Below are 102,908 nucleotides of genomic sequence, written 5' to 3'. Positions count from 1 at the left end.
GATGGATGCTAACATCACCAAGCTAACAAACAGTGTCAGGAATTTTGATACTGTAATTAACAACAACATTTAACTACTTTGTGCAATCATGCCATTCGTCATTACACCACACCAGCGCAGCAACGGCATTAAATCAGACGCCAAGCATTCACTCAAATTAATCTCCTTTTGTCACCGCACAAGCGTCACCATAATCTCATTTACGTCTTCATCAACAGCAGCGCGTGAAATTTAGCCGCAAATGTTGCTGCACGTTAATGAGCTGTAGCTTCCTGCTGCTCATCGCCAACGCTCCCTTTTTCCGTAGCGATAGCTTTAACTGCAGTCGTTCCTGTCAATATCAAGTGCCTAGCTCAACCCCCTGCTCAGTAAACAGAACTGCCGTGTGATACAGTATCACTGGAAACTAAAACCATTCAAAGGTAAGCCATGAATTACATCATTCGCTTCCAGGTAGTCGGCCGCATTGCTATCTTTAAATCCCTTTTCATTACCCAATACATCAGACAAGTTTAAACTATGCTGGGAAGTCACTGCCGGTCCCTCCCTTCTTCCTTTCTCGCGCGTGCCGCTCAGATGCCGTCCGTGGATAAAGACAACACCTCGCATGCGGAAGCAAAAGGCTGCTCACCCGTACCGGAAATGAGCCAAAAATTACCACCAATAGTGAGACCACACCTTCCCATCGTGCCGAAAACTTTGGTCGCTTCCCCTTCCCTGGGATTACTTTGCGTCTTACGGTGAACGGGCCTGCCAGGTGATGACGGTGCCACACCATCCCCGGGGTGACACAGGGGGGGTTTTCTTGCGTCTTTCCCACGTCTTTGTTGGGGCCTCGTGCAACACGGGACGGAGCAGTGCAGAAGTGTAGCATCATTAAATATAAACCTAAAAGACGGAGGAATAATTACGATATGATTACAATTTACATAAATTATGAGCGAACGTTTGCGAGCGAACTGTTGTTGGTGGTGGTGTGGTGGTGGAGATGGTTGTTCGCGGTGGCAGCTTCATTGCGCCCTGGCTGGTAGCAGTACTTCCCGCTGGCACAAGTGTTTCAGCGGTGGGTGGTAAAGCGTTGCTAGTGTTGCTTTACGGCAAGCAAATAGTGATGCTCGCCTTTCCTGAGGTGTGGTTTGAGTTAAGGTTATGGGAAAAGGCTGTGGTGTGGTTTTGCTACGATGAAGTGTGGTCGTGCTTGTCATTATTTCGTTTGCGTTAAAGTAAGCTTGTGGCTAGACGAAACAAATTATTGAGTCGAATGTTTCAAATTATACATTGGCAATACATTTTATTCGATTTCATGGTATTTTTTTTTCTAAATAATATAATAATTATGGAATTTTATCAACAAAAAATATAACAAAATCACTTTTGTTATCACAATTGCATACATTTAGGCGTATAAATGCTTCCGCTGTCTGCGCAGCGAAACCGAAGTTATAAAAAATCTTTAAAATTCCCAAATTTGCCTACAGACCTGTAGATAAAACAGACGCTTCACGCGTATGTATCTGCTTTACTAAATTCTAAGTAACTCTCTAAATTGCCTAAATTGTGCTACCATGCTTTATTTGGCTACATTCTTGTTTGCGTAAGCTACCAAGCGTTTTTGCACGTTTTTCTAGGCCTATACACACCTTAAACATCTTTACCAGTTCAAAAGCAAACGATTTCATAAGCATGGGATTCGTTTAGCCCTCTTCTTTCTGCAGTGTACCAGCACCACAAACATTACATTTTACGCTGGCAAGCAATTTACACCAGAAAAAGAGACACAAGCTAAGGAAACATGCGTACGGCCCCGGTGATGATTTCGGGCGCACCGAACCGCAATTTATTTACCGTACGTTTGCCTCCACATAACGCAAACATCTAAACACACTTGAGCTCAGGAAACAGGAAATCTACCGAATCAAAGCCTCGTACGCTCTCCATCATGGGCTGAGCGGTTGCACTTGAACTGCTCTTCAAAAAGTCCAAATGTTAATATAACTGTGTGTGTACTTCGTTCCTTTCCCTTCTAGGTCCCGCAAAACACCACATTCGCTGGAACATGTGAAATCACAAAACTTTCCCACCCCTCGAAACGAGCATTATGCGGAAGTGAGTGTGGGCATGTGTGTATGTTAAAAATGTCATGCTCCATATCGTGGCCTCTTTCCCGTTTTCACAAACACAGTCGGAAAAGTCACCGAAAGTGTGAGTTGTCAAACATTGTCGTGAGACGAGGAAAGTTTTTGGCCTCGAAAATAGGATGACAATTTCGGCTGATCGTAAAGGTGGTACTTGGAATGGAATTGAGCCATTTGGAAATTTCGGAGGATAGAAAAGATACCGAGAAGAATGAGTGAGAGAGAGATAGTGCAACATCAATTTCAAAGGATCATTTCCAGTGCCGAATTTGCTCTGCTTTCCAATCCCTAGGAAGAAGTAGGTGACAGGAAATAAGCAAATCAGGCAGCAGCAAGTGAGCACAAAAGTTTGTCCACCCTGTGTACAGGGTTCGTGGGGGGAAGAGTGTCTCCCTTGTAGACCGCGCTTAAAGGGCCCGAGGGTTTGTCCCGAGCTTTACCTGGAAATGGAATCCCAACGTTCATCGCCCAAACCACGCGAACGAAGCGCATGGACAGCAAATGGAACAATGAGTAGCACACGTAAAAGGGCACCGGAAACAACCGACCGGAAGAAGGGGAGACGAATCGGGCCGAATGTTTGCTTTCTATCACACCTTTCGCTTTGGGATAGGGGTCGGGAATGAAAACAACCACACACACAAAATGGTACCCGGCCCGGTGATTAGGGACGAGATGTTGGACGTAGACCCGATAAACGAGCGTGTGAAAGGAACAGCTTCTTTGCAAACGCTTTCCCTCCCTACAAACGCCACGAATGCCATTTTGCGTGGTGCTGTTATGAGTTGCAACAGCAGCAGCAGCAGCAGCAGCAGAAGAATCTTTCTATTTTTATCCCTCCGTGCCGGTACCGTTTGCTTTGGGCTTTTGACTTTAGCATCAGTTTGTCTTTCTTTGTTCTTCCTCGTTTGCTCGTATGCAAGGACGCCCGGTTCGCTCTTTCTCTCTTTGCTTTATTAAGTTCATTTCCGGATGCTCGTTATTTTTCTGCTTATTTTTCGGTTTCTCGTACTCGCCCGTTCGTGGAACATCTTCGCTTGTAGCTATCATTGGCATCATCTGCAGCAGCAGCATCATCATTGAGAATCATCATCATCTGGCAATGAGTTGGTAGTGGGCACACTCATCAGACATGGTGTTTTATTTGGCACTTTATATGTAGATGCTCCATAGCAGCAACAGCTGACAAACGTAGAGAGAGAGAGAGAGCCCGAGAAAAAGAGAACGTTTTCTTTGGTTTGCAATCCCTCGTTCGTATTCGTAGGAGAGAGAAAATTCCCTCAGCAACGGCTGCTGGCTAAACATTTCTAAACTGCTCCTCTCGTGCGAAGGAGAAACTCGATGAAACTGTTTTAGAAAAAGCTCTACCATTCGTTGGTCCAACTGGCACTCACTAGCACTCAGTCTTTTTCATTCAGGAGTGGTGGCTTACTCCGTTATTTCAATTGAAATTAATCAACCTTTTCAAGTATTTTTCGATAAATTTCGATTGTTACCGATATAAACCTTTGAGGCTAGATTTGTGAAGATTTTGTGCTGTGGATTGCATACTTTTAGGCTGTGTGATACCATGAGTGTTTGGTTTATTATAGACGAGCTTTCATAAAACGAAACATGAAACATAACTTCAACCATATGAAATGAAATACATTATTCTATGTATACATTAATGTTCAAAAATAGTTTTTTCGCTTAATTTGCACCTTACTCGTACCTTTTTGCTCATAACTATGTAGTAGGTTCGGAAGATAGTTACGGTCGCCATGTAATGTGATGAGCATACAACTGTACCTCAAGTACCGTCGCGGTAGGTCAGTTTTTACTGACAAGAGCCGAGGTAGAATAACACTTTGTTCGAAGCGGACACTTTTCGACACTTGATCGTCCAGGCGATCATAGAAACCTTTAGGAGGTTTCCCTTACTGGAAACGTTGGAGTTTAGAGGCCTTACCTTGGGTAGGGGGACATAACTAAACTCTTTAAATGAGAAGTCGATAGATATTGGATGGGCATACTCCTATCCTGACAGTCCGAACGAATCTGACTTGCCACGGTCGGAATTGGTTTTATTTATACTCAATAAGTTTCGTACATTTGGTTTTGGAATGTGTTTTTGTCCTAATATATTGATAACATTAAGATTATTGATATGAGGTGCAATTTATACATTATTTTGGAGTGAGGTGTCTGTCAATTTTGTGCTTATGCTGCGTTTTTAGTGTTTTTACAAAGGTTCTGGAAAGTTTCAACTGTTCTAGCCAAATAACGAATGCGTTCGTTGATCATTGCCTACACTGCGCTTTTAGCAATAAGTTGCTATGCGTTGTCTGTTTGTCCACTTTGCTGCAGAAACGCTTGAATTGCTTATGTTGCGCGTTTCGGTTGTTTTCGATAAATGTGTCTCAGTGGTTTGTTCTATGGACGGTATGGTCTGGGTATGTTGCTATGGTGTGGATTGATTTGCTGATGTATTTTAATGAATATGTTGCAATAGAGTGATTTGGCTTTCCGAAGTGTGTTACAATGAGTCTATAGTTGATAGTGTGGTTTACAATAAGTTTTGTATAGCAGATATGCTACAACTATACGCCTAACAGTATGCAATCTATTTTTAGTTTTACAAACATATTTTAGAATCAATGAAGCCAATGAGCTGGTCAAAAAAGCATGTTGCATACTTTCTGGCGCAATATAGTTTCTAAACCGATGATACAGGGTTTCACGATTTATTGGTTAGTACACATAATTTTTGGGCTCGTCTCACGATTTATTAATCATTTCCCATTGATTTTTGGTTCCTTTACACGATTTATTGGTATCGTTCCATATCGAACCAAAAAATTGTAGGAATACACCAAAAAAGATAGGCAACCAAAAATTTCCAGGACACAACCAAAAACCCTTGGCAAACCCAACAAAAGTAGGTTGCATACTGTCAGGCGCAAGTGTGCCCTCTCGTAAATTAAAGCATTTAAAGGGAATTTGAACAAAATAACATTATTTTTGTCGTAAAACTGAACTGTACTCATAATAATACGAATTCGATCAACATTTGCAACGTTATTCTTTTTTAATTTTCTAAAAAAAATCAAACATCATAAATGTCGTCTACTGCTCATTAAAACAAACTAACATTTTCCCATCATTTTCCATCCCACGGTTGCTTATTACAGGTAAATTGCAAACCAGTGTTCACCTGCGTGTGTGTAATGAACTCCGTTAAAACGAACATTGACTTCAATTGCTAGACTTTCTCCGGGAGCACACCCTTTCCAAATGGCGGGAGGAAAAAACCCCTACCAACCCCACCTCGCTCCAAGAAACAATGAACCCAATGTGATGGATCGCATGTCGGTACGAAGAAGCCATCGCGAACCGTGCCTACACCGTGCCTAATTTATGCACATTTTCCAAACGCCAAAAGCGTGATTATAATAGAGCGTGCTGCCCGAAACTTTCCATCGTGCGTGATGGAAGTTTCGCGTTTCATCGCAGTAAAGGTGTTTTATTTTTTTGTTTTCTATTAATTCCCCTTCTGTGCCTCAGTGCTAAATCAACTTTTGCACAGCTGAGATGGTGTAAGATATGAACGGAGAGTCTCGCCAGTACGATAGCTTTCTAGCAGGAACCGGTAAGGGTTGGTCAAACATTGTGCCCTGTGCTCGAAGTGATTTACGAGACGCATTAAAATGTGCGATTGTATCTTGCCATTTCGACAGGCCCAGGTGTTGCACAACTAACCAGCCTTAACAATCGATAACAACTTTTGCTTTTAAAGCTTACCCGGCCACATCTCGTTCACAAACGCAACCACTGTTTGGTATCGGTAAAAAGTTTTCCAAAAAACAATACCATTTCCAGTGGGCGCTTTCTATCCCTTTTCCCGCTTTGTTTGCCTTCGGATGAGCCACGTGCTGTGTGGATGGTTTCCACCGCTGCACCACACCCACAATCGCTCCAGATAGTGGCAAATCGATGGTTTGGGGTGAAATTAATTAAAACTTATGATAACGCTTTTTCACCTCCGCAAACGTTTCCGAAAAATGCTCGCTTGGGACGGTGGTGCGGTCACAGGGAATCGTACCACCGTGAGCGATAATTTCCCTCCTCGTCTCGGAACAACAAACCGCCTAACCGAACGCATTAGCGATCCCATGCGCTCATACATCTTTGATGGAAGTAATCAAACCATTCAAACAATAAGCCTTCACATTTCTTTCCCATGGCTTTCGTTTCTACACGAAGGCATGATTGGCAGCAGGGGCGTGAAGGTAAGGCGACGACCGCTGTTAGTCTTACCAATAGAGTGCCCTTTAAGCCCATTCGAAGAACGCAAATAACAACACTCGTTTCCCACTCTCCGTTCCAAGAGCAGGGCCCCTTTATTAACACGACACGAGCCTGGCTTTTGTGTTTGATCGTTCTAGTGCGTTTCCATGCTACCTTTTTGCTACATAGCGTACTGATTTATTCACGCAAATAAACATGGTAACTAGCTATGGTGGGTAGTCGTATCATGCGAACAGTACTGGATGGTGGAAGCAAACGGAAGCGTGGTACAATTAGAACGCATTAAAGCGCTTTTATCAGGGAAATTAAATGCAATATTTCTCTACAAATGGATTGCACTTAATCAAATTGTTCTGGTGAGCTAATTAATAAATGATTCAAAAGGCTTTGAAAAGAAGGAGAAACCGATTTGAGAAGGCAAAATGCAACGTAATTTTAAAAAATAGAACAAACGTGATATGAAACATTCAATACCGGTGGTTGCCGAAAACGCCTAAAAGTATGCAAATAAAATGAAAGACTCTAGATTCGTTGCTACGAAGCGTTTTTCATACAATTTAACGGACTCATTCTTTTCGTTTCTTTATTTGTAGTCCTTTACGACCTCGATTTTAAATTTATTTTATTTTTTAACCTTCCTAGACCTTCCAAAACCCTTCTTAAAGCATTCGATTCGCTATCAATTATTCGTGTAATCGATCAATTTGCTTTGCCTCTAGCAGAATCGCTTATTTGTTTGTTTAATTTTAAAGCGCACCCAAAAATCTCCTATCTTATTCAATTATACCTTCCGGTTCCTTCTCAGGTAAAACACTTGAACACTTGGTGGAGCAAAAAAAACTGGGACACACGTACCTTCTTTCTTTGCAATTTTCCACTTTTACCTTCTCCAGTCCCTGAGCGAGCAAATGAAATTAGCTATCTTTTCTTCAGCAGGCCCGCAGCCTTCTGCCGATTCAACCTTACATGGTGATCCCCCCTTTTATTTTTTCTTGAACCCATCCCCTATATCTCCCTTGAGAACCGTTGTTTGTCGGTTCGTTTGTAGCAGTAACATCGTTAAAATCCCTCCCAAACGTAATTTATTAGCGAACCCAAAAGGCGCGGGGCCTAACGCAGGCAAAGACCGAACCCCACCGATGCTGTGGTTTGCAGCACCGGTCTGCATCTGACTGTGCGTCCTTCCCCGTGGCTTTAAATCCCGCAGCGTACCAACAAATTCCGCGCGTCCACATCCCGAGGGCTGGCATCGCTTTTTTGCGCTTGATTTTCTCATCATTATCATTGGAATGCAAGAAAATGCGGCATAGTTGAGAAGCGCCGACCAACAGGCCACTGGCATCCATCTCAAGGGGAGGGGGAGGGGAAACGAGCATTCATTTGCGAAGGATTTTAAAACGCTTGATCCGTTTGTACTCTCGCGGCGGAGGGTGGACTTTGATGTGGGGAGAACGGTTTGCTTTTGAATGTTGGGAAACACCAAAAATCCTCACCGAGGGCAACGGTTCGACGATAATTGTGCTTCCTCGCATTGGAAACGAACACAAACGCTCCTGCTTGGTCCACGGTATAGAATTTTGTTTTCCTCTTGCGGGAGATTTCCATAGCGATGAGCAATTTCTTTGCGAAAATCAAGGAATGTCTGGAGAGATGGGAAATGCATTTGAGGAAGAAAAAATGGGGTCATTCTTCTTTGTTGGATTACCATCTGATAGATGTTTTCAAGGAAGCATGCAAGCGAATTTAAATAGCGAAATGGGGGAAAAAGGTCAAAGGGCACCATTTAATAGCGCCTACAAGTATGCAATGGTGAGGATAATCGTTCCTAATAGCGGTTATTTAAATATATTATTTTATTACATCGAATTAAACAGTAGAAAAGCGTAGCTATAGTAGACTCAAACAGTAGACATTTTATTTAAAAAAAACTATAAAGAACACGACGAAAGCAACCATTCCAACATACATGTGACATATACAATGCAACTCACTCACAACATTCGCTCCATTTCACGTATCATATACTGCTCAAAAGCTAATAAAATTACAACTTCACCTCCTTCCTCTCCGTCCTCTCCTACAAAGCGAATGCACAACGAAAGAACAAATTACTTCCATCACGCGTATCGAAAAAGGGGTTTAATTCACAAAACGATACCCCACGCTACCAACCGTTCGCCTCTGCTCCTACGCCAATCCATTTGTTACGGCTTTTCGATTTCATTTCCGATTCGTACCGTGCACCTTTCTTCATTTATTTCCTCGGGCTTTTTTTCCTGTGTATGTGCCCCTCAATTTGGGGGCGAGGATCGATAACGTCGAAATAAATGATTGGAGCTGGAAAAAGAAAATCCCCTCTTTCCACACCAAAAACCTAATTGGGTGTTGTTCCGGCCAATTGGCTCGGGCGCGGAATCTCGAGATGTGTTGGTAAGTCGCTTTCGCCGCGCCACGGTAAAGCTTTCCATTATCTGTGGCGTGTGGGCGAGTTGTGTGGGATGGAAAATCCTGATCGAAGCGGTGGCACACTTTTTGTAAGTTGTGATGTTGGGCCATGTTCTCGTTGTGATTGGCTTTTTTCTTTTCACTTTCTCTCTATTTGCGCTCGTGTTACAATTGGTTCGGTTTGACCAGAATGGCAAACCGTTGCTTGATTGCCATTCGGTGCATGTACGGGAAGATTTGCCACTGTGCAAGTGCATCGATCCTGCAGGGATTTCGTTTCCCATAACGGATCCCACGTGCAAGTGCAATCTATTTACGAACCGTTGGCAAAACTAATTCACTCAGACTTTAGCCGTCCCGCAGAGATTCAAGTTTCTTTCCTCTTTCCTCGAATCGCTTTTTTCGACAGCAACAACAGGTTGAAGACATTTTCCTTTTCGGATAAAAATCTCTTTCCCATTGCAGCGAAACCCCTTCCACAGTTATCGCGTCATTTCTTTCCATCGTGCCGTGTTTTATCGTGCGCCTTTCTTCTGCCCCGGAGTTTTAATGTGATTAAACAAGAGGGCACCCTTCCGGTGGGTGCGCATTTCTTTCTGGGAGACACCACCACACAGAAGCAGGTCGACGAGCGGAACATTGGTTGAAGATTAAGATGGAGCGCCCTAAAGTAGGTGGGAAGAAAGTGTGGAAAACGAAATGTTTCTCAATTTTCTGTCCTCTCGTTCGCATGCGATAAGTTGAATGAACTTAATTTGTCTCATCCGCAATTATGGTTTTAGCTCACCGCCTGCTTGCACTTCGATCAGTGAAGAGTGCCGAAACGAAACGTTATCGTGCATTGGTTCGATGCTTACGTACGACGAAACATCGCAGAGCAATAAGCACCAGGAGCACGGTGAGGATTTAATTAGCACCTTCGTCCGTTAGTATCCTTCTTGGTGCTCTGTTGGGCGATGCGAACGGCAGATAGTGACAGAAAGTAGAGCGTAATTGCTGCCGATCGTATTGTAGTAAATATTTGCAGCATTTGTGTTCGAACTGGCATTTAAAAGGAATGTGTATTACCAACTCGTAGTTCAAATTATGGCGTCATTATAAATTTCGCTTCCTTGCGCGCCTAAATGTATGCAATTAAACTTAAACAATTTTCAAATACTTGCTGGTACATTTTAGAAACCCGTTTTTCATATGGTTTATTTTTATTTCATGCATAAAATGTAAATATAAAATTCAGTAGTGAATCAATATGACTTGGCTGCATCATCTGATCAAAAAACGTAAAACAAAAGTTCACATTGCATACTTCTAGGCGTTCTGGTTAGCGATGAGTTGAAATGAAGTATATTTATTTATATAGCATACTTTTAGGCGGTAAATAAAACGGATAGCACATTCAAAGAAATACATAAGTAATCTAAAGAATAAGACATAAACTTAACCTTTTTGAAGCAAAAAAAATCGTTACTAACCGTTCTACTTACCATCAGTGTATCTTTGCTGCCCCTCATAGAGCGAACAAATCACAGCATTACACCCCCCGAAAGCGTTGGCTCCATTTCATCGCACACAACCTTGGCCAGTATCGACGGGAACGTTGCTTTTATGAAGCCCTTTGGAAAGTTTTACGATCCAACCCTACTGTTACCACAGTCAGGGTGGGGTTCATTTTCCTGCAAATCAAACCATAACGATACCCCGACGAGCTTTGGCGTGCCAATCCCCTGCACTAAAGCTAATCGGAGCACAACCACCAACCAAGTACTACCCTTTTATTCCTGTTTTTTTACAACACTAAGCTAAAGTCTAAAAATGAAGTTAAACATGGAAGCGGTTCCTTTCCATGATGTAAAACTATAAACTTACCCTTCGCATAAAACCGTCCTGCCAGTGCCCTTGGTCGGTAGATGGATGGATGGTTTTGGCCCCCGCCAAAAAAAGGCTTCCAACTGTGACTTTCGACGTGTGCGTGCGTGTGTGTCGTGATAATGGTGAAAGTTTTATTTCATGCTGCATGCAAGCGCACCAACACACACCCTCTTACCCAAAGCTCTGCTGGCCATGATCAGCCGCAGCATGCTCGATCCCGTCTGCACACTGGACAAGTGAACTCCAACTGGCAAAGTGGTGAGAAGTTTAAAGCACCATAAATGATCCCGGTTTTACGATCCCGAGGAAATGTCAATTACGAGCACCCGGACGAGGGGGTCCGAGCTTTAACAGGAACGCATGCAGAACCCATTCGCTGCAGAAGACTGTTCGGCATGGTGAGACTGTTCGGTGGCACAGACTTTACGACCACAGAGCAAATTATTAACACGCTCTAATTGCTTGCCCGACGGCAAATAGAGTTGGTTCTAGTTCTGGGTACAATAACGCTTGCCTGTTGCTTTCATAAAGTTGATTTTATTCTTTTATTTTCTATTTTCATCGTGCAAAAAACGTGTTTGCAAAGCACTGCTTGAGATTTGGAAAGAACACAGAAGTAATACAGTAAACAGCAATAAAACGAAAATAATAATAAAACAAAAGTTCAACTATACATAACAATAAATTGCACCGTTACTGTTAACATGTTTGTGGCTTGGCTTCCCACACAAACACTACTCAGCAATCCTTCGAGTTCATTGCCACCGGACGTAAGCCACCATTCGCATCGCAATACTAAGGTAGATATGGTTTTGTCAACATTGCAGTCCTCCCAGCCACCTAATTTGTTATCAATTTGCTTCCAAAAAATCCCCACCATCTTGCCAGCGGTGCATCGCGTTTACTTCGGTGCATCATCCTCGATCAGCTTGGAGTGTACGTCCATCAGACCCTGTGTGTGTATGTATTTGGTGGGGGGAAGAAATGACATCAAAGAGAATTAGCACCGAACCACAGCAGCACATGCACCATATCGCGTCGGACCTCGTACACTTTCATCTTCTTTCGGGACCCGGTTGGGTTTGCTTCATTGGCACAAGGCAAAGTGCGCCGAAAGGTGCCATTGGAGCAACAAAGCATGAACTAGTGAGGGAACAAAACTATCTTTCAGCATCATTGGATAGAACACGACCTCTCTACGGGGCGGAGATTTAGCCAACGGGAGAGCTAGAGGGAGAACAGTCGAGAGATTCAATTGCGCAGCGTTGCCTGCTCAAGCCCGTCGGCAGATAGTTTGTAGCAATCCTAGACGCACCGAGGAACACACGTGATGGGGACATTCGGGGATAAAGAATGAAAGAACAAAAAGATAAAGATAAGAAAACAATGTGCAAATTTGCTGCAGCCGGGTTGTTTGCGGTGCATAGAAAACCCAACACACACACACGTTTGCGTCGTGTTCAAAACCATAATGTTGTCGCTCCCTTCCCTGGGGGGCAGTTCCACCTTCAACCTTGGTTAGCCACACGTGAACCGACCACAAACAGCACAAACTAATTTATGAGAGGGATGGGAGAGACAGGACCGATTTCCGAAACGATTCCGATGTTTTTGAACTGATGGTGGAGAGCAGAATGGTACCTCCAATGCAGAAAAGTACGTGTTTTTTCACCCAGGTCCAATCTTAATGCATAAATGTACTGTCCTAACGATAGGGAAGCAACAATCTCATGATGAATGTGTTCGAGTTGGTCAGTCTCACGTTCTATCACCTTCAAACCTTCAATGTTCTGTCACACATGAGTACCTACAAAACAATAGAGAAACGACGATCGAAGCATTTTGCATGCTGTTTGAAAATAATATTCGATTATATTTCACTCCTCCCAGTAGACGGACACACGTAGAAAAAATACTGTTCTTTTGCAGGGGTTTTTTGTTTTGTATATGCGGCATCATTTGTCGGTCGGCTCATTGCGCTCTTACTTAAGCTTTCGTACGTCCGCCGAGTCCTCCTCGATCAACTTGTGGTGCACATTGCTTAGGGCCTGGAAAGTGACGACGACCAAGTGCCGGCACACGTGTGAAGGGAAAATGAACCGAATTAGTGCACCGAATTGGGGGGAGGGTTGAATGTAAACCCAAAAACAAAGAGTAGCCATCACCAATGATTTGTCAAGCACTTATGGTCTAACTACCCATGTAAACCAAATCCAAATGGGAATGTAAAAGTGCTATTTCAAAAAGGTAATGTACGTTATAACAATTAAGTTATATGTTTCAAATAACTACTTGAAGAAATTGTTGAAAACAATGTTATGTTATTATTTAAAAATAGCCACAACCAGAGAAGAAGAAGAAAAACCTTAACCAAATCCTGTTTAATCCTGAATGTCCAAATGTAATAAAGCTTGCTATGTACAGCGTTTGTCTTTGGGAATGCTTTTTTTAAACCACAACCATTCTACCAACCAACCACCTTTTTGCCAACCTTTCCCATCGCCAAAAACACTCACCTTGAAATACTTGACCGTTTTCACCCGCAGCTCGAGCGTCGCGTCTTCGTCGCAGATCATGATCGTGTGCGGATGCTGCTGGAACGCGCTGACCGTCCACATATGGTTCACGCCCTCCTCGATCGCCTTGTACAGGGCGAACGCTTTGTGCGACCCGAGTATCATGATCATCACCTCGCGCGCATCCATCACCGTCGCCACGCCGACCGTCAGCGCCTGCTTCGGCACCTTGCTAATGTCGTTCCCAAAGAAGCGCGCATTCGCCTCCAGTGTATCCTGGGCCAGCGTTTTCACGCGCGTCCTCGACGCCAGCGACGATCCCGGCTCGTTAAACGCAATGTGCCCGTCCGGTCCGATGCCACCGATGAACAGCTCAATCCCACCCGCCGCCCGTATCTTCTCCTCGAACGCATCGCACTCCGCCACCAGGTCGGGCGCATTACCGTCGAGGATGTGCACGTTTTCCGGATCGATGTCGATGTGTTTGAAAAAGTTGTGCCACATAAAGTAATGATAGCTTTCCGGGTGGTCCCGCGGCAAATCCACGTACTCGTCCATGTTGAACGTTTTCACGTACTTGAACGAGATGCGCCCCTGCTGGTGGAACTTGATCAGGTGCCGGTACATGCCGAGCGGGGTCGAGCCGGTCGGCAGGCCGAGCGTAAAGTACCGATCCGGGCCGGGCTTGAAGTCGTTGATGCGCTTCATCACGTACTTGGCCGACCATTCGCCGACGTACTCGGCCGTGTCGAGGATGATTAGACGCATCTTGCAATGGGCTGAAATAGGGGAAAAGAAGAAAAAAACGGAAAAAACCACATGATTAGTTGGCAGGAAACATGGGGAACCATGCTCAAGTGTATTGATAGCGTGCGGCTAAAAGGCGAGCAGTTCGATCCAGTATCGCGTATCGGTTTCATCCCTTCTGGGATACATGCCCACAGGCACACAAACACATGCACACACACGACGTAAGTGAAATATAATGACATTAGTTCCGGCGGCGATGCCCCCAAAGCAACTGCCACACGCGTTACTGTCCCACGTGGATGCGAGGGGGCGTGGGTGGCGGAGGGCCAAATCCGGCACAAAGTTTATTAAGATTGATGACTACAGTTCGGGGCGGTTCGGTTCGCTTCACTCCCAAAGGACATTGGTTCTGGGGATGTGATTTGAATTGATATTCATGTGTACGCGCGACGGCCGCACGCAACAGCAGGCCACAAACGCCGAGACGGAGAGTGTCTCTTCGCACGGAATTCAATTAGGCGTGTGTGTGTGTGCGTACGCCATCGAACGTCAATTTAGCCACTGTTTGTGGCACCAATTTTCGGGACCTAGTTTTTGCTTTTTTTTCGGGCACACTAGGGTCACGGACACGACACGCAACAAACGGCGCTAATAAACAGTACGGCGTTGCGCGTTCTGGGAATATAGCCTGCTTTGGTGTGGATCTACTGGTTGGTAATGGAACGAAATTTGAAAGCAGCGTTACACATACACACACAGTGGGCTTTGCAAATGAAGTTATGATTTGCACTCTGCACTTGATACAGTTCCAACCGCAGCCTCAGGACACCACCAACTGACCAAATGAGCTTGCAGCTCGCGCAAACCCACCACGCTACGCAACTGTTTGGCCGTAAACCGAATTCGGGTCAATGTTATTATAGTTTTGCTCGACTGCGCACCATTTTTTTTTCAACCCCCACCTTTGTGTACGGACCGCGAAACGCACCCTTGCTGACGAACTGGTTTGTGGCTTTAAGCACCCCACAAAAGCGAAGACGAAACGACTCCACACACGCGCACACGCGGCTCAAAGGATGGACACGCTACAGCCGACTGACCGTGTGCGTGAAGATCGCGGCCCGTTTTATGGACTGTCAGGGTGAGCAGAGTCGCACAGCAATTACAAAGCAGCACCAGCACCAGCCGATACCACTTGATGCACTTGTCGTAAGGCGCGGCGAAAGGCAGCCTGCTCGGAAGCGCGAAATTAAACGCGAAGGACAAAACGAAATGCTGCTCGGAGTTGACCTACTCCCAGCGTTACGCTTCGGGCTTCTTATCAGCTTCCAAAGGGACTGTATTTGTAGGTCAAATCCGATTTGTTGTTATCAAACGGACTGATTCCGAATACTTCGACTGAAAAAGGGCTGCAATGGGTGATTCGGCCAATGGATGCTTCTTCCAGCGCATTCCAGCGGATGAATTATTCATGCTGTCGCTGCTCGGGAAGAGATAACACACAACCAGTGTGATAAAAATACATTCGTTCTAAACACACTTTGTCATGCTTCCACAAATTGCGTTAGCGTTAGCATAGCGTTGCCTTTACTGCGAATCGTACGGCAACTCCATTTCGCACGCTTCCATCCAAGGCGACTTTGATTGACCTTGAAATTAAAGACGCCACCGTTGCCCCCAAAACGAGCGGCACGCGTTTTTTCGCCACCATTTACATCCATTTGCCTTCCGTGCGGTGCAGCATGCCTGCATTCGTGTTTCTTCCGCCAATGAGCCATACCGTGCAATGTAAACAACGCAACAACAACAACAGCTGGTGGTGGTTCGGGTTACAGCGCAAAACAACCAACGATCCGGTGCAGCCGGTCAATGACCCCTCAATGATTGAAAGGGGAAGCTTCCTAATGGTTGCGAAGGAAGATTGTTTGGCATGCGGGGCGAGCGCATTTTTGCGGATTATATCAACAAAACCTACAACCTTATCAAGCGGATTAGCTTCTTCGGCGTCTGATAAGAGCTAAAATTATTGTCTAAAACTTGTGTAGAATGCGTTTTTATCGCTACTTACCGGAACGTTTACTTATCACCAACAACAAACACTGAACAACGAACCAAACTGACAGCGACTGGAAGAAGCAATCGACCGTACGAGCTTATCGGACACCAGAAAACAGGCTCACAGTGAAGGCACTTTTTTCTCTCATAAAGAGAATACCTAAGAAGATGATATTCGATAAACTCTTTCTTGAGTATATCCGGGATACATTTAGTTGCGATTTGTACTCGCCTTTTCCTTTCTTTTTGTAAATTAAAGGGTTTAAAAGGGGTGAACTCGGTTGTTTACATTGGGCGTTTTGACATGTTCCGAATGTAGCCTGCATTGGTATTGGTGAGTTCTTGTCAAATTCCCTAGCCGTCAACGTTCCAAATTTGAATCGACAGTTTAAAGAAATAAAATAAAATCAAGCAATAATAGGTTGTTTGGCGAGTATAATTAATATTAATACTATTATTTCATACAACACGCACGTTAAATCATGCATGAATTGCAAAATAAACAATTTTTTTTGTAATATCGTCCTTTATTTCTACTTCTACCGTCTCCGTTCCTTATCGGCTATGATGCGCTGTACTTATTATTTGGTAAGTTTTTTGTAATCCTTGCGACCGCGGCAAAGAAACGATCCGAACTGCCCGAGAAAGCCGCCCAGTTTGAACACCGAACCGAGCAGTATTAAAATGCCTCCGACGAGGTATATCGTTACGATGGTGTTCTCCTCCGGCATACGGCAGCGTGAAACAGTGTACTCTTTCAGTGATATGCGTGCCTGCAAATAACAAAAAAATGTACCAATTAAGTGCATAAAATGAAAAAAAAGAATCCCACCAATACTCACCAACATAAAGCTGGGATTGTTTTTGTTGCGCCAGCTGAACGACGGCAGCGTGTACTCTTCGATCTTGAGCCGATTCTGCACCATATGGCAGTAGTGGTGCGAATGGCCACTGAACGCAAGCCGTGGATTGAGCAGATCCCCAATCAGATCCGTCGACTCCTTCGACAGCACTTCCCACCGCTCCCGGTACAGGTCCACCTCGGGCGAATCGTGCTCCTGGCACTCCTTGTCCGACTCGCGGTACATCGGGAAGTGCTGCAGCACGATCGGTCGGCTGTACTCCTCCAGCTTGGCCACATCCTTGCACTGCCCGATGCCTTTCCCGCACTTGAAGATTGTCTCGATCGACTTCAGCTCCCTCTCCGCCTTTTCGCACAGATAGCACCCGTCGCCCTCCATGGCGATCGAGTTAATCGCCACAAAATGAACCCCCCGCATGCTGATCAGCGATACGCCCGTATTGTTGAACTTTTCCCCGAACCGTTGCACCAGATTGGGGCGCGTGGCGTAGTGGAAGCCTATGTCATGATTGCCCACGATGCTGTGCAGCGCAACGCCGCGCGGAGTGTGAAACAGCTTGCGGAACCGGTCGACGTAGATGTCGAACTCTTTCTGATTCACCCAATTGCCTTCGTCGAACACATCCCCGAGGATGAAGATGGCTTCCGGCTGGAAGAGCGTGATGGCCGACTGGAACGCTCGGTGCATTTGCCACTCACGGCGCAGCTTGTCGAACCAGTGACCCCGGACCGGACCGAGCAGGTGTGTGTCGGCCAGTAGCATCACGCTCACGGGCTCGAGCCCATTCACCGCGGCCGGCTTGGAGGGCCATTGACACTGAAATGGGAAGAGAATGAGGTTATTATTGTGCGCTAATCCGCCCTACTAATCTTCACACTTGAGTGAGAACGCACTTTTAACAGTACAACGTAGTAAACAACAAACTCATTAAACACAACCAACGAAACAATGCTAAGCAGCAGCCGGAAGAAGAGTGTTTTCAGCTTCATGTTGGCTATATGAAGCTGGTTGACGGTTGTGCTTCCTTGTATAATACAGTCAACATTTGGGAATCATAGTTTTTGCGGTGAAATAGCAATGAAAAACGCGAAATGCTTGGAGAACTTTGTATGAAGTGGAATTCTGCACCATCGATCGATTTGTTATGATAAACAAAACAGCAAACTGACAGCTGTGTCGGATAAAAAATGTCACTCTCGACGAAACTGTCGGAACATGTGGGATTAAAAAAAAGCGTTTAAATTATGTCGTATTTAAAGAAAATCAAAGAGTTTTAGCACGTGCACTGTTTGATATTAGTTTTTAGTACATCAAATAGGTATTAACGTTGTTATTTATCCATAAATATTTGTTTTTCATCTATCTGCTTGCTTGAAGGTAAATTCATAATGTTCGTTAGAAAGGGCTGTTTTCAAAAAGTCGTGGATTTGAAAGAAGTTATTGAATAAATAATGAAAACTCTTTATCTTGTCATGGTAGAATGTGTTTCTCTAAATTTTAATGAATTGAAACCTATTTTCCTTGTTTTTTTCTACATTGTTTTCGCTATTCCGTCGAACGTTCAAATTCAATCCAAAAGGTCTTTTGCACTACCCATTTCCTCTACATACCTTGGCATGCCAAGCGTTCGTTCAAAACCAAACTCAACGAAGCCCTTTTTTGACGTTTCCCCTTTCCCGGACCGTCGTTTGGCCGTTTGGGAGATTTATTTATTTTTTCAATATTTTTCTAGCAACCGAAGCGAACGGACGTGCGCGTCAGCGGTCCGTCGGTCCCTACACAACGCCAAACACAGTTTTGTTTTCAGTTCCGCAGCAGTTCAGCACGGGCAGCAAATGTTGAGCTGCTGAAGCAGTGTTTTGTGTGTTCCAGTGTTCCTTTCCTGACAACGACGGTGCTTGTAAGTGTTGTGAAATAAGCGCACAGCGCGCTGGTGTTAAATAGCCCAAAAGCAATCTCGTTTTGTTTTTCCCTCTCCTTACACTGCCCGGGGTGAAGCCATTTTCCAGTGAACGTTCTAATACACATGCACAAGCTGCCGATGCTGCTGCTGCTGCTTATATGCTCGAACTTATGCTTCGAAACCTTCACGCACGTGCAGAGGTGGTGTTGGAGAAATATGCTGTCGGCCGTGTGATACACATATTGTGCTCGGTTGTGGTGTTTCGGTGCGAGCTGTGTAAATATTTTCAACGCAGACAGTCGGAGACAAGCTTCAGCACGGCAACTTGTCTCAAATCGTAAAGAAAAAAAACCCTCGAGAAAAAGGACCAAAAGGGCAAAATAATCGTGAAGAAGGCCTTTAACTAGTTTTGCTTCCACTGTTGCAGTGCGCGTAGAATCAGTGTTGGGTGTTGGTTTTGCCGAAAGCAAATGCAGTGCTATTGATTTTGACCTCGCTGGTTTTTTTTTGGATTCCTTCCAACATTTTTTGCCGTGAAAATGTAAAGTTTTTGGTAGAACGAAGATGAGAATATTATTCTCAGTGGAGAAGGAAGAGCGCTGCCTCAACTAATGGGAGATTGTGGGAAAGCAAGCGTCGCACATCAGCGCATCTTGACATCCTTGAACCCTGGACGAGAAGCAATCCAAATTTCGGTCAATCCAAGGAGCACAGTGGAATTGTGGAATTTTAATCATTTCATACCTTTCTTTACAGTATCGTTCTTCTAACAGTACCAATCGGATGTGATACGATAGAGAAAAGGAAAGAGAGATAGAGAGAGTGAGTGTGTGTGCGTTCTAGTGATTCTGTGTCTGCGTGTATGTCTCTGTGCATAGAGGTGCACGAGCAAGAGGGGGAAAGAAAAGGGAGAGAGCGTGTTTTGTGTGTTAGAAAAAAAAATCCATAACAAGGTAGAATTTTCTCTAAAATCTACAGAAAATATTATAACGTGAGTGGTTGTGGTGGGTGAAAATTCACCCAAGTGGCGAAAATAGTTTCTCCCGGTAGCTGTGCATGGGTGCTGCTGCTGATTGAGCCATTCGGAAAAAGTGAGCAAGGAAAACTGCCGTAAAACACCTTAAAATAAGGGTGGGTCCACCTTATTTTCCACACCCACTGATGAGCGAGTAATCTTTTTTCCTTTCCTTCGGGGCGGCCCATGCGCCGGAAGAAAGGTGTGAAAAACCCGACCCGGCATTACAAAAAAAAGTGTCAAAAGTTGTTCCGCAAAGTGTGGTGTGGAAAGCTAACCCGTGACGGAAAACATCTCCGAAGAAATTGGAGGCAATGTGCGTGTGTGTGTCTAGGATGATTTGAATGTCGCTGGATATTTTTAGCGCGCATGGAGAAAACGGTGCTGCACCGTCGGCGGCCACACCAGTGCATGTGTTTGTGATGCACAGTTTCCGACGTTAGCGGACCACCGAAGAACGCCGAAGAACCACGAGAGAAAAAAAAAAAAACGTTGGAAGCAACAGCCAGCAGAAGAAGACGTTTGAACGGGAATTAATCAGCTGAAACACACCCATATACACAAGACAACTGTGGCAAGGAGGCGATATACCACAACACAAGGAAAAGAAAAGGTAAGAATCAAGAGGGCGCTGGTTTTTCCGCTCTCATCGTCATTTTGTTTGGATGTGTGTGTACGTTTCTAACGCGCGTTGTTATGGTTCCGGAACAGATGTTAGAAGGTTGACCCAACACACCCAGCCCAAAGGAAAAGAGCATACTTGCGCTCTCTCTCTCTCGTTCGCTCACTTTGCATATCCTTGCTCTTTAACCCGCTACAGGAGAGACAATTTTCGCAATAAACACACACACACGCAGCTTTTTGTGTGAAAATATGTGTAGGGGAAAGCGGGGCAAAATGGGCATGTTAAGCAGTTTACTGAATATTCCTTTAAATATGCCACAAAACACAATTTTTCTTTCATTATTGTATGCCTCCACCCTTTATCTATGGATTGAAATTGCCACATTGAAAGAAAACAACTTAAAATCATGAAAACAATGAAAAATAAAAGTTGATGTTTTACGAGAAGCTATTTTGACACGCGGGGTAAAATGGGCATAGCCCTGGGGCAAAATGGGCATATGTAAACAAACTGCGAAACGTCAAAACACTGGGGCAATATGGGCCACAACAACGGCGCTTAGGTGATGGTCTATGCTTTTGCGCACGTTTTGTGAAATGTATTTTCGTTCTATCTTTTGTTTTGCTGGTCAGAAAAGCCCTTAAAATTCTTCCAAAAATATGTTATCGACATTAAAACAATTTTTACACGTTGAAATCTACAAAATTGAAACTTTTCAAGCTGTGGCTGTCATCATTATTGAGGCGACAAATACAACACCATAGCCTCACCAAGCGCTAGATGTCAAAAGCATCTGCCCATTTTGCCCCAAGCGTAACTGTCCATTTTGCCCCAAGTGAAGCATTTTTGTATTTTTTGTTATATTAGTAAAAATACGAATTCAATCGCCTTGATTGCTTCAGACAAATTGTAAAGAAATATCATATCTTTAAAAATATATCATGAAAAACTTCAACGCATCCCTGTGACACACGTTTAAGCTTATTTTCGAAGTGGCAAAAATTACATCAATATACTGCTAAACCTTATTTTGCATTTTTCTTAGTTATTTGTTATATAAGGGTTATGAAACTTACATGGTGTTCATAGAACACTCTAATGATTGCATTTTTAGCATTGGAAAGTATCTGTGTAGTCAAATAATGCTTAAATAGAGGGTGCCCATTTTGCCCCACATGCCCATTTTGCCCCGCTTTCCCCTATGTGTGTTTGTGTGGAAATGTTGCAGCTAAACGGCCGAATAACGAGTTGGGGTCAAAGGTTAGCCGTTTTCGGTCGTCAGCATATTTCTCTGCTGAAGGAATGCTTTTTGCCTTGAACGCTTCGCATTCCCAAACGCATCGTGATGGATCTTCCGAGTTTATATACCGCACAAACAAACACACACACACACATATACATAGCACACATTTTCAATGACCTGTGCTGAAGCGGCGTGAAAAGTATGATCTCGAATTCATCTTATCTGTGGTGCCGCTAGCGCTAACGCAACGGGTGGTGAATACACAACAATCACAACAACCCAAAAGGAGGTTGTTGTTTGCTTTTTTCTCGCGGTTTGGAATCAAACTGAACCGATGAATCAAAAATCATTAAATTCCGGTTGACCTCATTCGGTTAGATGCTCTCTCTAATCTGGTTTGATTTTCCTTCTGGGCGGGCGCAGACCGGGCAACCGGTGTGAGGTCCGCGGTAGGCCCGATCGGAGGGAAGCTCTCCCGCTGGAGAAAACTATCAATCATCAATTTTGCCGATGCCGGCGTTATCGGACGACCCAAAAGAAGTGAAGAAGAAAAAAATGAATCAAACCCTTCTCTGAAGCAGTTGTTGTGTAGAAAGAAGATGATTTTTTTTTTTGCTGTTGTTATTTGGCATAATTTATTACCACACCACAACCCTATCCGCCGATTTTGGGCACGGCAAATTGTTGGAGCGCAAATTGTTGTCCGTACGATTACGGCACAGCGATTACAAGCAGCTTTTTTGCGCGCTGCTTAAATGTTTTTTGGTAGGACCTCCCAAGAACGTGTTAATTCTTCCCCCCGCGTTGCGCGGGAAGACTATTATTGGGGGCTGGCTGGTTGTTTCGTGATGATAACCTCTGCTGGGATCATCATCCCGGCCACCAATTACTTATCGGTCCCTTCTTTGCCTTTTGGGAGCGGGGAATGTGTAAATTGAGATGATAATTGGGAAAGAATTTGTTTGGTGTTTTGGAACGGGTTATAGTGTGTTCCTCAAAGATCACGTTTGATTGAGTTTGGCTTAGATTATAAAGAGGTAGATATATTAGATAACTTAAAATAACAAATTTTAGAGCGTAATTAGATACAAAATATGTTGTAATATCGATTAAACGAATAAAATGGTTCTGACACGTACAACAAAACGAATTGCTTACGATGGAGAACTGACGACTGTGTCTTAGTGTCGTTTTAAATACCATGGACTTACACACTGCAGGTTGTGAGATCGATCCTCCAATTTCGTAGTTAAAATGTGCGTGGGCATTTCCTTCTTATCCATTAAATGTGACTCGAATAATACTAAAATCTCTGCTCCAGTTCCAAACCGAGATAGAGTTTGCATTTGTGTTCCATCTATCCCTATTCCCTACCCTTGGTAGTTTGCTTTTTGCTGCAATATTTTCCTCCTGCAACGAGCTTTTTACAAATTACTTAACAGGCAAGCAAAGAAGCAAGTGCCTCTTGCGTAGGTTTTCTTTCAGCCTCTGTGCACAACAAGTACCTTGCCAAGCGAGTCTCTCTTGCTGCTGCGAAGCAATTAATGTTGACTAATTAGACTTCTCCCGGCACGCGATTATAAACCGGCGGTCGGCTGTCGATGCAGCGCATAATTCCTGTCCGCTGAAAAAAGTAAGAAAAGTAAGGAATATCAAGACGTAAAAGAAACACCACCACACTGCATCTCCACATTAATTTCAGCGTCCCGCGAGTAGTCCCTTTGCGGATGCAGGAAGTATCTCTTGGTCCAAGGGGGATGTATAAACCGTGCGTAATTTAGTGTACGCAAGTGTATGGAAACTAGTTTTTGGAGAGAAAACTATTTCCAAAACCGATTAATATTCAATTGCACACCATACCACTGCCTTCTCTGGTGCCCCAATATTCGCGATCGAACTCTTTTATGCAAGCGAAAAGCGAGTCCATTGCGTAACGGCATAATTACAGGGACAAGAGTTATGGTAATGAAGGTAACCTTTTACCCCCGCGTCTGTGCCACTGCGCTTCCGTTTTGCGGGCAGGATGAAACACGCTTAATATGCGCCCAAGATGAGACGGTCCAGCTAATAGCATCAATGTTTTATTTTTGAATAAGAGAAAGATGAAGGTTTATGTTTTGGGGGAAATTCCACAATGTCTCTTTCAAATATGTAAACGTTTTTGTTAATTTTAGATTAAAACAAACACTATCAAAACGTGTTCGAGAGAGCATTTGTTGAAGTTGTGTACTTTTTGCACGCACACGCCGCACTCCAATACCACCCTGAGCCGCTTAACTTAAGTAGGAAGTAAAAGATCAACGCGCCTGCATGCACACACCAAATCGCTCGTCCACAGTCGGCAGGGTGAGCTGCAAATGCGTTCTTTTTTTTCTTTTTTGTGCCCGCTCGCGCATTTCAATTAAATAGTGCCCGGCGTATGTTTGCTTCTCTGTGCACGCCCGGCAAGGCGATAAGACGATTCGACCCCACGGCTGTCGATGGTTAAGGTACATGCATGCGTCCAGCATAATCATCTGCCCTGCGAGGGGCTTTTTGCGCAAACATTAACTTGTTCTTCCTGCCTTTTGGGGGAGGGGGGGGGGGGGGGGGTGCGGCCGTGTGGCGATTTATTTCCGCGACAAAAGCATTTATTTACGGTGACACTTTTTCCTTCTGATCCGGCGGTGGAGTGTGCGGTCCAGTAAGGGGTGTTTGTGTTCCTTCGAATGTACATTAAAAAGGCGTCGGTTGCTACGAATCTCGATATTAAAGCAGAAAAGAGGCTCGCTCGCTGCTGCCGTTCAAGCGGGAATGTTCTGCCAAGAATGCTCTAGGAATGAGCATTCTTCCATTCGCTACGAATGGCCACCATCCAGTAAACGTGGGCAGTAAAGAATTGTCTCGGGAGGAATTTGCCCTCTCTTTCTGCCCTCTTCTCTAACACAACAGACCCTATTGCAAATCGTGAATTTCTTCCCCCGGTCCAGGATGATTATTATTAATGGGTTTGCAATTTTGCATCAGATCCACCGTTTGTAGCGCCCTCTAGGCAGAGGCAGGTTTCCTTTTATTGAATGTAATCGTTTTACTTTATGGTTTAACTATCGCTTAATGCACTTTAGTGTGTGCACGCATCATCGTGTGTGACATGTCTGGGGAGGGAGAGATGTGCCAAGATGTGTCATGTGCGCGTTGCCTACATACATTTACACCATGCTAAAGAGAGTGTGTGTATGTGCAGGGGGCGTAATGAAATAATGTACATTCGTTAGGGGGTGAAAAGTGTAACTGATTTGATTTATATTTCTACAATTCTTCATTAATTGAATAGTGGCAATGTTACAAAACTATTTTTTTACTAAAACTGTGTCTCATTTACTTCAATTTATTGTACAACTTCTTACTCCCAAACTATTCCTCCATGTTGCTCCCAATTGCGACGAATCGCGACAATGGCGTAAGTTCCTCATTCCTCAGTTACGCAACACGGTTGTGTGTGTGTGTGTGTTGCCCGTATGGGTGGCGCATGGGAAGGATATATACTTTTTTGTTTCGTTTGCCCACTCCTCCAGCTCCCTCCGCATTTTGCATAACATCTTCTGCAGCTGCATCTCGTGTTGCGTCAGCGGCGGAAAGGGACTTTCAAGAAGGGATGTGGCGAGGGATGTTGAACGGCGGAAGAAGGATGAAGTGTGTGTGCGGTGTGTATGCAAATTGTGCGTAACAATGGAAAGTGCATCGCGCTGTAAAACAAGGGGAGTGCGTTTTGCAGTGAAATTGAGAAGAAAACGGGAAACGCAGCATGCATTTGGTGAAAGCCAGCTGCATCGATGCAGAACTTGGGTGGTAATTTATGACATTGCTGCCCAAACTATTTTAACAAGCTTTGTTTCTGGCAACAACAAAAAAAACCTAATTAAACTCGATAAATAAGATGGCTTTCAACACATTTAGCCAACGGTTTTGCGCTGTGTTTCGTTATGTTTCACCTTGCGAGAGATAATGATGGCGTACAAGTAGTCGTTTCCAGTGCTAATTGGCACTTGTCGATGGAATTCGAATCGATATTTTCAATCGTACCTGACATTAGTGATGGGATGCTCCATTCGCTTGACCACAGGTAAATCGCATCTAGTTCTTTATCTCCCAACCGGCACAACCGAGTGTGTGTCTGTGACTGTTACAAGATCACGAATATCGAAACAAGTTCTAGCAAAGCAGAAACTCTCCACACACGGAGCTCATGACGAATGGGTTCTTGAATTACACTACCGACACTGAAGAGACAGAAACTTGCTTCTTGACCGGTTCGGAGGTCCGGAGAACACCGTCCACATCCTACGTACCTGTACGCTGCTTCGAATGCAGTGGTATTTCTTTATCATGTCCCGTGACAATTTGTGTACGACCACAAGCTCTCCCATTCCCCTTTGGTGCGGACAAAGTTATGGATATCGATAGGCCATAGCTTTGGAAGTGTTTGGCAAAGTCGGGCTCTTCGTTCGCATATGACCGTTAGCGGTTTGAACGCTGGAGGCATAAATTTGCTCCCGAAACGGTACACCGATGTAGCTACCGATTTATTTTATGTTAGAGCTAATTGCACCCGGGAAGAGATGTTTATCTTCAAGTGTGACATTTGTCGAGAATTTTCTGGAATGCCTCTCTTTGTAACTGTACATTTGATTGATTTAATTTAAATTTATCATTAATTGAAGTTCAAGTGCTGATGTCTCTCTTCCCCTTCTGATGAACGATGATCGATTTACAAATTTTTATCCCATCTTCCTATACATTTATTCACACCTTAATTCCTCAGAACACTTTACGAGCGATTTGAACCCATGTTTTGTCGGACAACAGAGCGCTTGTGCAGAGCATTAAAAAGCACTCTCTACCGAGCGAGCGCTTCATAAATTCATGTTATCGTGATGCTTCAACAGACCACAGACCTTTGCTGCCTGCGGGACTTCCTCTTCGGCGTTCGACGGTTCGATGTTGTTGACGGCTTTTTCGGTGAACTCTGATTCGTTGTTTTGGATGGATTAAAAAAAAGTACAAGAAATCGAGCTATATCTTCCCGCTCGGCAGCAGCACAGGGGTGAAGATGCGCTCAACATAAATAAATAAATGCCGTGTCTAAAACAAAGCGCAACGCAATCGACCAGCAGATCCCGGTGTCTGCGAACGAGAGAAGCAAAACACCTTCTTTTTTTTGGAGCCTGCCTTTTTTCCGGTACTGCACACCAACACAGGAAAAAATCGACATCTGCTTCTCTTGCATCTCGACGTATCAACATTGTGCTGGGTTTGGGTTGGTTGTTTGGGAACTTAAACACAAGAAAAAGGTACAATGAAAGCAGTACATCCAAAACGCTGCATATTCAAGCTGAGTACGACTGTCCGATGTAGTGCTCACAAACGGTCGCCGAACGGAACTATCCGAGCTGAAAGATGATCCTCCCCCTGGGTACATGTGAATGTTCTGTTTAGATTCTGTGTACATTCAAAACCCCCGTTTTGTTTCGTTGCCCTTTCGACACTGTTTAGATAAATTTGTGCCTGCTCTAGAGGTCGATTTTCGAGGGCACAGCAAGAACTCCCTTCGCACTTGGATCGGGTTTGTGTGTATTTTAACCCTTTCAAACACCTTCCGTCAACGGTGGAATGAATTTTCATTCGCGCTCGATCAGTGTCGGAAAATTATCTCGCAATCGTTCTTCAACGCCTAGAGCCTGTCATCCGAGGCAATCGAAGTTGACAGGCACGTTAAGATAACACGCTTAAGCGTCTTAGAATGGCAATAAAGAAGATCATTGAAACACGGATCGTTGGCTTTTAGTGGCTTTGAGTGAATTTGATATTGATCGTTCAATTCAGACGTTTGCTGCGCATATCACATTGAGGTTTTTGCGATGCACGAATGTAAACGTTCGCTAGGTGACTGAGACTGAGAGAGGTATAAATACAAATCCACATCGATGCATCATTGTCTGATTGCGTCTGGTGAGTACGTGTAGTCGCTAACAAGCTGTGACATGATGCTCTGTGATCACCTTCCACTCGCCGTGCTTTTTGAAGAGTAAGGTGGATCTTACGCCTTCACTTCTTGTCTGGCACGAGACAGCAGCTCTTAAGCGGATTTGCATGTTGTCTGAGATATTGATACTTCTTCCCTGATCTCTTTCGCTATTGGAGCAGAGGTGCAATCGCATCCGACGAATGCATCATTGGATCGTTGCATCGTGTCCATATCGAATGCAATATTGCTTAAGTTTAAGCACCTGATTGTTTATTTCTGGGAAATGATGTTCCATCTCCAAGATATTCGTGTCTACCCATCTAATCAACGGTTCCAGCACTGCTCGATCATCTCCTGGGGTTGGGTATTTCTGCTGATGAACCAACGAAGATTCCATTTGCACAAACTCCAAACAGACGACATGACAATCTCTGGCATCAGCATCAACTTAGGAGCTTCGCCATAATAATAATGAGCTTTATGAGATGCATCTCACGTCATCGTCATCATCAATCTGGCTGATTATTGGGGGCGTTTGGAGCAGCCGTTCTGAGATGGGTGCCTGACAGAGCGGATGGATGGAACACGTGATGTCGCTCCGAGACGACTCGCCTTTTAAGTTGGTAGATGTCTTTCTCATCTTTGGTGTTTGCTTGCATACGGTCAACGTCTTTCATATTGTTTGCTGCCTCCAAACCCCTCTCCTTCCACTCCCCCTTACCCTGAGGCATGTTGCGCACGATACCTCCAACCCGGAGTAACCTTTCATTTGGAAGAAACATTTGAATTCAAAATTAATTCAATGTTAAACCAAGTTCACGATCATCACGCGGCGATCTCTCCCCCCCCCCCCCCCCTCCCGACATCGACGAATCGGGGCGATCACAAAGCCGACCGTTTGTGTGTTGCGCGCAGTTCCACGAGCTCCACGAACCTCAAACTTAGGAACACTCGCTTTAAATACAATGTTTGAAGTGTGTGTGTGTGTTTTTTGCTTGGGGCGTACCACATTTATATTTTTTGTCGCTCCAAGTACTGCTACCCACCTACCCACATTATCATTGCCATGACCTAAAACTATTAGACGGAGGTTCGAAACGCAAAGCCATGTTTCGATTCGCTTGGTCGAGAATTTAGTGTCTAACCTCGGCGGCACTTGGCGGGAGATGTTGCTGCCCGTCTGCCATCCGCCACTCGCGTGACAACGGTTAGATCCGCAAAGAGCCAAGATCGGCTAAATTTATTTTTCCTGCGTGTGTGAGTGTGTCTTGCCGGTGCTCGACCAAGTGCGTAAAATGACTGGTCTAGACGCGGGGAGAGGAAGTTGGTGGGGATGAAAAAAGAACACAGCTGATTGAACGTATGTGGCGGCGGCGGCGGCAACGTTGGGAGGGCCAATTATGCGGTACAGACGAAACTTTGTTAGGCTACATCGAAAGCAATAACCGTAAAGATGGACGAATTATTACTAAAACGCACACACAACAACAGCCAACAAACGCACGCGAAGGGTTGGAAGACGGAGAGATACGTTGTGTCTTGTTGTTGTTGTTTCCGAGGTAATGTGTGCGTTTGTGTGATTCGATCGCTGCTTGGGGAGCGTTTTGGTGGTGCCTAGCAAGATGCTGTTGTTTTGATAGTAACTATCGGTACTATGTTCAAAGGCAAAGATGTTGTTAGTCATACACACAACACGCAGATAGTCCGCAACTGCGCAAGAGCCAACACGCAATCATGTTGAGGAGATGCTTCTTTGGAATTGGACGTTTTGTGTTCTTCGCTATCTGTCCATGAAAAGTTAATGCTGCGGGCTTGGAGCAGCAGCAGCAAGTTCAAGTTTGTGTCCATTAGTAATTGCCAATGTCATACTTCAAACGCAATAAGCAAACTAACGGAGGAAATTGCGTCCTAGTTGCATAATGTTAATGGTGGGTACAAATTCCGTTCAAGATATTCAGAATTTGTAGAGAGACTGACTTTAATCTCTTGGATAAACGCAATCCTCTGTTGAGTTAGTTGCGTTTGAAGTGGAGCAGTTCCGGAATCTCATGTATCTTTATCGCAACTACGACAACTACTCTGGATATGAATTAAAGATTGTTTAACTTCAATCGTCGCACTTAGGATGCTTTAAATTAGAAATATTCAACCCTTGTCATCTGAGCTACTTCTTTGAACTCTAACAGTTTTTGTTTGAAGTTTCAGACTTAGTCATTTCAAGCTAAAGGCCTCAATATCTGTTACACCCTACCTAAAGTCTTTAAAAACTAAACTAAAAGAACTTAACAGCTCTATATCTCTGTTCAATTATTGGATTTCTACGATAATAAAATCCTTCAAACTATGTTTATTGTTATTTGTATAACCCATTTTACTCACTTCATGATGCTCGTTTCTGCCATTAGAAATTCCACAGGAATAGTATCATCGATCACGAAGTGACAGTTCTGGCACAAATTGTACTCATTCACATCAACTTCAAACGTAAAGAATGGTAGAAAAAATAACAATTAGCGAAAAATATGTGAACACTTGTTCCGCGGTTGGCCTGGCGGGTAAATCTGACCCGTGAAAAACTCGCGAGCAGCAAAACTGAATAAAACAAGCAAACTCAGCGTCACTAATGAGCGTATGAGGCTGTCATTAGGCAATTAATAGTGTGCCTCATGCGCTTAAATTCGCGTTAGTTTGCGTGTTTTTTGTATGAAGTTGAAGTTTTTCTCTTCCTCCATCGCAACGCAGGTGTGGTTTGTGGGCTTGGCCGCCGTTGTATTTTCGCCACTGACCAGCAAAAAAGCTAAAACAATATTTCTCCCATCTGCTTTCCTTCTGGGGCCTGCTGCCTAGCCTCACAGCCAGATCGGTGCAAAAGTTAAACTTAATTAAGACACAAACTCATAGGCACATACATTCCAACACACGGCACGCTTGAGCGGGAAAAGGGGCAGCGCTTTGTCTAATTTTTCGTTGTTGATGCGCTCGGATGGATTGATGATTAGGCGGCAGAATTCGATGTGGAATTACACTGCATTAAAATAAACGAAGACGAATGCTTTTACGAGGTGAGACCTTCCGGTAGGTTAGGGCGGATCAGGAGGTTCAGACCTTTGCGGAGGACGGAGAGGCAGTACCGGTAGAAAATAAATTCCACCCTAAAGAGAGATTTCATGCTGTGAGGCAGCGGCAAGCAGCGCGCTTATGGTTACATTACTCGCAGACCATTCCGCTCGAAAGTCGCTGTTTTACGATCATTATATCATGCATAGACTAATTGATGCTCCATCATCCTTTTTAGCATACATTGAGGTTGTTGTTGGACGCTTTGGCGAAGTAATTAAACGCATGGTCCTGCTGTAGACGTCTCCGCTAACCAAAAGTAGTGGGGATAATTATCGCCGATTACTTGCCCGCTCGCTCGCAGGTGGATGTGTGTGTTTTAGTGGGTTGGAATTAAATTAGCATGGTGGTAAAATGTTTTGCCTGCCTGCCCCTGTTGAACGCCTACAGCTGCCCCACTGCCCGGGGCAAAGGTGTAACAGGTTGCACCTCGGAACAGTAAAAAAATCTGCTCCGAAATTTCTTGCTCTCTAATGTTTGTGTGTGTGTTGTTGCGTTGTTTCGTTGTTTCTTTGCATATCTTTTTCTCGTCTACTATTTCGCCTGTGGGGTCTAAGTCGCGCTTGCGCGCTTGCTAGGCTGCACAATTTTATGGCCACAAACACGGCAAGGTGTAAATGTTAACATGCAAAAGCACAAGTACCATTTGTGCAAGATACAATAATACCAAGTAGAGTGGCAGTAGCAGCAGAAGGATCGCGGTGCCGAAACGCTGTAGTGTAGAAACGTTTTCTCAAGCACCCGATCCCTCGAGGCGAGAAAAGCGAGAAATTCCGACCATTCTTTGATGCCTTTTGCTTTTAAGTTTTGAGCAATAGAGGGGGAGAATGCTGTGAGAAAGCGGTTGCTTTGAAATTCCTACCTCCAGAAGCTTGCCAATATCACTATCCGCAGCAGCAAGCGCACTAGTCCTTTAGCACCTTCTCGGAGGCTTATTGCATTCCTGGGGTGTTGTTGTTTTGCAAAGAGCAAGAACTGTTTCTTCTTTGAAGCAAAACATGTTGAAAGCGTTGTTACTGTAGGTTGCTGCATTACACATTTGGTAATGCAATAGCAATTGAATTGAATTCTCCTTGAAAGAAACAAATTCGGGTCAACCGTGTGTGAGGCCCCCGAGGCCGCTGGAACTGCTCCAAAAACGTTTTCCAAAATTCATCTCACAATGTTGTTCTTCCCGTGTTCACTTCCTTGTCAAACTTTTGCGCAGAAGTTTTCATGCAAACAAAAACTTTCCCGTGTTCTACAAGTTCAGGAAAACTTCTGGGAAAGTATTTCCCTCCCTGCTCGGAAAGGAACTCTGCCCGCGTGCGATAAAGTTTCCTTTTTTTTGTTCGAGATAAACAACTGAAAGATTGAGCTCTCTGTTGTGTGATGTCGAGGGAGCCGAAAAAGGGTGTTGTCTCTGGTAGAACATACCTTGTTATCTGGGTTAAAATTTAGGTCACCGCAAAGGCTGTTTCGAGGATGCGCAAAAGCGAAGCAGAGATTAGCGTAATGGGTTTTTGTCGAGCGTTTCTCGAGTTTCTCGCTACGGTGTGGTTAGGGTAAGGAACTTCGACTCTCTTTGCTCTCTTGGAGCATGAACGTAGAGGCGGGTTCTGGTGGTTTGACATTGAAAAACTTTTTGCAGAACGACGAGTTTTCACATCACGGTATGACGTCAGCAGGTTTGATGTTTCGTTTCGCTGAACAATCTTTTCAATTTGAAGAGCAAATGAATGATGTTTTATTCATTTATAGGCGTGTGTTATCTACAGCTGGAATAAGGGGTTCAGTCAATATACACGCGCTGGGTTCTATGCTACTGGGCGGATGACAAATTCTCATTTGGGAGTGTGTACCTGGTGCGTGTAGATAACTGGAAAGTGGAAGTTAATTGGTCCCTACGTCACACAAAAAGGAAATGGAAACGAATAAAGTGGTTTAATAACATGTTCCAAGTCTATCAATCAACATAACTTAAAGTTCCCAAATCTGCTAACTCTATGATCTTCAGCATGTGAGAAACTGTGAACAGATAGAGGAGTTAATAATACATCACGTACGTTGAAAAAATGCATTCAAAAAAGCCTAGTCACATCAAAAGAGTCTCCTTCTAATCATATATACCGGCTGCTTAACACACACATGGTATGGAAAACGGCCCAACCAAGCAATCGACGGTTCACATCGCATTTAGTAACGCTAGACTGCGCTCTGCGACCGTTGGCACTCTCTGCACAAACACGCTTGCTGGGGGCGCGCAACAGTGCGTTTATGCGTCTATGAAGCTCGCGCGCGCGGCCGTTACGCACCGTTGACGCCTCAGGTCGTTTGCACGCCTAGAACAACGCACCACCGGTACCGATCGCAATTTCAACCATTCGTGTGTTTGGCTGGTGTGGTGGAACACTATTGCTTCGTCCGTCCCAGTTCTATCCTTCCTTCCGGGTGAAGCTATTCCTATCGTTGATCGTTCAAAAATCCGAAGCTGTGTGCGTCTCCCGTCGAGAGTAATCCTCCTCTAGGGGGGTTATTATTTCTTGCCGCTTCTTTGCCGTATGGAGCAGCCGTGTTCTTTGCTTTGGAAAGAGTTTTCCAATTGTGTTTTTCCCCGATTGCTTCTCGAAATGCGATAATGTTAGTGGTTGGTTCTGTGCTGCTCGTCGTCACCCGTGTTAACGTCATGATAAATGCTATTGTCGCTACACGGTTTGGTGCATTTGAATGTGTGCTTTATTTTTAGTCAATTAATTGAGCATTCTTTGCTTGTTAAAGAACAAAACAGGAGCATTTTTTGTTACCTTTCTAAAAGGGTTCTTTGAAGAAAAACATAAAAGTCATCTAAAGTAATCGAAAAGTAGATGTTTCTTGTACAACTATAATGATGACATGTGTGTTTGCGTTTCAGAATGTAATCACCCGGGCACTGACCCAATCCAAATTGGCCTTATCTTACGCGTGCACGTTACGTGTACGATCAAACAAACGATTACAACACACCAGCGTCCATCGTTAGTCATAGCCCTTTTGGCGGGCAAATTTATTCCATAAGTTTAAGCTTTAAGCCATAACACAATTGTTTGGTGTTGTGGTTTTTTATATCTCTTTCCCCTTACTATCGGCAAGAGAACGATTCATCATACGCGTTCATCATCTTGATTGGGAGTAGGAAAAAAGAAAAACGTCATGGGGATATTTTTACACAGTAATGCGGTTTTTTAGGCTCGCATTAGTCAACAGGCGACGAACGTTTTGATCCGATGTATTGTTGTTGTTGTGCCGGGATGACTCATGCAAGCGAACAGATACGGCACGCGAACGTATCTGATACAAAGTTCACCTGTTTTGAGAACACATTGGGCATCATGAAGTACAAATACTTCATGATTGCACTTTGTTTTCATGACATTTTGAGCTTCACAAACTCTAAGCCGGTTAGTATCGTGATGACAGTTGTGGCACAGGACTCCATTGGGCTTTGGACCATTTTAACAGCAAAAACGTGCCACCATATGCCGCCACAACGCAAGGTGCAATAGGCCACCTTATATATTTTCTACCTTCCACGGTTCGAGTGGGTTTTAATTTCACAAATTTCCTCTGGCGAACGGAATAGCGGAAGTTCGGCACGGCAAAGTGACAGGGAAATGCACTTCTAGCTGCACATGCAGCCACCCCGCCAGACACGACAAATCCAAAGATATCGCCCTTCTAAAAGGTAACCGCCGATTCCAGTGCCCTCCCGCAATGTTGTCGCAATCTTCCATTGGAGCTCGGGGACCTCACGTTTGTGTTTCCAGTCCAGTCGCGCGCAATATTGAAAACCCCTCTCGTGTCGTGTTTGTGTGTGTGGATGAGGTTTTTGAGGGTCGCCACCGTTTCCGGGTCCGGGAACGAAGCCGAGCGCTCTGGTCTGATGGTAGACAAAAACAACGAACCCACCCTAGCTAAGGGGTTTGAGGGTACGATTGAAACAGACAAACTCTGTTGTGTGACCTCAAACTGGGTCAACATGAACATTGCTCACCCGGGCGGTGCGCGGCTTTCGATGGGGGCATTGCGGGGAGCGATAGAGTCGGCGTTGGTTGGTTCGAATACTAGAGGTGCACTCCCTCTAGACAGGCCCAGAAATGTCGAGGATGTCACTGCGAATGCTGCATCTTGCAACTCTTCCTACGCTCTGCCTCGTTCGTGTCGGATGGGCGCAATGACTTTTTGCGATCTATTGATTTGTGGATGATTCATGGGGTGCACCTCTCGGGTTGTTTTGAAGCGTTTAGGCGAGCGAATTTTCATCCGCCAAACCTGCCTACACAAATCCCTGTCCCGTCTGTGTCGAATGTGGAGCAGGGGGGGCAATGGTACAAGACAGCCACGCCAATGCAACACGCAATCGATGTTTCTCACTCCTCAAAACCGATCTAACCCTCTTCCGTCGTATTACGAACGTCACCTGAATTCCCGCTCATCAGAGTCCCATTATGTTGGGGCGTTGTGTGCGGTGTGTTTGTGTGTGTGTTTTTACGCATTCCCACCCAACACACATTGTAGTACCTATCGCGCACACGCGTAGGGTGTAGAACGGTGTGTCAGCTCTACTGCCCTTTCGATTCTGGTCAACTCTACTGGCCGGGTTACGTTTTGTCGTGAATCGTAATACCCCGCCGGGCATTTGTATTTGCCGGGTGGTGTGGAGCGACAACTCTTGATTTGATTACCTACCAAATTAGCATATTAATGCGCCGGAGGAGGAGGGTCGACGAAATCAAATGACCGAATGCAACGCATTTGGAACCGGTTCCGGTCTCTATAGCAGCACCACTTTTGTGATCCCAACGTTCCGGGAGTGTGTGTGTGTGTAACCTGTAGCTTGCTCACGTTGTGTGACGTAAGGGTTTAAAAAGATAGGGCGAGTTGTTGTGTGGACAGCAAGAGCGCACCTTTGGGGAACCAGTCCGCTCGTTCCAGGGTCAGTACCAAAGTTTGGAGAATGAACCGAGACCCCATTTCCGAATATAGTCGGAATGGCTTGAGGGTGCTGTTACAACCATACCAAAAAAAAACCGTTTTACTCTCCAGTGTGTGTACTGATGCTGCTGGCGATGATGATGATGAAGGTTCGGTATGTACACTAGTGGCACATACTCACATACATACCGTCCCACTTGCTGAGGGTGAAGGTTAACGCAGTGTCCGTTCATGGTTATCGGTATAAGGCTACGGGCTACGCTTATGCGGGTTCGTAATCTCTCTTGTCTTGGCCCTATTGGAAGCACAGCAATACACTCCACAAACTTCCAGACACGATCAAGATACCGGGAAGAGTGTCGGGATGTACTCAAAGTCTTCTCTCAGACAATAAAAACCCCTTGGATGGGGAGCTGAAGAGCTGTTGAACAGTTTTGTACCAGCCGCACAATCAATTCTATACGCGATTGTGATCATAAAACGGTACCGGAGCTACGGGAGCGATCGGAATAATCAACTCACCATTAGAAAAGGGCCTCTTACGTCCATAAAAGGGTCGATATGGATCGTTGTTGTGTGTTTTTTTTTTCTTCGCTCGTACAAAAGTAAATAGTTTCTATCTGTTTTTTTTTCTCGTCTGTATCTCCAAAAAATGCTCCGATCCCTATTGATCCCCGTTACTCCAATGGTGCACTAATTATTAGGTCAAGCACAAATACACACATTATGGGCAAAGCACAACAGTGGTCGATCGATCCGATACCTATATGAAACCGTTCAATTCGGGTCAGTGCAAAAGGGTTATTTAGAGTTTTTGTTGTTGAAAATTTTAAAGCCCAATTTCTCAGCTCCTTTCCCGGTCTCTTCACGCTCACCGATGGGGCTTTTATTTATGGGCAATGATTGATTTTCCAACCACCTATGAACTCCTGGGCCATCAACACGATCGCATCGTTTTCCCGAGTGGTGGCTATATACCCCATTATCGGATGCTTAAGTCGATAGTCTTGACCAGAAGAAGAGGGTGGGTTTGAGCGCAACTCGTTACCAGTCCATTAAACACTTTGGACGGCCTAGTTCAAGGTTCCTACATTCCTGCCGTGGAACTTGGCGATAGTTTTTCATTTGTTTGGAACATCTCCACGGGCGCATCATCCATTGCCTTTAGTTTCGTTTTCACCCAGCGCTCAATGAACCAATTTGGATCACTTTTACCAAACAAATGTGTGGAACAAACTTAAAGAAAAGAGAGCTTTTGCAACAGGCACGTGCACACTCGGAAATTACGGTAGTGCCAGTCTCTAAAAGGTCCCATTTGTTCGGCATCGGTTGATGCGCAACGTTGGTTTAAATTTTACTTCCAACTGAGCCCATCCAAACGCGGTCTCTGTCTCTCTATCTCTACACACCTAAACGTGTCTGTTTAAGGTGTTGATAGAAGGTTTCCTTTGTTTTCTCTCCTCTTTAGAAAAGCCAAAATCGGAAAAGCGAACAAAATTCAAATCATGTTGAGGGAAATGGGTTTCCAAGTGCTGCAAAGAAAAGGGCCCAAATACCACCGGGAAATGGCAAACTCAATGCAACTGGGTCATTGAGTAGGAGTGTTGTACCTGCTAATCACATGTTGCGTGTGCCATTTTTGGGCAATATGGATGTAAAATTCAATCTCATCAACCTCCACTTGTCTTTCCGTTGATTTAATGTTCCCACTTAAACGTATTTGTCTTGAATTTGTGTGCCAAAGCAAAGGGCGGCTTGTACAACAGGTTTACGCGGTGACGCTTTCGTCTTTACCATTGTTTTTTCCACCCAAAAGGTACGCGAAAAAAAACCGTCTCTCTTTTCATAAAACGATTCGCACAAAATTATACCTCATTAGAGCAGTCATTATTACTGCGCGTCCCCATGCTTCCCTGCCGTGGCACCGGCACAAAGCGTATTATTATGCTGTCTTTTATTCTGCCAAGGAACTCGCACAGAAGAAAGCACCATCATCCACCCACACCAGAAAGAACGCGTACGCGCTCTTGTGGTGGAATCGTTTGGGATTTGGTGGTAAATGGCACGGTGATGTCAAAATAACTGTTAAATCAAACCGAGTTTGTCTGTGACCGAAGAAGGTTTCGCTCCATATTATTAACTTTACCTTTATTTCTTCCTAATCAAAGCCGTTAGTTTATTGGGATTAAGTGGTGTCTTGATGTCTTATCGCTGTTTATACAATCCGCCTTAACCCGAGGGTTTTTGGGGTGTAATTTCCAGCTAGTTCCTGGAGGGATCGCTTCAAAAGTACCCAAAGACAACCATCTTTATGTTGCTTAACGTAATTGCTAGAGGATTGTTATTATTCAGAGTTAAACATCAATTTTGTGGCTCTCTATTCTACATTCTTACATTGACTTTTATCATGCTGCGCACACGTGGTTATTATCTTGGCCTATAAAAACACCCTCCAAACCTCCAGTTGGTTGACTTCCGGAGAAACACCGTAAAGAGGGGCGCATATTAAAAGAACCCTTCTCGGCCACCGGGGGAGAGGAACCTTCCAACTCCTTGCAAGATGTCATAACGATGGGGTGTCGTTAGCAGTAATTTAATGTTTGGTTCGAAACACACACACATATACACAGATCCCCATCATCACGTTCGGATAAGGTGCGTGAAGAGCAATATTGCCAACAAAAAGAACGAGGGGAAGAAATGCCAAAACGGGCAAACCGATTGTGTTGCAATTCGTTAGCAAAAGAAATGCACCTTCGTTGCACTAAGGCAGGGAATGGGGGGCGGGTGCATTGGTGAGGTATAATGCTTGCCAATTTATTAATCGTTGGAACATTAGCACACACAACCAACCGGGAGGAAAGGGCTGGGCAAATGAAGATGACGTGCTGGCTAGAAGGCAGGAGCTGGGTCGTTGGGACGATTCCCCGTGTGCGTTTGGTTTGCCTTAAGCTGGCAATCCGATTATGGCGTTACTAACTGTTCTCTGTATTTTCTTTCTTCTTCCCCTTTCTATCGTGGCGCAGGTAAGCTGGAAGCCGTATGTGCTGGAAACGCGTCTGAAACAAAAAGCTCAGCCCGCAGCCCCACTTGCTCCCGAGGGAACGGCGGCGGCCTTTCGTATGGGGTATGAATTCAGAATAAGGATCTTTCGCCGTGCGCCGTGTATCGCGTCCCGTCCGTCCGTCGTCGTCGCGGTCGCGGTTCCTCCCGTAAGCTTCAATTGTTTGCCGATTGTGTGTCGATGCCAAATTTACGACGCGTGCTTTAAATGAACAAGTGGTAGAGAGAGTGGAGGGTAGAAGTGAGAGACAGTTGGGGGTGTGTGTGCAAGTGCGCGAGTGCATTTATATTTTATGCAAATCTCCTCATTCGATTACCCCATTAGTCAGCAACGACGACAATGATGGCGTGCCGCGACGAGGGCCTCGTTTATGGCAATGGTGGTGGTGGCGGGCGTTGCAGACACGATGGCTTGCAGTTTGAGGACATTGACGTTGAGAGAGCATGTCCTTTTTCGGGTTTGGTTGATTAATATTTGCTCTGCGTTACATTAAAAGTAACTTAATTTGGCTTCAATGGAGCAATGACACAGTTTTAAAAGAAATCGGAAGTGCCAAGCTAAACAAGAACGAAGAAATACATCGGGTAATTTTGTATAGCTTCAGAAGTACGTTTTTATAATTTCTGTTTGATGTTAGAAGACCAGGTAACAAGTTACCAAATAGAGTCGTTTTTTGCGTATCAAAGTCTTATTATACACATTTACTTTGGCTTAACTGGAATATAAATTACCATTGACTTTTGTCAGGTGAGATTTGAACACATGGTCTTCGAAGCCTCGAGTCGTGCACTTAACAATGGCACTACGGGGTCGCTCCAGATGATTGATGCTATTTGTTAATTTATATTATCTCCACCCAGCCACAAATGCCTTGCCAAAACTGTAAAATACAAATTTGTACATTCCATCCAGCTTTCCAATCGATAATGAATCGTATCGAGCAATATAAAGGCATAGGAATGTGCCGAAAAATTAATTGATATTTCCCCTCACCGAATGGTACAGATTCAATTAGTTGCTATTTTATTGCAAATACCCTCCCGGCTTACGCAACCGTAACATGTTCTGTGTGCCTGCTGCTTTCGTTCTTTACCCTTTCTTTGTACTTATAATTCTCGCGCACCGAAAACTCCACCCCATCTTCCTCCATAATCCCGAAATGTTGTTATTCTTTTTTTGGAAGCTTCAGAGTGGCGTAATCGCGGGAACAATCACACTAAAAGCATTATAATTGAGAGAGCGTAACCCGAGCCCGGAAAGAACAGGTTCGACGGGCGTGCGGCCTCGGTTGGCATATTTGTTTTACCTTTATTTTGCACTGCCACTTTGCCACTCTTCCAGAATGGAAGCTGAAGTAAAATATTGTTTGTGCTTACTTCCTGTTTTCTACGCTTCCGCGTTGCGCCGGGATTAACAGCGAGCTGTGAAGATGAGTCTTCACCATCCGGTCTGGCTGTAACTGGTTTCGATTGCAGTTCGATGTGAACGTGCTGGAAGAAAAAGGCGATTAGATTCGCCTGTCGACACGCTGAGCCTGTACCGCAGGTGAGAAATTGCACGAACGCCGAAACGCTTAAATGCTTTTTCCTGTTACGGTTGCGAAAAGTGAACTGGAAGGTATTATTTCTCAGTCGTGGAACGACACACTACTATTGCGTTGCGGTAGGAAGTTTTTCGCTGGTCAAACAGGGAGTAAAAATGGGTGGATCTGGGTAGAACCTATTGCTACCGATGCCGATACGGCGTAATGGGGCGAATGGGTTGAAATTGTTTTAAAATTAAACCGGGATTAGCAATGGTGCTCGACGGGCTGTGCGCAATTATCGTTCCCGTGCGCTACCTTTCCGCTCATTTGCGCTACCAGCTGGAACCGTTTGCAGAACTGGGGGTTGGGAATGTTTGCTTAAGAAGCCGAAAACGAAGTGAAGCCAATATTTTCCCGACAAAGAAAATCTATGTAAACAAATAGTTTTGATGAAATGTTGCATATAAAAGCCGTCCACAATGGCCAGTTGTATATTAAAGCCCTGGAGGGCAGTTTATTTCGAAGGCTAACCTTCGCTGCACAACACATTCGAGCGCGCTTTTCACCTTAACACGATGATGTAAATGAAATTGAAACAAGCAGAATCCGGATAGCTCCGCCGATACGGTCGTCTCCTGCCGTAATACGCCTCCGGATAGGCAAACCGTAATCAGCTGCCACCGAGGGATGGTGGGGAAAGGTTGCGTTGTTAGGGGTTGTTAGTGTTATACGTTCAGCGGCCCGCTACCTCCCTGTACTTGCCATGTTTAGCATAACTTTCTCCCATGTTGTACAAAAAGGTTGATTAACAGCTGCGCCCTTTTTCCTCCCCACACGTCCGAGCCCCCCCTCGCCATACGCTAAGTGATATCGGGTTCGTTGTCTGCGTGTCTCGTGTAGCAATTTAACTACTGTTACTCTGTTTAGCGCTCCCTTGTACGTCTCAAGTGGACGTACGCTGGCGGGGCATTTAACCGATCGGATCGAATTGGTAAAAAAATAAGTCGAAAAAAACACACACACACACGTCTATAAAGAACAATCCAATTGGCGAACCAACAGGCAGCAGCAGCTTCCTTCCAGCCAGGCAGCAGCCACTTTAGCAGCGGCTGACGGGCCGTGACGGGTTAACTAATTGGGTTTTTGCTCTTTGATGTGCAACACTGACGCGTTTTTCCTTCTCGCTGGCAGCGAGAAATGAAGGGAAACTTCCCTTCCACTCCCTCCGCTAGTTAACTTTCGTTCGGAAAATAGCCTTTAAATCAATCGCGTTTACTCATAGTGCCGAGCATAAAACCACTCCACTCGTTCCCTCTCTCTCACGTCTCGTCAGCGTGTTGTGTGGGTCAAAATTTTCAAATCAAATCTCCGTCTGCTGGCGCGTGGGCTTTTCTATATTGCATTCCGGTGCAGCACACTAATGGGCGAGACCTGCAGTCGAGAAACACTTTCTTCCTTATTGCTAAGATTTGTGGTCGTGCTGCTGCTGCGTCTTAAAGCGCGAACATTAGTGGTGCATAAAATCTGCCCTCAAACTATCGAGATGAAAAAAACACTGTTGCCCCAAAGTGTTCCCCCTATTGCCTTCTGTCCATCAAGTGGAACAAAATCACACCCATAAATACACACATAGACATACACACACAGTTCTCAATCCGCGGGTGATCGGGCTCCATCAGCCTGCCCCGTGGAGGGGTAATAAATGTCATCAAAGGTAATGCGCTGCGTAATGAACGAGCATTAGAGGCGCGCTTTTGCCCCAATCCGTGGCTCTAATGATTTGGCTCAATGAATAAAAGGGGGCGTGTGTATATGTATGTGTGTGTGTGTCCGCGTGCTAGTTAGTTCCCTTTGGGGTGCCACGCATCAATGATTCCCGCAGTGCGTGGAATCTTGGTGTAATTGCCCGAAAAACAAACATCGTTTTGTCATGTCGATGAATGTCGATATCCGCGCTCGCCCCCCCACACGTTTGTGTCGAGACTTTTATTAGGTATTGAAGAATTGAAGAATACAACACCCGTCTGGGGGTTGGAAATTGTTTTACTGTCCCGGACTCGGACCGACAGTTTATGGGTGCATCGGGTTCATATATATATTTTATGGCAGTGAAGAAGCTAACGTTAGAAAGGCTTCCCAGCTTCTTCCCACAAGCGTAGCTTGGGGTGTTGTTTGGGTTCTAGCCGTACACCAGGTACCAGCCAGTGCCAGGTTCAGTGAACCGGATTTGACTTACCTTTCTATCCGACTTTCTAAATCCTTTGCGATACCGCAGACAACCTGCGCACCGCCGACGACCGTTAGTTGTAAAGTGCAGATAAAATAAACTTGACCAACTTGAAAAAGTACGCGAGTTCTCGCTCTCTATTGCGCTGCTCTATCGCGAAGGCGTGTGTCTGTGAGTTGGCGTTTGGTATGGTCGCAACACACCAGGGGAGACCCGGTTTGTTTTTCCAAGGTTCCGTTAATTCCACCTCTTCAGTTGAGGTGAAATCCGGGAGGACGACATGTACGATTACGAGAGTGGACATCTCATTTCTGGATAGAATGGTGCATCTGCAACCTGGGGTTTGGGAAAGTTCTCTTCCAATATAGCAACAAGCTCTGGGCTATGCAAATGCAAAACTCACTTATCTCGCATGCTCGACCCCCTCACGACTAACGGATTACTCACGGTGAAGAGTAGTGCCTAAGACGGATTCTTCCTACTTGCAGACTTCCAAATGGAATACCAAGCCGTGGGGAGCCCAGAATTCAAGAGTCTCTTCGGATACCGCCTCTCTTACTGGTGATGACTTTTCGTACGATCATTCCGTACGATTGTGCCTGGGAAGTTATGAATGTTTGATCTGCAGCAGAGATCCTCCAACAGTTTGTGTCCCGCCTTCAGGCACTGTCAAGATCCGCCGTGTCTCGCTTCCGTGGAAGCGGTTTGGGGAACAATGCACTGGCAGCGGGGCGGTGGACAACAACATTTATCCTTCCCATTCCCAATCTCTCCCCGACCAGATCCGATCCATCAATCCATCATCTTTCATCGCGTTGACGTTCATTCATGAGCGGCGGCGGCACATCGCCGGAGGCAAAAGAGGCAAACCGGGACTTGACGTACAACTCCTTCTTCCTCGCTGATGTGTGGAACACCATCCCAGGGGGGCTTGGCATTGAGTAGCAGCAGCAGTTTGTGTGCACAGTATGCATCTTTTGTGCATCTGGGGGCTGAAACGGTACAAAAGAGCGATGAGTTGTGCCGTTTGCATCCGTGCGTCGTTGCCGGTAGGAAAATGCAACTCAGCAGCCTCCGGGGGTGGATGTTGCGAGGGCTGTTTTTCTTTCTTTTCTTCTCCAGCAACGCATTATGGCGCACTTTGGCGAAGGGCTTGTTTGGCTGGAAGATCACTTCATTTCACTTCAGCGCTCGATGCTGCCGGCATTTTTGCGCTTTGGAGTTTCTCCGTCGTTGTGGAAGTTTGTGCTGCGTAAAAAGCGTCGTCTCACGATGGATATCATTTATCTATCGTCGTCGCCTTGGACGATATGATCGTAGGAGATACCCTCCCGTGTGTGAAGATGTGGCAGCAGTAACGATATTATTACTGTCAGAAAATTGCTTACTTAAACAGCTGAATGATGTATGGATGACGTGTAAATGAAGCTCGAGAGGATAATTTAGCTGATTACTGCGCAAGTATCGCAACCATCGACCTAAACCTCAAAAGTAAAACGACATCTGTAGCAACAGTTCTGCCACACCACAGTGAGATCAATTTCAAAACAACCTACTTCAAGATGATTGCAAATGTTTCTGGTGTGTTTTCATGCATCGCTGGATTTTCCCACCACCTGTGTGTGGTACACCTGTGGCACGGCATGGCCTAATCGTGCACCACTACCTTGTGGTTGGTATCGATGAAATTGACACCATGCGTCGTCAGCAGCGCGATCTACGAAAACAGTTAGTAGCTGCATGCTGCCAACCGATCACGTGCGCGTGAACTTCGCAGCATCCACCTCTATGTGGTGGTTGCGGTTTTTCGTGCCAAAGCGTCTAGACGGTGGGAGATTTCATCAATCAAACAGTTTGAAGTCGTTAGTGGCACTGATTTACGTCCTATTAGCCCAATAGGAAACCGGAGAGTGTGTTGCCGTCCGGTTGGTATTGTTTTATTGCCACTGAGTTAACGTGTGTAATAAAATGCAAAGGATTGAAACGTTTTTTTGCGACAAAAAATGAGATGAAATCTATTGGACTTGACGTGAGGCGATTTCAAACAGAAAGCGTCGCCGCTTCCCGTTTATTGCACCTGCTTTGTTTCGAGGCGTTTGTCCTAAAATACTGCAGCAAATATGTGCACCCGTCGAGCAGAAAAAAGGGCACACTCACAAATGGATCCCATAACCGCGTCGTGGTCACGTTGATGTTGATTGTTATTGAAAGCAGCTCTCGCATTTCATCACAAAACGCGTCCCTAGCCTCGTGAGCCTCGCTGGGCAGAGGGCAAATTGAAAGCGAACCAAACCGAAAAAAAAGCCAGTTGCATTCATTCAGAGTCTATCGGAGGAACGTCCGATTTGTTGGCCGTCTGGAGCAGTGTGCGGTGTATGTTTATGTGCTGGAGAATATCGAATTGACCTTTCGGAGTAGGTCCGATGCAAACGATAGATGGGCGGTGAAATCTTCATCATGTATCATATGAATTGAAAATGCTTCGAAGGCAACCTTTCTGTGTGGGTGTTTAAGAAAAGAAATTCAACACTTTCAATGTCAGACTGTGGTGGATCGGTTTTCCAAAAGCCATAAGATACGATGTTTTGATAAACAATGCTTGGACTATGTCAGGGTGGTCACTGTATTCTTGGAATAAGTATGTAATCATTCCTCAGTTCTCCGCTGTACTCGGACTTTTCACTGACTTACTCCAATTGAATGCTCCAAGAAAGTGTCTGAAGTTCTTGAGATATCTAAAGATTTCCATTACTCTAAAAATATCTTGGGTCGTATTCTCCAACATCTTATAAAAACCTCCCAACTCGCTAGAACATGGGCTTGATCTCGTTGCTGCACTGAAAGATGCCGTAAGGTGCCATTTTGTCTGCGCTTTACTTCAGCCGCTGTAAATGGCTTGAACCGATTTAAGCCTTTATTGCGCAAAATGTAGAACGCTGTATGTGCGAATCGTCATGTTTGCCTTGTGGTTTATTGGTTCCCCCATAGAGACGACGCAACAGTGTGCTACAATATTTAGCCAGAGCACCTCCAATATCCCACTGCTGCCAACGCGGGGCACCGACGACATCAGGTCTAGGGTGGATTGCAAACCGCCACAAAACCGCAACGAAACGGATGAACACACTGTAGAGCGGTACGAGAGAGAATGATCGCGACATAGGTTTCATCGTACCATGTACTCGGTAAAGACACTACCATCTATCGATGGGCAGACTTTTATGGTGATCTTCTGCTTCGTATGGAGTGTAAAGGGGCACACATTGATGTCACGAAATGACAACGTGTTTGCATGAAGAAGTTCGATCGATATGTGTAGTGGGACGACTGAGAAGATGCTCAACCATATAGTAATGCTCACTGATGTAATGATCCATGGTTCTATTGGCGATCTATTCAACATAAAATGCGCGTGTGTATTTGGACATTTTCAAAAATAATACATTGTTTCCAATTGAAGCACACGATGCATCACACAATGTGGGTAAGGGATCATCACGAAGTTGATAAGCTGCTATTTGGGATGGTGGAAGGACACAGAGAACTTCTCACGTACGTTGATTACCTTTTATAAATAGTTGGCAGAAGGGCTCTCCTTCATCTCACGAGTTTATTTTTGCACCTCGTTATGCAATGGAGAATACAAAAAAGGTGATCGCTTGCCAAAGGGGCGTGATCGTGAGTTGCTCTCAGTGTGTTTGAACGATCGAGTATACCAGCAAAGAATCAACACTGAATTCTTATTTTCGCATCGTACAAGATGTCATAAACATGTCACGCGTTGGTCTTGAGATGTCATTTGCGAATAAACAGAAACCCGTCATACATGACTGTACAAGAGGATGGCGTGTGTATTGCTTCAGTCGGTTGTGGTTTCCCTTTTTTTCGACCTGCTTTTTCCCGCCCAAAATGACAAGCTGGTGCAGCAATACCAAAAAAAAACCTCCAACTTCTTACATATTATTAAGTACGAGACATTAAAGGAGTATTCAGCAACTGTTGAAAAAACAACCAGAAAAAAAGAGAGATACTGGAAATTGGAAACCATCTGTTGCTTCCACGGAGTCTTTGCCCTGTGTTCGCTCCCTTTTTTTTTGTTGTTGATTCCCCCCGGGGTGGCAAATGCGTCGCAACATAGTTATGCTACACATCACGGGGGCAGTTTTTACAATTCGGTTCGGTTCCGCTTCGTTGTGATCCGTTTCGGGACGTCAGTGAGCGACAGCTCAATAACAAAGAAGAAGAAAAATGTGGAGGGAAACACTCAAGAGCGGTTGGTGGTGGTGCGTTGTGTGTAGCAGCAGCTATGGTGAGAGAATTAATAAATTGTGTACCATCAAGAAGCAACAACAAGCTCTTGAAAGGGAACAAAAAACCACACCGATGATGTGAAGTGACATACGCGGAGGCATTTGTGGCATTGGCTGTGGATGGTTTTGAAGCTTAACTTGGCAGACGAAGGTACTCTTATTCTGAGCCCTTCCCCAACCCAGAACTAGTTTTGGACAGTTTGAACGAGTTTTTCTCACTTTCGATGACACTGTTTCTGGAAATGTTTGCTCCAATGTTACCGTTTGTCGTCTCCCAGGGTTAGCACTTAATTTACAATCCCGATGAGCGAACGGTTTCGGAGGTCCCCAATAGCAAAACAAATTCACCGAAGACACTTTCCCAGCCTTTGGACGCGTTTTCTAAACCGTTAAAAGCGTAAACGGTTCTCTTTTCCCTCAGTGTGCGTTCTTTTTGATGTAACGGTCGGGTTTTGTCAACTGGAAAATGTGGAGCAAGCTGCTGGGCAAGGTGATACTTCATTTGTACGAAGCGTTTTATCAGCGCTTTTGCATCGTCACATGCACACCGGGTGTGTATGTATGTCTCTGCCAGTCAAGCCTCTGTGATGGATGGAAAATTGATTCTAATTAAGATAGCGGCAGTAGCGGCTGCTCCTCACACGCTGCTTGCACTGGCAATAATGGGAACAGAACCTGGGGAGTGTCGGTGCCCCAACGCTTCAAATTGTTAGGTTTTGCACGGGTGATAGTAAATAAACTTAATTGCACGGTGTGCATTTGCAGCAGCGCACACACGATGTGACAGCATATTTAACCAAAATGACAATTAATCTTGCGGTTTACATCTCTGTAATGGACGATGCTGCACGACATGTGTGCCGCTGTAAACGTACTCGCTCTGGATTGACATTGTTTTGCCGGTTGGATGGGTACGATGGCGCGGTGGTTGTTTGCGATCTGATATGATCGGCGGGCTCATCTGTCGGTGGAACCAAACAATGGAGTTGTTTAAAATGTTTATTAAACACGGGGACTTTGATTGATTGAGTTTTTTGTGGCCTTGGAGCGATATTTGCATGCTGCCAGGTGGCAGGTTAGTTGGAGTATGAGGAATATTTGTATCGTAAGTTGCTTCCAGGCATAGCGAAGTTGGTGATTTATTATATCGGTAATATATTACGTTTAAATATGTTGGATGGAGGTGTATCATAGAACACGACTTCAATGCTTCAGCCAACCGATTTCGCTTCAACTCTATGCAACTGTCTGTGCAAGCAGCATAATTGTAGCAAGCAGCAATGTTCAGTGAATTTATCACGCAATTACCTGTAGCAGCAAATGTCAAGAATAAGGGGAGGAAAGTGCCCGCAAAAAAGCAAAAGTTGAAATAGAAATGTAAATGCAAAACTAGAAATCGGAAAGATTTTCGCTACAAACTGCTGTTTGCTGGTTGCCTGTAACTTCCACGACTCTCGGGCAGGCGCACGTTTGCAAATGTGCGCTCGTCACGATCCTTCCCCATCTGGCCCCAACTGACGTTTTGGTTGGTGGATAGGGAAGGGGTAAAAGGTGGTACATAATAAAAGTAATGCACCATGTTGTTCGACACTTTCGCTCTCTGTTTCTCATGCTGCTTGTTTTTTCCTTTTGTTTTTACTTAATTTACCTCCATCTCGTACCAATCGCTCGTTTGCAAACATCCAACAAGCAACAAACCCATTAGCACCGGTGCTGCAGCGCATTTGTTCGATGAAATGGCGATGTTTTGCGCTGTGTACTGCTCAGCGTTTGTATCGGTGCGAGATGAGGGTTTGAACCGCAGCAATACATCTTTTCAAACGTGCACATTTCGCTCTGCTCGCGCTTGGAAAGTGATTACAACTTTCTTTAAATATGGACCACACTTCGATGGGGCTATAGTCCGTGGGCTTTGTGCCATAAGATTCCTCCCGCTTTGATCGTCAGAAGTATGCCACAGACGGAGCATTTGATAAGCTGCTGCACGAAACAAAGAAGATGCAACATTGCATAACGAGCAGTGCAGTGGAACAAAACTGCTTTATAATAATAATTCACCCTGATTCATCTGCTCCGTTCGTGTTTTTTTTCTCCTTCGATACTTAAGCCTTAAGACTGATTGATTTTGATGAAGACTTATTATTGGGTTGCGTAAGGGTCGATTTTCTGCTGCCTCTTAAAACATTAAACGTTGATGCTTGTCCGACAGCTGAGTCGGCGATTGGACATGCCTGCTATTTATAACTCCCCAGCGTTAGCAGACGCGGCATGCATCACGGCTTGGATCGTAAAAATTATGCACCAAGATTTGGCAACAGGCAGGAAAATGACGTGTAAGACACTCACGAATACAAAAAATCCCCCCGTTGAACATCCAGCGTTACAAACAGCGCGAGATTATTCATCAAAACGAAACGCAGCATGATGCATCGCTCTGCTCTGCTAATTGGGCGGGGGATGATCGAATAAGACCCGGCCAGCCGCCAAGAAAGCAAAGGGTCGTGGTGCGTGTTCGATCATATTTTACGACCGCCACAACTGCCCCGAGCCCGCCGTGCTGGTGTGATTTTCGACTGACGGCTTCGGGTTGAAAATGCGTCAAAAGAAGGAGAGATGCGTCGGCCGTTGTACAATCTTGGGATGGGATGCCGCCGTCATGGTTGCGTTTCTTAAACCCCTGATTGTGTTTAACAGGACGCATACACGGCCGTTTTGTTTTTCGCTGACAGAAAACACTTCCAAGAGCGATTTATTGCGAACGGTTGAGGAACCAAAAAAAAAAAGGAGTCCGACAACTTGAAGGGACGACGGGTGGAGTAGTTTTCTCCTGCGTGTGGTTTCCGATCCAAGTGCGGTTGACGAAGGCCGAAATTAGCCGCTAGCCGCCTAGGGGTGAGATTTTCGGGGAAAATTGCCATAAAAATGCAATCGAAACACGGCGCGGGAACGTCATTCATAATTTTAAGCTGTGATGACGTGCGTTAAAGCTGTCACGTTGTCTACCGTGGATGGGGTGTGTGTGTGTGTCGTAAAAATGCATCAGTCCAAAAACGGGAGAGAGGATAGCAGGAAGCATTTTCCCTTTCGCGATCAACCAGCGCAGGCGATCATCAGGCCAGTGTGGGGATGTTTGCATTTTTATGCGCTCTTATGATACCGGATTGATGGAGAAAAGGGAGAAGAGAGCACGGGAGAAAGTGCATCGTCGTAAAAACATGAATATATCCACTTGCATTTGGGTCATTCCCGGATGATGGTGATAGCAATGGGATTTGTAATTTGACCGACATTTGAAGCAAAGTGGTACACGCTCGACGCTGCTTCTGCTGCTGCTGGACCGCTTGGTGGAGCGTAAACAAGAACATCTAACATATAATAAAGCGACCCAAGAGGCATGAAAACAAGATGCAGATGCACGTAGGAAGGATGTAATTTTTTAAATGAAACCAGTCCAGTGACATGCTTGAAAGGGGACGATGGCGGGCGACTTGTGTTAGTAGGTTCGGGTTGCGACAACTTCCGTTGTGATCTCATTTTTTGCTCTGCTCACAGCGCAGCGTTTTTCTTTCCGAGCTTTTTCATAATTTAATTGTGCAACACGCATATCCAGTTTGTGTTTCATTACTGTGTCATCTTTTTTTTTTATGCAATATCTTGGCCGAGAGCAAAAACCAGCAATTTCAAACGCCACCAGAAAGTGTTAGAAAAAATAAGGTTATCACAAAAACTGGCTCAGTTTTCGGTATGAATTAAGGGTAACCCTTACCCAACAAACATGTTTGACGTTGTTACTCAACAATGCTCAGCAGACGAAAACAAAAAGGGGCGCCCTCCAAATGACAACACCTCTGCCTCCAAATGCATGTAGTCGTATTTCGCATGCCAGACAAACTGTTATAATTCTGATATATGGCATCAATTTGATTTATCCATCCGGCAGCATCATCATGCTGCATCTTTGTTATGCAACTTTTTTTTATTATTTTTTTATTGCGCTCTTGTTTACAGTCCCGAATTTGGAGCCGAGTATGGAGGAGAGCGTACTCCGGTTCCAAATGTCATCCATCATCGTTCGGTCGGTGTCATTAAATCACAAGATTACGGTCAAACTCAATCAACAGCTCCGATACGTTTGAAGGTCCCCACCACGCTCGGAGTGTGTGTAATTTGTGCAGTGGCCCCGATCGATATTTGTCGAGCGATGTCGCCAGACACAAATTGGGAGAGAATTGTGCTTGCACAGTAGTAAAATGCAAATATGTTCCTCTCGAATGGTTTTTGTCTAAAGGCTATCTGGCACAAGACACAAGGCAAACTATCTTAGCGCGTTTCTAAACAAAACCGAAACGGGCGTGTGTGCCAATAACATTCCGGATTGATCGAAGCAAAACTAAATATTGATTATTTGCCTATTCGGTGGCTGTATTGGTTTGTGAAGCTTAGATTTGGATATAGCCCTATCCACCAAGAGACCATTGCGACTCGTGACTTCAATAAGATGTGTAGCCTTCGTTGTAGTTTGTTTATGACCAGCAACCCTCTTTCTTTGTGACATTGGAGACGCAATTAGCATGATTTGCTCGGCCACGGACAGTTCCTTAGGACATTATTGATCTTTCCATCGATTGCATCTTTGTATGCCGCATGTACAATAGTAAACAGATGCATCTATTACTCGTAATGACACATTAACCGTCATGTTGGACTATTTTTCATCGGTCATCGCTATTTCGGTTGCATCGAGGGAAATTTGCATTTGACGTAACATGTGTCCGCAATATATCTGTAAACTTAATGTCTTCGAAATACATTGTACGGAGCCTACTCGAGTCTAGAGTATTGATGTTTATCCACATACATGTGACTTCTTCAAGGTACTTCTTTGTGGTGGTGGTTTCGGTCAGTGATTCATTTACGAGGGACTTCTACCACGGTGACATCCAAAACGACCTCCGTGTGTAGCAGCTCTAATTAAGAGGTTAGTAGAAGCGTTAATTTATTAGAGCGTCCGCGTGTCCACCTACCGGAAAAGTGGAAATGATTTGTGTACGACGAGGGAGTGTGAGCATTCCCTTTTGCCCTTAGGCCCTTTCGGAGCTGGCTGTTCGATGACATGGGAGCACATTTTTCTTCGGCATTCAAAGAAAAAAAAACTTTGGAGGAGTGAGCATGAAATATGCAGCAAATTGGTGTCGGAATTATGTTTTGAGGGAAAGAAAGTTGGGGACGATGTCATAACTGTTGAAATATACCATGCGGTAGAAATGACAGTTAAGTAATAATGTTTTGAAAGAATCTATGAAGATATTAATTTTTCAATTCTTTATTTGGTTGAGACCAAATCATCCGTCCCAGTCAGGCTTTGGAACTTGGACCAGTTGGATTCACATCATTCAAACACAATTTCCAAAAGTTATAAGAACTCCTTTTTACTTCGTTCTGTAAGACTTCAGTCCTAATGTGTACATTGCTCGACAACAATTCACACATCGTTCATTCTTCGACAACTTCTGACTTTCCCGACTGGTCAGATGTTGCGCTTTATGTCAGAGACATCCCGCGTATCTTCCTACCTAGTCGGTCAGCCCTTTTGTAATACCATCCATTTCGGGAGGGCAAATGAGAATTATTAGTTTGACCTACATTCAACGCCAGCGTGCAAGCATCATCATCATCATCAGCCCAGTGTTGGGTTCTGTTTCTTCGTTCCGTTTGCTGCTTTCCCTGCCCGGTTGCATACGGAGATAGTCGGTCGTGTGTTTACTACTGCCCTGCCCTCGCGGCCCCAGCTGATCCCATTGATCGCTGGTGATGAGCAGCAGTACGGTTGACAGAGGGTGGTGGCCCAGTAGGATGACTGATTGGTGTGGTTGATGCCCACTAGTGAAATGCCGCCCTTTCGTCATGCGCATCTGATGCACCCACTTTTGACCGTGGTCGTCGGATCGTGTAAATGCGCAAAACGAGCCACACATACGAGAACACGAACTCGCGGCCGACGAGAGACACTGCTTCCCGAGCAAACGGCGATGGTGCAGACGGCGGCTAATGTGCCGATCGTGATCGTAGACTGCATTTATGCAAATCTGGGGGAAGCACACGAAGCAGAAGGTTGTTAAAAGGCGGGGTATCTTGCTAATAGAATGATTTAGCAACAAAATTTGCCCAATTTGAGCATTATTTTTTCAACAGCAAAAATGCTTTCGCTTTCTCGCGAAACAACAAAGTGTACGGGAAAAGGGAACCAAACCTTCTTTCTCTCCCAACATGTAACGTGTCGCTTGGCGCGGTGTGCTCATCGGGAAGTTGGATGGGGCCATAAAGTCTGATGGCGGATCGTGGTGAAAAGGTCAGCTAATGGGTGGACCTATCAGCGATTCACGTGGCTCTTGTGATGTTGCATTTCTCACCCGACGCGAGGGGTCGAAGGGCACTGCCGTAGCGCGAGAGCGCACACTAGCGACCGAAAACGACGGCGCTTCGGTTTTTGGTGTATGCATATGACTGCATGCAATCATAAACACTGCAAAAACAACGGATAAGAGCGCTGTGGCGGGCGGGAGCAAGCGTCAAGAGAGAGAGAGAGCCGCACATCCGCCGGGTTCGTGCCTTTACACAGTGCAGACTCGTCCCCGTTTTGAAGAGTATGTGTGTTGCGCGCTTATGCAGAACTACGTGTGCGAAAGGTTAATCGCGGGATGAAACATCGTCGTGTCGGGAAGGGTGACGATCCCACGCCGCGGCATCATCCTGTGGGCCACGGACCATTGAAAGCATTGAAAATGGAGGCGGGGGAAAAAGGAAAGGTGTCAGCGAATCGTGCGAATTATTGCTCGAGTTGCATCCTCGACGAAGCGCGCGAGCGCGATCGCACTCTCAGTATATGGCATTTCCGCGTTATGACTTCCGTGCACGATGACATTTGAAGGGTTTTTTTTGCGACCCGGTGTTATTTGTGTGTTATGACTTTTGCACCGGATGGAGTGTGTTTTGTTGCGCTGTTTGTATTTGGTTGCTTTCTGTTTGTCGTTTTACTGTTTCGTTCTGTTGGTGTTCATGTCGACATTTATTTTAGCTATTTTAGTTCATTTAGTTTTGTGTTTCTTTATTTGTTTTTTCTTTTTTATCTTCTCGTTTTAAATTATATGTTAAATTATTGGTTTGCACATGCGTAAATGACTTTAACCTTCTTTTTTCGTTCATTTTTATTAGTTTTGTATAACTTATTGTATAACTTGTTGATAAATCAAGCATGATTCTTGATTCTTCATGAACATGATTCTTGTAATGTGATGATTCTTTTAACTATTGTTTTCTTTCATTTAATTTAAGCTTTCGTTTCATTTAATTCATACATTGAATATTTCATCTTGGTTTGGCTAAGTTATGACACATTATTTTATTAATTTTACTTGTATATCACATTCTTTGTTTTATATTTTTTGGACATCCGTTTGATAATTTGTTTCTTTTCAAATTTGATTTCATGTTTAAATTCATTTCAATGTCGTGTTACTCGCAACCAATTTTCACTTGCTACCTTAAAACCATTTTCAATCTTCAGTGCAGTACTCATCATTGTATGATCGACCCTTCTAGTGATGATTTGACCGCCTCCATCCAACTGTTTCTAATTTGACCCACACACTACATAGAAACCCTTTCCCAACAGCTGCTGCTGCTGCTGGGCGCACCTCCCCCTAACGCCTTCTGAAAAGCGCAGGTCCCACCGTCTCGAGCGATCGATCTTTCGAAACGGTTCAAACCCCGTTCCTTCGATATTCCACACCCCCAGCGCTGCTGCAACCGAAATACCGCTCACCCGTTGTTATCGGACACTTTCATCGTCACGATTTTCACGTTCTTGTGTGCGCTCCTCTTGCTTCGGGCGGGCAACGTTGGTGTGTGCGCCACTGGCCTGCCACTGTTGCGTTCCTATTTTCGGCTGCTCCCAGCGGCCGTCTGTGTCGCTCGGTGAACGATTTCAATCGATCGGAACAACACACCGCACCGTCGCACAAACAGTGCAGTGCCCAGCGGTGGTGCGGTTTTTGTCCTATTTATTTGCTTACTTTTCCTTTACACCTTTCCACCAGCCGCAAATGGGTGTCGGTGTGTATGTGTGCGAGTGTAGTTTGAATTTGAAGCGAAACCGTTCCTCGCTTGCATCGAGGGCGCGTCACCTTACGCTGCAACTAACTAACTGTCTCTACTGCACCTCGAACTGTATGCATTGAGGTGATGGCCCCTGTTATCTGAGAAAAGGCGGAGAAGGTAGGTGTGTGTGTGTGTGTTTGGGCATGTTTCTTTTCGTTTACTTAAGCTGACATGCCCGGCATGTCTTCAAAGCGCGCCTCGGCTGCCGTCCGCCACTCGTGTAGCATAATTGAAGGTGATTCATAAACGTGCTCGACCTCGCCAACCCATGCTTGCTCTACACTCCTTCAGCTTCGTTTGTAACCGGTCAATTACTCGAAACGACGAATCAAGTGCTACTCTGGTGGACATTCTACACACTCCTGGGGCAGCATTGAAGGGGTTCCGTTTTGTTTTCAGGGTTTACTTATGACATTCTGAGGAGTACAGCTTCTTGTTTTTTGTTGTTGTGTGTGTGTGTGCTCTTCATATTGAAGTGGTTGCAATCGTCGCACCATTAAACGCCGAAGTTCCGATGTCGATTGCGTTTCGTTTCACCCAGCAACAGCCAGTCCCGCGCGGAGGTCGATGGGATTTGGTTTTGGAATTCAATTGCTCGCTCGCCCCACAGTTAAATGTTTTTAATTTCATGCTTCATTATAAGTAAGTGAATTTCTTCATTGAGGTTATAAATGGAGCGCCCGGGAAAGCACGCCCCGGCCAGTAATATGTGTCGAAGGGCGTTGTGTGCTGTTGGATGGATTGAATTGCTGCACAACCCGTCCGTCCATGGGTCGATCGTGTAAGGCAGCAGAAGTGTAATCGTATTTGAACGAGACGAATTTAAATGGCAACGAAGGTTGCAACGGCGGCGGCAGTTGGTGTAGGAGTGCATGCATGCTCGATCACCTTCGATGATCGCCGGGCGCAGCAAATGCGATCCCAAAACGAGAACGAGCTACGGCAGAAAAAAAGAAGGTCCCAACATAATCAAGGCATTATGGCCAATTTCCACATTTCTCAACGTAACGGCGGACGAAATACGAAGCAGATCGCTTTTAGGTTTTCGAAACTCACCCACCCGTAACTAATAAATGCACACCCGTGTGGAGGAGGGAGCAGAGGAGCAACGAGGTTAAACGTCCAAATCGTCGTTTTTTTGGTTTTGTTTTGTTTCACTGCTGCCCTTTCAATCGGCCAGTGAAAAGTGGTGCGAGATTCACTTTCACAATCGTTTATGCGTATTTTATGCGCGCACGAACGAGATATTGTTTTTCATTATTCAGTTTAAGGCTTCTTGCCCATCGCTTGTTTGGTTGCTGAGGGAAGAAAGATACAAGTAGAGCTATGGGGAAGTTTTTCCCTTTCTTTTCTGTGCGCACCACTGACTCCCGTTTCCCTGTCTGTTTCACGGCGTTCGAAGACGAAGAAACAATTGTTTCATTTTCGGATGTACGTACACCTTCGGTTTGCATTCGGTACACCATTGATGCACCAACTGACCTCGTAAGAAGCGTCACGGTTCGGATGGAACGGCCACGTCTGCTCCTCGGGCCAAGACTTGCAAAGGGCTTTGTTTGACGGGAGGCTTTGCATCTTTCGCCACTGAAACGTATCCGGGCCGGGCAAGCGCAAAACAAAGACGCCAAAAACATAGTGGCCCGATTCTGGTCCGTAAAGACCCGCCATGGTGGTTTCGTTACGGATGGTCAAGATTTTGGATCCGAAAGCTGGCACGGCACGGCACAGCTCACCCTTTATTCGAGTACGCTGAGTTGAAGCACGAGATGAAATGAAAAGTGGTCCTGCATGTGAATGTTTGTGTTTTTATTGCTTCTTTTTCTTCGCCGCCAGTAGTGTGACCGCTGGAGTGTGGATCCTTCGCCGTCACGCCACAGCCGGTGATGCTTGGCGTTGTTTTTTGGGGAATGCGTGTGATGTGTTTTTGCACGCCAGTCGCAAAGCGGACAGGGTCGAGACGTTGCGTAAAGGAAACGAATTTCCATCCTCCCACACGGTTTGTTGCACACCAGAGAGGTGGGCTGTCTGTAGGCGAGGAAAAACTTGGTTAGCGGTGGTTGTGTGTAAACTCAGACACCCGGTTTCTTCGATGCGCTCGGACTGCTGCGTCTTCGAGGCATGGAACTCCAAAGTTGCTTAACGCCCAAGAGTGCTGCTCCGGGGGAATGGCGGCATCAGTTTCCATGCCGCAAACAACTGGCAACCAAATTCAAATGTTATTGCCACGAGAGCGTTCCATATTAGCATTGGAGTTGTTATTTTTAGCGTCACCTTAGCTAGAATTCGCACATTGCTTCACGCGAAAATTATGCGATATATGTGCTGCTGGGCGGCTCTGGAGAGGCAATTTAAAGTGACCATGTGAAACTGGTTGTTTTCAATAGTTTTGTTTATTGATTTTTAAGTTTAGAATATCATAACGACAACTATATTGAGAAGCAGGATCTCCAAACTTCTCTTAGGTTCTTGTTTTCTTGAATACCTGATGTTATGATGAAATGAAGAGTTTCCATGATTACAACACTTTAGGAAGATCTACACAGAGATACTGTTCTACAAGAGTCAGAATATTGCAAGATTTCTTGAAGATATCTACTACTTCTTAATGTCTTAACATTAAGAAATATTCACAAGATATCGTAACATAAAGAAACTTTTTTTTTTAACATTTCTGCCTGAATATCCTTGTTATATGAAGAGGAAATCGCTGTCACCTAGTGCTCAATCTTGTTTATGAAGGTTTTCCTAATGTCAAATGTCTATATCAAATGGTATCTATGAGTTTGATTGTTTGGAATTATGTTCATCAAATCTTTTTTTATGTTATGGATGACGTCTACATCATCTGAATTCACAAAAAACATGATCGACTTCATTAAAACTAAACTAACTGATCTAATGCCCTGTTCTCCGATCGTTCATACATGTTCCTAGATATCTAAAGGATAGTTCTTGTATCTATCATCTCAGTGTCAGTATCAACGAACATCTAGAATACATTAAGTTACACAGCACCCTGTTCTCTACCAAACTTCTACCGTCCATGAAAACCTAACCACCGTTTATGTTAATCTCCTTCTAAGATTACTGATACCACTCGCACCTCCCTGAAAAAAACGGTAGCCCACCCGTTTGTCGTGAATTAATTAATGGCCACGAGTTCCCGTTAGCTCTGCTATTTGCGCTTCCTTTCGGTTTATGCAAATCATTCGCCAAATAACCGCCTTTCCGACCAAACAGGCAAGAACTCAGCTAGGCAAAACGCATGCATGCACCAATTCGGCAGCAACTCTGTGGTTGGTGCAATTTAGCACATTTGAATTAAATTAACTAATAAATCTACATGCCCAGCCTTAGCAAACAGGGCAGCCCATCCGCTCCAAAACATCTGCACGTTTGCAAGCAAGTACACCCAAGTCATTGTAAATTCTTAACGTGTAAAGGCAAGGGCCCGTGAAAGTGTTCCAGCAAACACACTGGAACACACGCGGTAGCTCATCCACCACCGCATGTATGTGTGCTCGGTCCGTTTTGTTCCAGATTTAATTTGCCGTTGCCAGAACACAGAGTGTACGGTGCGCGATCGGGCCGCGGGCAGTTCAAGCTCTACCCGGGCACAACACCGCCACCCCACATATATTACATACTTTCGCTCAGGGTCCGCTCCTCGGAAATAGGTCGGCGTTTGTGGAGGCGTCGCTTTTTTTTCGCTACGGAAGAAACCTACTCCACCACTATTTGGTTGCAGCGATGGGTGGGAGGGCTGGCGGCAACAGCAGGATTCGTTTTGTGTCGTTTTTTGTACCGTCTTCGTTGTACAAGTTTTGCACGTCGCAGCTGAAGTAATTGTACCCAGCCGCTACGGTGTACCGGTGCTCTGGGGGTGTATTACTTTCTCCGCTTATTCAACCACTCACCACCCCCTGTGTCTGTGTGGCTGAATGGTCTGACGTTGGCGCGTTACCTACGTGCACTTACGGGACTTGACGAAAAATGAATCATAAACAACATGCGCTTCCAGTAGCTGCGGTGCACAGTGGCATTACGGCGAACGCGCCATGCATTAGGAAGCTACCGCGGTTTTACGAGCTGCCAAAATAAGATGCGAATAGAGCCGCGATACGGTTTTATGGGTTTAAGGCGCGCCCTGGAATGCTATTAGGGAGAATTGCGTTCCGTTCTGTTTGTGGATGTGGTTAATAATGTTGTTTGTTAGTTTGTTATACTATATATTTGTTATACTTGTGTGCTAATACATTTTGGTTTTCTTCTTAATTTCAGGTAAGCCATTTGAGACTTTATTGCCTATTAGTTCTTTGGAATGTGAGTATACTGCGAAGCATTTGACAACGATCATTGTTCCTAAAAACCTTATTTCACCGGAGTGTCGCTCCCGCCCAGATGAGAAATGAATCCTTTCGGTCTTGCGCAAGCTGGCGCGTGTAACGTATAGACCACCGGGTATCTTCTCTGTTGACTACTAAATACTCCAATATAAGCCTAAAATCAGACAACAGAGCATAACAAACCAGTTCTTGTTTTCGTTCTTGCAAAGTTTAAATCAACGAGATCTTGTTTTTTCATTGTAACGCTAAAGGTGTAAACCAAACAATTTCCTACAGCTTTTCATGATTAGATATAATTTAAGAAAGAAAAAAATCTCCTCACCTCATCTTACAATACATACACACACACACAACAGAAGGGTTGAAAATTGCTCAATTTACCAGCGGAGATTGTTTTGGCTTATTTGTATTTACCGTTGCAGCGTTTATTGTTTTAGACACACACCTTATTTTATCGGATACACTTGTTGCGATGAATTATGTTTTTTTTCCTTCTCAACACTTATTCTTCCACACAGAGCTGAGAGAAGTGAGGAACAAAAAACAGCACCAATATACCAACCAAAACGAGATCGACTTTAACAGTAAATCGGTTTTCAAATAGATAGGCATTTTCTTGCTGGAAAATACGGCTTTTCACGAGCACAATTCTCGCTTTGTTGGTGCGATCGCGATCTTGATCAACGTGAAACCGTCGTAGCGGCGCGCGCTTTTGGCCAATAAATGCGCGATGCGCGGTGATGTGTTGTTCTGTGTGTGCTCTTTTTTATCGTTTTGGTGCTGCCTTTTGTACACCAGCTGATCATATTTTGCAGATAAATCGGTTCACCAAATTCCCGCTACCGATTGCTCGCAAGTGTGTGGCACACTGAAGGAGGAGGTGGTTACGGATAGAAAAGCGAACAAGAAATAGCGGCTAGCCTATTAACGGTATCATGATTATCTTCGGCCTCTCTCTCTCTCTCTTTCTATTTCCTTATCAATCATCAGCCGGAAGGGGCAGCCGAAGGGTTTTATTATGGTACTGCCCGATGCGGCGATAGACCACTTTTTTCCTCCCGGCTTTTGGCACTTGATCGATTGGTCACCGAGCCATACTTGTGCGCTTTTATCATGTTTGTATATTTTGTTTAAATTCGGAAACGTTTAAGCTTTCTAGCCCCAAGCTTTGTCGATCTCTAAACGATCAAGATAAGATCGCTTCATCACCCCAAGGGCTAATCAAGGGGTGCGAACACAAATGCTTACGTCCGCAGGGAACAGGAACCAGTGAGCAGCAGCTTAACGCCCAACAACGATTGCATTCGCGGGCAATTGATGTAATCGGAAGCAGCAGCAGCAGGAACGATACAACGCGAACGATCAAATATACACAAAGCCCTTCCTGTTTGGCCAAAACATACTGCTGGACGGAATCGAATCACCCCTAACGCCCCGAAAGTCAGACCGCCAACGATCTATTTATGACGTAATGGGGCGCGGATTTACGACGGCCTACCGACCCGTCGACCACCCTGTAACAGAAGACCCGCTCGGAGGAGCGGCCCGGTCACTGCCGGCACGGCCGGCCAGAGTTCTCCGGTTGCATGATTTCTCGATTACGTCGGCAAAATACTTTGTTCGGCGATTTTCGTACAAACGCCGTACTGCTGGGGTCGTAAAAACTACTGAACGCTCCATCCTTTTCCGCGCCCAGCCCCCTGTGCCCAACCGGAGCGGAAGTCTTTCTCTCTTGCACCGGGTGCGGAAACATTCGTCGTCGTTCGCCCCCGACCGATCATGCCATGTTGCAAAGCCATCAATGAAGTGTAATGTACGAGCGCGCGCGCTCGACTGACTGTCGGCGGTTTGCATGCTGCGTGTGCAGTCGGTAGCGAAGAAAGAAACGCATTCGTAAAATCGTAGTCGGTTGGTCGGTTTTTTTGCTTGCTTGCTTGCTTGCTTGGCCGAACAACATGGAAGTAGTTTGAAATGTATCGACAGGATAGTTTGGCAGATTTTTTTCCGCAAACATACACGACGCGCTCTCTTTGCCCTTTTTTTCAGGGAATTGGGAAAGGAAGGCGTCGCGTAATCGAATGTTTGTCAAATTGCGCGTGGGCATAGCGTGAAAGGGGAAGGAGCATACACGGTACAAGCAAAGAAGGGATGGCTGTGAAACGGGAAGCCAGTCAACCAGCCCGGGCGCGACATGGGGCGGCGTCATGTAATATGCGTACCAGTTGTGCTGCGAATACTTCCTCTTTCACTTTGTTCGGCTGTCACTTTCGGTTGGTTGGACACGCCAACATGGATTTGGATTGCGTTGGTGCCCGATGTGCAAAGATATGCTAGATTTCTGTGTTCAGTTTGCAATGATTTAGATGTTCATTTTTGTAAGGGCCTTAACCTTTGGAGTTAAAAAATCGAGCACTTTTCGAGCAATTTAAATTTTCGAGCAGTTTTAAACTCTTTTTTTCGTATGTGTAAACTAAACTTCCTGATGCCGTATCCACATAAACCACATCTCCCTGGCTTCGGGCAGTTTGAAGAAGTTGTTGGTAGAACGTTTAACAGCAAATTCCTTAGATTGTATGAAAACAAAACAGCAACAAAACGTATCTAATATCAAAAATGAATTATGAACCCGTAAAACGTAACATACAAAACCAAACGCATTCAACTTTGTTCGTTTCGCCCATGCATACACAGTCTCGTCGAATGGCAATCGATCATCGAGCTTATTTGTTTGCCTTAGCTGAAACATTTCCCCGGTACCGTACACAGCAAGCAACGTTTCAATCGTACTCGAGTGCCATGACCGCACCCTCGTAGTAAGGCATTCACCCCGCGCACAGCACATGCCACCGTACCCAAGCATCCATGTTGTATGCGTTTACATAAACCCCACCGAGCCATATGGGGTGGTTGGAGGGACGCACCCCCAGAAACAGGGGAGCGAGAGTTGGTAGGTCGCGCGGCCACACACCACATGCGCATGCGAACGTAAATATTAATTCATTAGGCTTAATCAGAAGTGAAATAATGTTGTTCCTGCTGCTGATTGCCGGGCCTGGTCAGATAAAAATTAAGCCAACCTCTTCTGAAACCTCCTTTTCCCCTGGGGGGTGAGAGTGTTTCTTTTTTTATTTGTATCTTTGTATGCGTGTGTAAATATGAGTTTGTTCATGTTTCCACATGTGGTCGCGGGTCCCCGCTTGTATGTTGTGGCCGCAGCGGCGGCTAAACAGATCAAGCGAATAAGCGAAAGAACCGCAAAAGAAAGTGCAATGTCGGCGGAAGGAGGATCCCTTCCACCATTCCCAGTACCGCGCGCTTCATTCAAAAGAATTCGCGGTTCCTCCCGGTGCCGGGAGGGAGTTGCTTTAATCTAACGCAACTAGCTCTGCTCCACTCCAACGTGCGCCACAAGTGGCGCTCGGTTTCCTCTTCGACGTGTGGTCGGTCTTCGAGTTTTTTTTTACTACGCGAGTAGAAGAAAACAAACCAGCGTCTAAGAAATGTAGGCGCTCTCGCGCGCGTTTAGACGTTTTGTTCTTCTTTGCCGTCTGCTGTTCGCCAATCCCGTAGGCCGCGACGCGAGCGCTGTATCTCTGCATTGAGTTATAGTGATGATCGGCGGTGAAAGCCGGCGGTGCCGAAAAAGATAACCCATTTCCTGTCCGCTTGCCAGGGCCCGGCCCAGCTGGCCGGGCAACAAGACAAATCACTGTACGATATTTCGCCAATCTGTGAAATAGAAAAAAGTGGTTTTCTAAATTTTGCTGTTGTCTTGTTAGCGATATTCTATTTTTAGCAGGGTTTTGATTTTGTAAGTAAAATTTGCATTAAAGTCAAATTTTAATCAATTCTGCTGCAATATCGTTTACATAAAATATGCAAATGGTCGCATTATACTTTACAGACCATTATTTAACACCTCATGAGAGGTTAATATTTGCTTAGGATGTGTTGTTTGCCGTCCTGTTTCTCGTGCTGCGAGAGGAGGTTATTCAGCATCAAGCATCAATAGTTCAAGCACGCTCTTGACCATCGCCGGATGCTCGGATGATCGTAAAACAAACATTCATTCTACGTTCGCGTGGTCGAGCTACCCCTACAAACTTGAATGAGGGAAGATTCCACCAAGTTAGCATTGCGTGTGTGTGTGTGTGTGTGTGTGAATGTGGCAAGAGATCTTTGATCGGCGCTCAAGATTACGCACTACCGCAAGATGCTTCAAGATGCTTGTGTGTGTGCGTGTTCTTGAACCACTTGACCCATTGAGTGAGAAGCTGTTGCGAATTGTGGTTTATCGGTTACAAGTATTCTATTACAGAACCATTGAAGATATCGTTCTCAAACAGTGAATTTGAATGTAATGCCTCCATTCCGGATAACTCTCTTAGCAGTTCTCTTATCTAAACCCTCTTCATGCTTCCTCCAATTAAAGCGCCTCACTGCGCATTATCATGCAAGTGAGCCCTTCCCGTTTGCTGAACAATTTCTTAACCTACAGCACGATGAAACGCGACGGCGAGATGAAATTGATTAATTAAAATAGCACAGCCTCACAGAATCGCTCTCCCCAGAGACGGTTCCTCTCCGCGGGAAGGAAAGATGACCACCACCGCAGCCGGCGTGAAGACGCGTGCGTGGGCAGCTTCACGATTTTGCTGTGCTGAGCGCTGACAGAAGGGAGTGGTTGGATTGGCTATGTTGGAAGACACATACAAGAAAGCGCCACAACAACGCGACATTGAGCGACTCAGGGTAAAAAGGGAACCTGTTTTCTAAAGCGGAGAGCGGAGAGTTTCGGGACGTTTTGGGACACCAGTCACACGTCGGTGAAGTGTGTCACATGGCAGGGTTATTGTGGTAGGATTAATTTTAATTTCACGCATTACGTCAGCGTCGCACGTCCCAAGACGACGGTGCCTGTTAGAAAGCAGTGGTTGTGAGTGGCAGGCAGCATGCTATAACGTCGCTTTATTACATCGCGTTAGGTGCCTAAGAAATCCCTTTCTGGTGACCTTTTTGATGTAGCGAGACACCCTTATTGCCGACAGTGGTTTGTGTGGTTTCTTCTGGAATGTGAAACTTCTCCTGAACGAGCGAAAATAATTCGCGCATTATCTCCCAAACCAGTTTAGGTAATTGAAAGTGTACCCTGTTGAGGATAAGAAAAAAATCAACAAACCAACAAAAGATATGTTCATATCTACCATATCCGCATGGTCAATCCAGTTCGTTTCCTGCTGTCAGTCGGGTAAATGATTGATCCTTATGCTGCGAATGCAGTCCGGTCCTGTCCAGGTCGGTAGATTCCCTTGGTGGAGTTCTTTGAACTGCAACAGACTCGAAGACGACGACGTTCGGCTCACTTCCCGAAACCGCTCATCATCTTGCGGTTTGCTTGACCGGGAGTGATATCTTTGCGGCTCAGGGTACTCAGTCCGCGACAAAAAGCAGCAACAAACAAAAAACAGCAGCTGACGGTACAGGCTCATGTGGTGTGGTGATCAATTACCGCCAATGCTCTACCCTCGCCCAGCAGAAGATAAGAAAGAGTTTGACATGAGTAGAGGACATTCGCCAACTCGGAGAAACGTTGAATGTAGAAAACAAACAAACAAAAATAGCGCGCACCCGATAGCGATCAGGTCAGGAGTTGAAAGTGAGCACAGGTTCGTCGCTGTTTTGTGTGTTTTATAGCAGTACGTCCTCCCCCAGTTAGTCGATGACCCCCGCGTACAGGTATATATGTTGCACGAGGCTGGAAACTGTGCGAACGACCACTTGGAAAGCTATCTTATTAACATCGCGGGTCCCACCAAACAGGTTTGTTTTTGCCAAGCAGCATCGCAATCGATGCGAAATACGGCAGATTGTGTTAAAACACAGAACCGCCCCAGGAGAACCGGCCAGTCCCGGCTTTCCGTTGTCCAGCGGCTTGCGTGAGACTTGGGTGGAGAGAATTGAAGGCCAACCACACAATAACAACTGTAGTTTCCCGTGTAGTTCGGGCGACCCTGGGACGCGCAAGGCAGTTGACCGGTCAATTAGAGAAGAATCCTCACCGTGTGTCGCGTTTCGATGTTGTTTCGGGGAAGCAAGCATGCCAACATTGCAAAAAAAGGGATTGGAATAGGTGATTTCCGCTTCCACGCCGGTTATCGGTTTCTTGTGGGGCCTTAGCTAATTGAGACCTTCAACACGGAACCGCGATCGGAGATGGTGTGCGGTTTTTTTTTTAACTTTGATTTAGCCTCTTGAACATAATTTTGTGGATTTTTTTTCCTATCAGCTTAGATGTATGCATATTTGGAGATGAAAAAAAAGGTTGGAAGCTAATGATAGATATGACGCTGTCGTTGCAGTTTTTGTCCTACTATTTATTACGTTACGACAGCTTGACCGTATTGTTTTGCTAGACAAATAGGAACAGGAAAACAAATCATAAAGTTGATTGACACATTGACCTTCCCTGCTTGAGCGAACGACACACATCTCTGTTGTTGTTTTGCATCATTGATTTTGCATCCAGATGAGGGTTGAGATCCCTACCTGCTCAAGGAGACCGGCTCAGCTCGTCCGCAAATCGCTCAATGATGACTTCTTTATCGTCCTGTTGAAACCTGCGTCGTTAGCCAGAAATAACAATCTGTCCTGTCTCAAGTGTTTTTCCGACTCACCCTCGTCGCCGGTGTGCGCGATGTGAACCGTCACAGCTGGATCAATGCGTTTTTCCTTGGTGTTGTATAGTGGTAGGTGCTGTTGTACATCGATATTTTCCGCCCCTAGAAGCTCCTGTACGGCAAAGTGTGTGTATCAGACCGTCAATTTGGTTTGGCTTTAACAATTGGTAAATATTTATGCACCAGCAGCGGTGTGGGAGAGAAGGAAAAACAAACCCACCGCTCCTTCAGCCGGGACTTCCATTTCGCATTTTTGCATGCCCTGCATTTCCCCCTCGCCACCGGACGGCTCGGGACTTCGGCAGGTTGGCCTTTGTTGCGCGTTTTTCGCTCCTCATTTTGCATCGCTTTGCCGGTTTGATTCGCGTTGGGCGAGGCAAACGGGAAGCATGCAAAACCGCAAACAAACACACTGCCGTAAACAAAGCACGAAAAGAAAAACCACCATCAGCGCCGCAGCACAGATGTTGGCGGATTGTGCTGCCTTCGGTTCGTCCGTCTCAAGATGTCATTCATCATGAGGCTGCTGCATCGCGGTAGAAATTGTGGAAGGTGTGCAGCAAAAAAAAAGAAGACATAAACACACTCGTACAGCAAATGTTGCCGTTAGTCTTTTGTGAATGGGAATACACATGATGATGGAACATAATGCACAGCAACATTTGTTTGTGCAAAACGATTACAACAAAAGGGACGCGCCCGCGCCCGGGAGAAGCAAAACTCTGTGACAGATTGAGCAATTAATTCACTGCTCATGAAATGAGCCAGCCTTGCCGGATGGATGCGAGTGCCGTTGTTCCTTGGAAGTGATGAATTTGAAAAAAAAACACGAAAAGATGAATAATGCCGTGACTAATTTTGGAGTGTATGTGTTTGCCGTACATTTGCATATGAAATAGCTGCGTGAGATTTTAAAATGAGCGATAAGGTTGCTGATTGGCCACGGTTAAAATCACAAGTGAGCTAAAGAACTCTAATTTATCACTTCTTTTGTGCACTAGTGTTAGGGTCTAAATGCAATGCGTAAAATTAGTTTCACGTTTTCCGAGGTTTATTAAAACATTTTCCCTTCAAAAGAGTGTCCATTTCACTTCAAATAGTACTAAAAATGTCCATCACAAATGCAGCACAAAAAAGCGAAACATAAATTATGCTACATTATGGACCGTGGTCGCTAGCAGCAGTCTCCATTGTCCATTCGACCCTCTGGACTGACATACAGCGATACAGCGACCGATAGATAGGCTAGAGACAAGAGCACAGTGTAGAAGGACGTAAAGGCAAAACAAATAAGTGCAGCACCACTACAGACAGCGCCCTGCATTCGCGCGATGCGTCTGCATTCATGCGCATCCGAGAGGCACTCTGTATGCATTTTATGCTGGTTGGACGTTAGATGCGGCGGGCCGAAGGAAGGCGACAGCGACGCGAACGCACACAACATGCGTGCATTCGTCACATTCCTTTCAATCCCAACCGATAGACACGATCACGCTGACGGTTACATCCGTCCGTCTATTTCGCTGCTGCTGCTGCTTGCGTGTGTCTAGAGCGCGCGTAGTACATTCGGACGCGCAAAGTCTGAAACAGACACACACACACGCACAGATGTTGTGAGAGATGCACCTCGATGCACTCAGCACCAGTCGAAGCACATCGAATCGCTCGAATTGCGTTGTATCATGCTCTGTATCAAGAAATAAAAAAAATACAGAGGGGGCCCCCTTTTTTCCTCCTTTTAATTTCATTCCTCGTAATTTCCCTTTTCGTGTTTTTTTTTCATTCCCTTCTTGGCATGCGGCATGCCAGAACTATCATTTTCATTAGCAATCGCAAGTGGTCAACTCTTGTCCGACTTCGCTTTCAATTTCTCCTTGCTACTCTTGGCTTTCTGCCGGTCACACATTTGAAACACAATTGGAAGGTGTAACTAGCCCCGTCTCCTCGTTCCCGCCAAATGTAATGCAAAAAGCGCTGACCGATATACGAAAAAACAGTGCACCACGCGCACTACTTTCACTATCGGAAAACCCGCGATCGGACACGGAGATCGGCGCGTGAAAAAACAACAACAGCGAACATCATCCGCATCGTGTGTGAGCCATGTTCCACTGGCTCGGTGCTTTTCGCTACCGTTTGCAATCCCTTTCGCCTGCGCACTGTGGATTCTTTCCGCCTGTCTGCCCCTTTGCGGACCCGGGCAGCACACGTTTTCGGACACGCGGATCGACTTCGAAATGGAATTGGAAAATCAATCATCGCACAATTATGGACTCGATATACCTTGATCCCGCGTCCTAACCCGTTTCTTAGTGTGGTTCAGTTTTTCTACCGATTCCAGTGTTCCAGTTTCTTGTTTTTGCTTTAGTGTGTAAGGTGTGATTTGTGCTTTCCCTCCTCCCCATTGCAGGATCGTACCATCGGTCAACCATTTATGTTATTGTTGCTACTGATTCTATGCTGATCGTGGTGTGGAGGACGTGAGCCGGAATAGCCTAGCTTAGCTGTCGGTGCTACTGGGTGAAAGTGAGAAATCGTGTAAAAATGTCAGTACATCGTAAAAGGCATGGGCTCTTGGCATCGCAAAAGGCATTTGAACAGCGTGTCTTTAAGGTTAAAACCTTATGTGTGGAACACAAGTATATTTTCTTTTCTGTTTATGTGGTTCTAAGAGTATTCTTTATTTCATAAGAGATCATTGCTGTTCATTGATTAAAATATATCTTTAGTTGGTCGCATTAAGATGTTACTCTGTGTTTCTTCTTTGGCATATCGTTTCGCGCGGTCCAGCCCAGTCCTTTAACAAACTTCCTGAACTTTTTTTATACCAAGTAGATGGTTCAATTGTTCCTGCTACGGTTGAGAATCGATATAGTCCGGCGTTGTGAGAGCTGGTACGTCTTTCGAAGAGACTATCAGCCGCCCTGTGGTTGGCGCACAAATTAGCCATTACTAGGTAATAGCTAGTACCTTATCATTCGATCATGAATCCTGAATGCAAGAAAAAACAGTTTAAATATTATCATTTAATGTCTCCTGTAATATTAGAAGCTGTTCCTAAGCCTTTCATTAAATCATTATTTAATTTACGTCAAGCAATAGTGTGAACCATTCGTCGCCGACTATAATCAAAAGACTCTCCTCTCCTTTCCAAAACCGGTCGCCAGTTACCGCTTGAACTTGAATTTCCTGTGCACTCTTTGACATCATTTTCGGCCTTTCAAACGGCGAAAGCGTACAAATGTTTGCAACGCACATAACACCGGCACTGGGCCGGGACGGGAATTTTCTCATCAATCCATCAAATTCCAAACCCTGTGTTGTAGTAAAAGCGAAAGGAAACAGCCCAAGCCGCTGGACACTGGTCCAACGAGCCACCATTTGAAAACAAACACTTCGCGTTCCACCACCTGAGTGAAATCATTTGGCATTGGCCTTCTTCCACCGTCGTTTGGCTGCTACCGCGGATGACCATTCGGGGAAGCTTTCCGGACCGGATCCGATCGAGAGCGAAATCCGAAAGCACACGGACGGAATCGAGGCGGAACGAAGATGAAGATTCCTCCCGCTCCATCTCTACTGCACGCTGCAATTGGGGAATGTGTCCACGGCGGCTATGTTCGGTTCGTTTGCTTCGTGACGCATTTTCTCGTGCGCGCCGGAGATGGGACGACGACGGCGACGACGCCAAGAAAAAAGGCTTTCCATCGTGCGCGTCGCTTGGACCGCGTCGAATTGGTGACCGGGCAACCGGAGTAAAATCAACACACTTGCGCGATTGTGATCAGGGTCCGGCGCTGACGATAATGATCGTGATCATCATTATTATTATGGTTTAATTGCCCTCTTTCCCCGGCGTTGTCGTTGTTGTTGTCGTGGTCAGCATCTCGTAGATTGGTGGCTGGTGAAAATTTATTGGAAGAGGAGAAAACCACCGGCCAAGTGGATGGCCGGTGGAGACCGATGAACGAATGGAGAGACAGACTCGAGGGGAGAGCTGGCAAAATGAAAGGAAAATCGCAGCATAATGTTATGTGGTGCATCTTTCCCCAGCCCAGCGCTGAGCGAAATGGATCTGATCATCGGATTGATCGTGTCCGGAGATGATGGCAAACATACTAACACACGGCAACAAATCGACAACGAACTAAGGCACCTCTTCAAGATCTCCGAGCCAAAAAGCTACGGACGAAGAAAAGTGGCAACAATCGAAAGTTTTTGCTTATTTGTTTGTGCCCGGGTGTCGTTTGGCACAGGTGGAAAAGTAATTAGAGAAAGAAAAAAAAAATAGAAAGTGCAATTACTGTGCGAGGAATGAAATTAAACGGTCAAGAGAGAAAAAGCGAGAGTGTGTGTTTGGTGTTGTTGTTCGTTTGAGGATGTTGTTCGTTTTAATCGCAAACTAAATCGCAACATCGCTCTCCAGCGTACGAAACTTGCTTCGGTGGATGTTGTACGATTGTAGCGGATGAGTTGTGATCTTTAAATAGAGGATCGGGATTTAAACCATATTTTAAATCACTTCAATGTGTCCTAGCTATATTTATGTTGTATTTCATGTCCTAGATACGTTTTTCACGGCTAGTGGTTATAACGTTATCTCTCCTTAAAGAAATGGTCCTTCGAGCCGGATCTCTTCAGACTCTTGTTGCAAAATCTGCAAGGATCGACAGAGCGAAGGTAGAATGGAACGTGAAGGCCCTGAACCTGTTTTAAACAATAGTAAAACAACTTTACATCGTCTTGTTATACAAAAGCTTACCATTAATCGCTATCAGTTCAATCTCAAGGATGTTTTATGTTTGTTTATTTCCTTATTTCCATTCAATAGCCCATCAATCAGGGAATACGTTGCATACTTCTTACAGTTACAATTCATGCCATTATGTTTCGCTAAAAGCTAAACACATAAATCCTACTTGCTCCTACCTTCACGAGCCAATTAAACTGTCCGGTGAGTGTGTTTGCTGCCTACAATTCGTTTCCGCTTTTCGATAAGCTTGCAAGCTGCCTCTTATTTTCATTCTCTACTGACACGAATCAATCATACATCAACCCACCTTGATGGCGTGAGTTGGTTGCCTTTTCTTCGAACGATGGGCGTGTTTGATGTTTGCAAATCATAATTTCAATCTGTGGATGAGCCTCCCCCCGGCAGTTTTGCTGCTATAAAGTGCGAAACTCCGGGAAAACAACGCCGGGGAAAACAGTTTGCGTTGAATTCGTTTCCCCTGCGCCGGCCTGTTTCTTATTGCCTTCCTTTTTTCTGCATCATCCCGTCCTTACAGAACGGAAACGATTGGCAGCAGACACAGGCACGCATGGAAACTCACTTCTTAACTGCTAATGAAACTTACTTACAAAATCCGCTTTGTTGCGCCATAAGAGATAATCAATGGTTGCGCGCGTGCAAGTGGAGAAAAGCAAGAAAAAAAAAATGTGAGGAAAATATGATTCCATTTGGCGCCAACGATAACGTAACACGCCCGGCTATACTGCCGACTGCCGCCGCCTTCTGCCATACTTTTAATATGTTGCTTGGCGTTGAAAGGCGTAAATTAGTGCGCTAATGCAATGGTGTGCTCATACATACACACACAAACACGGCACAAGGCACATAATTCTTGACTACGACCGGAATGGAACGGAACGTCATACCCACAAGCCACACATGATGCTCATTTTTGCTCACCCTGTGGGAGGATTCTAACGCGAAAGAGGGGCAAGCGACGCGATATCATTAAGACGATTCTCAAGCAGATCGCAAGCGAATCATTACAGATATGTGCGGCTCTGTGCGCTTTATAGCAAACATAGAGCCGCAGCGTTTGATGGTAGTTTCGGAAGTTTTTACGATCCAGTTGTGTGGACGAAAAACTCTCCCAAAAAAAGGTGTAGACTATTTGTGCACATAACGTTTTTTTTTAACGGCTCTGTTGATTTGTTACGAATCTATTCCAATGGTTAATAGTAATTAATTCTGATGGTCGAACATAAAAGCATTTTTTTTTTCGTCTGTTTAATTTGGCGGTAAACTCAGTTTTTATTATGAATGCGGAGCAAATTTGTGCTGAAATAAATAATTTATTTCAAGAGCATAAAGTTTGCCGTTTTATTCAGTTTAAAGCGTTTGAAGCCTCTAACAACATTTCCACTTCACATTTGGCGGCTGAATTCAACGCTTGAAGAGCTCAATGTAAGTGAACCTTGCCATCCGCTGTTCAAATCAATACAAACTAACGAAAAACTCCAATTTTGAGAAACTTTGCCTCCCAACCTAACCCACTGATCTCATTCGCATCCGACACGCTAACTAACCCAATTATTGAAGGGTTTTTCAGTGCAAACAAAACGACCCGCCCCGGGGTAGTACAGTGTGGGAGCTTGATTGAGGGTGAAGGAAAATAGTGAAATCCAAAACTAAAATATACGCGCAACATTGTGTCGATGTGGGTATAACCCCATTGCACTCTGTAGTGTTTGCATTTGCCCTCGAAGATGATTTTCCTGCGCGAGTGGTGCGAAAACGGGATACAGGTCGGAAGGTACAGGTCGAATTACACACACAAACTAAACAGAACCCCTGGAAGGGTAAGGTGAATGGCCGAATGATCGTGATTTGGTGCCGTTTAGGAACCGGCGGCTAATAGAGCGATTGAAACAATAAGCAAAGGTCACACCTCAGCACTCTGCGGGGAGTGTTCTGCCGGATGGACAATGGACAACGGCCATTGCTACTACCGCTGACCCGAGAATTGACTTGATTTGGCGACCAAATCAAGGCGGGTGCTCCACTCTTTCAACATAACTATGCTTGCATGCACTTGACAGTACACAACATCAAGAGCGCCACGTTTCTGGAACATCCAGTGGGGGAGGAAAAGATGCGGGATGTCCATAAATTATCAATTATACTCAATTAAGCGCCCAAAGAGTATGAGAAGGGAGGGGATGAAAAAAGACTGTTGAGCAAACACATTCTTAACATCTAAAATAAAGCAAAACAAAACGTTAACACACGTTCTTATTGCACAGGTTTTGTTGTTGTTGTTGTTTGTTGATTTAGCCTCTCTTCAGACTAGTTCCTCCGTGCCGATTATCATATTGTAGCTGACTGCGCTTGTTTATATTGGGCGTCTAGACAGATCGGAGAATGCGTTTTGGAAACACTTGTTGTGGTGTGTTGCGCTGGTGTTTGAGCGTATGTTTATCGTACCCTTTTAACTCTCTACCCTCTGACTAACACCCCGGCTCGAAGCTTCGCTACGGCATACCGAGACCCTGTCTGGTTGGTGTACATTAAGACACACTGGATGAGTTTTAGCACAAATTTCAGAAATCATTTAGATAAATATTTATGCATTGCAACATCTCATCTAACATTCTCGCTTTTCTTTCTCGCCCGTAGGTAAGCTAAGCGACATGGAGCAAGATGCGCACCAACAAACAGACACATCATGCTGATGGACAACAAGTTTGGTGGAATGATGGACAACCGACCGCGGCCTTTCGTGCCTTCGTAACAGGTGGAAATCGGTGATTATGATGCGTACGCGTACAAGTAATCGCTGCGCTTAGCTGCACTCGCGGAATGGCTTTCTTCTCGCGCACGCGAAAGCCACACTGGCTGGCCAATGCAGAGCATTAGAAAACCTCCTCAGGAACAACCCCCACGATAATGGTGTGAAGATGTGTTTAATTCACACTTGGAAAGTGAAACGCTTACCCCAATCCATCCCGCTTCGATTTCATAACACCGCGGGGTCCGATGAAAGTGATCACCGTAATATGTTGCAGATGCGTGAAAAGTTTCATCTCATTATGGAGTTTCTTTTCTAGAAGTGCGGCTGAATGATGAAGATGATGATGGGCTTGGGTTTAAAGAAATTACATTTTAAATTTAAATTCGAAAAAAAATCGACTGTAATCCAAGCCTAACGAGAGGATGAGCAAATGCAATTCAAGGACTAATGTGTATTAGTGCATGCAAATCAATGCTGCTCCCTATCGCACATCCTGCGTACATTGGCACCCAATTTTATGCCGTTGTGCTGGCTCAAAAACACCCTCCCTCCGCGTTCTATCATCTCGCATAAATTTCCCGGTTTTGGCTTGCATTTCGGCAATCGCTCGGGATGCCAAACACCCTCGGGATTTGCTGAAAGGCGGGAGAGATTTTCCAGACCAGCCGACGTGTGTCGGGAGTGTCATCAATTTTACGTTCATCCCCCTTGCCGTTCATCCGGATCAGTCAACGCAGCAACAGCAGGGGATGATGAACGCCGAATAGAGAGGGGTGAATAAGAAGAAGAAGAAAAACATAAAAAATGGAAATATCCAATGTGTGCCGCAAGGATGAAAATGTTATGATGTCTAGTCCAAACTGAATGATGATTTCGGCGCCCCTTCAAAAACGGCGCAGCGCCTTCCTTGCTCATTCTTGCTGTGTAGTTGAGAATACTAGCAGAATGTTCTGTGTTTGGTATCGAGTATAGAGTCAGCGTAAAAACCACTATCGATTCTCAGAGAAGACTGTGCCGCCTTCAGGACGAGTCAGGCCGACATCATGATAAAACGCCACAACGGCCACCACGACGACGACGATGATGATGTAATAAAACGGCAAACGGGGACATCCCTCGCCCAGCGTGCGCCAAATTTGTCATCAAAATTAATGGTTTACCAAGCCACGCGAATTGAAATGCTCAGTTTTCTTGCAAAGTTGATGCGGAACAAAACGCTTTTTCCCTATTTGCGGAAGCGACGCTTCTTTCCTGCCCAACAGGCGGCGAGCGCACAACATTTGTCCAGTTGTCTAATGACGTTTGCGCTTTTTTCTCCGCGGGTTTTCCCTCGGAAGTCGAAGTTCCGTCATCGTTGCGATGAGTTCATTTCTATGCCGGGACTTGTTCGTCGCGCAGTACGCTTTGCATGGTTTATCATATCCTTTGGCGTCTTCTTTTGCTAACAGTGACTTCTGTCGCGGCTGTGTCTAGTAGTACCCGGCGACTACGCTATGCGAGCTTGCGTTAACGAAATTTTATCGCTTCTAGCGGCGCCACACGCACCAATACTACATTCCGTAGTCGTCGTCGTCGTCGTCGTGGTTGTTGTGTGCATGTCACACAGGACAAGGATTGGGAAAAATATCATTTTGCGCACCACTATAAATGCCACCGTGGAATGCCATGCTTGCTCTCTTTTTCAGTCTGACGCCACGCAACTTTGTTGGAATAAGCATACGCGCAAGCATTTTGATGTTGCCTGTGTCTGTGTCATCCTTTAGCCGAACCAGCCGGAAATGGAGAAAAAAAACGGAGCAACTAAGGGTATGCTGCCGGCCAGCCAGTTCAGTTTGCTGATTGAAAAATTATGTCATCGTGTGGTGTAGTGCTGGTGCTCCTCCAGAATCCAGGATCATTTCCATTTCTGGCACGACAGGGCAAGAATTGTGCTAAACGTTTATGGAGGAGTTTTATTGTCCTTCTCTTTCTCTCTAGAGCAGGTCGGATGTATTCGAGTCGAGTTTTTTCTCGTTGGTTGTTAATCGGTTTTAAGCGTGAACATAATCGTGTCTTCCATTTGAATGGGCTTTTTGCTGGGATTCAATTAAAGCCGGATGGCTGGGAGGAAATTGGGACTGTGCAGACAGGTTGTTGTGTGGGCTATATTATGTCGTACTAAATGGCGAGACACACCGGAAGAGAGGAAACTGCCCAAAACAACACCGCTGAAGCTCACCTTGTTTGCTACGTTTCAATGTAGTTTCCGGTCGGCGGGCGTGCTTGTGGTGAGCAAAAATGTGATAAAAGTAAAACGCAGCGCTCTCCCCCGAAATGCAATTATCAGCCTATTTCGACGCGCAGCGTTTGCTGCCTGAAATGTCAGAGTTGATTAACTTTCAAATTTTCAACCCTCTCGCATCATGATTCAACGCAAGATGCAATTTTCCAGTGCGCTTAGCACCGGCCCCCTTTACACTTTTCCTTTCGTTGTTAAATGCCGGCGAGCGACCCCGAAGAAAGTGTTTTCTTTTGGGGCTCAACATCACGCTTCTCGAGCCTCCCAAGCACTTCAACCCTCCTATGTGTTTGTCTGTGTATGTTAAGGGGCGCATCGGAGATCGGCAAATCGATGATTTTTTAGTGAACAAATTGGTTCGCCAGTTTTGCTGGCGCCTCGCTTGTGCTTAACTTCCTTCGCTTTGGTGTCGTTCGATCCCTCTCAAAGATGCTGGGAAGGAGGGAGGGGGGTCTGGGAGGGAAGTTTCTCATTTCTTTTCACTTGTAATAGACACAAACCCCACCGGGTCCCCGCGAGACAGCTTGCGAGAGACGATAGAGAGGAAAGTTGTATCAAGCGACGGTTGGCCCCAGACACCAGACGCCAACAAGGATTGGGAGGGGGGGGGGGGTACTTTTTCTTCTCTTCAAGTGATTGCCACCCATTGTTTCCTTTCCTTCCCTCTGCACGGAGCGATAATGATTGCGATTGCCCGCGCGCACCACCTTCCGATATGTAGCCGGCCCGGCTCCGGGGGCGCGATTTGCCAAGTGTCGGATGAACTTTCGATTTCTATCGGTCCAAATAATCTTTGCCACCTTTTTTGTGTGAGTGGAAAAAGGATGCTTATTATCGTGGGCCCCATGTTCAGTTCTGCATCCCCAGTCGTTGGGGGACCAATTTTTACGCTCACTTGGTGGTGTTGTGGACAGTTTTTTTTGCTGTGTGTTACAGCTACTTTCGTCCGCTCTTGTCGCTTGCTTTGTGCATCGAACAAGCGAACGCTTAATGGTGGTGTTTACTATCGCAGGAACGACGGAACGGAACCGGTGAATGGGTCGAACCACCAGCACCACCACCACCACCGTCAGAGGTCGATAATAATCCGGGGAATTATCTTAAACGGCGCTGACGCCAGTGGCATTGTGAAGAGGGTTTATAATCGTGCGGAAAGTTTTGTTGCTTGATTTTTGTTATGGTTGCTTGCTGTGTGCACCCTTTTGTTGCCACTTTTGTGTGTTTGGTTGCTGAACTGGCATAGTTTCGGTGACAGTCTCTGTCTGGAATATATATTTAATAGCATCTCTTTTTAATCAGAACTCAAAATTTAATGGCCTATATGTCGTTTTATGGGGTATTTTGTGGGACATTTTTACAACCTTTTTACTTTCAAATAACAATCTTTCTACTTTATAGTACAGTGCATTAGGCATTTTTTTATTATTTTTTCTACTTTTTCCCATGTCTGATTTATTGCTTTGTTTGCTGAGCGATAAGTCAAGGAGGGGCTGTAAAATGCACCTGCCGGTCAACATCGACCGAGGAACGTTATCAGCTTGACGACTTGAATTGTTTGATGTCATTCCCATGTGCCGGTTGTTCACATTTTACTTTACAATCGATTGACCATCATTCTTCACACAAAAACACCCTTCAAATCGGGTGTTGACATGTCGAAACCTTCCGGAACTTGAATAGACATATGCATTCTTCCACATTAAAGGTACGAAAAGCGCATGTAACATCAAATAAAGCTCTTTCAATCCCATCACGTGCAAATCCCATCTTCCACCGCCTAATTAAAGGACCACTTATTGAGTGTTTGTCATGACTTACACGAAGTAAAAAAAAAACGTCATTATTGCCGCTATTGAACTGCTGTTTGAAGTGTCATCCCCTCGGCTGAAGAGTTCACTCGGCCTCAAGAGCTGTCCCACGTGTGTACGGGCGACCTTTGCGGCGCAAAAATCACGCCCAAAGCCGTGGTCAAACGTGTGTACTGATCACTCGCTTTACCGCTCATTTCGATTCGGGGCGTGAGTAAGCAGCTTCTTCTCGTGTGTTCCGTGTCGCAATGTTCAGATAAGAAAAAAAACGACTCCTTCAGGCCCTTCTGAGCAACACAAGACACAGGGGAACACGTTTTGTTTTGTTACTTCTCGTAAGATGGTTGTTTCTTTGCTTTGTATGCTTTTTTACCCAATAGAAGTGTCAAAAGGGAGCGGGAACGAAAGGAAGAAAAAAAAGTTGAACAAAGCATGAATAATCATGTTTATGCTTGGAAATGATTATCATCCACACCCCTTCGTAGTGTGTGTGCTTGTACTTGTACCACCACCGAAACCCTGCTGCCAGCCTTTTTATCGCTGCAATATGTTTTATTCCCTTTTGCTTCGACATCTCAAAATACTTTCCTTTTCGCTGCGAAACCTGCTAACAAGCATAATCGTCTGACAAAAGGACACACCGTGCAGCCAGGAGACGGGCCTTTCATCGGACGGCGGGGTCCTGAATGGGGAATATTGATGAGTTCCTCGGAACACTCCACAGCCAGCAGAGTCGAGCAGCCCTTCCACGTTTGTGTAAGGGCTTCGAGGGAACGCTATCGAATGTTTGGGAACGCATTTGGAGAAGATGTTTTGAGATGTCTTCAAAATTGAAAGTGTCACCTCTCTTGCTCTCTGTCTCTGGCTGGAATCTTGTTGACGCGCAATTCCATATTCATGAGCTTTCTTTTAAAAAGAATAACTTGATTTTGTTAGCCGTTTTTTGAAGAGGCTTTGAATTAAATTTACACACTAACGCATCTTGAGCACCTTGAATCATTGCACGGTAACCTTTTCGTTTTATTCTAAATTAATGTCCATACCATTTGGCTGATTTGTCTCAGCAAACGCGTTTCTGAACTTATGCCCGTTAGGCACTGCCTGTACTTACCCTTGTCCAATGCTTGTTTTGTGCCCTTTTACTGCTAAATGCCAGCAACGAAAAGGAAACCTTTGCGCCCGCTCGACTCCCTGGAGCGTGTGTAAACATTGCGCGTGCAGGCACAGAAATGGAGCAAGTGACAGTCTGTCACTTTCGATAACCGTCGGTCGGCTAAGGTGTCGCTGATTGTCCAGCAACAGAGAACGAGATCAGGCCAAGACAGCCAAGCCCGGAGCTCCGAGCACGTGCGCCCTCAAATCCATAAACAGCAGCGAAGGGTGCGTTTGGTAAACAAACGAACGATTAAATATGCATTAAATCTCTTCAGCGCCTTAAGCGGATACCGCACATTCGCACACTTTCCGCCTTGCAGGAAGGTTCGGTTCAGAGGTTACTTCCCGTTTTGCTTTCAAGCGAAGGGAGGAATATTTATTTTGTAATGGAAGGTGAACGTAAAACCGTGCAGCAACCGGAGCTGCTGCTGCTGCTGCTGCTGCTCGTGTCGATACACCCCGAAAGCCCAGGAGGTAATCTTAAGATATTGCCTTCTACTGCTCACGCAAGAAAAGGTTTGTATTTTGCCCTCTTTAGCGCAAACGCCCGAAATAACGCCTCGGGAATGTAAATCCAACCCTGTCCCGCCACCACTACTGTTGTCCGTGTGCGTGTGTGCGGTGGCAAACCGGGGCAAACATGCTACGGCACACAGTGGGAAGTCGCGTCACCCTGTCTGTACGCGAAACGACGAACCCCGCGGGGAGTTTATTCTGCGCTGCCTTCCAAGATCCTTGGTCATATCGCTCATACCGTCCTTCATGTTGTGCCTGTAACAGTAGCATAATCACGCAAAGTGAGCGATAGGAGAACCCTTCTTTTGCGTACCACCGCTGTGCAAAAGGGGCAAGGTGTTTGTGCAAACGATAGCATCCAATTTGCGCAACCGTTGTCCCTCCGGCAGAGTGTTTGTGTGTCTGTGTTGGAGGAGGGAGACTTCCGAAAATGTCGGACCGTAGAATGAACGGCCTTAATTGTTGGGCTGTCTTTTTCTCTGCCGTGTGGGATATCGCCAAACCGCCACAACAGTTTCTCTGAAGTTGAGTTGTTTTGCAGGCGATCTTCCCAGACACACGAAAGGTAGGGTTGTTTGATGGTAAACATAGGTACACACGGATGGACGGCCACAGACAGATAGACGACATCAAGGCCAAATTCTGAATCGTCTGCCGAGATACAGTAGATGGTCCTATTATTTATGAGTTTGTTGTTTTTTGCGTTCGTTGGCTCTATACATTTCCATTCAGAAGGATTTAATTTGATGGCTGCTCTGGCTGGAAGATGGTGGCTGGCTGGTTGGGGAGAGTCTTTTAATTTTCCGGTTTTGTGATATTATTCACCGACGCAAGTGCAAACTGCACATTCCTTCCACAATGCCTGAGTGTCTGGGTTGAAATTCTACACCAGTAACATACACCGGCCACAGTCTCACAGTCAACACGCGGGTCCGGTTGACGGGGCAAGAAATTATTAATACGATTTACATATTCATAAGCGATGAGGTAATTAAATGTCTGGGTATGTTGGTGATAATGGAACCTGACGGTAGTGCTCTTGTTGAGCCCAAATGAGCCCCTTGAGGTCTGCTCCGTGCTCTGTGATGTTATTCAATATGATCTGACTTTGATTTATCGATGTTTCAGTTGGAAGATTTCAACGCCCAGGGCGCCTTGTTCAGAAGATGTTTAATATCGTCAAATTTGTCTGACATCTCGTTAGGCACACTAGACACGGGGTCGGTTTAATTCCAGCTCATTGGCTGTAAGCTGTTTATATTGATCGTTAAAATTACTGCAATGAATGTCGCTCAAGTCTCCACGTGCGTACCTAAGCTCGAGACCTAAGCTAGAGTGCCAGTAAATCTTGTCGCCTTTTACATGGGAAAGCTGTCTTACTGCGTAGTTGTTATCACACTCCGCCAGCTCAACCATTAGAACCAGTCCAACGGCATTCCTGTGCCGTTGGCCGAAGTCAAACAAAACCCACTCCTGCTGGCTGCAACGCGGCCGCCGAGAGGAACTGAACACATTCTTTGGGCTTTGTGGGGGAAACGAAAATGAAATCAATGCCCCTCCGATGGCGATGATGATGATGATGATGATGGGGAGTCGTAAAACATGAAGAGGCCACAAATCTTCCTCCACTCAATGCACAAATGTTACGGTATGGCGGCAGTTGCGACCCGAACGACAAAACGACACCGAAACGGGGACCGACCGATGTGTTTTGTTTTGGGTCTTGTGGGCCGACTTGTGGAAGAAGAAGCCGCTTTACGGCGGCACATATACGTATACGGTGCCGACTGCAATTACTCATCGGGGCGCCAGAAAATCGATACGGAAAAACAAACCCTCGCCCCCCCCAGACAAGTCGAACTCCGAACTCCGTGCGAAGAAGAACCTTGAAGTTTACTGCCCTTTGGGAAAGAGGGAGAGAGAAAGTACGAGAGTTCTAAACGCATCAAGTTTCGAGTCATAATACCAGTTCCGACCCAATGCGAAACATTGGAACCACCAGAACTGGGGATGGGGAACCGAATAGCTATTGCGTCTTTACTCTTTACTGCTTGCCCTGATGGCCACCCAATCCGAGTGACGGTGATTTGGGGTGTCCGAAAAAATCGATGTCCGTCGCCAGGTTCTTCCCGTTTTATGTTCCTGGGAAGCATTTGTTAGCGTTTGTTTGCTTGCCTTGGGCCAGGGATGTCATCGACAAACAAATGAGTTAATTGAATTACGCCGATAGGAGAAAGTGTTTCCAAGAGGATGGACATGGGACTCTTCAAGGTTGGGGGATCATTTGTGGCACCGATTAAGTGTCATTTGAGCTGGATCTATGGGTTTACCGAGTGTTGGTGGCAATGAAACACTCTGACCAGTAATGTCCAGCAGATACCAACTGCAAGTATCACCATTACGAAGTACACACTGATTTGATGGTTCCAAACACACCTTGCGAAGATGGAATTTGTCTTTGAATTTGTCATCGTTATATGGTAGTCAATCAGACTGACATGCATATTGAATCAGTATGCCAAATTGACAACAACACTGAAATCATTGGAGTTCCTCATTAGGAGAATTCACTTCTTGTCCAGGGTTATTCTCACCGGTCGCAACGCTCACCGCCGAAAACGATGGCGCTTGTAGTCTCACCGGTTTGGTACCATATGCAGTCAACCGATTTTATCTCCATCCTCAAGAAGGCACATAGCTCGTGGGGACCGCTCCCGAAAAGCCGCCAATTTGCCGTAGGTCACGTGTTGTGTTGTGGTTATCTGCATGGACCGGACCTATCGGAGATCTGTGACGCCATTTCTGCGGGCACGTTTTGGGAGTGATATGGGATGGAAATGTGTTTTGTCTGCTTTGCCGCCACGCAACGTGCAACAGATTTGGAGTTCCTGTTGGGGGAACCTGCCCATTTAAGGGAGACTGCGAGATCCACCACCGTGCGTGTAGTGCGGATTTTGAAACTCCCATCACGTACAGTACACCCCACGGACAGGAACGGCAAGCATGGAGGTATATATTATTGCGCATCAGAAGTTTTGCCAATTGCTGCGTTGCGTAGATGTTGTGTTACTGATCAGTGCAGACGATACTGTGTCATTTAGGGAGTCTCGTTGGCGGCTGGTTTTGAATTCCTAATTGCTCTTGCGTACTTGATATACTTGGTCATCGTCTGTGAGTAAGCGGGAAAGGGAGGGAATACCGACACACAGTGATCAAGCCACCACTGCCGGAGCGGACTTATTAAATGCTATCAGCATCTCGATGACATGCTGGTAAATTATTCTTTGTGACATAGATTATGTGTGACACATGCCATTCCGATGATGGTGCTCTGCGGTACGATGATGTGTTTGGTGTGCTCGTTAGTTGCACCATGACTCACCATGCACTAAATGCTTGTTAAACTGCGACTAATTAGAGGGGTAGAATGTTTGTAAAAGGCGTTGCATATCTCATCGACTTTAAGTCTCTGTACAGGTGTTTCTTAACCATTCCATTCAGCAATTGGTTTCTAAGGACTAAGGCCCTAATGGAGTGAACAATTCGTCAGGGTGACGGTATGTCACGCTCCTCGGATTTATGATGATTGACGGATAAGACGACGGTCAGTTTCAAACGATGACCGATTGGTTAGGGATCATGCCTAGCTCTGTGTGTGTATGTTCCTTAACAGACACTTCTTAAACGTGGCCGACACGCGACGCTGGCCAATTGTCTTGTCGTTTCTTAATGGTTCGGGGTGGCGGTACCCTTAAAAGGGTGTCCACCACTTGCCGCAACCACTTGGATCGAAGTGCAATATGTGCCGCCGTAAAGAGCCCAGACACAAGGGGGTTCACACAAGAGTTTGATTGGAAGTGATCGAAGTTGGGCATATGTTGCTTTAAAGGCCAGAAATTGTGCGGGGTTTAGTTGTGTAGCAAAGGGAAGCGAAAAGGGCTCGCACACACCATTTGGGACTGGAATGGTTTGCGAAATTGGGTCAAACTCGTTTGACGAATCGTTGTGTGGAGGCCCTACATAACGAGCGTCGAACACCATCACGTCGTCGTAGCTTTTACAGTGAGAAGGGCTACGGAATGCAGCCCCAATGCAAATCTCTTGGCGGTCGGTTGGAGCTTTGTGTTTCGCTCGATAAGTGCAGGGGGTTTATATGGCTCTGTAGCGATGTGAGAGAGCCCTATCGATTGGTTGTGTGTGGAAGAAGGTTATGTTGCGGATCATTATGATGCTACTAGTCGGCGTTTGAGCGCAATTATGTTGAAGTGCCACTCACCATACAATAATCGGGAACAACGTGTATCGATTTGCTTCGTTTGGAGCATAACAGACGTTTTAATGCTTATGAAATTCTTAGCTTATTTAGATACGATTTCTAAAGCCTACATAAACGATACAAAATCGAGTAGCAAGTATGGAGGAAAGGAACTTCCGATTGGCTACGTCCGCCCTCATTGGGCAAAACCACATCCTACTCTTCTCTCTCATAGGTTTACGAATCTCCATTACCCAACGGATGAAGAGGCGAGAGGGTTGACAACGTTCGTGATATTGAAATGGAATATTAAAAGCCCTGCTTCCACCTTGAAGCCTTGCAAAAATAGCCCTGCTCGGTTGTGATGGCTTCCCCTTCCCCGCAGTCGACTTTGCATGCTACTGCCCTACTGGGCCATTGTTCTGACCGATGCTGCTGCCGGTGTAATAATATCAATCTTAATGCTTTTCTCACTGCACCTGAGCACAGTCCGTCGGCGGAAACACAGTGGAAAGGCCCGGGCCCGGGTGTGTATCTTTATGCGAGCAGGGCAGGGCAGCGCTGGTCATAGGCGAAAGGCTTTAATGTATGCATGTGCATTTACATACAGCACCCCTTCCCACTGTGCCCTTTTGTGTGTCGTTGTGTCATTGCAAAATCCGATAGCCTCTGGAGTAGATCGCGCACAGGGGACAGCATAATATATACGCATGGGTGCATTTCCGCTGGTTTTCTTTTTGTCGCCAGCAAGACAACCATTGGTGCGTAAAAGCAATGCCCTGGCAATGCTATTCGGGCACATATTCTTGGCTTTGAGACTTTTGCGTTACGGCTACATGGTTTTGTTTTAACAGAGGAGTCTATTTCTGCTGCTGGTACGTTCGTTGTGCGAAATTGAATTTAAAGATTTCTCTCTGGATTTAAAAGGTACGAAAGCAGAGCAAGATGATCGCCGGAAAGAGTTGTTCCAGCGAAGCGAAACATCTCTCTCTAGCTTGGAGATTGCAATGCACTTTCGGCCAGTATCGTTTCGCCGTGCAGTTTTTTCGGCGAGCCGCAAATAATTGCTTTTAAATTTATCGTTTCCTTCGGAGCACTGAGCACACGAAGCAGCCGCGCGCAAAACACGCACAGCTTGCGGGAACGCAAACGCCAAGCCCCCAGTCACACGTGGCAGGGCCGGAAGAAACGTTCACGCAAAGGAAAAGAGCAGCAAGTGCAACGTGTGCGTGTGTGTGTCGGCTTCTCAGACAGACCAGACGGGACGCGCCGACAGAGACGATTGATTGATTTTTCCAAGCGCGAGCATGCATTTGAGACCTTTTTTCACATCTATTTTCATTTTCTCCACGCTTCTTGCTCTTCTTCCACAGGAAACAACGCGTCGCGTAGAATGTGCCGACCGACGAGGGAAAGAACAACAGCGACAGCTTTCTGCTGCACGGTGCTGAGGCCACTGCACTGAGGAGGTAGCCCTCCCTCCCCCCGATGAGCATGATGCTGGTGGTAGTGGCGGAAACGAGGAAAACTGCCGCACCAATGGTGACCGCTTTTAGCTAGGTGGCATCAACCCTGCGACACTTTAAAGGGAACACGCACCCCCTTTCGCCGAGGTGAAAAAAAGCGTCGGAAAGAGCAAGAACAATCACGTCGGTTGATTTCCTGCCTCATCGTACTGCACTGTCACTGCCAAAACAAACAACTCCGGTACACAACCGAACCGAGTCATTTCCACGGACGCCAACCAACCAACAAAACGACAACGATGAGCCAAATCATGCGGAAGGATTCGTCACTCAGCACAACGGCCGGCCATCGGCACCGTTCGATCGACATTGGCGGCGGAAGTGAATCGTCGATCATGGACCTGCACCACCGGACGGCTGCTGGGCCACCGCCCCGATCGGCCCCACCAACCGGCGGTGGTGCCGGTGGCAAGCTGCCGTTGATGGGCGAAAAGCCGCGCACGATCAGCGACAGCGAGTCGGAGATCAACTACGAGCTGTTCAACACGAGCATCCACTCGGCGGACAGCGGGTCGGCGATCATGAACGCGTCCCAGCTGTCGACCGCGTCCTGCGACTCGACGCACATCAAGAGTGCCAACCTGACCCGCTCACAGCCCGGGGTAAGTTTGGCGGGACAAAAGGGACTAGCCCTTGGTACTAGAGAGGTTGTAGAATCCTTGTAAAACATGACAATACGTTTAATGACGCTGCCCACTCCCCCTGGAAGGTTGTTTTTGCACTTGTATCCTGTCTCTGAGCCCTCCCTACGGCTGTTATGGTAGAATCGTTCCTGCTTTTTTGTATCACCATCACCATCGATATCTTCTCCCCCGCTATGCTTCGCTTTGCTAAGCCATGCATAATTTACTACCCTTGACTACAGCTACACCGCGCTTAATTCAATTATGATGCACTGCTGAAAAGTGGACACCCTCGCTGTACAATATCGTTTGAAAATCCTTCTCCAATCCTCCCTACCATACCATTTTTGCGTTGATTAAACAGCCCGCAGGGAGACGCCATTCTCCGGCTGCTTTGGACCGTCCGGGTTTCTCGCCTGTGCCCCGGCTAGTGGGTGTGGAAAAATTGAAACGATTTTAATTACTTTTCAGTGCAAGTGTGCTTCGGTTGTTTGCTCTCCTATCCAACACTCCGCCCGAAGGCAAGGTTCTGCTGGAGGTGTGGGAGGGAGTTTCATTTTATGCTGTTACCCATCTTCCTTCGGGGCAGCTCGTTGAAAGAACGGAACTGATTTCTGGCTGCTAATGCTCAGTGAGTGTATAAAATATGGCCATCTCACCATGTGGTGGTCAAAATGTAAATGAGGGTTGTCTTCGGGTCGGGTGATTGTAGCTTCTCTTTGTTAATCCATGCCCCATCGGTTCCGACGCTTGTTGGTTCGAGAACTCGACCATGAGAAGCGATTTTTATTACATGAAAAATTTGTCTACCAAAAGGCTGATCATTGTTAAATTATTTTGTGAACCTTATTTACGATTTGAATGCCGGTAACACGACTCATTCTGCATCTTAATGCAGCGTCCTAAATGTCAGTCTTTTATCGTTAATGAGGCTATACAGCTGTTTATTGAAGAGCGCTTAATAAATTACGCTATAATCTTCTGAAATATGATTCCATTTGGACCATTCTTGCCATAACAAAAGGCATACCGGGAATGAGCTTGTGTCCTCTCAATTGTCATCTTTAAATTATAATCAAATGATTAAGCTTTCCGTTAAGCTGTAGCTTGTTAGTGTAATCTTTCCGGCATCATTTTAGATCCATTCCAATCACCCTCTCGCTTAGAAACGCTACCCCTTTATCACACTCAGCTCATATTCATCTCCTCATCTTTCATTTTGCAGTCCTGCCGCTTCCCGAAGCTAGAAGAATGTGCCCACTTCCATTATGAGCGCGTACAGCTTGGCAACCTTTCCGTACAGCTCGAGGGCGACGAGCGTAGCGACTCGCAGCTTGGCTTGGCCTCCGATCTCAACACCTCCCAGACGAACTCGCTCGCCGGGCCGGCAGGAGGAGCAGGAGGCCCGCTGACGACCAGCACGACCAAGGGTGGTAGTAATGTTTGGTTTATCATACGCGTCACCGCCGGCCGCTCGGACCCGTTCATGATCAAGCGCTCGTACGAGAACATGTGCTTCTTGGACGAGATGCTGCACCGGTGCGTGTACGATCGGCGCGTGAGCGAGCTGGAGAATTTGCGCGAAGTGCTGCTAGCGCTCCCGGACGCTAATGCGGAGCAGCAGCGCATGGAGCGAAGCACCAGCGAGGAGCAGCAGCAGCAGCTGGAGAAGCTGGTCGGCACCTACCTGGCCCGCCTGTCGATGATTGCGTCGGACGCGATGACGTGCGGCCCGGTACTGACCTGGCTGCAGATCGACAACAAAGGGCGCCGGCTGCCGGTGGCGGACGAGCAGACGATGCGCTGCATCAACACGCCCGCGGTTGGGGCGGCCTACGGTGTGCGGCGGTACGTGGCGCAGGCATGCGATGAAATCTCGATCGAGGTGGGCGACATGATCTCGGTGATCGATATGCCCAGCCCGGCCGAGTCGATCTGGTGGCGGGGCAAGAAGAGCCACCTGCAGAAGAACCAGTACGAGGTGGGCTTCTTCCCGCAGAGCTGCGTCGCGACGATCGGGGACAAGGTGCCGCGGCATATGCCGTTCCCGGCGCCGCTCGTCGGTTCGCTGGCCGTGTCGCCGACGAAGCCGGTGCTGCGCAAGCACGGCAAGCTGATTGCGTTCTTCCGTAGCTTCATTCTGTCGAGGCCGTCGCGCCGCCGGCTGAAGCAGAGCGGCATCTACAAGGAGCGGGTGTTTTCGTGCGACCTGGGCGAGCATCTGCTGAACAGTGGGCAGGACATCCCAATGGTGCTGAAGTGCTGTGCGGAGTTTATCGAGGAGTACGGCATCGTGGATGGGATCTATCGGCTGTCGGGCATTACGTCCAACATACAGAAGCTGCGGCGTGCGTTCGACGAGGAGCGCATTCCCGATCTGACGCATCCGGACATTCGGCAGGATATACACGCGGTCAGCTCGCTGCTGAAGATGTACTTCCGCGAGCTGCCCAACCCGCTGTGCACGTACCAGCTGTACGATCACTTTGTGGAGGCGATTCAGACGCGGCTGGACGCGCCGACCGATTTGAAGCTGCGGCTGATCCGCCAGACGGTACAGAAGCTGCCGCCGCCGCACTACCGCACGCTGAAGTATCTGGCGACGCATCTGTTCAAGATTGCGCGCCACTCGGCCAACACGGGCATGACGGAGCGAAATATTGCGATCGTCTGGGCACCGAACCTGTTGCGCAGTCCGGCCCTGGAGTCGGGCGGGGTGGCGGCCCTGCGAGGGGTCGGTGTGCAGGCCGTGGTGACGGAGTATTTGATCAGCAATTGTGAACAAATTTTCGACGACACGGCGGATGATTTTGGCAGCCACTACGTGGAATCGCAGCCGAACTCGCTGAGCGATAGCAACAGTGTGCAGAACTACGGCGGGGGCAGCGAGCAGCAGGAGCTGTCGCTTTCGATGGAGCGGCCGAAGAGTTTGAGCGTGGGTGGAGCGAAGCTGCTCAGCCTGGAGGAGGCCCGCATACGGAAGAACTGCATGGAGCAGAGCGAGAAGACGATTCCGATCAACATCACCAACCCGTCGACGCACATCGGGTCGTACATTGAGGTGGGCGGGGGTCCCTCCAGCCTGCCGGACAAGTATCACACGGTGCTGCCAGTGCCGAGGTAAGTTGAGGTGCATTGTGCAGGTGAAATTCACTGCTTTGCTAATGCTGTCTTCACTGTCGATTTTAGGAGCTGGAACAAACGAAAATCCCACTCTTCGTGGAAATCAATCTTTACTCGTCAGCCCCGACAGTCCAACAGCAATAGTGATATTAAGGGAGGAATGGCAGCGGCGGCCTCGTCCGACAAGAACGCGCCAATGGTCAGCTCAGCAATGCAACCGGAAATCGGTGGATCGAGCCTGGCGGAGATCGAAGACAAGGAGACGGACCATCGACGCAGCGTCAGTATTAAGGAAAGCTCGAGCGGACTGTTGGATAAGATGGCGAAAAGTAAGTTGTTTCCCAAAAAAATCGACCGTTCTGAAGTTGAGAAAATTAATGTACAAACGATTCCTTTTTTTAGGTTTACTGTTTTCATCCGGTGTCGATCTGTTCGACGGGAAGAACCTGGCCATTGACAGCAACTGTGTACGGTCGAATTCGGTCGATAGCTTGCGCACCGCCGGCCACAGTCGATCGGTTTCGCACGACTCGTACTTCGATCTGCTGCAGTCGCCGATCCGCGGCGGAACGGTGGCCAATGGGACGGCAAGCGGCGGTGCAGTTGTCACCTGTCCGTCGCGTGAGCTGTCCGAGCTGGGGCTAAACTTTGACCGGGAGGAGCCCGAGATGAGAATATTCTCCGAAAGCGAGAGTCTTGTGAGCAGCCCAAAGGTTGCAAAGGAGGTCAGTATGGTTGTGTTAATTATTATTAGTTACCGTGTTTACTAATTGCAATTTTTGTTCGCTTGTTTGCAGTCGGTAAGACGGACTCTGCGAGCACGGCCGGAAGATTACATTGGTAGCGGGCACAGCGTGAACCCCAGCCCGAAGAAGCAACCGCGTCTGAACATACCGAGCCCTTCGCAGGAAGCTTCCGCCAAGCAGTGGAACATGGCGTCCCTTTCCTCTGCCGGCGCCAGTCAAGATGACGAAAGCCTCTGCAAGCGCTACAAGCTGGAGGATCAGCTGAGCGACATTCAGTTCATCGATTGCAGCACGCCCGAACACACCTCGATCGGGCTGAACGGTGCGCCACAGGGTGGTTCGACCACATCCAGCACGACGGTGGTGAATACCATCTTCACCAGCGCACAGGTTCACAAACCACCCCAGCAGGAGGACTCATCCGAGGACCAGCACGAGGATGAAACGCTCGCAGTCGGGCTGCGTAACTCCTATCCCGGTCCGCAGTACGCGCAGTTCGGAAAGTTCAACTCCTCCCCAGTGAAGGAAACGCGCTTCAGCTACCCCGGCTCGGGTGGCAAGGAAAAGGCGACCAGAAAGGAGAAAGCGTCCCTGCAAAACGCGGGCTCCACCAGCTCGGTCGTGGAAAAGGTTCAATCGATGAGCGTCGACGAGCAAAGCCAACCCCAGCCGGCCACTATGGATGTGGTTGGGCTGAAGAAAAACGAAAGTTCCTTGTACGAAAGGTAAATATTGGCCATCCATTTTGTTTGCCACTGCGCTCGCAAAGGACCAAAGGGTAATGGGAAGGGGCTTCACGTGACAGCGGACAAAATTGGGCTCATTTCAGCGCTTCCGGGGTCATCTGCTGAAATGCATCGTTACCTCTCTCTCTCTATCTCTCGTGTTTTCTTTTAAAATTTCCTCTCTTTCTCTATCCATTAGCGCATGTTGTGCAGCTTGCTTTCCTACCTTCCGTTCTGAGCTCCCCGTTTAGCATAATATCTGTTACGTTTAGACATTACCCTTCCTCCCCCGTTTCTCCTTCCTTCGTGCGTTTGAGTTGGCCTCCCTACTTCGATTCTATCTCCCGGTTTCTTTTTGTTGTTTTCCAGTTTTCTGCTTTCTTCCGGTCAATCGAAACCCCCGAAATATCCTGGCCGTTACAGCTACCACCATCCCGGCACGGAGGTCGGGCGCGGCCCGGCTGGCAGCGGTGGCGCCGGTGCTGATGGCGCTGGCGAACCACGGGACCACGGTCAGCAGGCGGCTGGGGTCGTGCCGCGCAGCTGTTCCGAGAACGTGCTGCGCCGGACGGTCCCGGAGCTGTTCCCTCCATCGCACCACCATCATCACCATCACCACCATCACCATCATCACGGGCAGGCGAAGCAGCAGCTGACGACCGTGCATCCGCCACCGCCGCCGCCACCGTCATCAGCACCGTCGTCCGGGAAGGCCAGCACACCGCAATCGCCGCCGGTGCCGAGCCCGTGCTACTCGCTGCTGATCGGTTCGACCAGTTCCGACACGACGAGCAACAGCAACATTACCACGCCCGTGTACGACGAGATGGACATTGCCGGTGGCTTTGCGGCCCATCCAAATGCCAAAGAAACGCCGGTCGACGATTCACCGAACGGTGCAGGAGCAAACGCTGGCGTTAGGTCGGCCACGGCCCGAAAGCACGATCTGAAAGCGATGAAACGGGAGCTGTCGCTCGATTTGAGCGGCACCTCCACCAAGCTGACCGGGTCGACCAACTTCACCTCGGACAACACGACCACCAACACTAGTCAATCGCTGACGCCGAGCGACTTCGGCTACCAAAACCTTAACCCCGAGCTGTCCCCGAACGGCGGAGGTGGCACGAATGGGGCGGCGGCGGCCGGAAACGAGGCCACGGCTGTGGAAATGACCAGCTTCAGTCAGAAGGCCAAATCGCCCGGCACACCGATTAAGGCTACCATCAACATTACGTACAACGTGCGCTCGCCCGTGCGCAAAGAGCAGGAAGGAAGCGTGTTCCGCTCGTGCTCGCCACCGCCAACAAGAACCGGCACTGCCAGTGCGGATTTGATTGCGGAAGAGGAGTACCAGCGCGAGCGGCGCAGCATCTACGAAAACGTGCTCGTACCGACCGCGGAAGAGGACGAGGACGGTAACGAAGGCACGATGGACGATGTTTCGCCCTCAAAGCGGCTGCTCGAGACAAACTTCGACGAGACGATGGTGTACGAGCAGGTGAAGTTTTTGAAGAACGTCGTGTCGGAGGTGAACCATCTCGTGAAGAGCGAAGCGGGACCAATCGAGGGGCAGCGCAACGGTGAGGCGATGGCGGCCGCACAGCGAATAGTACCTGATCTGCACCGCACAGGCTCCGCCGTTGAGGATGGCATTAATAACAATCACAACGAGAGTGGCAGTGGTAATGCTGCTGTTGTTGCTGAAAGCGATGGAATTGTGACCCGGCCGCAGCACTGCTGCGATGTGAAGCCGAAAGCGAACGACGCCATCCCCATGCACGAGGAAGAAAGCGACGATGTGCCGATGTCGGACGTAAACGAGGATAGCTTGGAGTTTGACAACACGGACGTGTCGCTGTACGAGAATGTGGAGTTGCGCAAGAAGCCCGCTCATCCGCTGTACGAAAACGTGGAACGGTCCAACGCCGTGCAGTCCTGCTCGCCGCCAACAACGAACAACCCGGCGACGGACACGCTCAAGTCCGTCCTCACAGAGGATGAGTTTTCGTCGCTGTGTGCCGATCGGAGCGATTTGGACAACGAAATGGAGTACCGCATTGAAATACCGCCCAAGATTGAGCTGACGGTATCCCCGAAAGCTTCGAAACCGATGACACTGGACACATCGGAAGCGGTCGAGCCGGTCGTGAGCGTGAAGCAGCTGGCGACAAAGTTCGAAACCAGTCCGGTGGACGTAACGCCACCGTTCGATTTCGGGGGCATCAATCGGGGTCACAATCATCATTTCCGATCGTCGCTCAACAATGGCAATTATGGGGCGAGCGAGCGGGTCACGATACGCAACAAATCGGCCAACGGTTCGGCCGGTGCAAAGGAAGATCGGGCTGCGTTCGCAAGCTTTACCCGGAGTCTCGACGAGAATGCGTTCGTGCGAGAGTTTGGCAGTGGTCGGGGTCGGCTGGAGGGTGGCAGCGGGTTCGTTGTTGTCGGTGGGACCGCGATGAACAAAAGCAGTCAGCAGATTCCGGAGGTGGAAAGGAACATTCTGAACGAGAACAATCCGAACCGGAGAAAGTCGCTCGAGCTGTCCAATTCGGCACGGCCGCGCAGTATGAATCAACCAAAGAAATTGCCCCCGCTAGGTGCTGGCGGTGCCCCGACGGGCGTGGAGAATGTGGACGTAAACGGTGCCGATGATGGTGGTGGCAACAAGGGCAAAGCGGCGTCTGAGTGTTGCCGCGCAAAGGCGTTGCAGTTGGGCGGTGCTGGCCAGAAGCAGACAGCGGGCAGTGGAAGCCCAACCGACACGACGGCGACGACGCCGCCGAACATGAAGCTTGATCTCTCGGTGAAAATCGAAGACACCAAAGAGGCGCGTGCGTTCAACGTGCGCATCACGCCAACCACCGAGAACCGGATATCGCTGGTGCAGTACAACTATAGTGACGGGACCACCAACAACGGCGGTGCCGATTGCATGAATGTGAACGACGGTGGTGGTGGTGGGGCTGGCGGTTCGCCCACCGGTACGCCCTTGATGCGGGTGGTCGGCGGGCGCAAGGCCGCAGAATCGAACGGAGCTGACGATGATCGTAACAGCGTCAGCAGCCTGAAGATGCTCGGCAGCTGCAAGCTCGATCGGTCGCGGATCGAAAAGATTAAGGAGGAGCGACGGCACCAGTTGAGCGAAAAGTATCGCTCGGAGTCGTTCAAGGGCGAACGGGGAGATTATGGTGGGGGTGCCAATGGGAAGCTGAAATCGAAATCCAAATCCGAGCTGCGCGAGTTCAAGGAAGGCGACGTGGTAGCGGACCGCGCGGACAAGAAGTACGATTCGCTGCGCTTCCGGTCCAAGTCGCGCGCTGAATTGCTGTCGTCAGAGGGGCCGTTTCCGCTGGGTGATTCGGGTTGCAATCCCATCGCGGGTAAGGTGGGCTCGCTTTCGTTGAACACGGTTGCTGCAACGGCCACGCAACCGCCGGTAGCGCTACGCCCACCGAATGGTCCTATCCGCACGAGGCGCATAAGCGACGAGAAGAACCAGAACGATCTACCACCGCCGGCTCCAGTGGCAAATATGGCCGGTCCGGGCGATGCCTCCATCTCGCAGGTGTGCGACAACAAGTTTGAGCTGAAAACGAGACAAAAGTTCGATGTGAAGCGCAGTAGCATGGACTATCCACCGGCAGCTGCGCCGCTTATCACGACCAACACCGACAGTAAAGACGCGATGCAGCAGCAGCGCGATCAGCGGCACAGTCTCAACAATGGCCGAAGCGGTGTGGTCGTGACGCGCAGCAACTCTTCCAGCAGCAGCAGTGCGCAGTAAGTAAACGCTTAGCTCTTCTCCTCTACCACAGTCACTAACGTAATGGCACGCGGCACGCGGTGTGTGTTTTACACACAAAAAAGCGTTACACAAAACAGCTAGATGGTTGACTTCGGCAAATCACCTCACAACAACTACCACCACCTGCACATAATAAGAAAACGCAAACCACAACAACCTTACCAGACACGACTGTGTGTGTACGCCTATGATTTTACATGTGTGTTTAGGGTAGGCTTTCACAATCTATCTGTAACTTGCAACCTTAATGCATGTCGGTTTTTCTTCAATCTTCTATCAAGTGTTTCATTGCATGATTCTTTGATTAGGTACCATTTATACTCTTTTATTTTTCACTTTTTAGAATAATTTTTTAAGTAATTAGAGCTCTTTTAATACATTTTAACAATTGGGAAAAACGCCTCGCACGCTTGATGCTTCAAACACAATAACCTCTCAGATTAAAAATCCTTCCCAACACAACGGTTTTGCAGCACGTAAGCGCATGTGTACTAAACCATAACACAGCACAACAGTTTGGCGATGCTCAGATGCAAAATGCGCAACTCAAAACCACCTTATAACAAGCACTTTAATATGTGTGTTACAGTAACATTTTCATTTCTTGGAAGCATTAATTCATCTAAAAAACATTACAATGCCCGTGCTAATGATTTCCCGTTTTTCTGTCGCATACTTTTAGACGTGACCGCTGCTCGCCTCCCATCTCCATTAAGGACGTTGCCGCAATGTTTGAGTCGAGATCGCAGCAAAATCAATCGTAACGCGCCCCACTGCTAAGACACACTGCGCTGTGACCATCCGTGGCCGTGGAAAAGCGTCACACTGGGAGGGAGAGGGATAAGCTTCTATCTATTTATTGCAATACCTTTAACGAAACCTTTCTACATAACCCTATAATAGTACTCTGTCGCAAAACGGAAACTCAGGTGAATGAGTATTCAGTTCCAGTAGAGCAGCTGGCGTGACGTTTCGAACGTCAACCACTAACAGACCGGGCTGCCTGGGTGGGTTAAACGTCCTAGTGTAAGTAGGAGCAACAAGAATCAAACGTGTTCGATGCAACCGATGCATTGCGATTGCTTTAGTCGCGGGGCAAACGATACCGTTTGCGTACAGGTTTTTTTTTCGGTGCTATTCGGGCGGGTTCCCCCTTTTTCCCCCCGGCGCACCCTTCGATATGACTTACAAAAGAAAGTGGCCAAATGTTAGCTATTGAAAACTTTTTCGCTCCTTACTCCTTACACTGTTCACTGTAATTCGACTAAGATGAGATAAATATTGAAACAAACCGGCAGGCAGAAGGCAGCAGTAGTTAATCGCAAATGGTATAAAACGAGTAGATAAAGGATAGAGAGCAAGTAAAAGAGGGACATTGCTACTACTGAAAAGGAACGGAAAATGAAAAGGCCACTAATTGTGAACATCCGGGCATCGGATTGTAATGAAACGAATGTTTAAAGGAAAGCACATACACATACATAAGTTGTATATAGATTTTATGTTACTAATCGTAACGTTACTGATTGGTGGCAGTATGAAGGAACATTGAGTAAGATTAATTATTAAAAAAAAAGGTTTCTGTTAACATTTTTCTTCGTTCTGAAGAAGCAAACACGTGTGTGAAAATGTAAGATAAGGCTATACATCACAAGATTGTTTTTTTTATATGTACATTTTTAATTTAATCTTTTCGAGGATTTGCTTAAAAAGGCTCATTTGTACAGGCCGCAAAAGGTGTATGCGATAAGATAACGTTTCGTTCATACAAAAGGTAGCGCATATGTATTTAGCAAGCGTTTAATTTACGTTCTACTACGCAAGGTACACACTCCTGTGTGTATTTGTAGTTTCGAACGCCGCTTAAGGAATGTTGTAATCTTTTTTCGTTGTTTTCGCTTAAGGTTTATGGTCGGTTTGTTCGTTAAAAAATTGTTTGTGCTTTTAAATTTTTGGTTTGGTTGCTGACGTCCGGAAAATAATTTGTTAAAAGCAGTCGATTTTCGTTACGACCATTAAATGCTGTGTTATATAGTTTCATAAAGCGTAAGTGAAAACGGTCGCGGGACCCGTTGCATGATGTAGGTAAACGTGCTATGAAAGGATAATAATTGTATAGAAAGAGAGAGAGAGAGAGAGAGAGAGAGAGAGAGAGAGAGAGAGAGAGAGAGTATATATAATAAAGATTTCACACGCAACGAGAAGCAAGAAAGCAAAGAAATGAATGCACCGTAACCGTATGTACGCGAGACAATAATGGCAGCAGACAGGAGCAGCAAGAAATACCCAATCACATTAAAATGAAGTTGATCAAGTTGCGCAAAAAACCCTTTTCCTTAACGTACTACTTTTTACAGTATAAACAACTTCCTCGTGAACGATTTCTCAAATTCAAGCCAAGTGTATTGTGAGTTGTTCGAAGAGAGAGAGAGAGAGAGAGAGTAAGAGATAGAGATAGAGAGAGAGAGAGCGAGAGAGATCGTTTCCAATCTTCCAGTCGTTTTGTATTTTGTGCCCTCGAAAAAAGAAATTACCCAAACTCTCTACCATTTTGTATTTAAAAAAAAACCCGATTTTTGCGGTAACAACACATTAATCGATAGTAACATACAAGCCGCGACGAATTGTTAGCGGTAGCGATAGTTGACGGAGCTGTGCAGTGCTAGTTGTAATGAATATGCTAAGAGATTTTTGCACACGAGATGAACGTAAAATGCTTACATTAATTGCTTTTTAATCTGCAACTTCTGCATTGATCGCTTAACGCCGCCACCACCACTACGCGTACTGGCCGTGTTTGTTCTGGCGCATTGATTTCGCGTATATTTGAAATCTGTTTTACAAAACAACATCACTTTTATGTAAATATCTATATCTTGTAGTAAAAAGAACTGAAGCTAGCTGCATCGGCTAAACACAGTGCTAATTGGAAATGAGATCAGGTTTGCTTGATATGTGTTACGCGAGGCGCAAATGAACGCAAGCAGGTCTGTTTGTGGCCGTTTTTTTCACTATTGGAGATAATTACATACACATTACAGTTTACCGATGAGATATACTAAACGATGAACGGCTTGGGAGGCTTGGGTGATTGCTAGTACAATGTAAGGCTCGTCGAGACTAAAACACACGAACACTTACCACACTTAGCTTCGATCTTACTTCAGACGGAACAAGAGGATTGAATACAGTGACTGAAACAAACAAACAAAAAAACTGGAAGGAAAAGGATGCAATGAACTGATATTAAAACGACGAGACCAGCAAAAGGTGAACTGAACCACACAGGAATCGGAAAGGAAATGATAGTTATGCATGTTTAGATACATTAATCGAGAGCAAAACTCCGCGTACGATATTAATATAATATGCACGTTTATATCTGCAACTGTAATTTGCCGCCACTTAGCAGCGTAATCATCACACTACATCACTAAGCCGCATCAGCAACTGTCTGTATACAATACAAATGTCGGTGTGTGTGTGTGTGTTTAACGGCATTACGTTGCTTTCTAACAAACTAAACTCACTTTTTCAATAAGCTTTATGATTTCGCAACATGTTAGAAAGATGGTGGTGAGGAGCCACTTTACCGCTGCTTAAATTCGAGGGCAGCATTTGGATGAGGCGTGCAACGATACCCGCGATATAGTGAAATGAGAATAGAGCGTGATGAGAATGATTCGGATAGGAGGCGTATGCAAAGTGCAGCATGATAAGGATGTGTTATGAGCGTAGTAAAAACCGATGGAGAGCTCGTTTTAAGCTCTCCATGTTTGTGTGAAATAGTAGTAAAATTTGGACAAAAAAGGATGATTGATTATATTGTAAAATGAAACAAAACGGATTGTGCGCGCGTGCATTGTGTAAATGAGTGAGCTTAAGAGTGTTAAAATGCAATTTGAAATGCAACAAAAAAAGAGTGAAGGGATAAAGTAAACGGCTGCATACCACCATCCCGTGCGTGGTGTAAGCGTTTGTGAAAATGTTAAACGCGTTTGCATTTCGCTTTTTGTTCGTTCTTTTTCTATTGTAAAATTTCCCGCCCCTTCCCCCTTTTTCCTGCGGACTGTACTGGGCGAAGTGAATTAGCGCCCAGTAGTGTGTATGTGTGTGTGTGTGCGCGCGCGTGCTGTAAAACAAGAAAAGTTTTTTGCAAGAGTTATAAATAAAGAGAACCGAAAATTTAATTCACCATCAGGCCACCATCATCCTTGGCGTGGGCAAAGCGTCCGAAATTAAGTTACCTTTTCTCCCTACTGTACTTCTCACTGTACCCGTGCGTTTATGGGACACTATCTCTAAATCGTTCGTTTAACTTAAGCACAGGCACGAGTCAATCCTGCCATGTACGGTTGTTGTACCATACCGGCAGAGGGGGAGTGCCGAGCAATTTTCGTTATTAAACCTAATTATGCAGTACCCCTTTGCAATGCTGGTTGGTTATCTATAATCTCAGATTTCGGTACTTTTGAGCCGACTTTCGAGTGTACCGTTACATCCGTTGAGGGCTGTAATTAAATTGCATCACACCTTGCACGGCTTCACAAGGATGTAGATCTCTTCCCCTTATTTGCTTTTTTTGTTGTTGTTTCAGTTTTTGGTCAATTTTTTAGCATGAATGAGACTAGGAGAGGTTTAAAGAACGGATTTGGTTCGAGTTATAACAAGATAAAAGTTAATCATTTTGTTACACAATGTACAATGTCTGGTTTAAAGATTGAAAACAATTTTTATGGACTATACATAAGTTCGTGCGCAGTTAGTATAGGTGTAGTCAATTATTTATTTTCCTTTGGTGGAATTTCTTTTTCACTTCTAGTAATTCCGCTACGGTGGATGTAACATTGCTTGTAATCTCCAAACACGGTAACTTTTATACCAAAAAGTGCGTTTTTGCAGGGAGAGCTCTGCTTTTGAAAGTATATAGTAACGTTCCCGATGGCTACATCAGCGGCCCTACCAATAAATCATCCAAACCTATGTAGTAGACGTGACGTACAGATGATAGGTGAACGCATTTTTGAAGTCGTCCCAGAATTAACCTGGATTGGGTCAAAGGTCAGCAACGACAATAGAATGGTAGAAAAAAGCTGATTTGCGCGCAAGGATGCTAAATTGACTGTGGGGCGGGGGCTGCCAACCGGTCATTTTTCTTCTTCTTCTTTTGGCTCAACCAACCGTTGTAAGGTCAAGCACTTGTAGGGTTAAAGCTTTCAGTGACTTATGGATTACTCTCCTCATAGCAGGATAATAGTTTATCCTAACCCCGTATGGCGGCATGGTCTATTTAGGACTTGAACCCTTGACGGGCATGTTGTTAAGTTGTACGAGTTGACGACTGTACCACGAGGCCGGTCATTTTACACCCTGGAAAATCAGTTCACGTCAAAGATCCTGTCGCGACGGGGTGAAGCAGGGACTATATAGCACCTATATAGTACCGGTACTAATATACGCCTCTGAGACATGGATACTGTCCAAATCTGACGAAACCCTCTTATCCGCATTCGAGAGGAAGATGCTCAGAAGGATACTTGGCCGCTATAATGACGAGCTATACGAGATGTACGGCGACCTCACTGTCGTACAGCGTATAACGCTCGCCAGGCTCCGGTAGGCTGGCTATGTTGTACGTACAGAAACGGACGACCCAGCCCGTAAAGTCTTTTTAGGCCATCCACAAGGACAGGGAAGGCGTGATAGGCCCAAACTGAGGTGGCAAGATGGCGTGAAGGCGTCCGCCATTAAGACCGTGATAACGGACTGGCAGACAAAGACCGCAAGAACGTGAGCTGTTTCGTACAGTCCTGAGGCAAACCAAGACCGCAAATCGGCAGTAGCGCCGGATAAGTAAGTTCCCGATGGCCATTGTTTGACACACTTCAAATATACAGTGAACCCTCTCTTATTTGACACCTCTCCAATTTGAAAAACCTCTCTTATTCGAACATTTTGCACAGTCCCTTGATTTCCAGTACATTTTTGTTCCTCTAATTTGGAAAACCTCTGAAATCTGTGTCCCTCTTATTTGTGTATGGTGTTGCCATGGTTATTGAATGATGTATGCTCAAATTGGCAATCCTGTTCGCAGTTTCCTATAGCAACAGTTAAGGCTGCATACTAAATGTTCTGTCTCTTTCTTGTTTGGATGGACCTTTCATTCACTTTTCACCTCTGTAATTTGAAAACCCCTCTTATTCGACAGTCCCATCGCCTCTCAAATAAGAGAGGGTTCACTGTATTAGCAAGTAATTTTCCATCACTTAAAATCAACGACATTTGTCCGAAAGGTGCAAAACAGAGTCTCAAAAGGGGATTGCTCAACAAGCGACGAACCCCGTTAGTTTCGCTGTATAAAGATCTAGGACATCCTTAAAAAAGTACTAGGAAAACACTGAAAATGGACATGTTATCCCCCGGCTGTGTCCTTTGGATTATTGTCTGTTCTAGTCGGATGGAACATGGTCCGGCTGACCAGCACGTCTTTAATTTAAATTTCACAGCCAACCTGGTTTCGCGATAAAAGCCGTAAATTACCAAATAGATAGGAAAATGTAGTATTACAAGATAGACAAAATTTAATATATTTACCAAATTGTCACAAAAAAGCTTCAATTTTCGCAAAGAACAACAACAGCATGCCCATCGTGGGTTCAAGTCTAGAATGAACCGTCCTCCCGCAGGAAGGACTGACTATCCGGATGCGTGGTACTGAATAAGTGTCGAACGCCTGTACCGGCCGGCATGTTCGCCTAGGACGTAAGAAGCCAAGTAGAACAAGTAGAAATACTTTCAAATGCATCTGTGGAAATCTGTTTGAAGAAGAAAAGGCAACATAATTTAACTCATACAGTTTAAATGCGACTTTTCTCTCATCCACCTCCATCAAATGTCTCATCCTAATCGCCCGCACGAGCCAGCAATAGCAAACTGGTGAACTCTTTCCCCTTCATCACTCTCCTCTAGTGATTATCGTGGTTTTGTTTGGCCCTGACGCACCATTTGTCTGACACGGTGTGACAGGTTGTTATTACGCTTTATTACGCTCCGCTTTAATCGTTTGGCCGTCCATCCAAAATAATGAACCTGCCTGGAAGCCGCGATTGTAGCAATTTCCCTGTACTCACACACATCCACAAAGTCGCTTAAGTAGCGCCACGTGCCTATGTCAGCTTCTCGAGATGCTTCTCACTCCCCGTGCGCAGATAACACAAAAAATACAAAAAATCGGTGTCGAAATCAAGCCGTGCAGGCGGAAGTGAATCAATACAGACACACACACATGAGTTTCCTCTTTTATAAACAAAGTGAAAACGGAAGTGGAAGCGCGGGGGGGTTATGGTCCCACAGCCAGCAACCGGACGCGCCCCTGCCACGTGAACCTAATTTCAATCAATTAGTCTGTTTACATGACGTTTATCGGTGGTCGGATCGAACTGAAAGGGCTCGGAAGGAGGGCGGTGGCCGCACCATGCTGTGATGCTGGGAAGTGGCAGTTCCCAGTTTTACCAAGTGCCAGGCCCAAAGCGGATTTATGCTTTGCGTCTTACGCGGGCACATGCCTCTTGCCTTTTTGGTTGGATCAAGTTTCGTCCTGGCCAAACGGGCAGCACAGGACTCCCTGAGCATTTTTTTAAAGATGTTGCCATTTTTTTCCACTACACTGCGGAGCAGGCGGTTCCGGTAACTGGCGTAACCGGAGACACGCTGGCTGTGTGCGCACCGTTGCGTGCGTGTCGCGTTGCGCTGCGTCCCATTGTCGGTTAATTATGCGGATTATGGTGCGCTGATTTGGTGGCGCGTCCTTTTTTACATACTTTTTTTTATTTCTTCCACTCCACTTTCGGTGCAAAAGGAGGGTGTGTGAGTGTGTGCTGGTGTTTAGATGTGTGCTGATTTTGCCTGTTTGTTTAATTTCATTCTTTTCCCCCTAAAAGCGCCGTCAATTGGCCGGCTGGCGGTGGTCTCCTGGGGTTTTAGTTTCTTCTCCACTTCCAAACGTATGTTTTTTGGTCGGAGTTGATTCTTTTTTTTTTTTGGGTTGTACGTTTTTTCTCACGCTTTTCGGTGATGAACGTTTGTCGTTTGCGTCCAAAAGTTGAACCCAAATGCATATTTTAGTTTGCAAAAAGGTTCCGCAAAAAAACGGCTCCCTTTTGGTGGGATGTGGTAGAAGTATGGGCGGATGGCAATATGCAACACGTTTAGAATATTAAGAGCGGTCTAATGGACCGTATTGTCCGCTCTTTAACACATACCCACGGCCCTGGCCATAATGGAACGAAATGCATACAATCATATTTATTTGAATATGTTTTTCTCATTCATTTCTATCTTGGACTCAATACAACTAGAGAATTATATTTGTCTACTTATTTTTGCAACTGAAAACGTCCCAGACACATTTTAGTCAGTTGAGCAGCAATGAATTAGAAGATTTTGATCTAAATATTAAGAGCAAAGAGCTAAAAAACCCAACGAAAAATAATACCTAATTATTATTTCAGTTTAAAAAAATCAGCCAAAAAGATCGTAAAAATAACAAAAAATTATGTTAGTTCTTCAAACAATAGGTTAACAAAATTTTAGTTATTTGCCTTTTCTCTGCAAAACGCCTTAAAAATTAAACATTACGGTAGATTAAGTACTGAAGACAGACTGGTTTTTACAAGATTTATAATTTTTCAATTTATAAATATTATATTTTGATGCTTTTGAATTCCGTTGTTA

At 46.0% G+C, this 102,908-nt stretch overlaps 3 protein-coding genes across 8 annotated transcripts; 1 reads left to right on the top strand and 2 right to left on the bottom strand.

Moving 5' to 3' along the window:
• Window positions 1-11,243: 11,243 nt before the first annotated feature.
• On the bottom strand, window positions 11,244-16,296 carry LOC120957910 (glucosamine-6-phosphate isomerase). Of its 6 annotated transcripts, XR_007452561.1 has the most exons (4): window positions 14,968-15,163; window positions 13,256-14,034; window positions 11,784-12,044; window positions 11,578-11,691 (listed from the first exon to the last, which is right to left on the bottom strand). XR_007452561.1 is itself a non-coding variant. In XM_049608766.1 (3 exons), the coding sequence occupies exons 2-3, from the start codon at window positions 14,021-14,023 to the stop codon at window positions 11,641-11,643; spliced, it is 819 nt and encodes a 272-aa protein (XP_049464723.1). In that variant the 5' UTR covers window positions 14,024-14,034; window positions 14,968-15,160; the 3' UTR covers window positions 11,244-11,640. The 6 variants fall into 6 exon arrangements, 5 of the variants coding, with proteins under 5 accessions (XP_049464723.1, XP_040236297.1, XP_040236299.1 ...); XM_049608766.1 differs by lacking the exon at window positions 11,784-12,044 and having other exon boundaries at window positions 11,244-11,691; window positions 14,968-15,160; XM_040380363.2 differs by lacking the exons at window positions 11,578-11,691; window positions 11,784-12,044; window positions 14,968-15,163 and adding exons at window positions 12,587-12,787; window positions 16,074-16,296.
• A 276-nt stretch (window positions 16,297-16,572) lies between these two features.
• Window positions 16,573-18,078, bottom strand: LOC120958734 (metallophosphoesterase 1 homolog). Its single transcript, XM_040381717.2, has 3 exons — window positions 17,817-18,078; window positions 16,903-17,739; window positions 16,573-16,833 (listed from the first exon to the last, which is right to left on the bottom strand). Exons 1-3 carry the CDS (start codon window positions 17,910-17,912, stop codon window positions 16,642-16,644), a joined length of 1,125 nt encoding a protein of 374 aa, XP_040237651.2. The 5' UTR covers window positions 17,913-18,078; the 3' UTR covers window positions 16,573-16,641.
• A 555-nt stretch (window positions 18,079-18,633) lies between these two features.
• Window positions 18,634-98,365, top strand: LOC120960048 (GTPase-activating protein CdGAPr). Its single transcript, XM_040383956.2, has 9 exons — window positions 18,634-18,823; window positions 19,583-20,454; window positions 84,995-85,749; window positions 86,996-88,890; window positions 88,960-89,222; window positions 89,296-89,618; window positions 89,691-90,364; window positions 90,734-94,150; window positions 94,858-98,365. The coding sequence occupies exons 3-9, from the start codon at window positions 85,387-85,389 to the stop codon at window positions 94,937-94,939; spliced, it is 7,017 nt and encodes a 2,338-aa protein (XP_040239890.2). The 5' UTR covers window positions 18,634-18,823; window positions 19,583-20,454; window positions 84,995-85,386; the 3' UTR covers window positions 94,940-98,365.
• The last annotated feature ends 4,543 nt before the right edge of the window (window positions 98,366-102,908 follow it).

This window comes from Anopheles coluzzii, chromosome 3, assembly GCF_943734685.1.
Source record: "Anopheles coluzzii chromosome 3, AcolN3, whole genome shotgun sequence".
Lineage (NCBI taxonomy): Eukaryota > Metazoa > Arthropoda > Insecta > Diptera > Culicidae > Anopheles > Anopheles coluzzii.
This window is presented reverse-complemented; position numbering and strand designations above follow the sequence as displayed.

Coding starts and splice junctions, on each gene's coding strand:
- LOC120957910 (XM_040380363.2), bottom strand. CDS start 14,023: ATGCGTCTAATCATCCTCGACACGGCCGAGTACGTCGGCGAATGGTCG. Junction 12,788..13,255: donor AAACGGTCAAGTATTTCAAG/GTGAGTGTTTTT, acceptor GTCACTTTCCAG/GCCCTAAGCAATGTGCACCA.
- LOC120958734 (XM_040381717.2), bottom strand. CDS start 17,912: ATGAAGCTGAAAACACTCTTCTTCCGGCTGCTGCTTAGCATTGTTTCG. Junction 17,740..17,816: donor ACTACGTTGTACTGTTAAAA/GTGCGTTCTCAC, acceptor TTCCCATTTCAG/TGTCAATGGCCCTCCAAGCC. Junction 16,834..16,902: donor ACAATCCCAGCTTTATGTTG/GTGAGTATTGGT, acceptor TGTTATTTGCAG/GCACGCATATCACTGAAAGA.
- LOC120960048 (XM_040383956.2), top strand. CDS start 85,387: ATGAGCCAAATCATGCGGAAGGATTCGTCACTCAGCACAACGGCCGGC. Junction 85,750..86,995: donor TGACCCGCTCACAGCCCGGG/GTAAGTTTGGCG, acceptor TTCATTTTGCAG/TCCTGCCGCTTCCCGAAGCT. Junction 90,365..90,733: donor GAAAGTTCCTTGTACGAAAG/GTAAATATTGGC, acceptor GTTGTTTTCCAG/TTTTCTGCTTTCTTCCGGTC.